Consider the following 140,848-nt stretch of genomic DNA (forward strand, 5'->3'; position numbering starts at 1 on the left):
AATGTCAACACCAAGGTGCCCAGCTGTGACAGCTTCAGCCCATCCTGGGTGGCAGACACTAAGTGGGGCACTGTGTATACTTATTTACTTAATCCTCAAAACAAGGGTGAAAGAGAAGGATAAAGGAAAGTTGCCCTTAATTCACAAATATACAAGGATTATGAATTTACTTAACACTTTTCCCCAACATAAAGTGTACAAGGCATGGCCCTATGTGACTAATTAGAATTTGCCTCTTTAAAGTATTTGTATAATTGGCATTTACTTTATCTGTGGAGAACTTCAAAAAATAAATTTCCTTGGATGAAAGCATTTTGAACATGTTTGGTTCTCACTAAAATTCTTCTGAGTCATATTAAAAATATAATATATCATATATGTTGTATATATTAAATTTCTATGGTCGGCTATACTGTACATTGCAGCTAATGGATGTTCAGTTGACAAAAAAGTGGAATAGTTTGGTGGACTTATTCCTTGGGCTCCTCCTGTTTCACTGGAAAACTCATCTGTCACAGACTAATTCAGGACAAAAGAAAATCCTCAGCTGAATCGTGAAAACAGCCCATCTCACCTAGGAAGACTCTGTCTAACTGAAAAGGCCATCAGTCTAAGTGAATGCTCCAGAAAGACACGTCTAAAAATAAAAGCAGCCGGCCTATTGGAGAAAAGAAACATCACTAGACGTTTTGACTTTGGTTTTATTTCATTAAATTGCTGAGTGCCTGCTAAGTTACAAGAAGTAAAATTGAATACATCATTTCCAAGTGCCTACTTTGTTTAAGGCATTATGTGGTGGGCTCTAGGGGACTCAAAGATGAATGACAGGCCATCCTTCCTAATAAAAAGGTTACAGTTTAAGGAGAGGTAAACAATAAGACATACACAGATAACTGATTATGTGAACCATGTGTGATAGGACCTAGGGAAAGAAGCAGAGGAGAAATGAACCAGTAATTATTTGAGTATCTTTCATTAGCCAGGCATATTTCATATATCTTTCTTTTCCCTCTTGACCCTGAGATCAAAACCTGAGCTGAGGTCCGGAGTTGCACAGTTAACACCTGAGCCACCCAGGGGCCCTCATATATCATTTTTAATACTATAATAACACGATGAGGTTGGTATTACTTCCAGTTCAAGGAACTGGTTAAGTTCAATCAAAGAACTAACCTAGGATCATATTAGTAAATGGCACAGCTGATGTTGAAATCCAGTACATGGCCCCGGAAGCATGTGTTTCTAACAGCCACACAGGTTAAGAGCCATGCGATCTATAAAAGAGGTCCTTACTGACCATGTGCCTCAAATGAGGAAAAAGGAACCAGGATGTTAAGTCATTTTAGGATGACGTCACATACCATTATATATGCCATCCAAAGGTGATTTGGAATTATTTTCTGAGCCTGGAGTATAAAACACTTCAGCTGGAAGGCATGGTACAAGATTTAATCAGCAGGCATTCTCCTGTCTCTGCCATCAACCTCAAACCCTGCCTTTAAAAGATAAGACTAATTGAGTTTTATTGTTCCTGAGAGTACCAACACTGGATATATATTCATAAAATAGAAAAAATAAAACTCAACTTTATTGTATAAATAATTGTAGGGGTCCATTTTCACTTATTAATATTACTATTTATATAAATGATTATTTTGATTCTTAATTATTATTTGTTCAGGTGACTATGCAGCTCCAGTTGTCTTTCTCTTTAGTTGATTGCCTTCACTTGAATAGCTGGTCCATGGTTTCTCAAGCGCTATCATCATTTTTTTGTAAGGTGAATGAACATAAATACAGGTTTTCATCATGTGTATGCTCAGCTGACAATCAGAAAAGGTTTTTCTTCCATTTGAATTGTGTGATAATGAGGGGATGCTAGAGGATTAACTCAAAAGAACAATTCATCCCTCTTTGGTCTGATTTCAGGTCTGCCAGGAAGGTACTGTGCAGAGCATGCTGCCTCTTGTCATGGACTCTGACTCTGAGCAGGTAACAACTAACAATGCTTGTCATCTGTTGTTTTCCCTAAAGTGCGGAGAGGGTTTGCTAATGAAAAATAATACCATTTCTCATTTCTCAAAATGGTATACATCATACTTAGAAGCTAGAATACAGGAAAAGAGTCTCACCCACATTTCGACTTGCACAAATCTACCTGGCTTTGCGAAAGCTGGTTTTATGATGGGGATTAATCTGCCACAGTTGAGACTACTACAGTTTTAGCTTTTCATCAATGTCAGAAAAAGCTAAAACATTAATGGCTAGCATCTCTTTCTGTTCTTCCACTTATGAGAACCAAAATAACCTTCAAAAGATGGAAAGTAAAAATATTATTGTGTGGTAACATGCTTAAACCGGTGAAATCTTGCAGGTCAGCTACAGGACTCTCAAATAATTCCAAGGTACCAGATGCTAATAGACTTTTAGTGTCTGAAACTTTTACTCTCTCTACCTTGCTTGATGTGATGAATGAGTGGTTGCTATGTAGTCTGATTTTCATGGGTCGTTTAAAAAATTCTCTGTTACTTAGTAGTCTAACTCCTTAAATATTCAGGCCTTAAGGAGAAAGGGAGTTCCCAGTGAAATTATGATGGTGGATCTTAACAGTGTGGTGTACTTTACTTAAATGCACAGTCCATATGCTCTATTATTTGTGTGTAATGATCTGGTGAATTGTCAATCTGTCCTTTTTAAGAGTGTGTGAGAAATTAAAGTGTACATAAGTGTGCACGGATGAAATAGGTCTTCATGTTCTCATGTTCTGAAAATGTGTTTTCATCACATAGTGGGAACAAAAGCATTCAGGAATTGATCTTTGAAATCATAATGGAACTGAACATGACATGTAATTTGACACGTTAAGTATGTAACTTACACATACTTTTTCAGAAATGAATAAAATATGGCCAAATATTTCATTTTCTTCATTGCATTTATCACCACCTGAAATCACTTAATTTACTTATTTGTGTACTTGTCTCTTCCACACTCAAGTGAAACTCCATGGAGGAAAGGGTGTAGTGACTTGGCCACTATTGTACCCCTGGAGCCTATGATTTGCCTAGAACATAATAGGTGCTCAATAAATACTTATTGCATGAAGGAATTAATATAAGTTGAAGAATATTCACTACATCAGAAGTGTATTTATGTATTTGTGAAATCAACTTGAAGTCTCCACAGTGACAACACCTATCACTAAGTGCCTTGTTATTAGATGGAATTGATAAGTTTATTAAAGGAGTAGAGCTAGAGTGTAAAGTTCCAGGAATCATACTACACTGGTTAGAAACAGTAAGCCCTTCAAGCATGAGATTTCAGCAAAAGTTATTTTGTTACTGATGCTTTCTTCTTTTTCATTGAAGCATGCTGTCTTGTTGCAGTGTAATTTATAAGGGAGATATGTACACATCTCAAGTATATACTTGGTATGTTTTGATAAATGCATATGCCTGTGTAACCCACACACAGATTAAGAAAATAGAACTTCACATCATTCCAGAAAGTTCTTCTATACTATCTTTCAGTCAATTCCCCATTTACCTCCCTCCCCTAAGCAACTTCTGTTCTGATCTCCATCACTACTGAGTTAGCTTTTCTTTTTTCTTTTTTTAAAGATTTTATTTATTTATATAGCAGGCAGAGAGGCCGGCAGAGAGAGGAGAAAGCAGGCTCCCCGCCGAGCAGAAAGCCTGATGTGGGGCTCGATCCCAGGACCCTGGGCCCGGGACCTGGGCCGAAGACAGAGGCTTCAATCCACTGAGCCACCCATAACTTCATATGAATAGAATCATTCAATATGTACACTTTGATGTTTGGCTTCTTTTGTGCAGTATGCCTGTGAAATGCATTCAGGATGTTGTGCTTTTGAGTAATGTGTTCTTTTTTTTATTCCTGAGTAGTATTCATTATATTAATATGCCACTATTTATCCCTTTTCCTGTTGATGGACATTTGGATTGTTTCCAGTCTGGAACTATTTTGAAGAAAGCAGTTATAAACTGTCTCAGATGAATCTTTGCGGACACATGCCTTACTTTCTCCTCGACAAATATGTAGAAGTGGAATTGTTGAGTCACAGTGTAAGTATGTGTTTATCTTTATAAGAAATTGCCAAACAATTATATGAAAGTTATACAAGTTTACACTCCCACCAATAATGTATGAGTTCCAGTTGCTCCTTATAATTGCCAGTGTTTGGTATGGTCAATCTTTTAAATTTTTAGCCATTCTAATAAGTGTGAAATAGTAATTGTGTATTAACTACCAGTTTTCTGACCATTAATGTTATTGTACATCTTTCTATTTGCCTATTAGCCATTTATATATCTTTTTGTGTGTGTGTGAAGTGTCTGTTCAAGTCTTTTGCTCATATTTTATTTGGGTTTTTGTTCTTTTTATTTTCAAGGTGTAAGAATTCCTGATTTATTGGATGTATACATCCATTTCCTGATATTTGACCGTGAAATTTTCCTATTTTCTCTCAGTCTCTGGATTGCCTATTTTTTAAAGTGTATTTTGATGAGCAGTTTTTAATTTTGATGAAGTCCAGTTATCAATTTTTTAATGGCTTCTGCTTTCTGTGTTCTGCCTTTGAAATCTTTGCTAATCCCACAGCTTCAAAAATGTTTTTCTGTTATCTTTTAGAATCTCCATTTCTATTTTTTTTTTTTTACATGCTTTTTTAGGAGCTCTCAGAAATGCTAGAACTCTGTGTAACTCTACTGGGATTCTTTAATGAAAATTATTTGGCCGATTTTGGTTGCTAAAACACACATTCAAATAATGAATTATTATTTATTTATCTTGTCCAATTATTTTTCAAGAACTACATTTTATTTTATTTCATTATTTTATTTTATCAAAGAAAGGAACCTTAAAGACAATTCTGAATCATTTGTTTTAATGGAGGACAACATGGGCACAGAAGTCCTGTCTTGGGTCATTTTGTTATTATTATTATTATTTTATAGTTGTAGGTTTTTTCTTTTCTAGGAAGCTTCACTAGTCTAAAAAGGTAACCTTCAAGCATTTTGGAAAATAGAAGTGAGCTGGTCTGAGATTGAATTTTTTTCCCTTCATAATCTAAGAACAGTACACCTAGAGCTGACTGAAATTTTTCATCTTCCCATGTTCTGTTATATTGATTGCCCAAAAATTTCAAGAGAGTTCATAAAGATTTTCCTGGTTAAAGTTATATTAGGATATTTCTCATGTTAAATCAAATCACAGAATAATAGAAGCATAATGGTTTTGGATTCTGAGGATCGTGAGTTTGAATACTGTCTCTCCCCCAATCTATTTTTAGTACCCGTCTGAATTTAAGGAAGGCACGTAATTCTTTTGGGCATTATTTTCCTCAGCTACAGAATGAGATAATCTCTACCTTTCAGGATAATTTTTTCTAAGATTTTATTTATTTATTTGAGATAGATAGCATGAGCAGGGGGAGAGGCAGAGGGAGAGAGAGAGAGGGATAAGCAAACTCCCCACTGAGCAGGGGAGCCTGAGGCAGGTCTAGATCCCATTATCCTAGGACCATGACCTGAGCTAAAGGCAGGTGCTTAACCAACTGAGCCACCTGGGCGTCCCTCTCAGAATAACTGCAAATATAAATGCAATCTTTTGGGGCACCTGGGTGGCTCAGTGGGTTAGGGCCTTTGGCTCAGGTCATGATCCCAGAGTCCTGGGATTGAGTCCCGCATCAGGCTTTCTGCTCGGCGGGGAGCCTGCTTCCTCCTCTCTCTCTGCCTGCTTCTCTGCCTACTTATGATCTCTGTCAAATGAATAAATAAAATCTTTAAAAAAATGCAATCTTTTATTTTTAATGGCTGTCCAGTAATTGGTTTTCAATGAATATTACTCTGCTTGCACCTTTTCTAATTCTTTTTTTTTTTAAAATCTTGATTTAATTTCAGTGTAGTTAACATACTGTGTTATATTCATTTCAGGTGTACAAATAGTGACTCAAAAATTCCATATATTACTCAGTGCTCTTTGAGTAAAGTGTATTTTTAATCTCTTTCACTTGTTTTACCCATTCCCCTACCCATCTCTCCTCTCTGGTAACCATCAATTTGTTCTCTATAGTTAAGAGTCTGTTTCTTAATTTGTCTTTCTCTCTATTTGTCCCCTTTGCTCCTTTGTTTTGTTTCTTAAATTCTATATATGAGTGAAATCATATGGTGTTTGTCTTTCTCTGACTGAGTTATTTCACTTAGCATTAGATTTATCCATGCTGTTGCAAATGGCAAGATTTCATTCTTTTTTTATGGCTAATATTCCTGTGCATGCGTGTGTGTGTGTGTGTGTGTGTTTAAGTATATCTCACATCTTTATACATTTTTCTATTGATGGACAATTGGGCTGCTTCCATAATTTGGTTATTGTAAATTATGCTGCAAAAAACACAGGAGTGCATGTATCCTTTAAATTGTGTGTGTGTGTGTGTGTGTGTGTCTTTAAATAGGCTCCACACCCAGCACAGAGTCCAGTGCCAGGCCTGAAATCATGACCCTGAGGTCAAGACCCAAGCCTAGCACAAGAGTTAGACCCCCAACTGACTGAGCCACCCAGATACCTCTGAATTAGTGTCTTTGTATTTTTTTGGGTAAATACCCCATAGTGCAACTGCTGGATCATAGGGAAATCTATTTTTAATTTTTTGAGGAATCTCCATACTGTCTTCCACAATGACTGCACCAGTTTCCATTGCCAACAATAGTGCATGAGGGTTCCTATTTCTTCACATCCTTGCCAACACTTGCTGTTTCTTGTGTTTTTCATTTTAGCCATTCTGAGAGGTATGAAGCAATATCTCATGGTGGTTTTGATTTGCATTTCCCTAATGATGAGTGATACTGAGCATCTTTTCTTGTGTCTGTTGTTCGTCTGCATGTTTTCTTTGGAGAAATGTTTATTCATGTCCTCTGTTAATTTTCTTAAAGATTTTATTCATTTATTTGAGAGGGGGAAGAGTGCACACAATTGTGGGGAGGGGCAGAGGGAGAGGGAGAAGCAGAATCCCAGTTGAACATGGAGCTGGACATGGGGCTCAATCCTAGGACCCTGAGATCATGACCTGAGCCAAAGTCAGACACTTAACCGACTGAGCCACTCAGGTACTTCCTGCTCATTTTTAAATCAGACTATTTGGGGATTTTATAGTTGAGTTGTATAAGTTCTTTATATATTTTGGATACTTACACTTTATTGGATATGTCATTTGCAAATATCTTTATCTCATTCAGTAGGTTGTCTTTTAGTTTTGTTGGTTGTTTCCTTTGCTGTGTAGAAGCTTTTTATTTTGATGTAGTCCCAACAGTTTTTTTTTTGCTTTTGTTTCCCTTGATTCAGGAGACATATCTAGAGATATTGTTATGGCCAGTATCAGAGAAATTATTGCCTGTGCTCTCTTCTAGGATTTTTGCGGTTTCAGGTCTCACACTTAGATCCTTAATCCATTTTGTGTTTAGTTTTGTGTGCAGTTTTGTGTACAGTGTATAAGAAAGTGGTCCAGTTTATTCTTTCACATGTTATAGTCCAGTTTTCCCAACACCATTTGTTGAAGAAACTGTTTTTTTTTTAAAGTTTTTATTTTAATTCCTGTTAGTTAACATACAGTGTTATATTAGTTTTAGCTATACAATATAGTGAATCAACAGTTCTATAATTCACCTGTGCTCTATCACATCAAGGGCACTAGTTAATTCCCATCTCTATTTAACCCTGCCCCCACTCTCATCCCCTTTGGTAACTATCAGTTTGTTCTCTATAATTAAGAGTTTTCCTTGGTTTATTGCTCTCTCTCTCTCTCTCTCTTTTGATTTCTTTTTTCCCTTTGCTCATTTGTTTCTTAAGTTCCACATATGAATGAAATCATATGGCATTTGACTTTCTCTGACTTATTTTGCTTAGCATTATACTTTCTAGCTCCATCCATGTTATTGCAAATGAGACTTTTTCACATTATATATTCTTGCCTCCTTTGTGGAAGATTAATTGACCATATAATTGTGGGTTTATTTCTAGGCTTTCTATTCTGTTCTATTGATCTATGTGTCTATTTTTGTGCCAGTACCATAATGTTTTACTACAGCTTTTGTAATATAACTTGAAGTCTGGCACTGCCATATCTCTAGTTTTGTATTTCTTTTTTTAAGATTATTTGGCTTTTCAAGGTTTTTTTGTGGTTGTACACAAATGTTAGAATTGTTTTAGTTTTGTTAAAAATGCCTTTGGGATTTTGATAGGGATTGCATTAAGTCTGTTGGTTGCTTTGAGTGGTATAAACATTTAACAATATTAACTCTTCTAATCCACTAGCATGGAATGTCTAATTTTTTGTGTTGTTTTTAATTTCTATCATCAATGTTTTATAGCTTTCACAGTACAGGTCTTTTACCTCTTTTATTAAGTTTGTTTCTGGTATTTTATTATTTTTGGTCCAACTGTAGATGGGATTCTTCTCTTAATTTCTCTTAATGCTTCATTATTAGCATATAGAAATGCAACAGCCTTTATTTATTTATTTATTTATGTATTTATTTATTTATTTAAAGTAGGCTCCAGACCCAATATGGGGCTTGAACTCATGACCCTGAGATCAACAGTCACATGCTCTACAGACTGAGCCAGCCAGGTGCCCCAGAAAAGCAGTGGATTTTTATACATTGATTTTTGTATTCTGTGACCTTCCTGAATTCATTTATCAGTTCTTGTAGTTTCTTTGTGGAGTCTTTCAGGTTTTCTCTACATAGTGTCATGTCATCTGCTAACAGTGAAAGCTTTACTTCTTCCTTACCTATTTGGATGCTTTTTATTATTTTCTCTTGTTTGATTGCTGTGGCTAGGACTTACAGTACTATGTTGTATAAAAGTGGTGAGATTGAACAACCTTATCTTATTCCTGATCTTAGGGGAAAAGCTCAGTTTTTCCCCACTGAGTATGTTAGCTGCGGGTGTTTCACATAAGGCCTTTATTATGTTGTGGTGTGTTGCCTCCACACCTACTTTGTTGATTATCATGAATGAATGTTGAACTTTGTCAGATGGTTTTTCTGGATCTATTTAAATGATCATATGGTTTTTAATCCTTTCTCTTATTGATATGATGTATCATGTTGATTGATTTGAGACTATTGAAACTTCTGTTTCTAATTCTTGGTTTATTCTTTTAAAGGAAAGAATGCATATAAAGTTACACAAACTCCAGAAATTACACTTTTCTATTTCAGCCTATAGTGTTTCCCAAATTGATATTTAGAATCTCTTGGAGTCTTCAGACAGATCCTTAAGGGTCAAAGGATTTTCTACAGGATTTTTAAAATAAACTGTTCTTATTGGGATGATTGCCTTAAAATATTGAAATAAGCAGAATCTGACACATCAGAATAAGTTATATTCAGCTTATAACTAAGTATTGCCATGAGATTTCAAAGTGAATTTGCATTTACATTTGCCATTTCATATTACTGAACTAAGGCACCATCAGTGTGACAGTGTTTATAACTGGCTGATACTTGGTTCTTGTGTCCTAGTTAAATGATAGCAATGGCCAGCACCTGCTATTATACTTATGTTGTCTATGAAGGCAAAGTTTCTGTTTCCTCGTGATAATATAAGTAGCATTTTCAATGATCAAGATTTTAGTTTTTTATGTTTTTAACAAATCAATACTTTGATTTCACATCATGAAAATGACATGCCACTGAGTAATGTACTATTTTGTAGAGGCTAATGGGAAATGAATAGAGGCAGACTAAATAATATAAATGATGTATTTGTACCAAGTGAAAGCCAAATGCTTTCAGGACATTCTATACAAATAAAGATTTAATGGTAATTTGAATATTCTAAATTGAAAACAGAGTTGAAGCAATAATAATAAAATCTGATTTATGATCAATTTTGAAATGGTGTAAATCAGATACTAATTGCCTCTGTGAAATTGCATTCTCAAGCCTCATTCATGGCAGACATAGTGCTGAGCCTGTTTGAAAAACCACAAGGCCTGTGATGCCTGTGTCTGACTTGTTTTGCTGTAGGAACCTGTCTGCCTTGTTTTGGGGGTGAGAGGGCATTTCTGACTATACAGATTCTCTGTTAGTTCTTTTCTATCTTGCCAACAATTGTTGAAATACGAGCCAACATAGTCCCAAGCAGATATAAAATAAAACACTATGAGAGACCTAGTTCTGTCTTTATCTTCAACAGTCTGACTATGAGCTCAGGACTGAAGCAAAACAAAACAAAAATAAAAAAAAATATTTCTAAGAATTTAAAACTAATTTTGGTTATTCGTTTCTTGTTTCAAATTTCAGCAAAATTTAATTATACATTTAGTGCTTATTTCAATTATATTGTTATACTAACTCCATGTTGAAATAAATAATACAGCTTTACAGAGTCATCAAGTCATATATTGGCATTCAAGGATTTCTCACTAGCAGGGTAGTAGGTATGAGGTCTGATTTTCTTGAACCTTATTTTATAGACTGTCAGCACCCAACTACTGTATACTGTGTCCTTATTTCACAGATGTTAAAATAAGGGAAAAAAATGTTATGTTCCAGTTTCTGTATAATTTGGTTGTAAATAAAGGCTGTTGTTTTTTTTTTTCAGAACGTACTTATGTGAATTAGTATTCTCTGCAATTGTCACCACACAGAAACAGACCAAGTATAGAACTGAACAGAGGCTACATATTTCCCCTATCAAACCCAACGATGGTGATTTAGTTTCAAACACATCATCTACTGCAATAAATTAATGTTAATTTGACTTGAACTAATTTGTAGTTTTATAGTCGGTTTGTAAATCTGCTTTGGTTTTAGAGTTTATAACAGCTATAAGAATAAGGAGTTTAGACCCAGTTTTATGTTTACACATATTTAAACAATAACAACAAAACAGAATTTCAGCAATACTAGGGGTTTAGAGAGTATTTATTGCTTTAAACGGGGTCAAACATAAATCGCCTGAGAAATTCTGTTCTGGCTCTTTAACAGCACATTGTTCAGTAGTGGCATGACATTTGGTAATTTAAAGCCATTATAAAGATTCCCCCCCCCAAATAAAGATTTGATTTCTTGCCAAGATTCAACTTTTTGTTCTGTATATGTCAACCTTTTTTTTTAAATATAAAGTGTTTAAATGTGGTCATCCTGCAGTTTAGCCTGAGTCCAGAAGGAGCTTACAACTTGTAGAGACCTTAAGTTCATGACCCTAGAACTCTGACCATCCTTGCAACTATAGATTCCTGTAACCATGTAACCGTTAATAAACTGGTTATAAGGTTTCTAAAGAGAACAAGAACATGAAAGGGTTTTGATATATTTCTTCAAATCATACAATTGAACATCAATTTACTATTTTTAATAGCTTTGAAATCAGAACTAGCTTATTAGAAAGACAAGCCATTAGAAGAAATATATAAAGGCATATTTTATTTGTAATCGGGCAATTTAACTCAACAGCATATCATTTTTCCCTAATCTTTTTTTTTGAGGGGGAGCAGAACATACTGTTTTTATTACTTTTCAAGAGCTGTGAAAGAAAAGGTTTATAATAATAAACAAAGGGAGACATAGGTTTACCAATAATCTCTGTAGGCTGTTTTTTCTCTATTTTTGTCTCAGCAGTACCAGAAATGTTCATATGGTTTCACACTACTTTCTTTTAGTACAACATAAAATTGGATACCAATCTAAAAACTTCTCAATATTACTGATCTTTCTCAGATTTGTACTTCAAAATATTGCGTCATGTTTTCTGAAAAAAAGGGTAGGACGACCACAGGCAGGAGAAAAAAGCAAAACTCCACTTTTTATATATAAATATGCCATATTCCTTATTAAGAATGCCATTTTAACACAACGCTGTCAAACTTATGCCCTTCGTTTTACTTCAATATATGGAGTATTGCAGTGTACCAGAGGCTTTCACCTTTAGCCGTCATTTCACAATACACAAGGCCGTGACTTGAGCAGTATGGTTTCTGCAGTAGTTAAAATCAAAATATTTAATACTAACATTCTGGCATTCCTGCAAGTAGGTCTGTCCTGAATGTTTGTGTCCTAACAGAGATAGGGTTAGGGTGCGGGAAAGTAAAAGGAAGTACAAGAATGATTCTCTGATTCAACTCTCGTAGTGTAATTCCTCGAATCTACCTTTCAGGTCAAACAGGTGCGCTTAACCGCGTTCTTCAGTGTTCCTGTGGGTTGGAGGCCTGCTCCAAGATGACTTAGGAGGAAAACACCTGTGAAGGGCGTGGCCACCCATCCGGGCTCCTCTGCACGCCTTTCCCGGTTCCCTGTGGCGCCTGCGCAGAATGGACTCAGGCCGGAGACACGTGCAGGTGCTCTCTGAGCCCGAGGAGCCTGAAGTGTGGTGTTCCGTGTTCCGAAGGGAGTGGTCAGATTGTTGGCAGGCATCTCCCGGAGGGCTGGTCGCTGAGCTTATTTCAACAAAGTCTTCTGGGACTGGCATAAGGCCACTCTGTCAAGGGTGAAATATCGGTGACGTTACCTACATACTTTTCTGGGAAGACCAGTGTTCGACCTCGCGCCCCGGTGGCTCAGTAAGTCAGCCGATTCACAAGCCCTCGGAGAGACTTCAGTCGCGCCAGTCCGTGCCCTCTTTGCACCACGGCGGCCTCACGGCCCCCTTGTCCCTCGCTCGCCCGGCCCTCGAGGTGCTCTCCGTGCTCCCCACTCCCGGCATGCTCCGCGGGCCTCGCGCGACGGCCACAGGACCCACAGTCCCAGGCCTGAGTCCAGCGAACAGCCTCTTACCCAAGGTGCTCCGGGCGCGGCGCTCATTTGCATGCCTACCCGACAGGTAAACGCGGCAGGTCAGTCGCGGCATAGCCCGCGTGGCATCAAATTTGCGAGCCTCATGAGTAGCACAGTGCCACCGCAGTTCCCGAAACGTTCCGTGGTTCCCGGAGAAGCCGACACTTCGGTCACCCTAACTATGAGAGATGAGACACTTTCCGGACCTTATATATGTGGTGGGCGGAAGCTCTAACGTGCTCGCTTCGGCAGCACATATACTAAAATTGGAACGATACAGAGAAGATTAGCATGGCCCCTGCGCAAGGATGACACGCAAATTCGTGAAGCGTTCCATATTTTACGCGGCTTCCCAGTGAACTGCCGCTCTGCGGTTTAAGCACCAAAAATTGGTTTTGGGAAAGTTCTGGAGGGCTGTTATGATTTCAATTAAGCTATTCCCAATAGTAGCCACTAGGACCGCAGACCTGCGAGGTTCTCCTGGTCTTCCGGGACATCCTCTGTCGTTGGAGATGAGACTTGTCCTCGACTGGCCCCTGGCATCTTCTTGGCATACCCGCAGGTTACTATTACTAAGTTACCTAGGCAAGCCTGGTATCTGAATCCGGACGCTTGTTCTCATTGGTTGAAATCTGTTTTGGGATTGGGCAATTAACTTTCTTTAGTCAAATTTTCCGTCACAGAATCCGTCTGATTTAGGCAAACCAGCATTTCTGAGTGCTCCTAAGATGCCGGGTGAAAACAGGCATACAAAAGCGTTCTCGGCAAAACTCGTGAAAGCAGATGGGCTTGCCGCGTCTAGCCAGTGGACTGAGTGCCGGAGCTCTAGGATCCACAGGCCGCCGCCGACACTGATTTCAGCCGGTATAACCGCTACTCCTTGATAAAAGTCCCTGCTTTAACGCAGTTCGCAATGACACAGAGCGTTTACACTCAGGTCCAAACGACTGAGGATTGTCACATGGTAGGCGCAAGAAATGTGCACTGATACTGCTAACTTCCTTTAGCAAGGATTCATTAATTTAGCAATTTAATAATTTAGAAGTGATTTTTTTAAGTATTTATGTACCATTTCCTGTGCTAGTGTTCTACTACCCAACAGAGCCAATATTCTTGGCGCCTCTGGAGTTTGTGGTGTTGAGGGAGAGAAGAACAAAAATTGCGTCGATTTCAGAATTATTAAACTCTGTAAGGAATCACAAGTTGACATTTTCTCATTTCCGAAATATGTAGATATGACACATAAATTTCTAGGTGCAACTCAACTTCGTTCACAAGCCACAGAGTGCTCCACAGAAACATTTTTCTATTAAAATGCCACAATTTTAACTATTTTTTTTCACTTTGACCGATACCATTTCCTCCGTGGAGTTATTCCGCAAAGAGCGGCAGTTCACTGGGAAGCCGCGTAAAATATGGAACGCTTCACGAATTTGCGTGTCATCCTTGCGCAGGGGCCATGCTAATCTTCTCTGTATCGTTCCAATTTTAGTATATGTGCTGCCGAAGCGAGCACGTTAGAGCTTCCGCCCACCACATATATAAGGTCCGGAAAGTGTCTCATCTCTCATAGTTAGGGTGACCGAAGTGTCGGCTTCTCCGGGAACCACGGAACGTTTCGGGAACTGCGGTGGCACTGTGCTACTCATGAGGCTCGCAAATTTGATGCCACGCGGGCTATGCCGCGACGACCTGCCGCGTTTACCTGTCGGGTGGGCATGCAAATGAGCGCCGCGCCCGGAGCACCTTGGGTAAGAGGCTGTTCGCTGGACCCAGGCCTGGGATTGTGGGTCCTGTGGCGGTAGCGTGGAGTATACCGGGAGCTCCGAGCCCGGCGGAAGCTCTGTTCTCGGGGAACCTCGAGGGCCGGGCGAGCGAGGGACGAGGGGGTCGTGAGGCGCCGTGGTGCGAAGACGGCACAGACAGGCAGTGCCGCGCCTTTAGAGCACGTTTTCCATTTAAACTAGCCCGAGGAGTACTTTAAAAAAAAAAAAAAAAAAGTAAAGTAATTATCCGCCATTTTCATACCTTGAAAAGGTAATTCCTTAATATCACCTAATACTCACTTTCCGTTCAAATTTCTAATTGTTTCGAAGATACATTTTATTGTTGGTTTGTCATATGTACCCACAGGAGACCCCGTCCCACAGTGTATTTGGTCGCTCTACCGCTAGCTCTCTTATTATCCTCTTAATAACTCCCATTTCTCCTCATGCCGTGGGCTCATTGTCGGAACGGGATATTTACCCCGTGGACCGTAACAATTCTTGCCTTTGGCTCATTTCTTACGATGATGTTTAACTTGTGTCTCTTTCCTCCATGTTTCTTGAAAATTTAAGTAGCTGTAAAGGCCTAGTTAGATCCTGGTTCCATATTTTTGGCATGCGGATTTCATTGGTAGTTTGGGTTACCTTCCTGTTGCCTCGGCTTAAGGCGTGTCATATCTGGCTGAGCCGGTGGGTTCAGGGAAGATCATCCGCCCGAACTTCTATTACAGCGTCCCAGAAATCTTTTAGTGGATGTGACGAACATTGTCTAGGCGGAGGGTCTGGCGGCTCGTTTGTGCGTTTTTCATCCTTGGCTCCTAGGCTGTAAGGACCTAAACCCAGGGCCCCTGGTGTTCCAGGGTCCCAAGGTCCCTGGTATTCCTTCTTTCCAAGAAAGAAATTTGAGAGAATAAGACCGGGAAAAGGGATGACTGAAGAAGTGGATGGTTTTTGAGTCTTCGGATCATCCTAGCCTTTGCATAATTTAAAGTGCGCTAACAGATTGCTTTTTGGCCAGAATGAAGTTGTGTTTTTGTTTCCTGACTGCGGAAAGGTTCTTGCAGAGCCATTTAATGCTGGTCCTGAGTGCTGGGTCTTGAGTGCTGGGTCTCTAGGTCCCACCTCCCTCACAGTCTGCTCACCTTCAGATACACTTTCTTGTATAGAATCAGTTGTGTAAGAAAAATAGCTCCACCCAGCCTAATCCCTGTTTGAAGGTAGACGTGTGTGTGTGTGTGTGTGTGTGTGTGTGTGTGTGTGTTTGTGTGTGTTTTCTTTTCCTGGATATTTTCCTGGATGTTGCTTTCTGTCAGGCTCTCCCTTTATTGAAAGCCTCATTCAGTAGGACAGTGTATTAGAGACATTCACAGTTAACGTCTTAGATTTACTTACTCTGTTCTTGTTTCTGGTACCCTTGTCCTTTACCCCAAACTCTTGTGTTTCCCTACAGCCTGTTACTCCTGTTTCTTCTTCCCCTGTACCTCCTCCCATCTACAGTGCATACCTCACTAACTGAACACAGTTATCCAGTTCACCTATGCATTTATAATTACTCTCATGTCTTCACAGGACAAATTAACAACATTAATACTACTGGCTTCTACTAAGCTAAAAAATCTTTACAATCCTGAATTTAAATTTTTTTAAAATACTTTATTTATTTATTTGACAGAGATCACAAGTAGGCAGAGAGAGAGAGGAGGAAGCAGGCTCCCCGCTGAGCAGAGAGCCCGATGTGGGGCTTGATCCCAAAACCCTGGGATCATGACCTGAGCCGAAGGCAGAGGCTTTAACCCGCTGAGCCACCGAGGTACCCCTGGATTTGAAATTTTGACAGAAACAATTCTTGCTCTTATCACTGGTTAGGCATATGTAAATATCCAGCCCCTTTCTTAGGGGGAGATAGTGTTCTTCATCATATCTTTGTAATTATTACAGAAAAATTAAAAGGGAGGTGGTTTTTTATTTGGATAATCTTTTATTTAGCTAATCTTTTGTGTCTTGAGTTAAGGTTTGACTCTTAAGAAAAACTCTCAGTAGGCATGGTAAACAAGTTGACTTTAGAAGAGATTGATTTAAAAGTTTTTACTTTATAAAAACTAATTAAAGTATCACCGCAGGTGGCACAGTTGGTTAAGCCTCCGACTCTCGGTTTTAGCTCAGGTCCTGTTATCAGGATCCTGAGAGTCAGCCCTTTATTGGGCTCTGTACTCAGCAGGGAGTCTGCTTGAGATTCTCCCTCTCCCTGTGCCCCTCCTGTTCATGCTCTTGCTCTATCTAAAATAAATAAATCTTAAAAAAAAAAATCACATCGGGTCGCCTTTTTGGAGAGATACATTAGACTATAATAAAATATTTACTTATTTATTGAGAAAAATTAAAGATTTTTCTCAGCTCATCGAATTTTTTAATAAGACAAATGAGTTTTATTTTTATATTCTGGAACATTTGGACTTTATTACCAAAAATGTTGTCATAATAATTCCAACTATTTACATTAGCAGTGGAATAAAACTATCTGTCCTTTAGTGGTATATAACACTATGGTTATCTTAGAATCAATGGCATTTTAGATTCAAAGAGATGTAGTATCTCATTTTTCAGAGAAGGAAACTGAGGCTGAGATAAGTGTGTCGTGATTTCTCTGCACAATACTGTCAGTGGCTTTGTCAGCTTCTGAGGCCAAACCCATTGCTCTTTCTACTGTATCACTCGTAGTAGTAGTATTAGGTTACAAAGAATAAAGACTTTAAACCTGCTATTTTTACAAGCACATTTTTTTTAAGATTTTTCTTTATTTATTTGACAGAGATCAGAAGTAGGCAAAGAGGCAGGCAGAGAGAGAGGGGGAAGCAGGCTCCCTGCTGAGCAGAGAGCCCGATGTGGGGCTCAATCCCAGGACCCTGAGATCATGACCTGAGCCGAAGGCAGAGGCTTTAACCCACTGAGCCACCCAGGTGCCCCTACAAGCACATTTTTGAATTCTCATTTGACTGCAACAGTAGTACACACTGATAAGTGGAAAGTCTACCTGTTCTTTTTCTTTTTCTTCACAGAAAGAGAACATTCAGTGATACGACACAATTGAAACAGGCAAAAACCACAAGTCATTTTCTCTTCAGGAATTTTGCTCTAATCAAAAAGAAGAAATCGAATCAAAATCTTCAGTCTCTTGAGTAGGGAACAGATGAATTACTTAGAACCACGGCATCAATGACGTGTTTTATTTGGTGAACTCCAGCTGGGGAACAGAGGTTATCAACTTAGGCCGCAGGTTGTAATCACCACAAGAACTTACTAAATACCAGGGCCAGAGCCCTCCCTTGAAGGGTCTGATTTAATTGTCCTTCGTTTCTCTTGTCCTTCTCTACTGTAGCTCTTGTCCTTTTCTACTGTAGCTCTTGGCTTTCACAGATCTGCTTGAGGCTCATCAGTACCATTCTTTCTTGCTCTTGTCTCCTTTCTTTTCCACTGGACACACTGTGCACCAGGTGAAGCTTGTGTGAGTTCCCCACCGGGCCCCTTCCTTACTATACTATGTTATATTATACTATATACTATATACTATATACTATACTATATTCTATTCCTTTCCTTTTACGGCTCTTCCTCCTTCCCTCATGTTGCACTCATTGAGTGCCCAGTACTTCTCAGTACTTCTCCTAAATGTCTCACCTAGAAAGAATGCCAAGGATCTTTCAAAACTCACCAGTCCTGGGTTTTATTTCTTCAGGGGTCTGCTAGTGAACCCTAAAGTAAAATATGCTAGAGCCCTGTTTCCCAAACTTGCCTAGTGATAGATTACTAGACCTAACTTCATACAGTGTCCAGAGGATTAGCCTGTGCCAGGCATTAAAAAGGATGATCCATCGTATCTCCCAGATGACTTTTATCTGTGTTTTACATGCATCTTTAAATGAAGTGAGAAAGTCACTGTGGTAAGGCTAATGTGAGATATTTTTATGTATGGATATTTTATGCATGCACTTCACAGCAACCAGTTCCTTTAATTTGTAGTAGATAACCTCATGTTCTTTTTCACTGAAGGTAGTGGGGGGAGACCAAAAGAGACTACCAGAGATGAGTTTCCTTAATTTCTTGTCCTTACTACAAATTTACCTAAGTACACATGCTTTTCTATTTCCTGTCTTCTGGTTTCAGGGGAGAGGTATCCCTTGTATGGGAAAAATTTGTGCCCAGGTGGACAACTCCATTGTCTAGATTCCAGAGAATACCCTCCAGGGTTTTCTGATTCCAATTTTGTGGAAACTCTGTAAATTGTAGATAACTGATGGCAGTGCAAAATAATTCTTGTTTATAGATATGTGTAATTTGTCCTGATCAGTAAAGCTCAGTTGCCTTCTTTCTATCACTATGGAAGAAGTTAGTTTTGCTACCATTTACACATTCATTTCAACATTCCTTTACTTCATATAGATTTGTGATTTTTTATTTTCTTCTTGGAGGTGGTTACAACATGTACCTTCACTGATTAATATAGTCAATAAACCTTTAATCCATCTTCATTTTATATCTGTATGAAAGGCATGATTTTTACCTTCGTTTAAAAAATATCGTTGGGACACATGGGTGGCTCAGTGGGTTAAGCCTCTGTGTTTGCCTCAGGTCATGATCTCGGGGTCCTGGGATTGAGGCCCGCATTGGGGCTCTCTGCTCAGCAGGGAGCCTGCTTCCCTCTCTCTGCCTGCCTCTCTGCCTACTTGTGATCTCTCCCTGTCAAATAAATAAATAAAATCTTTGAAAAGAAAAAAAAAATATTGCCTTTTCCTCCCTGCTCTAATTTCTGGATGCAGTTCTGTGCATCGAGAACCAGCCTCTAAATACTGTAGGCTTGTAACATGCGTGCAGGAACCTTGCCAAGTATGGGCACTCTCTTTGTTTCAAAGTTAAACTCTTCATAAAGACTGAAAAAGGGGCTTCTGGCAAGCTCTTCACCACACCATGGTGAGGGGGGTCTAGAGTGTCATCTGAATCACACTTCCTGGGTTCCTCTTTGAATTCTGTCATTTTCAATATTCTTGTGTCTGAATAGGCCAAGTGGTTCAACTGGCTGGTCTTACACACAGTTACAAAGATAAGCTATAACACATTTCAAATTATTAAAACTCAAATGTAGAACATTCCTTTAAATGGCAGGATTAGAAAACACACCATCCACATTATGCAGTTTGGGAAGATGTCTATAGTAGATCGTGCTGTGAAATTTGGTCTTGTGAGATATTGCTATTTGTTATTTTGATCTATTTTAAATAAATGTATGTGAGATATATATATATATATATATATATATATATATATAGTTTTTTTAATTGTCTTTTAACAGTTTGTACATCTTCTACTGAGATGCCCAATGGATTCCCCTAACAAAACTTTTCACCATGTAAGTACAGCTTGTAGGCTACTTAAAAACTGAGCTACATCTGTTTTGGGGCTCTCAAAATGACAGTAGAACTTTGCCGAGTCTCTCTTTTTTCCAATTTTAATATTGTCCTCTATTAATTTTTTGGTTTTTGCTTTGCTTACAGCAGTAAGTCATGGCTCATTGCTGGTAGCAGTGATTGGGAATTTAGTGTTACAATCTGACTGTTTGGTGAGCTCTCTGTATGGATAAAGGATTTGTTGAGATCTAGTCTCTCTGTTCATGAGAGACAACAGAGAAACTAGTTTGTTAGTTTTGTTTTCCTATTCATCTGTTTGGGCTCAAATCAGTTAAGAATGTGTTCCACCAGGAAGGAAAAGAGCTCTCTGATAATCTGAACAAGTAAATTTTTTTTGTGATTCTGTGTTTACTTTTGACTGATAACTGGAATTTTGGAATTAAAGCTATAAACCCTCTCTTTGTGAATGACATATCTGTAATTCAGAAAGGTCTTTCCCTAATTGTATGGATGTGTAATGTTTTCCTAAATCTAGGTGGTATTAATAAATTAGATTATAAAATCTCCTAAATTAAAGGAGCCCTGTTCTGATTGGCTTACCAGATAAGTGCTTATGTAAATATATTTCTATAATTCTCAGGAAATAAGGAAATGGAACTTAAAAAGTGCTAAATCTAAAAACTATTTGAAAAGAAACCAGCTCAGAAGCACTTTAAGAATTTAAGTTTGCATGATTTAGGTAAATCTTTGGCAAACTAGTTTAATAATTTGATTTAATAAAAACTATGTTTTTTGGTGAATTATCAGTATTATATGTAATACAAGTATACATTTTTATTATACTTGAGTATGTTTTTCTAAAGATATACAGGTTTACTAATCAAATAAGATAGCATTACTTTTACCTAATGATTGCTTATGAAAAATGTAAATTTCTGTTTGACCAAATTGATCCTTATTCTCATGAACTTTATTTCATTAGTTTTTATGTTTTGTAGTGTGTCAACCTGAAGATAGATTTCTATGATCTAAGTAACTTAAAATCTTGGATTACTACTAAATTGGGTTAATTAATGGAAAAATCACTGGATACCTATATCATTTCTAAATAAGACTTAATACTAAGGTATTAATTATTAAGCATAATTTTAAATTTATTTATCTTTGGGGTGCCTGAGTGGCTCAGTGCTTGTGTCTGCCTTTGGCTCAGGTCATGATCCCAGAGTCCCAGAATCCCAGAATCCCAGAATCAAGTCCTGTATGGGCTCCTTCCTCAGTGGGGAGCTGTTACTCCCTCTGACCCTCCCCACTCTCATGATCTCTCTCTCTTTTTCTCTCAAATAAATAATACAATCTTTATAAAAAAATTTATATACCTTTGCTTCTTATTTCTGTATACTATAGAAAGATGATGTCTTTGGGTCATATTCATGAACATGTTCATTTTTGCCACATTGAGAAGTTGTGTAGGGGATATTAGCAATTGTAGAAAGTAGTATTACAGGAATTCATGAACTCTGGTAGTCTGATAAAATACTGGGGTGTAACAATTCACATTATTTACCACACTCTCCGTTTTCTCTGCAAAACGGAACTACTTTGTTTGAAAGTTAAAATTATTACAAATGGTGGAGACTACACTGAGAAGGAACTGTTTCAGAGAAATATAACTGTGTATGTGCTTATATTTTTCCAAGAAAAATACTAGTTTTGTCCTAAAGGAGCTATATAAAGTGTTTATATTATTACCTTATGTTTCTTTTAATCTCTCTGGTCTCTGTAATGAAATCTCCTCTTTCATTACTGATGTTGATATTTGTGTTTTCTATCTTATTTTCTTGATCTGTCTGGTTAAAATGTTATCGATTTTATTGTTATTTTATAAAAAAACACAGTTTTTGGTTTCTTTTTTTCCCTATTACTTGTTCATTTCCATGTCATTGATTTTTGCTCCTTATTATTTCCTTCGTTCTGTTTACTTTAGGTTTAATTTGCTCTTCTTTCCCTAGTTTCTTTTAGTGGAAACTTAGATTATTAATTTTAGACTTTTCTTCTTTTCCAATAGAAGCTTTTAAAGCCATAAATTTGTCTCTAGGCAATTTTAGCTACTTTAGCTGTGTCTCAGAAATTTTAATGTGCTATTTAATATAAACACATATTTTCTAATGTAGTTTAGAGTATTTACTTTCCCTTTTACTTTTTGTCACATGAATTATTTAGGTGTTTATTTTTAGTTTCCAAATATTTGGATTTTCTAGTATCCTTGCTCTTTTTCTAATTCTCTTGTAGTATGATTTCAATTATTTTAAATTTATTCAGACTTGTTTTATAGCCCTACTGAGTATTTCATTTGCATAGAAAATGAATGTGGTATTGCTGGCTGGAGTGTTCTATAAATGTTAATAGGTCAAGTTAGTTGGTAATGTTCAAATCATGTATATCTTTCCTGACTCTTTGTACTTCTTCCATAATTTATTGAGAGAGAACTGATGAAATCTCCAGCTGTAATTGTGGAGTTCTCTATTTGGCCTTGAAGTTCCAACAGGTTTTGCTTCATGTATTGTAAAACTCTGTTTTAAGAAACATATACATTCAGGACTGTTATGTCTTCTTGAGGAATTGGTCCCGTTATCATTATGAAGTGTTCCTCTACTATTGCAACTACTAAAATTAATCAAATGGACTTTTTATGATTTATAAAAACATTTAAAATAGAAAGACAACTTGTGTTTCTCTAAAGCTACATCCCTTTGTCCTGCTTTGACTTTTCCCATGGCAACTGTCTCCACCACACAATTTATTTGTTTTCTATCTTCTCCCACTAGGATAAAACTTCTAAAGAGTAAGACTTCATCTGTTTTGTTCACTGCTGTTCCCAACTACCTATCACATAACATGTGATCTCAATAAATACATTCTGAATGAATTAATATATTAAAAAGCTGCAACAACTGTAAGAATACAGTATTTTCTGACTCTGCTCCCTTTGCTCCATGCTAAGATGGCCTCTGCTCATGCAGTGGCTATTTCAGAAATAACTTCTACACCCCACTGTGTTCTTATGCTGTCCTTTATTTAGCTCAACTAGTGCCATAAGCACTATTGCCTTGAGTTCTCAGGGTCTTAGGAAGCTGATAGTGAGATAACTCTTTGCTTTAACTCTCTCTTTGAATCTTGTCCACTTATGGCTAGCATTTAGTCCTAAATTGTCCCAGAGTAGTGAACCTGAGGGACAGACACCAGACTCTGGCTTCCTATTAGGAGCCTTCGCCCCATCAGGAGGCTTTTTAGGCCCTCATATATGATGGACTCTTTGGGCCAGCCTTGCTGCTTCTGGGAATGGTTTTTATATCCCTGGATTATAAGGTGAGTAGGAGTTTGCTACGGATACCAGGAGCCCAGCTACATGAAGCATTTCTATCCACACTGTGGTTTTGTTCCCGCAACCAATTCTGTTTATTCACAAAGGCTAAAGGCTTTCATTTTCCCATGAAATTTAAGCTTCAATTACATCAGAAAAACTGAGGCTACCTCATTGTAATATTTGACGATGTAAACTACAAGCAAAACATTTATCAATCAAATTTTCTTCGCAGATTTATTTCTAAGGAGGGGAAAAAATATCTTTTTAATTACTTGTATGTTTGGGATGTCGTGGAAAGATGCCTGGGTCTGATGGTCAGAGTTGAAATCCCAGCTCCATCCCTTGGACAATCCACACCCTCTGTGACGCAGATAATAGAAGTGTCTGTCCTGCTTGCTTCTGTGGATTGACAGAAGGATCTGTGAGAAATGCTCAGGAAAGTGTCCCATGTATTGCAAAGCTCTGCAATGTGTAAATTGCTGTAGTCACCACGGGAAGCTTTTCCACCTGTAAAGTTTGCAGTGATTGTACATTTTTAGTCCTTAATTCAAGAAGAGCATTTGGGTTTGTTGCCTCCTGAAGAGCACCTGCCTACAACTCTTAAACTGGGAGAAATACAACCCAATATCTATTGCCTGTTATCTTGGAGACTAGGACCATTTCAAAATACTGGAAAGGAGGAAGCAATCTCCTCTGCTCTCCCACCTGCTGCTCCCTTGCAATGTATTTAATAAACTCCCATCTCCTTTCAAAACAAACAAAACAAAACAATAAGAAAATACTGGAAAGGAAACAATGTAACTGGGGGGAAATCACACTTGGGGCCAATCACCCCCCCACCCCTGCTAAAACTTAAAATACTAGGCACCTGTTTAAATATTTCCTAATCATTTTTTAAAACCCATAAGTTGGATATATGTGGGTTGTATTTGTTAAATCATGAAGACGAGAGAAATAAGATCTGTTTCACTTTGGGGAAGTTAATGATAATAATGAGTGGTGTTGAACAATTTTCATGTGCCTTCTGGCTATCTTTATGTCTTCTTTGGAAAAATGTCTATTCAGATCCTCTGCCCATTTTTAAACTGGATTTTTTTTTTGCTGTTATATTTATGAGTTCTTTATATATTTTAGATATTAACCCCTAATTGGATATATGATTTGCAAGTATTGTCTTTCATTCAGTAGGTCATCTTTTCATTTTGTTGATGGTTTCCTTTGCTGTGCAGAAGCTTTTTAGTTTGATGTAGTCACACTTGTTTATTTTTGCTTTTGTTGCTTTTGGAGTCAGATCCAAAAATTCATCTCTAAGAACTGATGTCACATAGTTTATTGCCTGTGTTTTCTTCTAAGAGTTTTATGATTTCAGGTCTTACATTCCAATCTTTAATCCTTTTGAGTTAAATTTTGTGTATGGGGTAAGACAGTGGTCTAGTTTCATTCTTTTGTGTGTAACTGTCCTGTTTTCCCAACATAATTTATTGAAGAGACTGTCATTTCCCCACTCTACATTCCTTCCATCTTTGTTATAAATTAATTGAACATATATGCCTCCTTTGTTGTAAGTCATTTCTGGCTTTTCTATTCTGTTTTATTGATCTGTATGTCTACTTTTATGCCGATATCATCATACTGTTCTGATTACTATAGCTGTGTAATATAGTTTGAAATGAGGGAGCATGATGCCTCTGGATTTGTTCTTTTCTCTCAAGATTGCTTTGGTTGAATTCACCAGTGAGCTGTCTGGTCCTGTACTTTTGTTTGTTGGGAGGTTTTTGATTACTGACTCAATCTCCTTACTAGTAATTGGTCTGTCCAGATTTTCTGTTTCTTCCTGACTCAGTGTTGGAAGATTATGCAGTTCTAAGAATGTATGTATTTCTTCTAGGTTGTCCAGTTTGTTGACATATAGCTATTCATAATAGTCTCTTATGATCCTTTGTATTTCTATGGTATCACTTGTAATTTCTCTTTTATATCTGATTTTATTTGAGCCTTCTCTCTTTTTTCTTGGTAAGTCTAAAGGTTTGTCAATTTTGTTTATCTTTTTGAAGAACTAGCTCTTAGTTTCATTTGATCTTTTCTATTGACTTTTTAATCTTTATTTCATTATTTCTGTTCTGATCTTTATTATTTCTTTCCTTCTACTACCCGTGGGCTTCATTTTTTCTTTTCCTTTAAGTGTAGAGTTTGGTTATTCATTTGAGATTTTTCTTTTTTCTTTTTTTTGACACAGGCCTGTATCACTATGCACTTTCCTCTTACGAACTGCTTTTGTTACATCCCATAAATTTTGGTGTGGTATTTTCATTTTCATTTGTTTCTAGGTATTTTTTTAATTTTTCTTTTGATTTTTTTTTAATTTCTCTTTTTGATTTTTCATTGACCCAATAATTCTTCAATGACATGTTGTTTAATCTCCACGTATTTGTGATTCTTTTCAGGTTTCTTTTTATAATTGATTTCAAGTTTCAACCAGTGTGGTTGGAAAAGATGCTTGATATGATTTTAATCTTGGTTTTATTGAGACTTGTATGGTGGTTTAACATGTGATTTATTCTGGAGAATGTTGCCTGTGCACTTGAGAAGAATGTGTATTTTGACATTTTTATTTTTTTTTTTTTAGAGGTAAGAGTCATTTATTTATTTATTTATTTTTTAAGATTTTATTTATTTATTTGTCAGAGAGAGAGAGGGAGAGAGAGCGAGCACAGGCAGACAGAATGGCAGGCAGAGGCAGAGGGAGAAGCAGGCTCCCTGATGAGCAAGGAGCCCGATGTGGGACTCGATCCCAGGACGCTGGGATCATGACCTGAGACGAAGGCAGCTGCTTAACCAACTGAGCCACCCAGGCGTCCCTATTTTGACATTTTTAAATGGACTATTCTGTATATATTAAGTCCATCTGATCTAATGTGTCCTTTAAGGCCAATGTTTTCTTACTGGTTTTCTGTCTGGTTAATCTATCCATGGATATAAGTGGAATGCTAAAGTCCCTCTACTATTATTGTATTGCTGTCAATTCTTTGTTTAGGTCTGTTAATATTTGCTTTATATATTTTGGTGCTCCTATATTGGATGCATATATATTTACAAATGTTTTCTCTTCTTGTTGGAATGACTCTTTTACCATTATGTAATGCCCTTCTTTATCTTTTGTAACAGTCTTTGTTATAAAGTCTATTTTATCTAATTTGAGTATAGCTACCTAGCTTTCCTTTCTTTTCTGTTTACATGGAGTATCCGTCTGTGTGTGTCTTTACATCCGAAGTGAGTCTCTTGTAGGCAGCCTATAGATGGGTCTCATTTTTTTAATCCATTCAGCCACTCTGTGTCTTTTGATTGGAGCATTTAGTCCATTTACATTTAAAGTAATTTTTAAAAATGATTTTATTTATTTATTAATTTGTCAGAGAGAGAGAGAGAGCGAGAGAGAACAAGCCCAACCAGGCAGAGTGATAGGCAGAGGCAGAGAGAGAAGCAGGCTCCCCACTGAGTATGGAGCCTGATGCGGGACTTGATACTAGGACCTTGGGATCATGACCTGAGCCAAAGGCAGTGGCCCAACTGACTGGGCCACCCAGGTGTCCCAACATTTAAAGTTAATTATTGATAGGTATGCATTAATTACCATTTTATTAATTGTTTTCTAGCTGTTTTTGTAGTTACTCGTTTTTCCTTTCTTTTCTTACTCTCTTCCCTTGTGGTTTGATGACTTTCTTTAGCAGTATTTTTAGATTCTTTTCTCATTTTCTTTTCTATATCTGTTGTAGGTTTTTGCTTCATCATTACCATGGAATTCACATAAAACATTCTATGTATGTAACATTTTAAGTTGATGACCACTTAAATTTGAACTCATTCCAAAACTGCATTTTTCCTTACCACTACACGTTTTGTGTTTTTGATGTCACATTTTATATCTTTCTACTCTATGTATCCCTTAACTAATTATTGTAGTGTTAGAAAATTTTTATGACTAAATATTACTTTTGTCTTTTAACCTTTATTCTAGCTTTATAAGTGATTAATCTACTATCTTTACTGCATATGTACCTTTGCCAGTGAGATTTTTACTTTCCTATACTTGTTATTCATTAGTGCCATGTCTTTTCAGCTTAAAGACATTCTTTAAACATTTCTTGTAAGGCTGGTTTTGGGGTGATAAACTTCTTTAGCTTTTGCTTGTCTGGAAAAACTTTCCTCTCTCTTTCAATTCTGAATGAGCCTTGCCTGGTAAAGTATTCTTGGTTGGAAGTTTTTCCCTTCAGCTCTTTGAATATATCATGTCACTTTTCCTCACCTGCAAAGTTTCTACTGAAAAATTTGCCAATAATTTTATAGTGGGTTCCCTTTTAATGTAATAAGTTCTTTTTCTCTTGCTGCTTTTAAGATTCTTTCTGTAACTTTTGATGTTTTAATTATACATGTCTTGGTGTGGCTCTCTTTGGGTTCATCTTATTTGGAATTCTCTGTGCTTCTGGGATCTGGATGTTTGTTGCCTTTTCTAGGTCAGGGAAGTTTTCAGCCATTATTTCTTCAAGTACATCTTCTGCCCCTTTCTCTTTGTCTTTTATTTCTGGAACCCCTAAAACGTGAATGTTATCAGTTTGATGTCATGTAAGTCCCTTGAGCTATCTTCACTTTTTAAAATTCTTTTTTTTTCTTCTTGCTGCTATGTTAGGGTGAGTTCCATTGCCCTGTCTTCCAGATTGTTGGTCTTTTCTTCTTCATCTAGTCTGCCTTTGACCCCTCTAGTATATTTTCCAGTTCAGTTATTTGTGTTCTTCAGCTCTGGGACTTCTCTTTGGTAGTTTCTTATGTTTTCTATCTCTTTCTTAAAGTTCTCATTGTGTTCCTTTTTCTTCGCCTGAGTTAGGTAAAAATCTTTATGATCATTACTTTGAATTCTTTATCAGGTAGATTACCTATCTCTGTTTCATTAAGTTCTTTCCTGAGGCTTTATTTAATTTTTTTTTTTTAATTTGGAACATCTTCTTTTGTTTCCTCATTTTGCTTGACTCTCTGTGTTTGTTTCTATGTATTTCAGCAAAACTACTACCTCTCTCAGTCTTGAAGGGGTGGCCTTGTGTAGGTGATGAAACTTATCATTCAGCCTTGACCTAGAACTTCATTGTCTCTTGAACCTTTGTGACTGTCTGTGTAGCCCAGTTAATTCTGAATAGGTCCCTGCTATTGAGAATGGGCCAAGACTTGTCACTGACCTGAAGGAAGAATCATATTTAACACCTAGTTTTAGGCCAACTGGAAGCCAGACCCTCAAGCAGCAGCTTTTAAAGTATAAAAATATATACAGTCCTGTGGGGCCACAATCTTAAACCCTGCTAGCTTTCAGATCAGGAGATCTAGAGGTGTCCCTGTTGACAGTTACAAAAATCAGGACTCCAGATGAGTGTATAAGCTCCTTTCTGGGAGGTATCATTGAGCCATGCTGAGGCCAAGGAAGTACACAAGGATGGTATCTGCCTGAGCTCATCTGTAGCTTCTAGATATGTGGCAAATCTGAAGCCTGTCCCTCAGGCTGAAGCTCTAAGACAAGTAAATAGGCCTTTTTCAGAGGACAGGTTTTTAATCTGCTGTCTCTGAAGTGCTTCAGTCTGCCAAGAACTGTCATTCGATTGTTACAGTCCTTTGGAGCCCAGAAACATGAGCCCCCTTGGCCATCAGGGCTAGGCAAGTTAAGAGGCATCCCCTGTGTAGATTGCAGGTGTCTATGTCTACCAGCTTTAGTGAGGCAACTGGAGAGTGTAAGGAGTGAAGCACACTCACTGACTTCAACAAGACACTGGGAAAAATACCCTGATTGCATGAGCAAGCAGCTTCAGTTATGCAGTGGGATAGTGCCTTGTCTGTGTGTACCTGCCAGCTCCAGCAAGGGAGTGCCAGCCCCAGCACACTTGCAAAGGTTGGCCCTAGCCAGGAAGCAGGGGTGTGTTGCAACTCCCTTGTTCACCAGCTTTAGTAAGGGAGCATGACAGTGCTGTGACTGCTCTTGCTTGCTGGCCCCGGCCAGGCAACAGGGGAGTGCTGAAACCTCTTACCCCACTGGACTTAGCAAGGCGGTGGGACGGTGCTGCATCTGCAAGCGCCTGCCTGTGCTAGGAGGATGGAGAATACAAAAATGGCGTCTACTAGAGAGTCTCAGTTGTCTCCTGTCCCTCCAGCAAATGCTTTAAGATTAGCAAAGGAATCTCCTCACATGTAGTTAGGTACTATTCAAACTACTACTTTTATACTGAGTGTGGGATAAGACTGCATACAAGCCATTCATTCGTTCATTCATTCATTTAGTCAGTCAGTCAGTCATTCACTTTTAAGCCTTAACTCACAACCCTGAGATCAAGACCTGAGCTTGGTATCAGGAGTCAGACCCTTAACTGACTGAGCCACCCAGGCACCCTGGATACAAGTCCTTTAAAAGAATAATCTCAGTTACCTATAGTCCTTTTTTCCTTTAAATGCAAGACCTGCCAGATTCTTGGGGGTTTGGCTCTCTGGCGCAGGTCCCAAGGGTACCTGATGTGGGCACAAATGCCTTGCTCCTCCAGGAGAAGCTCTGTATCTCGGAGACCTCTCCCTATTGTGGTTTGCTGCAGAGGTTAGGGTTTTCTCCTACCCCACTTGATTGGTCCTTTTATCATTTGTTGTGGAGGAGCTGTTCAGCTAGTTTTCAGTTCTTTTTCAGAAGGAATTGTTTCATATGTAGTTGTAGATTTGGTATATCTATGGAAGGAGATGAGCTCAGAATCTTGCTACACTACCATCTCGGACTGCCCCCACCCCCAACTCATTTAATCCTGATTCCTGGATTGTGATTCAGTAGGTCTGGAGAGGAGCCCTAGAATCTGCATTTTAATAGGTATCCAAGGGATTATGATGCAGGGCTTTATGGGCTCCTGAGAAACCCTGTGTCTTCCAACTGCTGACCTGATTTTTCTTTGATTTTTCTCCTCTATCTTAGATTCAGTGAGCCTAAAACTAACCTTCCTTGAATAGAGATTTCTCTTCCCTGTCATCATTCCTGGACCAAAGATTTACAGATGTAATTGTTGTCAGGGCACCTGAGTGGCTCCGTTGGTTAGATGTCTGCCTTTATTTTGGGTCATGGTCTTGGGGTCCTGGGATCAAGCCTGGCATCTGACTCCCTGCTCAGTGGGGAGTCTGCTTGTCCCTTTCCCTCTGCCCCTCACCCCTACTAGTGCATGAGTTCTCTCTCTCTCTCTTACTCTGCTCTCTCTCACATAAATAAATAAATAAAATCTTTAAAAAATGTAATCGTCATCTTTGTTCTTCCATCTTACTTCTCTTCCTTCTTCCTCTTCCTCCTCCTTTCTTCTCTATTATCTAGTTATTCATGAAGTCCTATTGTCTCCTTCTTCTCATAACATTTCATTGTTATGGACCCTCCTCTAATACCCCAACCCTCACCAACTCACACCTGGACTATCCAAAAGGCTTCTAGCTTCTCTCTTCCTTCTTTAATCCTTCTTTCACATAGTGAACTATTATTTTGTACAAACATCATTTTTACCGTGCTACTCACCTACTCAAGAATCAGTAGTAATTTTCTGTCTTCCTTATTAGAATTGAACTTCTCTCCTTAATATTTTTTTTTAGAGGACGGGAGGGGCAGAGGGAGATGGAGAGAGAATATTAAACAGGTTCCACACCCAGCATGGAGTCCAGCATGGAGCTCTATCTCACACACCTGAGATCGTGACCTGAGCCGAAATCAAGAGTCAGAGGCTTAACTGATGAGCCACCCTGGTCCCCCTCCCTAGTATTTTTATGTTATCAACTACACTTCTCATTATTACAAAATTATATATTTTTAGTCTCTGAACTAGTGCCTCTAGTACACAGTTTTTTAACTCTTGCCTTTGAGTATATATTCTCAAAATATATTTATTGTAAACTTCCATGGACAGAGAACCACTTTGGTGAAGGGAAATGTTGATATATTCACTACATTATTATAAATTATATTTATTAATTTATTAATTTATTATTATAAATTATTATAAATCTCCTCCCAGAAGGGCTGGGAGGAGACCAAATGGACTGATGGACTGGTTGGATGAAGATTCTACATTTTATTTTATCACAGGTGTAAACTTCTTTTTCTTAGATTAAATTTGGTTTCTCTTGCTCAATGAACTTTTAGAAGAGATAGAGTACCTTTTAATATATTACCTATTGGTGAAATTCCCCTAAAGCTGAATGGCCAAAATTTTAAGTGTCCCCCCCCCACATATATTATATATATGAAAATAAATAAATATATATTTACTTATATATATTCATATATACATTTTACATATATTTTTAAAAGTTTTTAAAAATAAATTTTTTAAAAAAAGATTTTATTTATTTTTTTGACAGAGAGAAATCACATGTAGGCAGAGAGGCAGGCAGAGAGAGAGAGAGGAGGAAGCAGGCTCCCTGCCGAGCAGAGAGCCTGATGCGGGACTTGATTCCAGGAATCTGAGATCATGACCTGAGCTGAAGGCAGAGGCTTGACCCACTGAGCCACCCAGGTGCCCCCAAAATAAATTTTTTAAAAATATTTTATTTATTTATTTGACAGAATGAGAGAGAGAGAGACAGTGAGAGAGGGAACACAAGCAGGGGGAGAGGGAGGAGACTTCCCACAGAGCAGGGAGCCCAATGCAGGGCTCAATCCCAGGACCCTGGGATCATGACCTGAGCCAAAGGCAGACGCTTAATGACTGAGCCACCCAGGTACTGCGTAAGTCAATATATAGATTGTTTTGAACACCTTAAAAATACTTTCTGTTTTGAGCAGTTTGTATATTTAGTTAAACTGAATCTACTAAGGCAAAGCTTTGACATGTTTTATTTATATATTTATTTTTAATTATTTTATTTTTTAAAGATTTTATTTATTTATTTGACAGAGAGTGAGCAAGAGAGGGAACACAAGCATGGGGAGTTGGAGAGGGAGAAGCAGGCCTCCCATGGAGCAGAGAGTCTGAGGCTGGGCTTGGTCTGAGGACCTTGGGTTCATGACCTGAACCAAAGGCAGATGCTTAATGACTGAGCCACCCAGGTGCCCTGCTTTGACATGTTTTAAAATTAGAAACCATGATCCAGAAATTAAGGAGAGATAGCTGGTCACTCTAATAACAAGTCTTTTGCTCTTCGTATTCCAGTCCTTTGGTGTCTCTGGTAGCCATAGAGAAGCTCATGTTGGAGATGGTTTAAATACTTGGTAAGTCAACATATGTTTCTTTTCAGAGCATGTATCTTTGAGGTTGGCCACTGTCCACTCCCTTGAGAAAGACAGTTCTCAGCCTCTTTTCACCATAGCATCACAACCCTATGGGAGACCTCTCTTTCTGACAATAACAATGATGTACTAAATCAGTTCTTAAAATATCTCTCCCTTTTCTCCTTTCTGGGTAAGGTGGGCAGTGTATATATTATTTGAAAAAATTCCTCAGGTGGTTCTGAAATCCCTACCCATTTTCCATTGGGAATCACAGCTTTTAAATATCCTAATTGTGCCTTCCTAAATATCACTAAAATTTATTGGCTTCATTTATCAGTTTCTGAAAGACTTGTGGTACAATTTACCTCTGTATTTATAGTTCTGAAAAAAATATTCTTTCTATCATTTTTGTTTTATATAATTATATGTTTATGAGTTCAAGATTGTTACATCTTTGCAGGGTGGTATTTTTTAATCCTTACGTAGTATACTTCTTTATCTCTGTTAATGCTGCTGCATTAATTTTTATATTGTTTGATATTAATATTGCTAAATACGCTTTCTTTTGGTTAATATTTGTTCAGCCTGTCTTTATCTCTTCATTTTCATACATTTGATGTGATTTTTAAAAAATTATGTTTCCTTATAAGTAGCATTATTTGGATCTTCAAAAACTGACCTACACACTTACCCCTTTTTCTACTAAGTGGTTTTATCCAGGCATTGGTAACATTTTCCTGTAAAGGAGAAGACAGTAAATACTTTTGGCTCCGTGGGCCATATATATGTATCTCTGTTATAACAACTCAAAAATAGCCACTGACAGTACATAAACGAATGCACATGGCAGTAACCAGCCTGCTAGGCATTGTTTGTCAACCTCTGGGCTTAGTCCATTTACCTTTTTGTGATTGATAATGTATCTGGACTTCTTTCTGTCATCTTATTTTGTGTTTTTTGTTGCCATCTATTTATTACCTAGGGTAGTGCTACCTGAGGTTACAGATGAACCAAAAATAGTTCTTACTTTTATGGTTAAGGATTAAGTATACCATTATTATATTTTTGTCAGTTTCTTTATTTGTTGTCCTAGATTTTTTCTTGCTGAAGTGCATTCTTTAGTTTTTGCTTATTTGTTTGTTTGTTTTTTCAGTGAGAGTCTTTGGGTGGTAAGCTCCCTCAGTCTGTTATGTCCAAATGGCTGGGTATGGAAATCAAGGTTGATAATTATTTTCTCTTAGTACATGGAAGATACTACTCCATATTCTTCTGGCATTGATTAATGCTGATGATATATCCACTGTCAGTTTAATCATCATTGCTTCAGAGGAATCCGTCTTTTCTCTCTAGTAACTTTTATAATGCTCTGTAGTTTGACCACACACTATGGTTGTGGATTTATGTTTATTGATTTACATTGCCTCTCAGAGTCCTTTTTCAAACTGTGGGCTCTTCTTGAGCTCCCCAAAATTATTAGCCACTAACCATTTGAATATTACTTGTCTTCCATTAACTCTCTGCTCTTATAGAACTGATTAGATATATTTTGAAACTTCTCAGTGTATTCTCCAGGTCTCCTAACTGCCCTTTCATAATGTTTTTCTCTTTCTCTGTGGTTTGTTCTCAGTACAGTTTTTCAATTTCCTTGTCCTTTTTTGAGTGTGTACAGATTAGAGGTGATCTCATCTATTAAGTTTTACAGTTTCTTTATTTTTCATTTATTATATGTTTCCTCAACCCCCTCTAATTTCATTTGTGCCTATTTTTGAGTTTTTAAATTAATGTTATTCCTTCCTTTATCTCTGTGGAGTCTGAAAATACATAAACAGTTTTTAGATTATTTTGTTATTTTCATTTGCAATTTTGGCTTTCATTGGTTGTCTTTTTTTATCGAGAGATTCTCACTTTGTCTTTCCCTGGTTCTTCACTCATACCTCCCTGAATGGTTGTCTCTACCCCAAATCCCTTGAGACCCCTGTTCAGAACCAGGTATGGTATGGGTGATTGGAGAGTCCTGCCCTGTGTGCTACTGCATTGGTCACAGGTCCAGTTCCTGCATTCCTGGGCAGCCTTCATCAGGTCCTTGCTCACGTCAGCTTGATTTCAGGGTTGTGCTGGTTTCCTCCAGCTTTGTAGCTTCTGAGGAAACTTAACCTCAGGCAGCAGTTGCAGAACCTCTACTATCATGGGTAGGCTGGGTGGTGGACACTGGTCCAGACTGGATTTCCCACAAGGAGCCTGGGTCAGGGCAGCACCTGTCTTGTGTGAGCATCTCTAGTCACCCTGAATCCCCAAAAGCTAAAATCAGTTGGGTCCAAGGAATCCTTATCTTACTTTAGAGCACACCTTTAAAATATCTTCTTTTTCATTTTACCTATTTATGTTTGGAGCAGTGGTAGGAGTGGTATGGTTCCATTCCTCTCTTCTTCTTTTTCTTCTTCTTCTTCTTCTTCTTTTTTTTTTTTTTTAAGATTTTTATTTATTTATTTGACACAGAGAGAAAGATCACAAGCAGGCAGAGAGACAGGCAGAGAGAGAGGGGAAGCAGACTCCCCGCCGAGCAGAGAGCCCAATGTGGGACTCGATCCCAGGACCCTGAGATCATGACCTCAGCCGCAGGCAGAGGCTCAACAAACTGAGCCACCCAGGCATCCCTCCATTCCTCTTCTTTTAGGAGCCATTTCACCCTGATCTGAGAGCTTTCCCCTATTCCTCTTGATTCTTTCATTGGTGACTGAACTGCTCAGCCCATTTTTCACACCTGACATCCCTGCTGAGTCCCCACACTCCCGTTGCCCTCAGAGCAAGAAGTGTGAATTGTTCTTGGTAATTTTTCTGAGAGACAGTTGATGGTGACTGAGCCTGATAATAGGAGTGAATTAGGTCTTGGGGGCTGTGTCTAGGTGAGGTTAGGACATAATTGGCTTGAGTGTGAATCCTGGAAGGGCCACCATGTTCCCTCCACCCCTGCTCCTTCTAACATCTCTGTCCTCAGCTAGCCTGGCACAGACTCATGTCCCAGTGCACAGAGGGGTGTGTGAGGGCTGTCTTTGGTTTGGGCTGACCTAGACTTGATACCTGCCACCTTTTCTGACACTCTATCTTGAACTTGAACATGATTAGTTTTATCCCTGAGCTATGGAATGGGGAAGCTTTGTGTGGCTGTGTGTTGTACACCATACCTGAGCACTGGAAGCAGTGGGGGCAGAAATCTGCCCACGTTCCAGCCAAGCTGTGCACCCACAGGACTGTGTTCACCCAGAGTGAGAGCCTTCTAATTTATACATAGGCTGTGCTGGCCATACAGGGCTGCATCTATAGGTTTCTCATTACCTTGGATAAGATGGTCAGGCTATAAACCCCTTGTTTGCCCCCTTTTAGACAGAGTGTTGTTGAACCCCATACTGGGGATCCTTTTCTTTTCTTTCTTTTTTTAAAAAATATATTTATTTATTTATTTATTGGAGAGAGAGAGATAGAGAGAGAGAAAGGGAGAGAGCATGAGAGGGGTAAGGGTCAGAGGGAGAAGCAGACTCCCTGCTGAGCAGGGAGCCTGATATGGGACTCAATCCCTGGATGCCAGGATCATGACCTGAGCTGAAGGCAGATGCTCAACCAACTGAGCCTCCCAGGTGCCCCCCTGGGGATCCTTTTCTACTGGAGCATGATGAAGGGAGGGATAGGGCCGGGTGCCAGGTAGTTGTACCACCCATCTGGCTGCTGGAAGAAGCTACAGAGGCTGAGCTTCCTTATTTCAGTGTAGAGCTATCAGATGAGGTACCAGGCTTCCCCTTCTATATGGGTTAGGCCTCAGATGCTTGCTCCAGCTAATGACACCCTCAAACTGCCAAGTGGCCAGAGCAGTTCCCAGCCTTTCTTCCCTCCATGGGGCAGCTTTTTTACACAGTGCCACTGACACCTTGGGCCTGGATCTAATTCCTCTCTCCCTACCCTGCCACCTTGCCAAATTATGCAGCTCTTTTTGGCTATAAAGCTATAAGAAGTTGACCCCAGGGAAGAAGTTACCAGAAATCCAGCCCTTGGTACAGGAAAGTCATGGTATATGTCACCTTGCTGCGCTGCCAATGTAGTCAGTATTAAGTAATTTCAGTCTGACTCCTTCTAAAGGGACACTTCTGTGCTAGTGCCTAAGATAGCACAGAAGCATGTGGTTTCTAGAACCAAATGCATACTTTCTTAATTTTTTAAATTTTGTTTACTTCTTTGTTTGATTTGTGTTTGACTTGTCCTCAGCATCCTTTCTACTTTTTATAATTGCCAGAACTTGCCAGAGAATTCCTTCAGAGAAGCTTAGGAGGTGATAGAAGGAAGAAGAGGCTCATCTGTAATAGGAAGAAAAGCAGCAGTTATGGAAAGGATGGAGGAAGTTAGAGAAAGAAAATCAAGGAAGAGAGACTGGGAACAAGTTCAGTCCAAAGATTTCATGTGTTTGGTAGATTTGGGTTGGAAGTCACGTTCTCAAGAATATCTTATGCTAGCCACTGTCTCTGAACCCAGTTAGTAGGGACAACGGGGTGGGATTCAGGAACTATGAGGAATCTGTCTTACAGTCTGGGTATTGGAGCTAGGGAGTCAGCCTAGCAATAGGAGGACTTAGAATTGTGGAGGCTTTTGATGTACTACTCAGAGATTTACTACTGCAGGGGAGCAGGAGGGCAGCACTGATATTTGGAATAGGATAGTTGTTTTTTGTGTGGGAAGCTTTTCAGGTAGGCACTGAGAGCATTTGGAAGTCTGTATATGCCTCCCATGATTGCTATGAAAAAATATCAACCATGGGCCCATGAACATGGTAGAGCAGCAGTAGATAAAATTCCTAGAGAATTAAAGGGGTATGGATACCAGCATCATGAAATTTATCAGATTATCTATAAAATAGAATCTCTGGTGGCTGTTTCCACTCAGACCAGAGAAATGTAGGGATATGACCCTCATTGGCACTGTGGGAGAGATAAAAGAATTACACTTAAGAGCAAGGGAGCAGAGTATATTCTTATGAGTGCAGCATTCAGAAAGTAGGAAGTAGAAGTTTGTAGGTAAATTAAAGACTGTGTAATGAGGATGGAATTTGAGACCCACCAGAAAAAAAGGTTTCCAGGAGTGTGGCCATCTGGGATGCTGGGAAACCAGAGTCTGGGAGAACTTTCCTACTTTGTGCTCCTGGTTTATTACACATCTGTTTCACTTTTCTATTTACTTATGCATCCATTCCTTCTCTCTTACCCCTACCATTTTACCACTTAGAGTAAACCTTCCCTACCATCATCAAGAGAGTTCCCGCAATGCTACCTGCTCTAAGGTATCTTTCTCAGTTCCTATAATGTTGTGGCTTTGTGCATTTCATCTGTGTCATCTCATTTCTTGGTTCCTGCAATTCCATGAGGTAATTATGAGGGCACTTTCAGGATATATCCAAATGAGATTTAAGATCCCTGGATCTGACTATGTAAAGGTATTTACATATTATAGGAACAGAGGGTACTGGTGAATTGTGACCACTGTTTTTTTTTTTTTTTTTAAGATTTTATTTATTAGAGAGGAAGAGAGAAAGTATGAGGAGGGGGAGGGGCAAAAGGAGAGGGAGAGGGATAGGCAGACTCTGCATTGACCAGGAAGCCTGAGGCCAGGACCCTGAGATCATGACCTGAGCCGAAGTGAGCCACCCAGACTTCCTGTGCCCACTTATTTTTAAATGAAATTGACAAGGGTCAATACCAGAAGATCCTGCAAACTCTTCTTTCACTGAGGGAAAATATGTAACAGATGCTTTGTTTGGGTTCTTTTAAGTAGGCAAACATGTCTGGAGTCAGGTTTGAATCAGTGAGCATCAGTAGCAAGTCAGGGACTGTTGGTACCTTTCTAGGCAGGTGTAACAGAGTGACATTCTTTGCCAAGGAGGATCAAAGGTTGAATTTGTTGTATTGTTGAATTCCCTGAACACACACTGGTTCAAGAGAGATGTGGAAGGCTGAGTAATTGATTTCTCAGTGGTGACCCTGAGCTGGCCAATTTGTAGCAAACTTAGTTATTCAAACTCTATTTTCCAGCTAGAGACAGATGGCCCCTTCGATCGGAGATATCTTGCTGTGCTCAGAGAGCTCACAGTCAAAGCACAGCCAGGTACAGTAAGCAGAGGCAGTTTTCCGTTTGCCAGAAATCACCCCCAAGAAGTTACGTAAGCCAGAGCATCTGATTCAGTGAAAGATGGGAGCACTGAAGTAGCATAGAGATCCAAGGGGCTTCTGTTGGGGGTGTCAGAAGATAAATAGTGGGACATGGAAATTGGAGAGAGAATGAACATTTGATACCATTCATGTGGGGCTGATGGAGAAAGAAATTCTCCCTGACCAAATGATCAAATCATAGAGTTTGAGGGTAGGTGGAACTTAAGCACACGAGCCCCTCATTGTACAGAGAAACTGAGGCCCCAAGAGATTTTCCAGGGCCATACATCTGGAATGGTTAGAATGGGATTTCAATCCATGTCTTCAGACTCTACTTCACACTATGTGGAGCTGAGTTTGTTTTTTTTTACGGTTTCTAATTTAGTCCTGTGTCTGGTATGGCCAAATCAGTCTCTTGTTCCTTTTATGAAGACACAGGCTATAGATATGCTATTATTTCCTTATTAGTAATGGTGCCTGAAGCTCATAAGTTTACACACCAGGTAATAAACTCCCACTCATGGTCTGAGAGAAAGGTTGAAAAACATTTACATAAAAAATACCCAAATCCCCAACTCGTTAATGGATCCAATTCTTACTAACATTACTTTTTCCTCCTACTTGTCTTTATTTTTGTGATGGTTTTGGGCTTCCTGAAGTGAATGATGATTTATCTTGAACAAAATAGGATTTGTTCTTGAATCCTGCTGGTGTAAACACTATGTTAAATTAAAAAAAGTAGATACAAGTCCCAGGAATAAATCAGACTTCCTGCTTAAAAAGCAAGCACATAGTTCAGTTATTTCTTTCTGGAAGATAAAAAAAATCCACAAGGCTAAGAGTCCATCTCCTTGCCCATGTGTAAAACCTCATTCAAGTTATTTGTTGCTTTATTTATTTGTTGTAAGATAGTGTTTTGTTTTTGTTTTTCCTTCCTTGCTTCCTTCTCTTTCATTATCACTTCTTCTTGGAGGGGTTTCTGGTAAGTCAGGAAAAAAGGTAGATTTTGTCAGCACAAAAGTATATTAAAGTCAGGCTATGAAAGGTGGTGAATATTAGCAAGGAAGGGTGCATTCGAAGTGGTGTTCCTCTGAGACTCTGAAGATATTAATCAGGACTCACAGGACACAGAGAAGCTGATTCAACAACACCCCCATCCCCCTGCCCCCGGGGGTTGAGACAGGACTTGAGGGAAACAGAGGGATGAAGACATAATGGAGACATAGGCAGAGAGAAAAAAGGGAGACTAGAGAGAAAAGGACCTCACAAAGTCCCCCAAAGACAGGGTCTGCACGGACTGAGGAGTTACTTGATGGAAAAAGTGAAGGACTCTTTGTGTGTTTGTGATCATTTTATCCGTGGAAAACATTCATTGCGGTGATAGACTGTATACCTAAGGTAAAATATACTTTGCTGTCCAAACTGATACTTTTTGCACGTGAAAGGGGGCATTACGGATTATGCTGATCCAAGTGTAGACTGGGACTATCCGGCAATTCTGGACATATGGTCACCAAATACACCTATAACCCCTCCAGACCTCATGGACGTAACTAAGAGGTCAAACTCAACCAAGGCACGGTTATTAAGCACTGGTTTGTTCAGCACTGTGCTTGGCATGGAGGACACAAAACAGAGCTCTTCTGTTTCTATCCCAGATGAGTTGTTGTTTCTGTGGCCAAGACCTTCATGACATTAAAGAACAAGGCAAAACCTTCACAGTCCAGTTCGCCAATTATGATGCTTCTTAGCAGGGATTGTGTCCATGGCATCCTCCTGGTCTTGCCTGCATGGTGGTGGCTGCAGGCCCTGAAGCAGAATGAGTCAGAGCCGTGTCACTTTGTTCTGCTTCTGCCACACATATGTCGGTTTTAATCAAATGAACACCTAATCCTGTAGTGCATTTTATTAAGCCCTTTGCCCTTCCCATTCCATCTGTTACAGGTCTCATTCTCTATCCTCCAAATGGAATAAGCTGTGTTTTTTTTTCTCAGACTTTTTTTCCCCTCCATGTTTGAGGTCTTTCAGAACTAGGTCCAGAGTCCAGAATAACAATGAAGCTGAAGTGGGTCCGACTGCGGGTTTGCAGTCTCCTGAGTTACTTTGTCTAATGCAACACTTCTCTTATCAGCAAAGCCTCCAGTTTTGATGATGTTTGATGCCCTGTTTTGGGGAGCTCTTCAGTTGGTTTCACAGACCCTCCTGGTAGGCCTGCAGTTACTGTCTCCCCAGGCCATAAAGGACCCTAGGGGCACATGGTTCTAGGGCATCCACTTGGATCAGAGGTCTGTACTGTGGGTGGATGCATCATAACCTTGCCTCAGTGGACCTTCCTAATTTTTTTGGTTTATTTGGCTATTTTATTATCTTATGGGCCATATCTTCACACACATCAAAAAAAAAAAAAAAAAAAAAAGAGCTCAACTTGAAAATAGGCTTCAGGGCCTGTGTTTTGGGAATAGTGAAAGAATATAAACAAATCTTCCCCAAGAAGCATGTGTCTGTTTATTGTAGTTTCTCTCCTTGGCAGGTGTGATAAGATTTTCATCTAGAGGAATGAAAAACATTTAAGAGGTGTTGAATGGTATGGCCAGTTACACGTTTCATTCTCTTTGAGCAAGCATAACCCTAGACACCTGGCTTCTATCCCTGTTTTGTATTATTTATTTCATGTCTGTGTCCGTCTCCCCAATTTTGTGTTCCTGTGAGGGGAAGTTTCTTGTGCCTCTTCTCTTTCAAGCCCTTCTTCAGCCTGTCCTACTATACCCTCATGCTAAACCCATTTTTTCCACAGAGAAGGTAATTGATAAATGTTTCCAAACTCAGTAAATATCTTTGGCCTGTAAACCTGTAATTCCCTTATTTGATGCTGTCTGAAAGACTCTGACAGGTTCTTAGAGGAAATGCAGGGGTCAGTGTCCTTTGAGTAAAGGCCATGCTAAAGGTGCGGAAAATATGAAAGTCATTCCATGTACAGTCCTGTGGGGAGGTTTTGGTACCACAGTGGCTAAATCGTCAGGCCCCTAGGGATGCTGGAGGAACATAGGATTGATACCATGTCCAGTCTTTTAATTCTCTTGCTTACTGCTGTTGCTGTTTGACATACACTCACAAACCTCCTTTGTGATAGATGGGAGAAAAGATGTCGTAAACCCAGGGACACTCAGCTCAACTAAAGCCCAGGGCATGCCTTAAAAGAAGTACCCAGAATCCTCAATTGTTTCCCAAACCAGATTCAAGGAGGATGTGCTTTACCTTGAAATAGACAAGAATCAAACCAGCCTAAAAAAACAGAGAGAGGAATGCATAGGAGAAATGGCCACTTGATTCTTTACATCCTATTCCTTATTTTTTATTTCAACCCAGCTGTAGCATGCTCTCTACCCTATTTGACACTTCTGTGTTTCTTCTGTTGATAGTCAGTGGGCTTCTCGTCAGCCAGTGATGATAGTGCTTTATTACTACCTCTGGGTAAAACGCTGATCGCCAGGAATTCTATTTGTGATATATTTGAGAACAATCCAAATTTCTGCCTCACTGAAGATTGGGTAGGGGGGTGAGGATTGGCTATTAGGAACAGGTGAGGAAAGTTCAAGGCATTAGGAAACTTCACCTGAGTTTCCAATAGAAAGGAAGTATGCAAAGTGTATTATGATAACTTTCTCTGTTTGGAAAGTAGATGCCCTCTAGTTCAGGGCTAGGTGATGAGAAACATGAAAAGTGTCTTCCATTTATGTTGTAATAGTTATGACTTTAGAAGGCACAGAGGTGTCCACAAGGCCAAGTCTATGGGGACATGCAGCACATGCTCTGTACAAAGTCTGCCTCCAGTCAGGAGGAAGGGGTGATGTTTGGTCATTTGCCCAGAGGGGAGGGATACCTTTCTGCAATTCTAGTAGTATGAAGCCTTATAGCCATCTGCCTACCAAGAAGAGGGAACACTATCACCAAGATCATCTCTCCATCTCCATTCCTAACTCAGCAAAGATAGAATATAGTCTATTGATTCTAGATAGGTGTTCTTTGCCTAGCTCCATCGTGTTGCTTTTGTGTGTGACCAGGGGCAATCAGAAATGCTGGGTATTAAATTTCTTCAGGATGGCTCTTCCCCCACCCTCTTCCAAGCCCTAGTCTTTTAAACTTAACAATCTAACCCCCCACATAGCTACTAAACACAGGGTTTCTGGCTCCTGGGAATACTGGGTGATCCATACTAGTTGTAGTGACTTAAGCAACAGATGAGAAAGCTAACAGAAAGTTAGAGTCTTGTAATCTAGGCACTAACAACCAGTTGGGGCTTCTTTGAAGTGCAGAGTAGAGAGAAGATACGTTGGCAAGCTGGCTTGGTAGAGAAGGGGGTGAAACATGAAAGTGAATCCAGGCACATGCCAAGTGTACTGGGGACAGATAGTTTCTTTGTATGGCTTGAACTTAAGTTTGAGGAAAGGAATTAAAGTTCAGAGACTTGACCTTTTAAACTCAGGTTTAAGAGAAGCAATGAAATTGCAAGTTCCATGGCTTGGAATATGTCTTACATAGTAAGGTCTATGCAGCTGGCAAGGGATTGTTTTTCCTTTGGTGCGCACTCAATAAATGTTCATTGAATTCGATTGAATTTCCTAAAGATAAGGATGAAGTTGGTGGAAAGCTCTGATTTGGGTATTTTTCATTTTGTTTTCTCTATGTAATTCTGTGATTCCAGGAAGGCTAGGAGGCAAGAGAGAAAAACATCAGGTTTGAAGATCAAAGAGATTAATTGTGGCTGGAACATGAAACATGAAGGAATTCTCGTGAAGGATGAGGCTGGAAAGGTATATGGAAACAAGTCATTTAGAATCTCCTTAGCTGGTTAAGACATTTAGACTTCATCCTAAAAGCAGAGTGGAGCCACAGAAGGATTTTTAGTGAGAGGTACGACATGCCTAGATATACATATTAGAAAGATCACTGGGTATAGCATAAAAAAATGAATTAGAAGCACTCAAGTAGGGACTGGAGTACCAGTTGGTAGACATCTCAAATTTGGGAAATGATGACTTTAACTTGTACACTAGGCTAATAGCAGTGAGAGTGGAGAAAAGTGGTTGGATTCAAGAGAGGGAACTGACAGTTCTTGAAATTGATTGGATGTGAGGGAACTTGGGTGAGGAGGAGCGAAGAGTGGGGGAGGATTCCAAAGTCTCTGATTTGGGCAATGATAGAAGGTGGTGCCATCAATGAGACAGAGAACAGAGCAAAAGAAAAGGGTATGGGGAGGTGATAGAGAAGATGATGAATTCAATTTTTTACATGTTGAGTCTCATGAGTCTGTGGGAAATCCTAGAGATGTGTAGTTGGCAGTTGGATGAATGAGTCTGAAGTTGTTTTTTGTTTTTTAAATTTTATTTATTTGAGAGAGAGTGAGCATGCATGAGTGGTAGGGCAGAGGGAGAGGGTGAAGCGATTCCCCACTGAGCAGGGAGCCTGATGCAGGACTCAATTCCAGGACCCTGAGATCACAACCTGAGCTGAAGATAGACACTTAACCCACTGAGCCACCCAGGTGCCTGGGTCTGAAGTTCTGAAGAGAGATATCAATTTTTTTTGTTTGTTTGTTTTTGTTTTTTTTTTTTAAGATTTTTTTATTTTATTTATTTGACAGACAGAGATCACAAGTAGGCAGAGAGGCAGGCAGAGAGAGGAGGAAGCAGGCTCCCCGCCGAGCAGAGAGCCCGATGTGGGGCTCGATCCCAGGACCCTGGGATCATGACCTGAGCTGAAGGCAGAGGCTTTAACCCACTGAGCCACTCAGGTGCCCCGAGATATCAGTTTTGATTTGAGAACAGATTTGATTTGAGTGCATATTTGATTTGATTGAGTACAGACTTTGATTTTCAGTACAGATTTGAGAATGATATAGACATGGGAGTAGATGAATTTGTTCAGGGAAATACCAACGTGTAAGGGCTTGATAGAATTGGAAGGGTGCATAAAGAAACCTAACCGTGAGTGGTTAGAGGGATAGGAGGCAAACATAGAGGTGTGTTTAGGGAAAGATAGAATTTAAAGAAAGAAGGAATGGTCCAACTTCTTCACCATTAAGTCATCCAATCTCTAGGTTCCTAATACTTCACCTTACTTTGGTCGCTAAATCCTGATTAGAAGAAAAAAAAAAAAAAAGCATATCCAACTACTATTGTGTGAATGATATAGCCCAAGGTCATTATTGGTCTGTTTTATCTAAACATACCTTGGCGCTGCTCCCTCTGAGGATTTTACCTATACCAGAGAGAATGAGAAGAAATCCTCTTCACACGCTGTGCAGCTGCACTAAAAGTAGCCAGCAGGGAAACTGACCTATAAATACTATGAGCACATTAAGGTAAGTACATTTTTAAAAAGTTGTGTCTTTTGGCTATAGTCTAATGTGATGATTGGTGGAAGTGGAACTGAAGAGTGACAGGGAGATATTAATGGAAGGTAACACGCAGTCCTTTGGCTTTAGAAGGAGGAACGGACTATATCTGTTCCCAGAGGGAAAGTTTGATGAATAATGATCTTGATATACATTTTAAACCTTCTGACAGTGATGCAGTGGGTGCTGATTTTGCTCTTTGGATAGCAGATTCTCTTTTGCTCTGGTTGGGTCTACTCCTTCAAGGCTGGGTAGTCGGCCACCTAAGAGAAAAATGGTAGAAGCATCACGACTCCTCTGCTCCTATTAGAGGCTGCGGGTGCTATAAAAGGCATGCTGTAAGAAGCTGTAGGTGGGTGATGGAACATCAGGGCCTGCTTTTCCTGCGGAGGAAAGAGAGCAAACCCAGGGTCTCAAGAAGGCGTGCTTTCCCAAAACATCGCAGTCCCCAGCTTGCTGAGTAGGAGCTGATGATTCACATTTAGATGCCCCTCCACCCGTACCCTCATCCTGACAACACAAAATTTGAGTCAAGCTTGAACTTTGCTAAGAAAACAGTTTTGCTCTTTTTAGTCTTAGCAGCACCGGCATTTAAAGACCAACTCTGTAGGAAGGCAGAACCTTTGTTACCTTCTCTCCAAGCTGTTGCAGGAATTTCAGACCTCCACTTGCCAAAGCACTTTCATGGAGCTTAGGGTTTTGTTTTGTTTTGTTTTGTTTGTGGTGGGGTGAGAGAATGCCTTTAGCGACTCCCTCCCTTTCTCTCTCTGGGTCTCCATTTTTTCCTCCAAACTGAGGGGTCTGAGTTAGAGGATCCTTGAGGTTCCCTAGGCCTAGTTTGTGTCTCCACCAGTGGGTCTCAACAGCAGACAGCTTGTCCTCAGCCAGGCCCTCAGCTGGCTCTAGAGGCCTACTCTCTATGTGGACCAGGCAAGTCATATGTCAGTCTATAGAAAGGGAGCTTGTTTGGAGTGGGAATACAAAGGGAGAGGCTTTGACATTGAAAAAGCACATCCCCCCTGGGGTCTGGGCCGAAGATAAAGAGCTCTAGTTGCCTTAAGGGATCTAGAAATCAGAATGGTTAGATGCTGCCTGGCTTTGCTGGTGCTTTGCCTGACTCCTTGGCCTTATAAGTTTGTGTTCACCTATGCGAAAGAGGCTCCCAGTTTAGAGGAGAAGTGTCAGAAGCAGACAAACCTGGCTCTGTTCCTTGGCTGATGTGTGACTGAGTTAGTTGTTGGACTTTCTACACCTCATTTTCTTTATCTGCTAAATGAAGATGTCTTAAGGGTCTGCCATGAAGATTAAATGAGATAATGAATACATAAAACAGCAATAGAGAATCTGGCTTTGTGTGTGTGTGTATAGGGGTCCTTCTCTTCTCCCCAGTCCTCCTTCTTATTTTTACCTTTGCTCATATTACCCACCCCCAACCCCTTCCTGGATCATTCTCCCTACCTCTCCAAATTCAACTCACTCGCAGTGCTCAGTGAGGTCCCCCGGCGTGTTATAGTGCTCCTGGCTGCACATTCTGTTAATGTCCTTCTTTCTTAACATAGTTTTGCTGATCCTGCCCACCTAGACTGCTGTACTCTGAGGGAAGGTGTCAAATACTAGTTCTCTTTCTGTGATACCTGGCAAGATGTCAGGTGCACAGAAGAGGGCTACACAACATTTGAATGAATGAATGCAGAAAGTTACAGGGAAAATGAGGGGGCAGTGTTTGCTGTCCTTATGGCCTGAATACTTAACAGCCTGCTTAAATCCTGGTGCTACCAGTTAGGGATTTGGAAACTTTAGGAATTGTTGAATCTCACTCTTCCTCAGTTTTCTCATCTGCATAATAACGGCAGTGGTAAAAATAGTACCTCTCTTCTAGATTTGTTGTGAAGATTAAACAAGTTAGATTTGAAGAGTGTTTAGACCAGTGCCTGGCCCCGATTATTATTTTAATGAACATGAGTTTAGGATTAGACAAACCTGAGTTCAGAGCCTGCTGTATTGCTTACTAATTGTGTGACCTTGGACAGAGGTTATTCAGTTTCTTTGTGCTCTCATTGCCTTATCTATAAAACAGGGATAATACATCTGTCTTATAAATTGTTGTGAAGACGAAGTTGAGATAAGAGCCTAGAACACAGTATGTGCTGGATAACAGGTTGGCTATTAGAAGTCTCCTTCAGTCTTCCAGAAGCGAGAATTTGAGATGACTGTGTGAAAAATCATTGTGGCGGCCCAGGCCCCATTTAGGAAACTGAAAACTGGGTTTTGCCCTGACTGAGAAGGGTTGAGAAAAGAGTGGAAACAAGGGTTGTGGTTATATTGCAGGAAGGGGCAGGGAAGTTACTTTATGCCAGTTGCTAAGCTGTATCACCAAAATCCTGACCAAATTAGGTCATTAAAAATACATTTGGAAGGAGTGAGAGACTTTTGCCTGTGTGAAATTCCAGCACAGGTCCATGCAAGTCACCTGTGTATCTTTGATTATGCAAGGTGTTTCTTATGTTTTGTCCTTCCGTAGCCAGCTTGTTGCTGTCATGGTGACGCTGTAGGTGGGAGTGAGCGGAGATGTGCCATCCTCTGCCAGCCAAGCGGGTCTGTGATTCTGTTTCTGAGAAAGTGAAGTTTGCCAGCTCAGAACTTGTGTAGCTGAAGGGGACCACTTGGCCTCTTCTTCTGAGAGTCCTAATTTCTAGGGTTCAGTGTATTGATTCTCTACCAGGATCGTGTTTGGTGCTGAGTCATGTTTTAGGCCCCAACAGGATCTGCATCTGCTTAACCTCTGCCAGCACGGAGGGGCTGACTGCTCTCTACCATTCAGGACAGAGGGGATCTGCGTGGTTTCAGTCAGGAGCCTCACTAGGTCCATTGGCCTTTCCAGGAGGTGGGGTGGTAGCGGTGGGCAAGCAAAGGAGAGGCAGGCAGGGTGGCCTTGACACCAATTACTTCTTTCCCAGGTGTGTTTGCTGTGTTTGAACCACAGGACTGGGGATTTAAGCCTCTCCTCCACCATCTGGACCTGCATTTAGATTTCATGGTGCAGCCTTCTCACATCCCTTCTGTCTGTCTCTCTGCTGCTGCTTCGTTTGAATTTAATGCTAATAAGTTCTGCAATGCAATAAATTATTTGGGAAAGAGATGTAATATATTTCTACCTCAAATTACAAATTTCTTGTGGCTTCTTTAGCAGTGCCAACAATTGGTTTCAAACAGCAAGATGAAATTACCTACTTTCTTTTTTCATTACCACAAAGTTCTTTATGATTATAGCTTTATTTTCACCATATTCAGATGAGAGAGCTCTTGATTAACTTCATTTTGCAGAATAAAATTCAGATATGGGGAAGTTCAAAGAAGACAGTTAATTACATTAAGATGGTGGACCTGGCTTCATCAGTTCAGTGATTATCAACTTGGCTCTACACCTGAGAACTTTAAAGAAATATGATGCCCAGGTTTCACCTGAGCCAGTGAAAAAACGGCAAACCCATTAAAGAGGTGTGAAGGCAAGGACATCTCAGTCTTTTCAGGTGAATCTAATGGGCAAACATCGTTGAGATTCCTGCTGAATTTACTAAGAAGGCAAGATGCCATTTTCATTGTTGGAATTAGGAAATCATGGGAATGATTGTAAAACACATGTCAAAAAATGTAACTGATAATGTTAAATTAAAACTTGCTTTGTGCTTTTACTTTTCAAGCCAATTAGCATTTTGTTTATGAAGGTTTGTGGATAGCAACAGGGACAAGGGTTTGTCTTTGTATTTTTCATTTTAAAGAGTAAAACTTCAGGGGTTTAGGACCAGAAATGCTCATCCATTGTTTATCAGGACCTTACTGAATGTATTGGTGTGTCTTGTGCTAACCCCCCTAGGGGACCATTCAGAGTGGCTTTCTCAGAGTAAGCCTTTTTCAAATTTTACCCCATATCACATCCCCCAACCTACCCATTCTGATCTGTTCCCTTAGGGTCCTAGTTAAGTAATACTGCATTAGTCAGCCTTGGTAATTGATGGGAGGGAGTGTGTCTTTTGGCTATGTGAGAGCAGAAATTAGGTTGAGAGTCACTTTTCTTAGAAGTTTCCTTGAAATGTCTGGCTAGTTGTTGCAACAAAAGCTGGGATTTGAAATTTTTTTGCATTTTGTCTAAAAGTTTGATGCATCCATAGAATGGAATCTATCCCTTTTAGAAATAGAGTTCAGAGCAAAAAGGAAACCAGTCTGTTTGCCCTAAAATGGTACCTCAGACTGGCTGATTTCCCTCTTGAACCACTTTGGGATTCTTCAAGTTTCTAGCTTGGCTGGGTTGTTTTTGGAGCCAAAGAGAGTTCTAGTCATTAGCATTGGTGAGTTGTTGCTCATTAGCATTTGTGTGAACCAACAAAGGGTGTGAAACCCTAGCTTGGGGTGGGGGGAGGGTGAGAGGGATTGTTTCTCCTTGGATTAATACCAGAGTTATTTCCCTTGGTGCAGATCCATTCTTCTCTGTGTGGGAATGTTTAATGTTCATACTGTTAGGTGTGAGTCTCATTCAGAGAACTTCGTTCAAATACACATTTTTTCTCAATTTATATTAAAAAACCCACAAACCCCACAAAATACTCTTTGTCATGATGGTTTTGTTCAGAAGTTTGAAAAGGCATTCTGCAGTCCGAGAGAGCTTTTCCTGCAGTGCAGTTTCGCTGTCATTCAAGCAAAGAGTTAACTGAGGCCGGAGAAGCTTCTCTGGCAGCCTGCAAGCTTTGTGCAAGAGCCAAGCTGGGGGCTGGGAGAAGCTGATATTCATTTGTTTGTGTATGAAGCTTTCATTCCCAAAGTCTTAGACATCACATACCAGGAAAGATGATTGTGAAAAGCAAGGACAAACTCAAGTGTTTCCCGGCTGTTCTGGTTGCCTCCCATACATTTAATTCTGCCTGACAATGTTTGCCCCTTGGTTGTCTGAACAGAATTTTCCTCTCCAGTGGTGAGTGAGGGTTAATTATTAATATCCAGCCGTTGTCATGAATACTGTTATGTGAGCCTGTGTATTAAATGAGTCGTAGAGTACAGCCTTTAGTTTGGACATCTTCAGCCCTCCCTTTCCATCACATCGTGTGTAGGCTTTACCCTGGAATTATGTAGCTCAGGGGGGTGTAATGGCCTTTGATTCTGAGAAACTTTGCAGAAGCGTTGTGCAAGAGGCCCAACTAGAAATGTCTCCCAGGACCCTGAAAGCTCTGTCACGCACGTCCTTCATCTTGTTTCAAGCTCCTGTGATCTGTACATAGCAACAGCACCCCCTAGTGTGTGACAGGGTGAGGATAGGCTCCTGGTTAATGCAATGAAGTGTTTGGTCTTTACAAGGTGAGCTGGGGAAGCAGGCAGCTTGCATTTATGTAACAGTACGGCTGAGCTAAATATGCAACAGCAGCATCTTCTCTAGATTTTGATAGGTGAGAAAGCAAGATAGAGCAGGAAGATAGGGGTTTAGATTATTTTACAAAGATGTGAAAGCTAAGCGGAGCCGCAGGAGTGTATCAGGGGGTCACTAGGGAAGGGAGTTCTTCCTGTGAACAATTTGCCATTCTTGGAAAGAATTTAAAATTTGGCCTCCAGCATGGAGAGGAGGATGGATGGGGTCTGGCCACAAAGGCTTTCCATTGCTGACTGAGTCTGGGCATGCAGAGGGGCCAAAGCCTTTTTATAAAACTGAAATTCCAAACACTCCAAGCGGCTTAAAGGCTACTAGCATAGAAATGATTGATAAGTCTTACCTAACAACAGAATTTTGATCAAAGGAACTAGACTTAAGTACAACAGGGAGCAAAAGGAAGGTGGAGATGGACTACAGAGAGCAAGGAAGGATGCTTCCTTCCTTTATTTTGTTCATCTAACAAATACTTATTGTTGAGTTCCTATTTAGCGCCAGTGTCTGTTTCAGGTTTTAGGGATACGGATATGAGTAAAACAGAGTCCTTGCCCTCTTGAAGCTTTCATTCTTTACATTTGCCAAGGGACAGGTCACCACAGCTCAGTCCTCTCAGGAGGACTTGTTTCTGGGCAGAATGTGACTTGAGGACATGGAAAGTACTTACTGCTCAAAATTGTGTCTGTTCCAACCAATCTTTTCTGAAATTTCTAAACTCGAACCCCACGTTCATTAAAGATGTGCTTTCTGAGAGAACTAATCATGAAGCCAGCTGCTTTGGTCCGATGTTTCTTTTCTGGTGAAAATGAAGTCTAACAAGACTTCAAGGGATGAGGCTGCTGAGGGGTGGATTTGTAAATCTGGCACTGGCAAGGGAGTTAATTTTTCAGGGCTGAGGTTTCCTCAGCAGATGCTGTAGAAGCAGATGCTTTCCAGCTCTAACATTCTATTTTGCATGGCAGATAGCATCCAGGAGAGCACAGGGCATGGAGCACCCCTGAGAACACTGGGTAATCGGGGGTGGGAGCAGGACCGATTAGACACTAAAAAAAAAAAAAAAAGAGAGAGAGGGAACGTGGAGAAGGAGTGCGGTTTGACAACTTTAGGCTATTTAAAGAATGTTTCTGGGGCATTTATTCCTGGGTTCAGTTTCTGACTAGAAATGCCGAAAAGGGAGGCTGGTGGTGTGGATGTGGTTGTTGCAGATTTTGGAGGAAGCACAATTCCTTATACTTTTATAATCAATTAAGTTTTGAAAATTATCTACAGAACTCCTGGTTGTAGATCATACACCTGACCCTCAGTTCCTGCTGTAAAGAACTTTGTGGGGGCGGATTTTCTTGTTTTATAGTGTTTTCCCTTTAACTTTCCTGTTCAGGATAGAAATGGAGTTCCACAGGCTGATATTCTTTGAATCCTAGAGAGCAAGTGACCTACTTACTACTGTGCCTGAAATATTCAATTAGAGTGCATTTTAGGAAATATTTTTTCACCTTGAAATGGATTTTGTCTTTGTGAAAACACACTGTAGGAGAGAGATACCCTTTTGATTTTCTTGGCTGTTCTTTTATGTTTTTATTTTTTATAAACATATACTTTTATCCTCAGGGGTACAGGTCTGTGAATCGCCAGGTTTACACACTTCACAGCACTCACCATAGCACATACTCTCCCCAATGTCCATAACTCTTGGCTGTTCTTTTGACCTACTGTGTAAATACCTTTGAATACTTATGTGACTTCTCTCCTTGGAACAAGGCAATGTAAAAGCCACTGGCTTCTTTAGAAAAGATAATTCATTACTACTGTCTTCCTGTATAAACACATGTGATGAGGGTTAATGAAAACTTGGATTGGGTTTAGAAATTAAAAAAAAATGCACAAGATATATGCTGGGCTCTCTAACAGCGAGAACATGTTGATCCTAGTATTTATAGTTTATTGGTCGGGCTTTCTTGACTTTGTGGCCCTTGTATTTGCAAAGAGTTCCAGCCTGTCTGTGAAGAGCAAAGCACTGTGTAAACAGGATTTAGGGATGGAATGTGGGTGGGGCTTTTTATCTGCAAAGTTTCTTCTTCCTCTTGCCCAGCTTTTAAAGAAATAAGACCAGTGACCAAATGCGAGACAGAAACCTTGGATGGCTTTGGAGTTTTCTATGTGTGTGTTCTGCCATCTGCTGGAAGAGGATCACCAAGCTTGGAAAGCTGACTGGCAAAGCTGAGGCATGTGTGTATTTTTGGCCCCTCCGTCTCTCTCCCAGAGCTGGGCAGAGAATAGCAAAGCTCATGAATTGCCACGGTACACTTGGATTTCTGTTGGATAACCTTAATTCACAACTGGAGTTGTCCCATGGGGATTTCCCCACCAGTTGCTGAGCTTAGGGCCAGTGGCCTCAGACCCAGGCTGCTTTGGGAGCCCATATCCCAGCATCCTCTGGCCTCATTGCTCTGGATGCCCAGTGTGTTGACTAGGATTGCCTTGAAGTACTTTTCCCTGGTTAAATGGAAACAAAACAAAATTTTAACTTCAAGATAGGGACTAGGGTGGCTTGTTTCATTGTGAAGTCAGTACAAGAGGGCCAACTGACCTATTGAGGAAAGGAATGCCCTTTATTTCTGAGATTATAATCTCTTTATTTTCTGGTGTTAAAAGCCGTTTTATAGAATGATGGTAATAGTTCAGAGTTATCACTTTAAGCATATAGTTGCTTGGCAAAAGTAAAAGCAACTGTAGGTTAGTTCCCTAATTCTTTAAAAACATTTTCTTGTCTATGAAATCCTATTGTCTGGGCAAATGTGGATTTGCTACTCCCTGTGGTCTCACTTTTCCCTTCATGTGACAGTTTGAGTGGAAAAGTGGGGTCAACAATCCTCAATTATAACTTCCATATATTCCCTGGCAAATTCTCTGTGGATTTTTCGGTGCTATGACCCACATAGAAACACAAAAATAATAGCGTGGTAGAATGAGGATAATGTCTCTTCATTAACTGGGTCGCTACTTTATAGATGAATTTTCATCTGTAGTGAATGTTTGGCCTGGTTTCTCACCCCTTTGGATCATTTTCTTCCTCTGGAGTTCTGGATGGAATGTGACCTTCCTGGCTGGATATGTATGTGGAACTCCCGTGGGGAAGACTTAGATTTTTGGCAGTAGAACCCTCCAGGCAACCGGGACAAGATGTGGAGGTCTAGCTTCCCTGTTTGTTAAAAATTTTCAGAGGCATACAATGCTTTCGAAAGATTTTTAAATGGGAATATGACATTTTAAATCTGTGATTACTTAAAAGATTCTAGTAACCGAAGTAATAGAACTCTCTTTTTTCATTAAAGGTTATAATTATAGAAAGGTAAATTTTTTGCCCAAATGTTTTAAAGTTTTAATTCAAATAAAATGATTAAGCTTAAAGAAAACAATAAAAGTAGAGCTACTCTGATTGAGGCAGGCTTGGTGCTTGACTCCGTGGCACCTGAACTGAAAATTGCTACTGTAGAAAACGGAATTGAAATTCATTTCTGAGAAGTTGTTTTGTTAAGAGGACAGATAGTTGAGATCTGAGTAAGTGGAAGCCGAGAAAATAAGTTTGTACTGAAGCCAGAACATGTGGTGTCTTCATTGGAAATAGATGTTCCCAGAGAATACACTTCTCTATATTTATCTATTGACAACAACTGCTTCTGAATGAGCAAGGATGTTCAGGATTGCAGGGTGTGAGTTTCATCTGGACACACACAGAGGCTTATGAACTAAAGGTCATGTGAAGAAGGTGGAAAAATCCTCCCCAGTTAAATTATCATGGGCCAGATTGTTAGAAATATGTCCAAGAAGTGATTTCATAAAACTTTGGAAACTTGGCTGAAAACACTGGCAGATCTGTATCATCTGGTAAATATTTAGGACTTTGTGTATATTATCTTCAAGGAAAGAAACTATTTTTTTCAACAAAAACAGAAAACACTGCAAGATTGTTAGCTTTTTAATGAGAATTTTGGTAAAAAAAGTAAGTCCCCCCCTGCCAGGGGGATGGGATTGAGGTCTTACTTCTGATAAAATTAGATCAATTAAAATTCTCTTTCACTGAAGGTGACTAGATTGAAGTTTGCTGTGATTTTGCTTGTTAACTCAGCAAAGTCTGGACATCTGGTAGCTTCATTTCTCATCACCTGGTAGTATTGTTTTGTTTTGTTTTGTTTTTAAATTTTCTTGACTGAAAGAGCTTATGAGATTTCATCATTACTTGTATCTTAAAATCTCAGCATATAACTGAATGGCAGTTGAAAATGTGAATTCTCCGATGTCTTAGGAGACTTGGAAAGCAAAAAGATGGAGTTTAGAAGTAACACTCCCAAAAGGGGTTTCCTCAAGTCCTAGCCTTCTCTTACTGATACTATCTTGGCGTGACTGAGTGGCTCAGTAGTTTAAGCATCTGACTTTTGATTTCAGGTAAGGTCATGATCTTAGAGTCATGAGTTTGAGCCCTGCATTGGGCTGAGTATGGAGCCTGGTTAAGATTCTCTCTCTTGCTCTAGATTCTCTCTCTTGCGCTCCCTCTGCCCTTCCCTGCCCCACCCACCTCTCCTTATTTCTCCCTTCTCTTTAAAAAAAAACCAAAAGGTCTTGTATTTTGTTCCCAGTGGGGTTCACACCTGTCATCTCATTTGTCTTTCAAATATGCATTAAGGTAAATGGATATAGTAATTGTGCACCTGTGATACAACTTGGGAAACAGAGCCACAGACAAGGAGTTACCTTCCCGTCTCCCTTTTCCTCAATTCATTGTTCTGTTGGTAATAAGGAAAATACAGATGTCAACCACTAACTATATGCTGAGCACTTTACATGTATTATCTCATTATTTCTTGTGAGGTACATTCTCACCTTTTTTTTTTTTTTTTTTCAGATGAGGAAATGGTGGCTTATAGAGATTAAAAAGTTGCTGGAATTTATATAGCTAGTAAGTGGCAGAACTGGAATTGATGCAGCTCTGACTTCATGACCCATGTCTGAAACCATCACACAATACTACCTCTCCAGTAATATGCTACTGAGAAAGCAGCTTCCACAGGCCATTTGAACCCAGCTGTCTATGTCTGGGCTCCCAGCCCAGTTACTCCCCTAATGTCCAGCATACAGAGAAGGCAAGGTGTTGATTTAGACCTCCCAGGAAAGGGTTCTGGAGAGGTAACAGGGTCCTGCTCCCTAGCTAGGGTCACTGTCACTAGTAAGACCCTGTCTAAGAGATTTGAAAACCATTATTACAGAGACACTATACGTGAATATATGGTCGTGTCAAGCCCAGTAAACAGTAATTCAGCAATGGCTCAAGGACTAAGCAGAAAAGCAGGAGGCTTCAAACTGAACATGCCTACACAGTGTGTAGGCAAGCGTCATCTCACTATTTATTCCCATCCCAGCCTCTTCCCCTTTCTGTTGACTTGGGCAGAGTCCCAACTTTTCCTTACAAAAGATCAAACCAAGACTTCTTGGCTGCCCAAATCAGATTGTCACTAAGGTTTGGCTGTCTCTTAGAAAAGAGAGGCTGGGTTGGCCTGAACTTTCCTCCTTTGCATTCCAGGAAATTAAAACTCCATGGAAGCGCCTTAAAATCAACAACTCTCTCCTTCATACCATAGTATGGCTTTGACTTAAAAACTGAATGTACCTGATTGCCAAGTAAATGGCAACTTTGAGGATACTGTCCAGACTCCCCAGCTTTTAAGGCATTTATCTTTAGAAACCTAACCCTTCTCTTTCCAACCCTAGGCCTATATAAATGAAATTGTTTGGGGGTACAGTTTATTCTAAAATAAATTTTGGATTGCTATTGTTTGTTTTTTTTCCCCAAATTTTTATTTAAATTCTAGCTAGTTAACATGTAGTATTATAGCCACTGCATATTGAGAATATAATTTCTGACATTCCATTCATTACAGGAGGCCCTCATTATTTTAAAAGTCTGGTCTCCAAATTTCATTATAGTGCTGTGTTTCCTCTTTTGCTTGCCAGGCGGGAAGTAGGTCGCTCATATCTGGCAAATGCAGAAGAGTTAAATAGATCAACTGTGACTCACCAACCAACTCAGCCCTAGCCCCAGGCAGCAGGTGGTTCTTTTGATCTCTTGGTGACCTGGGAGTTTTACAGGATACAGCCCTTGCGGAAGGCAGTTTAAATGATCTGGTTATTTTGTAAGCAACCTGCGGGTAAGTCAGATGATCATCCTTTCATACCCCAAGACCTTATAAAGTAGTGTTGGAACCAGATGTACAGGGGACCCCAAGCATGTAGTATCTGTAATACGCATTGTCTAATCATGAGTCATAGAAGTGTAGTTGGTGATGTCTTGCCTGTGTCTTAAATCCCAAAGTAAAAGTGAATGAAGGACTCTGAACTTTGCAGGTTTTGATACAATATCAAAGAAAGCTGTGTTCCTTGGCAGAATGCATTTCCTTTTGCAATGGGACCTCTAACCTTGCAGAGCCTAGAGTAATGAGGGTAGGAAATACAAAGATCCCCCTGGGATCATTGGGAATGATAGGAAGTGGGGCCACTCCTGCTTCTGCTTCTTGGTTCCCAGACCCTGAATTCTTCCTATTGAAATACAGTGCCATATAGATTTATTACCTATACTGCATCTTGGACAGTGGTGCCCCATCCTTGCAGAGAATTGCTTCCAAGCTGGTATTTCAGTATTCCAGTGCTCTATTAGGCCAGTGGCTTCTGGCTGGTTCAGTAAGTGATACAACCAACGTATTCCGTGGTCATGGATCCACTCTGCATGTGAAATTGTGAAATGCATTGTGAAATGCATTCCTTGGTTGCATGCTATGTTTTGTGGGATTCCATGTCTTTGAAATAGGCACACTGTGATCCCCTGGATATTGGTGCTATTTGAGACTCTGCAGATAGTAAAGCAAACCCACACTCAGAATATGTGTCTACTCCTATGAGGATGAATCACTGATCCTTGAAGTTTAGTGTCCACTTACCAGCAAGTGACTAGTTGGTCTCCTTGGGAAATAGTGCCATATAGGATGCTGAACATTAATCTCTGAGGTTGGAAGTTCAGAGACAGAGGTAGCTAGATTGGCCCTGCTAAGTGGGGATCATGCTTTGGGCCCCAGTATAGCCTTTATCTCTGCCACTGTGGGCATGTATCCATCTTATATGTTCAGGTGGTCAATGACAAAGGCTGACTCATGTCAACTGCCAAGTCATTTTGCCTGTTTAGTCGTTTAATGCGTATTCCATGGTAGATGTTTTCTGATGGGCATTAACATGTGACACAAAAATCTTCATACTTCGTGCTCACAACTGTAAGTCCATTCCCACAGATCTTTTGGTCTCTGATTTTCTGGTTTCTTTTCCTTTTAGTCCCTGACCAGGCAACTGCCCCTTCCAGTCATTGTAGTAATTTTGTTCTTTCAGCTTCCTTGCTGCAGCCTGGTCTCTAGGTGGGCAACCATGAGCCCTATCACTATCAACAAGCCAAGTTTTATGATTGCCTCTGGTACCCTAGGCCCGGCGTCCAGAGGAGAGCCACCACTGAAGTTCTTAGTGGTGCTGGTTCCTTTCTCACTAGCAAATTCCTGACAGCCTTTGTAAATGAAGTGTCCACTTGGCTCTTACATGAAACAGAGTCCTCTGGTGGGCCATTTGGCAGTCTATGACGGCATCACAGAATGCCAGATGTGATGCTGACATGGCCTACCGCTCCTTGTTAGGAGCTGGCACATCTGCCATGCAGGAAGACCCTTCAGAGGGCCTCCGTGCTGTAGGTAGCAGTGACTGCCTTCAAGAGCCGTGCTGCTTCCTCCCAGTATGCCTGCTTCCCTGAGCCTCTTTATCCCATCTTCTATGGCCTGCTGTGCTAACTCAAGCATTTCGGCTTTCCTTGGCATAGGCTTTAGTTTTCTCCAGGCTTCTAGAGGCCACCATAAATAGCAAGAGTGCTCCTTCCCTGGGGTCCTTGCCAGACTGTTAATTCTTATGTCCCAAAAGAGTGCCCCCAAATCAATTTATTCTTGCTTCTACAGTCTCATATTCCTCCTCCCTTGATCAAGCACCTTCAAAATCCAGCCATAGAGGTCCTCTTTTGGGCTCTCAGGACTCATTCTTACAGCTCCTCTCTTATCCATCCTAGCTTGTCACCACCGATTATGTAGGAATCATCCCTAGTTATCAGGTTGGCAGCCAGGGGACAAGGTGAGGCCACTCAGGAAGGTGGCACAGAGGCCTCTGTGGAGTTTTTCTGCATGAGGCATGTGCTAACTCCTAATGAGGGTGGTGGGCTGTCTCTGCAGTGGAGTCTGTAGAGCCATAATCTTCAGGGGCTTTAACCCACAAGGGTCTTGGGTTTTTCCAGCTAGGACTTTTGCATACTAGACCTGTTTGACTAAGCATTTAATTATTTTTGAGGCTTTGCAACTGTTTAGTCCTGGGTTTGCTCCTCAGTTGTGTCTACTCTTCCAGGATGGGAGAAAAGGGCCTCTTTTTAAACCACTGAAAAGATTTTCTGATTTTTATATTTTATATTTATATTTATATTTATATTTAATATTTATTTTAATATTTAAATATTTATATTTTATATTTGATCTTTAACTATTATTAGTGAGGTTGTGCTTTATCCCCTTGCAGGGCAATACAACTTAATAACCAACCGGCTCCACTGTCCTTATTATGCATTATTCCCTCCTTACCTTTCACATGTCTCAGTCTTACTGGCAAGGGCATTCCCCTTCTTTGGGATGTGTTTCCATATTACTACCAGTAAACTCTTTAGTAGTTTTCCTGCCACCTTGTGCCAGGGACTGTCCATGCCCCACAACCATGTGGGATGTGTTCTTCTTTGTCAGATGAGAAGTGGATGGTCCAGTTCAAAAATCCTATCTTACTGCCTGCTTTCTCAGCCCATTCTTGCTACGGATTATGTCAGTTCATGTTCTCTGGATGTAAGATACCAACATGGAATTTGGAGTGCAAGGGATTTAAAGGGAGAGATACTTGTGAAGGAGAAAGGGTAGTGAGAGCAGGAGTAGCAGGGAGGGCCTTTGGATGACACCATCAATCTCAAACCTATGAAAAGAGGGGGAAGAAAGGAGGGAAGGGTAGGAAAAGCCTGAGACTCAGCATAGCTCTGAGAAGAACTCAGCAGGCAGATAAAGAACCAGATTAAAGATTGCCCTCAGAGGCATCCTGCTCTAGCAGGAATGGCACTACTCTAGAACTCCTGCTATGTACAGTCACTGGCTGAGCATGGTGCTGGGAACTCATGGCCTTGGCCTGAATAATGCCTACAAGCCCGGAGGTGTGTCTGTTAGAGACTGGCAGCTAACTACATGCTGTGCAGCGGGGAGATCTGAAAGTCACCTCTCCGTGGCTGCTACCCCCGCTTCTCTGTTTCTAGTCTTCCCTATCTTAATGGCAAAGCTCCTATTCTTAGGTCAAAATCATAGAGTCCTTGTTTATTCTTTTCTTTTTTACACTTCCTGTATTTAATCTGTCAACATAACCTGTGGCCAAACCTTCAAATCCTATCTAGAATCTAACTACCTCTCTTTACCTTCACCACTTTCCTTGATGTGAAAAGACACAGGGAGAAGATGGCCATCTCCAACGCATAGAACACCTGAAGCTACTAGAAGCAAAGAGAGAAGCGTAGAACAGACTCTTGCCTAGGGCCTTCAGAGGGAGCATGGCCCTGCTGACACCTTGATCCCAGATCTCTGGCCTCCAGAACTATGAGACAATCAGTTCCTTTTAGTGAAGCCATTCAGTTTGTGTTCTTTTTGTTAAGTTAGCCCCAGCAAATGAATACAGATATGATCTCTCAGTTGGATTATCTATCACAAGAGCCTCTCTGTTGATATGTTTGCTTCAGCCTCTTCCAGCAGAGCAGGAAGAAGGATCTTGTTTAATGTAAGTCAGATTATGTCATTCCTCAAATCAAAAATTATCCAGAGGATTTCTGTTTTAGAGAAAAGCTCGAGTGTTAACGCAGACCCAGATGACTTGTGTTCCACCCTCTAACTCTTTCTGTGACCTCCTTTCCTCTTGCCCATGCTTCTCTGGCTGCCTACCTTTAATTCTCAAGCAGCCAGGCTCCTGCCCCATAAGGGCCTTTGCATAAGCTGTTGCCTTTGACTACCCTTCCTTCAAATGCCCACCTAGCTCATTCTCTCACTTTTTCTAAGTCTTTATTCAGATGTCACCTTAAGGAAGCCTACTGTGACCACCCTGCTTAAAATCAGTCATTTCCCCTGTGTACCTGATCCCTTTTAACCTACTCTATTTTGTTCTTTTCCATAGTATTACTTATTACTTACTATAAAATATGGATTGTTATGATTATTTTTTATTATCTGTCTCCTTCCACTACAATGTTAGACTGTGAGGAAAGGAATTTTGTTTTATTCTCTGAGGTATGGCAAGAAATGTAACAGTCTTAGGTTCCTAGAAGATGCTTATTGTTTGTTGGGTGAAGGAATTGGCAGCTTTCCAGGGTAGGAAACAGAATAGAATATTAAACTCCATATCCTGGTAGCATAATAAATCCCTCCACAATTTAATATCTGGTTTGAGTCTTGTACCCAGAGCTACTAATCTTCATTCACTTAAGAAATATAAAAAATACGGGATGCCTGGGTGGTGCAGTTGGCTAAGTGCCTTTAGCTCAGGTTGTAATCTCAGGGTCCTGGGATCAAGTCCCACTTCGGGCTCCCTGCTCAGCAGGGAGCCTGCTTTTCTCTTTGCCTGCTGCTCCCCCTACTTGTGCTCTCTCTCTCTCTCTCTGACAAATAAATAAATATTTTTTATCAAAGAAATATAAAAAACATTCTGTATCAGGCACTAACAAAGAGGAATCATGTTTGGTCAAGGACTCTGAGTCTTGTGGCTAGATTCAGGCAAATGCATTTCATAGATTATCTTTTTTATATAAAAGTAAAGCAAGGGGTGCTTGGGGATGGTGATAGGACCAGGTACTATGCTTGGTCACATGTGCCTCATTTAATCCGAGCAGGCTTTTTTTAGGGGAGGTTGAACCCTATGTCAGGTGTCAAATGTTGATTTAAAATCTTATTTTCCCTGCCCTGTATCTAAACAAATGGTATAGATTTCTCATGAAAAAGATGTCATTATCTGGAATATAATGATTAACTTATTTTAAAATGCAGTGATGTTTCTATTAATGAAAAATTATGGTCATTTTGCGTGTTTCTGACTAATCCTATCTCCAGGCCAATTTCACAAAAACTTGTAAATAAAAAATGCTGCTGGCAGATTTATGCAAAAAGAAGCCTTTAAATAGGATTCATCTAAGGCTGGTGAATGCAGTGGAAAAAAAAAGAAATTAGGTAGTAACCTATTCATAGTCTTATGAAGTAAGATAATAGGTATTTATAGTCTTATTTGACTTAGTTCTCTGAAATTGCTTTTTATGATCTGTTAAAAGATATAACATTTGAAAAGTAGATCTGTGACTGAGAGGCTTTGGGTTTTATTCAATTGAATTTTTAAAAAATAGTTCTTGCTGTTTTGTCTTTAATGTGACCTAGAAAGCTTGAGTACTATCTCAAGGGAAAAATAGTATTTTGGGTGCATGTCTATATTTCTGTTGTCACTTCCTCATTTATTCGATGTTTGGTGAGTGCCTACTGCATACTAGTCTAGATTGTGAAGATGAGTACTCTGTCCATTTTACGGAGATCAGAGTTCTTAGATATCTCCTGAATAAGACAGAAATATAAGGAATTGTCTACTTTGTATTAATTAGAATGACTTTGAGGGAAATTGTTTCATACCTCTTTTGGCTAAAAATTATTTTGCAAGATGGAAAAAGCCTTATACATAATTGAATGATGAAAAGAACGTTGTCAAGAGTTCAGGACTTAAGAAAAACACCTGTTATTTCCACCTGTAAATGACAACTATTACTTGCTTTAAAGTATCAGTATCTCCATTTTAATTAATTTCTAATTTTTTTTTTTGTTCAAAAGAACTGCTACCTTCTTCCTTAATGTGAAGATTACATTGATGTTCTTTCTTTCTCTTTTCCAACATAATTTTTTAAAACGTTTTCTTCATATATCATATTTCCTTCTGTTATCATTTTGTGACAATTCCACATTCGTTTTCTATTTTCTAACTAGCTTTTATTTATTTAAAGATTTTATTTATTTTCAGAGAGAGAGAAAGAGCACAAGCAGAGGGAGCTTCAGGCAGAGGGAGAAGCAGGCTTCTTGCCGAGCAAGGAACTGGCTTCAAGACTCCATCCCAGGATCTGGGATCATGACCTGAGCCGAAGGCAGTTGCTTAACTGACTGAGCCACCCAGGCGCCCCTCTAACTAGCTTTTAAAAAGTGCTAAAAGCTCACTTCAATATTTCTTTGAGTAAATAAGTTTTTCTCAGTTTATACCCCAATGCACTAAGGCTTTTTCTTTTCCTTTTGTTTGGCCTTTCTCTTCAAAGATATCATCGTATTATTACTTTTCTTTCTTCTCTCTGAAATACAGTTAACCTAACTCTTCTTTAAAATTTTTTGGTCTCATTGATTTTCTGTATTTGAGAAATCTTTCAATAGATTTCAGAGAGCTGTTCAGCTCATATTATGTTCCTCAGGAAGATTCTTTACTCAGAGAACTTTCTTTCATATTTCTGGATGTTTATTTCAATTCTATCTTGTTCTCCTTTGATGTTTTTGTCTTAAAACGTCAAAATGAACCTTTCTCCCTCCCTTCCTTCCTTCCTTCCCTCCATCCTCTCCCTCCCTTCCTCCCCTTCTCTCTTTCTCTTTCTTTTCCTTCCTTTTTTTTTTTTTTTTTAAGATTTATTTATTTGAGAAAGAGGAAGAGAACATACATAGAGGGAAGGGCAGATGGAGAGGGAGAGAGAATCTCAAGCTGACTCCACACCAAGCATGGAGCCTGACATGGGGCTTAGTCTCACCATCTGTGAGATCATGACCTGAGCCGAAATCACAAGTCAGAGCCTTAACTGACTGAGCCACCCAGGCGCCCCCAAACCTTCTTCTTTCTAAATCATCTTTGGTGTATTGATAGAGTGATTCCAGGACAGAATGTCAGAGATTTTTCCTTTTACTCTAGGAAGATGCTTCCAATATCCTCTTTCTCAGAGCCTCTAGTAGATTCATTTTTATAAGTTCTATTTTCTAATTTTCCTTTGATACTATATAAACAGTTACTTCTGTAATTTTCCAATGTTTACTTCCTCTTTGGGGGGGCTCTAGGTGGCTTAGTCCATATTCTCATGTTAGACAGCCTCACTTATTTAAATACCACATTCAAGGGGTACCTGGCTGACTTAGTGGATGGAGCATGGGACTCTTGATCTTGGAGTCCTGAGCTCAAGCCTGTGCTGGGCGTAGAGATTACTTAACAATTAAGTACCCTCTTCTGGATGGAACTAGAGTGTATTATGCTAAGCTAAATAAGTCAGTAAGAGAAAGACAAATACATAAGATTTCACTCATATATGGAATTTAAGAAACAAAACAGGTGAACATAGGGGAAGGGAAGGAAAAATAAAATAAGATAAAAACAGAGAGGAAGGCAAACCATTAGAGACTCTATAGTTAAGAAAACAAACTGACATTTGAGGGGAGGTGGGTTGGGGGATGAGCTAAATGGGTGATGGGCATTAAGGAGTGCACTTGCTGGGATGAACACTGGGTGTTATATATAAGTGATGAATCACTAAATTCTACCCCTGGAACTAATATTACACTGTATGTTAACTAACTTGAATTTAAATAACACTTGGAAGAAAAAAATAATAAAAAAACCCCAAAACAACTACAACAAAAAACTCCATAGAATTATCCAATAAAAATTCTTAATTTGAAAAAAAAAATTAAGTACCACATTCAAAATGTTAAAATCCAGTGGTCTTGGGTTGTTTATTCTTTTCCCATTTATTTATCTGAACTAGACAACTTACCTTCTTCCAGGTAAACTCAATCTCTTAGGCTTCCCCAAAGTTTAATTTTTTTTTTAAGTTTTTATTCAAACTCACTTAGTTAAGATTAGATTCAACACTTCCATACGTCACATGGTGCTCATTATAACACATGCTCTCCTTAATCCCCATCACCTATTTCACCCATCCCCCCACCTACCTCCCTTTGGGTAACCATCAGTGTGTTCTCTATAGTTAGTTATAGTCTGTTTCTTAGTCTCCCTCTCTTTTTTTCCCCTTTGCTCATTTGTTTTGTTTCTTAAGTTCCACATATGAGTGAAGTCATATGGTATTTGTCTTTCTCTGACCGACTTATTTCATCTTGGGATAATACTCTCTGGCTCCATCCATGTCATTGCAAATGGCAAGGTTTCATTCTTTTTTATGTCTGAGTAATAGTCCATTGTATGTATACACCACATCTTCCTTATCCATTCTTCAGTTGATGGGCACTTGGTTTGTTTCCATAATGTAGCTACGGTGATAATGCTGCTATAAACATAGGGGTGTGTAAATCCCTTTGAATTAGTATTTTTGTATTCTTTGGGTAAATACTTAGTAGTATTATCGGGTAGTTCTATGTTTAACTTTATGAGGAACCTCAAGCCTATCATCTTCCCAAATGTTTAATTAAAAACTTCTCTCCAGATCCTTTTCTAACTTTTCAGCATGCCAAGACATTACAATGATGTCTTTAGAATGCTCTTCTTTAGCCAAGTTGAGGGTTTTGGTGGTGTCTCCTCTCCATGAAAGGCTAGTACAGTCTTAGACTCTTCAGATTCAACTTTAATAAAAATTGTTTCAAAACACAAATTCCACCTTCCTTCCTCTGTTCTCTTTTTGCTTGTTGTTGGTTACATTCAGGAGTTTTCTGCTCATTCTAATATGGTCTAGTTGTAAAAACAGTTCCTGGGAATAAAAGGTTTAATCAACATAATGCTTAGGTGTCAAATTATCAGTCAAAATATGACAAAAAAATATAACTGCCCCATCTTCTTATGCTTTTTGCCTTTTCTTTATAGGATTTATCTTTAATGTGCTTTTTATTCCTGAAAACTGGCTTGACTGTCCCTTCACAAAAAAGCATTCATCTTATTATTTTCTGAAGTATAAACAGTTGGTCCTCATTTCAAAAGGTTCTTTTCTCCCTACTTCGAGCAATAAAAGTTCAATAAGAATGATTTCTCTGGACACTAAAAAGTCATCTTTAGATATGTAAATCAAACCCACAGTAAGATATAACTTCATACCCCCTGGAATGGCTAGCATAAAAAAGATAGATATTAGCAAGTCTTAGTGTGGATATGGAGAAATTGTAATTCTACACTGTGTTCGTAGGAATGTAAAATGGTGCAGCCATTTAGAAAAACAGTCTCATAGTTCCTCAAAAGTTTAAACATAGAGTTACCATATAATCCAGCAATTCCACACTTAAGCATATACCCAAGAGAAGAGAGAAGATATATTCATGCAGATGTTCATAGCAACACTAGTCATAAGAACTAAAAGGTAGAAACAGTGCCAATGCCTGTCAGTTGATGTATAGATACATAAAATGTGTTATATCTATATATGGAATATTATTTGGCAATAAAAGAAATAGAGTAGTGACAATTCAACAATATGGATGAACCACGAAAGAAAACAGTGAAAAAAACCAGACACGAAAGAGCATATATTATATTATGATTGCATTTTATTAAATGTTCACAATAGGTAAATCCAGAGAACAGAAAGCAAATTAGTGGTTGCCTGGGGCTGAGGTGGCAGTAGGGTTGGCCCACAAATGGGCGATAACTGCTAATGGGTACAGAACTTGTTTTTGGGGTGATGAGAATATTTTAAAACTGACTGTGGTGATAGTTGCCCATATTTGAATACACTGAAAACCAGTCAATTGTACATTTTAAATGGGTGAATTGTGTGGTATGTGAATTATATCTCAAATTTGTTACTAAAATAAAAATAATTTTAAAAATGCATTTACTTTCCAGTGATCAATACTACTTCATGAAATGTTTATTTATGAGAAATGCTTGTATCTTCTTGATGTACAGTTTTCCCCTTCTTCTCAGAAATCAGGCTTATTCCTCTAACTGATAATTGCCTTTTATCTTGATGGATTCTGTTCTGCTTCCTATAAGTTTCAAAATAAATCCAGATTGTGCTTCTTCCTTATGAGGGATAAGGCTAAACTTCTATCATTTTTGGAATAGTAAACATTGTAAGTTTAGGTGTTTATGTTTTTTAGTACACAGGTAAGTTTATGACTTTTAACTGCATATCTCAAATATATGGAAAAAATAGAAGAGTTTAATGAAGCCTGACATTCCCATCACCTATCAATAATTATCAACTCATGGACAATCTTGTTTCATGTAGACCCTACCTACTTAACATCCCTGTCCTCCCAGTCATTATTTTGAAGCAAATCCTATTTACTTACTTATTTACTTACTTATTTATTTATTTGACACAGAAAGGAGAGAACACAAGCAGGGGGAGCGGTAGAGGCAGGGAGGCTGATGTGGATCTGGATCTCACAATCCTGGGGTCGTGACCCGAGCTAAAGGCAAACAGTTGCTTAGCCTACTGAGCCACCCAAGCGTCCCACTGAAGCAAGTCTCAGATATGGATTTCATCTGTAAAGATTTCCATGTTATGCTTTCCTTTTTTTAAATAAATGTAACACCAATATCACCAATACCTGAAAATTAATTATATTAATAATTAAACAATAAAACTAAAAGTAGTCATCAATACCATCCAGTATCTCATGTTTACACATCTCCTTGAATGGTTGTATATAGCACTGTGTTAGAATCAGCATCCAAATAAAGCTTTTTTTTTTTTTTTTTTTTAAGATTTTATTTATTTTGTGAGAGAAGGAGAGAGAGAATGTGAGCTGGTGGAGGGGCAGAGAGAGCGGAAGAAAGAATCTCAAGCAGATTACGTGCCCAGCACAGAACCAAACAGGGGGTTCAACCTCACAACCGTGAGATCATGACCCAAGCTGAAATCAAGAGTTGGACGCTCAGTTGACTGAGCCATCCAGGCGCCCCCCAAATAAATAAGGTTTAAGCACTGCAGTTACATTTCTTAAATTTCTTTTAATCTACAGCTTCACTTCCAACTTTTCCTTTTCCCTTGAAGTCTTTTTTGTTGTTGAAGTAATCAGGAGTTTCTCACAGTCTTTATTTTGCTGATTGCCCTTTCATGGTGTTGATGAACATGCCTCTCCGCACCCTGTTTTTCCCATAAATTTGGGGCTAAATTTAATGGTTGATCAGATTAAATACTTGATAGGTTGTTGTGTTGGGTACTCCAGTGGTATACCAGCTACATAATGGCTGGTATTCTCCCTTTGGAGAGGTTAGCAACCACTGACAGTTATTTTCCAGATACATTAATTCATAAAGCATTCCAAAGGGGGATATTCTATTTTTACTTCTTCCTTTATTAGCTGGAATACTTCCAGCTTACAGAAACTCTTCCCTCAGCAACCACTAGGATTCTCTGAGGTATGGTTCATAAACGAAAGGCAGGAAAGGTTCTTTTTTTTCCCCTTTATTTATCAGTTTTAAAGATAGAAAGTGGTTCCCTAGCATGCTCCAGTGATGACTCGTTCTTTTCAGTATCATTATGAACTTATGGATTTAAACACATGTGATATCTTTAATCCATTGCAGATATTATCCTTATTGGCACCTAAATTTTCCTATTATTTGGCCAGTGGCAGCATTCAGGCTGGCTCCTGGGTCCTGTAGATGCAACTGTAGGAGTGTTTGATGACTTCTTTTTGGTGTAACAAATTGTTCTGGGCTCATTTGCATTTCCTGCTCCAGAACTGAATCTGCCATTTCTCCAAGCAGCACTGAGGTATTTTAGAGATAACTACCAAAGTACCACAGGTGCAGATTGTTTCCACTTTGGTCATTATTTCTAGATCTTTTCAGAGGACAGATATAGGAAATAGTTAAGATAAATGATGAATTCATGCTGATACTTCTAATCCAAAAAAATTTGGGTTTTTATTTAATTTCATTGACATTATATCGTGCTTCCTTTCTCTTACATTGAGATCTTTGTCCTTAACACCAGTGTAATTACTCATATTCCTTATTCCATACTAAACACACACTAAACAATATGTTAAAAAGGTAAAAATTGTTTGCAGTTCTTTTTATAAGGAGGGCATATTGCCAAAAGAATGACTAGACAAATTATTGTGTTTTAAAGTCACTTGGAATGATTTTTTGTGGTGGTTATACCCTTAACTGGACATTCAGTCAGATGTTTTGGCTTTTTATTATTAAGGATTTTTTTGTAATATTTCTTTTAATTAAAGTATAATTTACATACCATAAAGTTCATCCTTTTTAATGTATAGTTGTGCAAGTCTTGACAAAAGCATAAAATCATGTACCCTGCACCCAAACTAAGATTTAGAACAGTTCTAGCACACCCCACAATTGCCCTGAGCCCCTGTGTAGTCCTCCCCGACTCCAGTTGCTAGCAACCACAGATTTTTTTTTTTTGTCCTTGTAGTTTTGCTTTTATCCAGAATGTCATATAAATGGAATCATACAGTATACAGCTTTTTGAGTATGGACTCTTGGCTTAAAAGGATTGCTCTTTAAAATTTAATTTTGTTTTATAATGATATAAAATATTTACATGATTCTACAGTCAAATCAACAAGAGAAAATGAAAAGAAATCTAGCTTATATCTTTGTCCTCTCTATTCCTTTCCTCCCTCTCTAGGTAACTATTACCTTTTTTTTTTTTTTTTTTTTTTTAAGATTTTATTTTTAAGTAATCTCTACACCCAACTTGGGGCTTGAACTCACAATCCTGAAATCAAGAGTCACATGCATTACCAACTGATCCAGCCAGATGTCCCCCTTTGATATCTATCTACCTATCTCATATGTTCCTCCCCTACCCTTTTTTTTTTTTTTTTTTTTAGATTTTGTTTATTTGACAGAGAGATAGTGTGCACAAAAGTGGGGGAATCGGCAGGTAGAGGGAGAAGCAGGCTTCCCACTGAGCAGGGAGCCTGATTGTGGAACTTGATCCTAAGACCCTGGGATCATGACCAGAGCTGAAGGGAGAAGCTTAACCAACTGAGCCACCCAGGTGCCATCTTTCTTTCCCTTCTTAAAGAGTTACCATACTATGCATACTTTCTGAGGTGGTACATTTTAGTTTAAATCACTTCCAGGAACTCAGAATTAAGAGGGCTTAAGCATAATATATAGTTTTAAATCATAACTGTAGGTTTGATAAACAGGAATAAGTCATCCCCTTTCTTATTCTTCCTCTCTTTCTTATTCTCCAGTGTTGTTATGAGTCAGTGGTGGCAGTGTGTCTGTCCACTGTTAAGGACTTGCAGGGTGAGTGTTTGTCCTGCAGTTTAGGGATGGCTAGGATTTCTTGAGTCCTCAGTGTCACAGTGGGCCTCATGCAAGCTTATGTTGCAAAGAACAGCAATTATCATCCAGTAACTATGTGTGCTGGGCATATGCGAGATATGGGGGAGAAGACTGGGCACAAGTCAGACACTTTCCCTGACCACACAATCCTGCAGTTCTCTGAGAAAGGAAGAGGAAAGGATGAGGAATGTCTGCCGTATGTAAGAGATGGGAGAAGGTGAGGCTTCCTATTTCTTGGTGCAGCGGCCAAAGATTTGCGCAAGAGTAGCCAGAGGAGGCAACCACTTACATTAAGTCCCCCTTGACCTTAAAATATCTCCTTCCCAAGCCTGATCTGAGGATTGAAGCATTCATTTCTGCAAAAGTCATTCCTTTGGGTTACCACTGCTTTCAGACCCCCTTGTTTAAATATATAGGATAGAGGCAGCCCATTAGTATGTTAGATCTCATTCCATTCTTACCCAGTGCCTTTAATAGATTTCCAGAAGATAGAAGGGCTCCAAGGAGTATTAATAAGAAAGGTATGGGAAGGACAGCCAGGGATCAGATTGTAGCTATAACGAAGCTTAGGTAGCTAATGTACAGAATGACAGATAATCAAAGTGATCTCCATAGGTTGGGAGGATGGGCCTGATATCACCAGGATGAAATACTATATGGATAAAAGTAACGTTTAGAATTCTTCATCACAGAATTAAACACACACACCTGGCCCAGGAGTTGGAGAAGCGAAAGAAAGATCCAGGGGAAAGTAGAGCAAGCTTTAGGCTCAGCTGCTGCTTAATGATAATGAAGTAAGCCAGCAAAGATATATAGCAGCCTGTGGGAGCTAAGGATTGCTGCTGCATCATTTCTGCCACCAAATCGCCCACAGGAATCTTCCTTACGGCCAATTCTCATCAGAAATGTACAGGAAAGCGAATTCTAGAAAATGTAGTTCCGCTTTGTCAAGTTGACACATTAAAAGTAGTACACAGGTGTGTATTATTGTGATTCATTGGTGGCAGGTAAGACTCCAATTAAAATTAGCCAAGGAGGGGTTCCTGGGTGGCTCCATTAATTAAGCCTTGGACTCTTGATTGCAGCTTAGGTCATGATCTGAAGGTTGTGAGATCGAGCCCAGTGTCAGGTTCCATCCTGGGCATGGAGGCTGCTTTAGATTCTCTCTCTCCCTCTCCCCCTCTTCCCTTCACCCCCTCTATCCCTTTCTCTCTACGAAAAAGAAGCTAAGGAAAAAATAACTTTCAAGATAAAAGGAAAGACTCATATAATCTGGAGCAAGAGTGTAGCCAGGCCTCTGGAGGGCCTAGAATCAGTCATGGCACACCATCCTGATACTTTTATTGCTGCCCCTTGGCAGCATGGCTGCTTCATTCTGCCTACAGGCCCATTTCCTCTGCCCCTTTGATCTACATGGCAAACACGAGAAGGCCAGCCCACATGTCCAAAGGTTGTCTCATTATAACTGGATAAGGAATCCCAAGAGACTGAGCCATTCTGTCAGTCTTTCCCTTCTTCCTTCATCACTATTTCAGTTCCAACATTAGCAAATGAACTCTAATTGGTCCAGCTTAGACCTCATGTCTGTTCTTGGTTCAGTCAGGGGAACAGAGTCACACTGTATAGAATGGCTCTGGGACCAGGACCTAACATGTGGGGGAAGCTGACAGTAAGGAGAGTTCATTCAGTGAATTTCTAGAATTTGTTCATTAGCCAAATTTGTTCTAAAGTTTGGTCCTAAGCAAGCCATGACACCATAGGAGATGCCTTGAGTTCCTGTGGTTCTAAATAGTGCAGGGTGTCATTGTTTTCCTACTTTTCAGTCTTTTCTCTTTTTCCCCTTGCAGTACTCAGAGCTCTGATGCCCCAGTACCTGCAAGCCTAAGGAAAGCAGTCAATGTATGACCTCCTCACCCCTGGTCTGAACTAGACTGTCTGCATTTTCAAAGAGAAATAGGAAAGGACAATGTAGTATTTAATCTAAGGGAATTAAGGGTAATGTCTGGACCCAAAACAACAATAACAAAACCCAGGCAACCAGCCAACCAACCCCCAGAAGTCTTTGTTGTGAGTAATCATTGATTTTGATTCTGAGTCAGACAAGCCTTGGATTTCAGAAAAACCAAAAGGGCACAACAAGCTTGGAGACTGAGCCAGCCAAGAAACCAGCATTGTCATTTGGTTTAGGCCAGATGGCAGTCTTGAAAATGTTCCTAACATTGGGGCAAATACAAAGATACTATTCAACCTCATCACCACCAAAGACTACTTGTTAGGCAACTTATTGTTTTGTCTCTATTGGAGGTTTGCACAGAATGAATAACTAGAAGTGATGTGACAACTGGTCTGAAACCACCTGAGGAGTGACAAAATAAATTCTGTTGCTTTTTGTAGGTCGTGGAAAGACTAGAATGAGAAGAATTCATTGTATTGCCTGGATGTTAAGTACTTATTAGTGATAATTGGGCCGATAGTGTTTTCAGGCCTGTTTCTAAAAGCCAGAAATACCTACCAAAACACCACCACCAATAAGGAAGCTGTGAAGTGGATGAATTTTGCAGTCTGTGACCTATGCCTCCAAGCCCACCTCACTCAATCATTCAACAAATATTTATTGATTGCCTACTATATGGTAGTTACCGTGCTATCCTCCAAAAAACTCTCACTTAAAAAATCAATAGAGCCTTAGATTTAGATGGGATTTTAGAAGAGAATTGAGACCACCCTATCCAGGAATGCTTTTCAGTGACATCAAGTCCTCTACATTCAAAGGCAGCACCCTCCAACAGTGGTCACCTCTCAGTGACAAAAAACCCTTACATATATTGTAATGAAACTTCATTCCTCTATTTCTACCCATGGGTATACTCTGCCCCATGGAGAGCACAATCTCATTCCCGCTTACTCATGACAATCTCATAAGGTTTGCAGATATTCTCACCTTCCTTCAGGTCTCCTCCAAGGTGAGCATCCTCAGGGCTCTTGGATGCTCTTGTGAAATCATAGGAGCATTTCTAGTTGCAGGTGTTTCCCTTCAAACATGACGCTCCAAATTGGACCTAACAATATATAAGGCAGAGTTTAGTGGGAGTGTTACACTAGCATAGTAATATGGTTTGCATTTACTTTGATAATTATTTTGAGCATATTAAGTTTGGATTAACTAAGGCTCCAGAGGGAAGCCAGATCTCTCCTATTTTCTACTCCTGCTATTGATTTCTTGAATTCAGGTACAATAGCATTGTAGTCAAAGAAGGCTGTGCTGATTTCTGATTGTTTCTGAAACCAATGAGCACAAATCTGGTGGCTTAACACAACACAGTTTATTATCTTACGGTTTTGTAGGTCAGATATCTCACAGGAATCTCTCTTGCCCCAAATCCAGATGTCATCAGGGTTGTGTTCCTTTCTGGAGGCTCTGTGGGAGAATCCATTTTCCTGCCTTTCTAGGAACTGGAGGCTGCCCACATTTTTTGGCTCGTGGCTCCCTTTCTCCATCTTCTAAACCATCAATGTCACATCTCTCTGTGCCTTTCTTCTATAGTATAATCTCCTTCTGATTCATCGCTTCAGACTTATTTTTTCATTTTTAAGGACCCTTGTGATTACATTGGGCCCCTCCTGGAAAAAACAGGGTAATCTCTGTGTTTTAAGACCAGCTGATTAGTAACTCCAGGCTGGAAAGGGGGCCTTCTATTACTTTTGTTCCCTTTTAGGAAGGAGGGGGAAAAATTGCCTAGAGCCTCCTTACCTCCCACAGTCATCTTCAATCATGTTACTGGCTAGAATTTTGTCATTGCCCATTCCTAACCTAATCACTGGCAAGAAAAAGAAATGACCATGATTGGCTTTGGCTAATCAAAACGTATTCTATAAGGCTGAGGGTGGCCTAGCTTCCCAGGAGGAGGCAAGTGGACCTCTGACACCTAAATCAAATTCAGTTTCTGTTAACCAGAAAGACGCAGAAAATTGCTTTTGGGTATACTTTAGAATGTCACCCTGATAATGGCCTAATAACTTGAAGGAGAGAGAATGAGGTCAGGAGCGTGAAAGCACGAGAGAGGTACTTTTAAATTATTTTTGCTTTTTTCCCTCCCTCTTTTGAAAAGAGCAAAAAAACACGAGAGATCTAGAGAAAGGAAAGAAACATATCTCTCTCTATATATATTTAAAGATTTTATTTATTTGACAGAGCAAGAGATCACAAGTAGGCATCGGGGAAGGCAGAGAGAGAGGGGAAGCAGGCTCCCTGCTGAGCAGAAAGTTCAATGTGGGGCTCCATCCCAGGACCCTGAGATCATGACCTGAGCTGAAGGCAGACGCTTAACCCACTGAGCCACCCAGGCACCTCTGAAATGTGTCAATATGTCTTAACTATTTGGGTGTTGTATCAGTCAGGTTTCAATCAAAGGAATACACACACACACACACACACACACACACACACACATATTTAAGAAATATATTTATACATGTTATAGAAATACATATATGTTTGGATGTATCTAAATCCCTAGTTCTCACAGCTATATAAAGTCACAGGCCTGTAGCAAATCTCTTGATATATATGTTTATGTACATATGCGTATATATATGTATATGTACACCTTTATGTGTATGTATAGATGCACACATACACACTCAAAGGGATTTGTTACAGGGATGTGACCTTAGGTAATTGTGGGAGCTGGTCAGGCAGTCTCTGAAAGGCTGTCATCTCCCATTTGATTCTGGAACCCGTGGACACAGAACGGACAGGGAAGGGAACATGACTGAAAAATGAAAACTGCAGAAGAGCAGGAATGAGCTGGAACTGCAGGCACAGGCCGCATCCCTCAGGGATGAATCAAAACTTCCGTTGTCTCTGGTCTTTCCTTAAAGTTGACCGAATCTTACTCAGATTCTTGAATTTAATTTACTCAGGATTTATGGCTATTCCTCCATTTTTCTCCCTATATTTGGACTTTTTCTGGTTTAGGAACACTGGCAAATTTAAACATTAGAATTGGTAATGCCCATTGATTAAGGGCCTGTACTTTAAGGGCTTCATTTTCTGACAGCAGAATAAGAAAAGGGACAGGGTTAGTTTAACTATTTATATTTTATGTGTTATGTCAGAGGGTGTGTTATTGGAGGTTTATGAGTGATTTGCAAACTCCTGAGACATTTGTTTCTCTTCCATAAACAGGAGCCATATATTATCCTGTAATAATCCTACTTACAGTGCATTTTCGGTTTGGCCTTGCTTTTAGGTCACTAGATTTAAAATTTATTTTTATTTTTATTTATTTTTATTTTTTAAGTTAAGTCTATCATCAATATGGGGCTTGAACTCACAACCCTGAGATCGAGAGTCACATGCTCTATTGACTGAGCCGGCCAGGTGCCCCTTTGGTCACTAGATTGAAAGATTATAGTTAGGATATCAAAACTCCTCTGTCTAAATTCTCTTGGTTGATAAATTGCCAATTACAGTATTTAAGGCTAAGTGGCTATATCCTTAACTCAGATTAATGGTCTCCTAAGACAAATATTAGCAAAAAATGTTTAAGTTATACTTTTAGGCATTATTAACTATAGTCATTTGTTTATTAACAGTATCATGTATAACTTAGAAGCATTTTTTCATAAATCACTCATGTTTGAATTAAGAGGAAGGGAATCAAATTTACTGAATGCCCAGGATTTGTCTGTTGCATGCTAGGTATCCTCATCTCACTAATTGATATTACAACCCCATGGGGAGTAGCTTTCTAGTTTACAATGGAGAAAACCATGCCTAACAGTGGTCACTCAATTGCCTTCTGAACTACAAATGGTGGAGTCAGGATTTGAACATGATTCCATGTGGTTCCAAAACTCTTTCTTTGGGGGGTTGCTGTTTAATTAAAAAAAAAAAAATAAGACTGATCCTAGTAAGTTTTCATTTCCTTAGTAGTGTTCATTATAGATCTACTATAAGATAATGTGCTTTAGTACATTGATTTGAAATGAGATAAAATGGTAGAGTGTGTTTGTATGTGTGTGGATATACATATATACTCATGTACACCCTCACACACACATTATCCTCTTAGGAAGAGGGATTATCTAATTCCGCTCTACATTAATAATATTAATTCTACACTAAAAGGACATGTTACTACAATAGCACTTTCCCCCCTTTTTCTTTTATTTTAAAGGGAATTATTAGTAAGGTGTGTATTTATATATATGAACTATAATATTAACATTTTTATCCTAATATTGATGTCTGCTGATGACATTCAAGATACCCTTCTTTTTATTAATCCCATACTAAACTTAGCTATTGCAACAAACCATGATTATCAGGATTCTTTTTTTTTTTTTTAAGACTTTATTTATCTATTTGACAGACAGAGATCACAAGCAGGCAGAGAGGCAGGCAGAGAGAAAGGAGGAAGCGGGCTCCCTGCCGAGCAGAGAGCCCGATGTGGAGCTCTATTCCAGGACCCTGGGATCATGACCTGAGCTGAAAGCAGAGGCTTAACCCACTGAGCCACCCACTGAGCCACCCAGGCACCCCTATCAGAATTCTTATGTTATTATTCTATCACCTCCAAGAAGGTACTTAATTCTTTGTATTGTATTTCTAATTTGAAAATGAAGAAAAGAACTGGCTGCCCAAATCAGCTTTTTCAAAACCAGTGCACCCACTCTTGGAAGTTTTCTTTCTTTTTCCTTCTCTTTGGCTCTTTTTTCTATTATTTTCAATTATTACAGAGCTTTAATGTATTTAGGTGTCATTAATTTTGAACCACACTTAAAAAATTTAACTTGTGAGTAGAAGTAAGTACTTAAGACTACATAAATTCATATTGCTATTTTCCAAACATGTTCATAAAACATCGTCCTATTCTATTGCTCTGTTGTTCAAATACCAGCTAACACTTTTTATGGTCTACAAAGACTGAAACATGCTTGGATGAGAATGGACACATCCATTTCTTCTTCCACGTTGACACTTGGCTCCAGTGATGTCAAAGGCTACCATGTCAGCCTCTGCTAGCCACACATGCCAATTTAGAATTGGATCCATGCTAATGTATATTGGGGGGTAGGGGAATGGAACTCAGTAGTGACTTCAGAAAGTGAGGATGTAGACCTGTTCTATGGCTTATGGAGTGAGGGAAGTTGGGGAGGGAAAAAGAGTTGAATTTTGTGTGAGTTGCTGAATTTTGTCCCTTAGAAGCAACAGTTCTGGGTTTCTCTTCTTTGTTTGTTTCATGCAAGGACAGAGACACAGCTGACACCCCTGTCCAGTGCCCAGGGCAGAGACATCTATCATCTGCATAACAGAAGTGTTGTCAGGGCAGAGACCTTCCTCATTCCCACCGCTTGCTTCCATGAAGACTGTGGCACTAAATATTAGCTTCTTTTAGCTTCTTTCCATATAGATTCTGTTCTATTTATAGTTTCTGAATCACCTAGGACTGAATTTCTTACAGAAACATGGAGAGACAGCATTTTTACTTTAAAAGAAGTTAATATTTTGCATTTGTGAATGATTTCCAGGATTAGAAATTAAATGTAAAATTGTGCATATGATTTATCTGTTTGTGGCTTTTTCTCTTTTTGGGTAGATTCTTGGCTTATGGTCATGCTTACTATTTTCATAGCCACATACCTAGATTTTGAAAACAGTTAACATACCTAGCCAGAAATTTCTATAGTGGTTTTATTTCATGGCCAAATCATTCAAATAACTTGCCCTAAATTTGTTTAGGAAGCATATTGGTTAAATAAAAGCATAAACTTAAAATTATATACTATTCACCTATTAAAGTGAATGAGATCAATCACTATAGTAACTAGGAAAAAGCAAGTGGCAAGAGAATATATAATAAGTTTTTGTCTTAAATATCTCTATATATGTACAAATAACACATAGTGATCTCTTTGTATGTCTGTAAAAAAAAGGCTGAATAAAAACACTGAATTCCTACCCTCTGGAAACATGGGTTTATGGGGGCATATTTTCTTTCTCTGTTAGTGTATTTCGAAAATGTCTCAACTTTTAATAATTATCATGTGTTTGTTTCAAAATAAAAGACATGCTCTATAAAATACCCTATTCTTTTCCCCTTTGCTCCTTCACAACAAGTCAAGAGGCCCAATCAGGGCAAGTATTGGGTCTGAGATCCTGAGGGATCTGAAGAATTATGCATAGGGCATCCCTACTCAGTATATTTTATCTGAAAAGGCTCATCCTGACCAAACCATCAAGCCTAATTAAAAATGGAAAATTCAGGGAAGGAGAGGCCTCTCTGCACGCCCCAGGGGAGCCATTCTTCCCTGGCTCCCTCCTGATTCTTCCAGTTCATTAGCTAAAAAGGAGTTAGAGTAGTTGTCTCTGGCCACAGCTGCTGCCTTCTCGAGTGTCGCTCTGATCTGGTCAGCAAACCCCTGGTGGAAAGAGCAGTCTCTGAGTGTTCTGCCAGCCCTGTCTGCTGGCTGCCTCTGAAGCAGGCCTGCTGGCTGGGCCCACCCTCCCTCAGTCTCCCTCTCCTCCTTCTCCAAGCCATTGTGCTGTGGATAATCATTAGGAAACATGAGAATTGAAGGGCTTTATTCTTCAGGACAGGCTGTGCCGGGAGTGAGGCATTCAGGGCTTGGGCCTTACTAGGTATACCCCAGACCTGAGATCTTAGAGATAACCACGGCCAATGACCTTATTTGGGTGAGGACATCATATACCCCTGGCAACTGCGTTCTATACTCTGGGGTGTATACATTGTGAAAGAGACTGCTTTTCTTTGCTGTGTTTTGCTGTGAATCTCAGGCCCTCTTTCTGTGTTGCTTGCCCTCACTGTGGCACATGGGAAGCCCAAGGGTGGACACAGGATTGAGAACAAGGATCTTACTCTTTTGACACTGGCAGGGTAAGATGAGTCACTTAGCAATTAATCCCATATTGTACACGTGGATCAGGTTCCAGTGTGGCGGCAGCATGCCTGAGAATGGAAATGGAGGAGGATTTGGAGAGTCCAGCGAAGACAGCAAGTTCAGCTTTTCAGAAGGGTCCTTCTTGGTTTTTAACTCCAAAACTGTGCTCCCATAGATCACATGCCGGCACAGTTAGAAAATTACAATTTACTTTGGTAATTTCCTGACCACTAACTAGAGTTTCTATAGTCTTGATTCTCTGGCCTTCACCCCTTTTAATGATCTGAGGAAGGGCTGCCCCAAAAGACATGGGGCAGACAAAACCAAATGCATTTGTGTGTGTGTGTGTGTGTGTGTGTGTGTGTGTGTGTGAAGATAGCCCCAAGGCGCCTGGGTAGCTCACTTGTTAAGCATCTGCCTTCGGCTCAGGTCATGATCCCAGGGTCCTGGGATCGAGTCCTGCATTGGGCTCCCTCCTCCACGGGGAGCCTGCTTCTCTCTCTGCCATCCCCCCTACTTGTGTTCCCTCTCTTGTTCTCTCTCTCTATCAAATAAATAAATAAAATCTTCAAAAAAAAAAAAAAAGGAGAAAATAGCCCCTTTCTTCATTTAAGGCCTAATCATGCAACTTCCTTTATATCCTAGTAAAATCTTTAACTTCCATTCTTGATAAGAAACAAATCTTCCATGTCTTGATTATAAGATAATTTTAGTGCTTTTCTTGTGTTGTTGTAAAACGAAGTATTTTATTTTTTTGGAGAGAGGGAGTATATGTGCACATGAGCAGGAGGTGGGTGGTGGGTGGTGTGCTTGCATGCACTTGACTGGAGGGAGCAAAGGGAGAGAGAGAGAGAGAGACCCTTTAGGAGGCTCAATACTCAGTGTGGAGCCCGAAGCAGGGCTTGATCCCATGATTCTGAGCTCGTGACCTGAGTTGAAATCAAGAATTGGACGCTTAACCAATTGAGCCACCCGGTGCCCCTAAAACAAAATATTTTAAAAACATATCTGTGGGTAGCTAATTCAAGTAGGGTAATCTCTGTATTTAGGTAGAAGTAAATTTCACTGAAGAAGTTATTCTCATATTTTTCCTTCTTTCTTTCAAGTCAAGGAATTTGTTGCTTGTGGTAGAGGCCACTGGAGGTCCACAATCAGACCTTATTTTTCAGCCTCTCTTGCAGCTCGCTGTGGCCTTCTTTGCCTGTGGGATATGAATGAAAGTGACTGTTCTTCTAGGCCTGACCTGTGAACATCTCCCATGGGCAAGCCCCATTCTCTTCTCCATTTGTCTGCTAAATGGAGAGATTCAAAGACTTGAAAGAGATCAGAGTTACAAGATAAAGGAACCTGAGTCCCAGATAACTTTGTGGAGTAGAGTCCTGCTCATGACCCTAATTGGACTGTGATGTGAACAAGAAGAAAACTTTTAACATGGTGAGCCACTGAAGCTTGTGGATTAGCAGTGAATCTCTCCTAATTTAAGTGAGTTACTCTAAACTAGGGTTCAAAGGTGCTTTCTCTGTACTTTAATTCTTTTCAGTCATAGGAAATACTATGGAAGTATTAATGTTCTGTAGTTAGGTCTTCATTTAGAGAGAGAGCTAGTTCATGACATCAATAACTCTCTAAGGCAAGCTTTTTTTTTTTTAAATAGCAATATCTTATGGAATATTTATGGGCAAGCCCTCAGAGACTGTTTACACTAGAGTGCTCTTATTATCAAGGGCGAAGAATTGACTTTCCATGTAGTAAGACTAAGCACAAATTAAAATGCTCACTTTCTTCACTTGCAATGCAATGGTCAGGGGTAAAGGAACATTATTATATCATTTCTAAGATGCCTTCCAGATATGGTGTTCTGAACCTGTAAGTTTGCTTGTAACAGAAGCTGACTATTATGAAAAGAAAAAAAAGTTTACTGAACAGATCTGTGTAGTTCACACAATAACAGGAAAAAAGGATCTCACAAGTATAGAAGCTATGGTAGCTCCAGGCACCTCAGTCTGAGGAGCTCGTGAAAGTCTCTTTAGCTGCCATCAGAATGACTGAGCTCCACTTATCTTCCATCTGTTCCTCTCTTGCCCAATATTCCATCTCCTTGGGGAGAGGGTCAGATGTAGACTGTTGACATGCCTACTGTTTGGACAGGATAGGGTGTCAAAGCTGAGAGACCCAGGAGTACCATAAAGAGGGTGAAAAGAGAGCATTCCCAGCAGAAAGGCGGGATTCTAAAACAAGCCTTCGAAAACATGGAAGGTGGTAGCAGGAAAAGGAAAAGCAAGGTGATAGGTAGAGCTATCACTCTCTTGTTCAGATGTGTCCTCTGAAGGATGTGTGTCCTCTTTCTAGTCCAATAAATGTCTGAAATAATTAAGGTAGGTCAACACAGAGAACTTACATATCGAAAACCCTCATTTATAACTAAATGAGTTGCCAATTATTAGAATAGAAATAGGTGTAATTATTAAAAGCTTAAATATTTTAAGTATTTTTAAAAATATTATAAAATTTATAAAATATTAAAATATTTTACTATTTTAGTTTCTCATAATATATATGATATTTCTGGGCATATATTCCAAAGAGGTGAGCTGTAATTATTATAAGCTCATAATATTGTGAATAATTGCAGTTTTTATTGTGAATAATTGCAGTTTTTAATATTGTTGAAATTAACCACCTTCACAGGTTTAGCTGAGAAGGATCTTTGGATTGACAGCAATTTTTAAAGTCATTACTTCATTTTAGTAAGAAGCAATGTTTAGACTCATTAGCATCTGAGGTGAAAAGGACAGTGAGTAAATCATATGAAGCCTGTTTATTGATCCTTGAGTCACTGAATATACACTTCACCCAGCTTCCTCTAATATTACCATTTTATATATGCATGGTTACAGTAATTTTTTAGTGGTTGAACATGAACACAGTCATTTAGACTTGAGAGACACAGACTGATAGTTTAAAACAATGGGGTTTTGGGTTCTGACAAACTTGGATTCAGGTACTGTATTCCAGCCCTCCAATGCTGACATTTTTTGATGCTGGGGGAAGAGATGGCCTTCTTGATCTCAGGACAAAGTGTTTCCAAATCACAAGCAAGGACATGGAGAAATTATAAGGAAAAAAATAAAACCAACTATAGGTTGCAAAATATGAGTGTGTATGTGCGTGTGTGTGTGTGTGTGTGTGTTTAGGGGGTAATCAGATAAAAATACAAACTGAATAACAACTCAAGCTCCCCTGTACTTTACCTTGGAAGGGATTCCTAGTACATGAAGTTCAATAGTCTGGATCCAAATAATCTGTTTAAACCAGGCGGGACTCAGATCCTTGATGGATTAATCTGCTCCCATCATTTACTCTGATGAATGTCCCTGGGGAAGGGTAACAATACAATACTGGCAGCATTTCACCTCTCAACAAAAATCTGCTTAAAACCAGATGCCTGGTAGCCATATGACAGACGCTCCACCCAGAAGAGGGACTCCCCTCAGGGACCCAGAAGAAGCACAGATGATTATGCTGCATGCCTGCTTCTGAGCCTAATGGGCAGGCTGGGAGGGAGAGATGGAGCCCTGAACATCCTGGAGGTGACACCCTCTGGGCCATAAGTGCTCCAAACAGGGTTTAGCTTCAGCTTAGCAGCTGTCCCATGGCAGCAGCCCTTTTTGCCATATGGGGGAGCCATATTTTGGCATGGAATTGGGATTATCAGGCTGGTAGAAACCCCATCCATGTGAGTGTGGGTCAGAGGCCTAATTTGAGTCAGGGAGAGAGAGATGAGAAAAAACACTGTCAGTGTCCAATTGCCTCTTTTAAAAAATTATTTTATGTTAATTCAAGGACTGTTATCTGGTCTCCAAGCCACAGTAGGAGTGGGGAATCAGTGTTTGTCACCATCAGAAGCTGTAATAAGGAGAAGACGATAATAAGGGTTGGCCTGGTAAAGAGTTTTACCAAGAGGAAATGCTTGCCCATGGATGTCCATCAGTGGTCACTGGAAGTGTCACAAAATGAAAACATGACCATTCAGTAAAGAAAATGGTAGTCATATATGAGGCAAGTGGCATTTTTATGACAACTACACACCCAGATTTGCCATGGGGCAGGAAGCGCAGAGGCTGAAGCTTGGCGGTGTTTCTGCTTTGGTGGCTATGGTGGGACACAGGACTAGAGGGTACCTTCTTTGCCTAAGTAATATGGAAGGGGTGGGCAGAAGAGGGATGATCAAGGGCTTAATTTATTGTGGTTAAAGATGGAGTCATTGGCGTTAAAACATATTGGATATTTGAGCTCTACAGAGGTGGTAGACATATAATCATTTTGACTAAGCTTAGTGTTAGGAATGTTCATGTTTGTGGAGATACTATATGTAGTCTTATTTATTTGTCATTTTAAAATATTTTATTTATTTATTTGAGAGAGAGAGCGAGAGCAAGAGAGCATGAACAGGGGGAGGGGCAGAGGGAAAAGGAGAAGCAGACTCACCACTGAGTGCAGAGCCCAACATGGGACTGGATCCAAGGACCCTGAGACCATGACCTGAGCCAAAGTCTGACACTTAACTGACTGTGTCACCCAGGCATCCCTGTAGTCTTTTATTATAGAAGAGAAGTGCTAACATTTCATATCAACAGAAGTATTTTATCTAGTGGAGAAATGGTTGCAAAAGAAGGAATTTCATTTATAGGGTAGGCTCTTCGGGTGGTTTGTCTCAGTTTCTTTCTTTCTTTCTTTCTTTTTTTTTTTTTTGCCTCAGTTTGTTTGTTTATTTCTTTTTTTTTTTAAGATTTTATATATTCATTTGAAAGAGAGAGAGAGACAGAGAGAGAGAGAGAAAGCACACAAGCAGGGGGAGTAGCAGAGGGAGAGGAAGAAATAGGTTCTCTGCTGAGCAGAGAGCACAACTCGGGGCTCAGTCCCAGGACTCTGACATCACGACCCAAGCAGAAGGCAGACACTTAACTGATTGAGCCACTAGGTGCCCTGAGTCTACTCTATTTACTCACAGAGTCTGGCAAAGTTGAAGTTAGGTAATGAAAAGAAACAGACTAGTGTTGAGATGCCTGCTAGAAGGAAAAGAGCCTGCTCCCCTTTGGAACCTGACAAAGGTGGATATGAATTCTCCTGTCAGGTTATAATTGGCTGCAATTTACTTGATTTTATAATTTTGGTTTCTGTCATTTTAAATAGGAACAGTAATGCCTCTTTTGCTGGTTGCTAAAAGATTAGAGATGATGCATATACAGTGTTCGATATATACTAGGAACTAAGAAATTGGCAGTTATCATTGCTTGCTCCTACTTTCATATATTAGTCTTGAGGACCAGGACCATGCATATATTTTTGTATCCTGCTTTAGTTGTAATATGGCTGAGCACAAAGTTGTCACTCAGCTATTAATAACAGTGGTTATCATTTACTGGCTTACCATGGGCTGTGTGCTGGGCTGTGTGCTGTTCTAGGTTCTTTATATATATACGAACTTTTTAAACAACCACAAGATGAAGAAGACACTCTTAGGGCCTTGAGTTTACAGATGAGGAAGTAACTTGTTCACAGTCACACAGTTTGTGACAGAGCTGGGATTTGAAACAAGTAGTCTAGTTGCTAGTTATTATCTACTGGTCATAGATTAATGAGATCATAAAGTTGAAAGAGGAAATAGAAGTTGTATAGCTCAACCTTATGCCCCACAATGAGAATTGCTTGATATTTCTTTCTTTTTTTTTTTTTTTACAATTTATTTATTAATTTATTTGACAGAGAGAGAACACACAAGCAGGCAGAGTGGCAGGCAGAGGTAGAGGGAGAAGCAGGCTCCCTGCTGAGCAGGGAGCCCAATATGGGACTCGACCTCAGGACCCTGGGATCATGACCCAAGCTGAAGGCAGACACCTGAAGGACTCAGCCACCCAGGCGCGCCTTGTTTGATATGTCTGAGAGATGGTTATTCAGCTTCTGTTTGTCTAGCTTCAGTAACAAGGTGCTTGATGACACAATGAGGCAACCCTTTCAATTGTTGGGTGACCCTTTGTGGGAGCTTTTGAATATTAATCTGAAACCAGCTTTACCTTTTCCCTCCCCATTGGTCTTCTAGTTTTTGAGGTAATCCGAACAAGGTTAGCTTGCTGTTCAACATTGCACCTGTTTGCTATTCGAAAACCACTATCTCCTCTTTTCTAAAACAGCAACTTCACTTTCCCTCAGTGGTGACTCATCATCCTGGTCGGCCCTCAGACTATCTATCTCTTTTTATGTGGGGAGAGTAAGAGAGGACAATTATTGTCCATCACTAGTCCCATTGGATCAGGACCCACCCTATGACCACACTTAACCTCTGTTACCTTCTTTTAGGCCCTCTTTCCCAATACAGTCAAATTGGTGGCTAGGGTTTCAATGTAGGAATTTTGGAGGACATGATTCCACTCAGAGCATCCTATAACCATAAGTTTGTGGCTGGGTTCTGGAGACCTGTGATGGGGAACCAAAGCAAAGAGCTGTGGCTGCCCAATCTTGGGCTGCAGGGCAGTGTGGGAAGAGTCAGAACTGCCCCTCTGCCTTCAGCGGCTATGCTCCCTGTCTCTATAATCTCACCGAGCCTCTGAGGTTCCCCATTCTTGGTTTTGAGGAGCTGCGATACTGACAAGATGGGTACAAAAAGAAACACAGCTGAAATCTTTTATTGCCTCAATAACTCTGAGCCTCACACCTAGGGATTTTTCTGTCTGTCTCATATTGGGCATTTTGCCTTCTTGCCATAGAAACAGATGCAGGGAGGGCAGGTTATAAGCTGGAGCCCTTCATCTTGAGGGCAAAGGGAGCTCTCCCAGGACCTTCACTGCTGCCAGGATGACTGTGGAGGCCTGCCAGAGGAGTCCCAGCAGCCTTTGTGGAGAAGCTTAAGGGGAGGTGATCCACTGGTCCTATGACCCAACCTGCTTCAGTCCACAAGAGAGTTAGGACAGGACAAGCAGGGCATCTGTCCATTAGGATTTTCTAGATTACAAGTGCTAGAGAAAGAAACCTAAATTGCCTTCCGTAAGATGGAATGTACTGATTCACATATAGTCCACAGGCAGGCTGAGCTTCTCTAGTGCAGTTGGGTCCAGTGCTCAAATATTGTCACAGGGATCTGTCTCTAGGTTTGCTTTGTCTGAGTGTCAGCTTTGCCAGCTCATTTTGTGGGTTCATATCCTCATACTACCAACTCCAGAGGAAGACTAAACATGTTTTCTTGGTTTCGACTAGTTTATGTGCCATTCTGGAACTAATCAGTGTAGCCACAGGGACAAAGATATGTTGTTATTCTAAAACAATTAGGGACCCCCCAGAACTAGGATTGGCGTCAATCCCATGGAAACCACATGACTGACAAATAGTGGAGGGTGGTTTCCCAAAGGATATTTTGGATTCTCTTTCTCAAAGGAAACTTTGGATCTCTTGGAGCTTTTGGAAATGGCTGTTGGACAAAACAACAGGTGTTTACAGAACATTTCTGACATGATCCCCAAAACAAATCTGTAGTCACTGGTCCTAGAATGTCCTTGAGAATTTTAATAATGTGTCACTTTCTCTTCATACTCTTATTACAACAATATGTTTTCATATACTGGAGTATAGAACTGTAGTATAGAACTGTAGTTCACTTAGATTCTCTCCCATTTGTTTCTGAGATTTCCACCACAGTCTTGTCATTCATGCCCATCCATCCAAAAACAAATACTTATTAAGTATCTACTGTGTTCCAAGGAATGCTAGATTCTGGGGATTTTGCAGTGAACAAGAGAGAGATAGTTACTCTCGTCATGGGACTTTTTGAGTCTAGTGTTCCAGTCCCCTTATGAAGCTTCTGTGCTAGTACTTGTCCCATCTTGTCACGTGGCTCAGGCATCTCTAGTCTTTCTCAGGCCATGGCTGCGCACATTATGACACTGACCTTGGTATGTTCTTTACTGTGCTGTGCCACTTGGAGAGCAGCATCTCCCTTTAATTCACAGTATGTCAGAGACTGCATTATGCTCTCATATATGCAGGATTGCGGTTATCACAATTGTCATGAATTTTATGTATATTTATTTGCTTATTATCTTTCTCTCTAGACTACTCATAAGGATAGTGACTATGTCTATCTTATTCATCATTGTTTTCCTTTGCCTAGCACAGTGCCTGGAATATACTAGGTGTTCAGATACTAGGAAGATCTGCTAGATTGTCAGGTTTAACGAGACTACTTCAGGTGGAGGAATGATGAAACAAAACTACAATACCAAAGGAATCCTGAAACAGTTACTAGGTGTGTGTCTTGGTCGACGCAGACTGCCATAATAGAATACCATAGATTAGGTGGCTTAAACAACAGATTTATTTTCTCACCATTCTGGAGGCTGTGAAATCCAAGATGGGTGCTGACCAATTGTGTTCCTGGTGAGAGCTCTCTTTCTGACTTATACATAGCTTCCTTTTTGTGTGTCTTTACATGGTGGAGAGAGAGAGAGAGAGCTTTCTGGTATTTCTTCTTGTAAATGCATTAATCCTGTGCAATAAGCACACCTCCATGACTTCTTTTAACCTTAATTACCTCCTTATAGGCCCTGTCTCCACATATAGTCACACTGAGGATTATGGCTTCAATATGTGAATTTTGAGGCGACACAGTTCAGTCCATAGCAGTGTTGCTAACTTCACAATCTGTAGCTCTATAGTACCTTCAGGGCCTTTCTAGTGTCCATCTTCCTAGTTTCCCACATACTTCTATGTGTCAGAGGCCAGCTAACCCTACCCTGGAGTGCTCAGAGTATGTCTACTCATAAGAATCTAAGCATACTTCCCCCAAGACCTAGAAACCAAGTGAAATTCCTCTGCTCCCAGTTTAAGGTTGGCTTTCTCAGTCCCTATTTTTTTTGTCCAAGTCTCTGTCTCATTCAGGGATTGGGATTATCCACTCCCTTTAGGGGAAACTTATCCTCAGACTATAGCTTCTATATGAAAAAAAGATAAAAGTGTCTCTAATGACTATTTCAAACTCAGCCTAAAATGAAAATTCTCTACCAAACAGTCACTTATATTTTAATTTTGAAAGTTTTGTGTCATTTATTATTATTCTTCAAGAGAAGTTGGTGGGTGTAACCAAGGTTGCATTCGAATTTTTTTTTGTTTGTTTTGTTTTGTTTTTTTCCCAAAACAAAGGATCTGCCTACCCCAAAGGGAATTCAGTTTCCTGTATCTGGACAGATAGAATTGCTTTTAGCACTTAAATGGCAGCCTTCCCTTCAGATTTTATCCATCAGGACTTGGAAAATCTTAGGAATGGCCAAAACTCACATTATACTTACATTTCCTGAATCTGGTATTGAATCATATACTGTAATATTTTTAGTCTCTGAAGCTAGAGCTCTGTATTTATGACCCATGATGGCTGGAATAAGGGAAAAAACTGAAAGTATCCTAAAACTGCCAGAAATGTGTTTTCTGTGTACATAATGAGTGGAAGCAGGAATAATATTTCGAGCATAGTTTTTCTTTGCTCTGACAGCCCTCTAGGTCATCTAGCTATAATGAAAAAACTGACTCCTGGTTGCTTGGAATAGCCTTGAATATTGGTAAAGTCAACCAAATATAAATACCTCAAGCTAGGTGGTAATTGTTTTCTTTAGTAATGGAAAGTATATTTTTTGAAGAGAAAGACAAATTTTTAAAAGTGTTTTTTTCCCCTACCATCCTCATTTATTGATTGGTCTGGGATTTCTATGGAGAATATTTGACGTGACTAGTAAGGGTTTTAAAGTTCAATGAAGAAACTGCGTAGATGGGACGCCTGGGTGGGTCAGTTGGTTAAGCCGCTGCCTTCAGCTCAGGTCATGATCCCAGGGTACTGGAATCGAGTCCCGCATCGGGCTCCTTGCTCCGTGGGGAGCCTGCTTCTCTCTCTGCCTCTGCCTGCAGCTCTGCCTGCTTGTGTTCTCCCGCTGGCATGCGCTCACTCTCTCTCTCGCTCTCTCTCTGACAAATAAATAAATAAATAAATAAAATCTTGGGGGAAAAAAAAAAAAGAAACTGCATAGACCATTAATAGCTTAAAAACAACAAATAAGAGTAAAATATAATTTCCAAGCGGTTGAGACTGGTTATTATCTTTTTGGTAATAATAGTAAAGATAACAAGTAACATTTATGTAGTGCTTTAGACTTTACAGAATGTTTGGTAGTTTACCATTAGGTCGATTTTAGGGATGAACTCTCTGCTGAAGCCCAAGCTAGTAACTGCAGATCTCATCAATCAGATAATTTGTGGATATTCATGGTGGGGTGGGGCTTCTGCTTCTGCTAGGTTTCTCCATTTTGTCTGCCCTGCCACTACCTGCCTCCAGCATTTCTGGGGGCTTCTGCTGCCTCTGAGACCAAAGGGATGAGGGAGTCTGCCACCAATGAAGAAAGAGCTGTCTGTGAGGATAACCATGTTTTCCAGACTGAACACAGAACTGCTAGCTCAGATTCTTATACTAATGCATTCATTCTGGCTCACCGTCAGCCCGTTTGATGGGTGTTTGCTAGTACACACCCTTTCGATGCCACCAGATTCTGTACTTTTCCATTACCTCGCTGAGGCCCACTGTTGGCAAATACTGAACTTGGTGAAGTTAGGAATCTAGAATCAGGAAATCCGTTCCTGGAGGAGCCAAGGGAAGTTTTAAGACCTGTGAGCCGTGACTGACCTTGGGGGACCTGGTAATGAGATAACGATGATAGGTTTTGCTCTGAGGGCGCTTTCTTCCAGCACCATTCCCAAGATCACTACTCATGTGTGTTGCCTGTAGAGTGGGAGAGACCCAAGCTTTCTAGCCATTTTCTTGCCTGCTCAGAGAGCTCTGAGTAGAACTGCTCCTCCCCTTGAGGTTCAGCCAAATGGAACCTTCTTTGTGACCTCTGAATTCCTATTTCTGAGGAAAGAGGAAAATGCTGGGTTATGGGGAGATCATCGGGCCTGTACAGAAGACAGGATTTCTGACTATTCTCAGGGGGCAGATTTTTGTCCCTCTTCTGTACGTTAATAAAAATACTATCCAGTAGTGGTAAGTCAGAGTCTTCTTTATATTTCTTATTTAATTCCTTTAAGTTATCCCATTAGGATGTTTATTTTGTTGTGTGTTGTCATTTTGGTGTGCTGTGTTTCCTTGGCTGTTCTGAGTTTTATATATATGTTATTTGGACGGGTGTTCTAGTATTTTCATACATATATTTGTTAACTAGAGGACAGGCTTTCCCTTTTGGAACTGCTCTTATTGAAAGAATGTTTCTTTATGTGTGGTTCATGGTTAAGCTTTACCCATTTTTGGCTCTATTTGATTGTTTTCTTTTTAAACATATACCCATGTATATATTATTAAATAAACTTTAAACTCTCTGTTCCCCAAGGGAAGCCACACACACAAAAGGAATGCAGAAGAAGAGGAAATTCCAGAGCTTCTGTGTTCTTGGTTACTTTCTCAGACAATGGTTAAAATCTTTCCACAGAAATAAACTCTTGCTTGTGAGGATGGGTAGAGGAACCCATCAGGTGTTTTAAGTTTATTTTCTTGGTTTCCCTCTGGTCATTCTCCCAATCTTTGTCATTTTCCCCAGGTTATCCAGGACCAATGTGGACCTCTCTTCCAGTTAGTTATGTGGGCCTTTGTGTTCATTGCCTGACTCCTGAAGCATGATATTGAACCTGGAGGATTTGGGAGTTTTGAGGGTCAGAGAAAAAAGTTCTGATCTAGGCTAAAGTTTGAGATCACAAGTGCCCAGAACTCTTTTCTTTTCAAGTACTGAATGAATCAATGTCACTGTTGTCTTCAAACTTCTACCAGCTTCTTTCATTAATACCTTCTCCTTTTGATAGTGTCATAAAACTGCTGCACCTAATACCAATGGAGATGACAACTTAGAGGACTAGCAGGGAGTATTTAACATCCCTTAGCATTTGAGCTTCCTCAAGTAGCCAGGTTTGCTCAATTTCTTATTGACCCAATGCCTGTAGAGTAGTGCTTATTTGCTTGGGAGACTTTATCTACTTGGTATAGGGATAGATAATCCATAGCACAAGAAAGAATGGGTGAGGAGAGCATTGAACTTGTTGCTGCCTTCGCTGCTGCCGCCCTTCTTCTCCTCCCCTCTTTTTCCTTTTCTCTCCTCCTCCCCCCTCCTCCTTCTCTTCTTCTTGAGCTGTTATTGTTCCGTCTACCTGCTGCTCTGGCAGTGATTACAGGGGATTCTGCCATGGTGGCTCCTGCTGCTACTGGCGCTCCTAGTACTAGTAGCAGCAGGATCTAGTACTAGCACTTCTTTTGCCATTGCGAGTCACTATTCACATGGTCAGTTCTATGCTAGATGCTGTAGGAATTAAATAAAATTCATTGTCAAAGACTTCAAGTGTTTATCATTTACATAAGACTACCCTGAGAGATAATGGCTGGCCAGCAAACGCAATAATTACCATTTATTTAGCACCAATATGTGCCAGATGCTTTACATAATTAGCTCATTTAGTTTTCTGACCATCTTAAGAGACAGGGCTTACTATTAACCCTTTCCTGTAGATCGGGAAACTGTGTTCAGGGAGGGCAAGTCATGTTCCCGTGATCATATAGCTACTGAGTGACAGAGCTGGGTTTTAAATTTTGGTCGCTGGGCTCTGAAACTTATGCCATTTTCACTAGGTTGGCCCATAAGTCTTGAGATGTTGAAAGCACATTCTCCTCTGTTAGTTTGGCAGAGTTTTTAAATAGTGTCCAGAAACAGCAGGGCCTGTGTTGTGAGAAAACGGAAACACAGAGTCGATTTAGACCCTCAGAGCTAGTTACCAGGACGGAGACTCAGGACTTCCTAATTCTCAGGTGTTGTTCTGCTTCGCTATGGAGCGACAGTGTTTTACTGATTCTGTATTTATAAACCAACCCTGCAAATTACCACAGTCCCACAGACTGAAAATTAGGACAGGGGGACAAGAGTTCTACCCATTATGAAAATTGTGTCCTTCCTTGTATACTTGCCATGCCATGACCTTTGCACAACTGCATTCACTTTGATCAGCAGCATTGTCTTTATAGCACCTTTGCCCCTGAGCAGCATTGGAAATAAATGTCAGGTCTGGTGGCTGAATAGTTTGGAGATATATGTATTGCTTTGCTCAATGAGAATTTATTGAGAATTTAGTCTCTGCCCACCAGTGTCAGATTGTACCAAGTTTTCTTGGGCAAGATGCTTGCAGTTGGCAGCCTCTAAAGTGCAAGGAATTGTTAGAGGCTCTTTAAGGCACAGTTTCTTCTCCGTGATTTGTATGTGGCTCTACATATTGGGGATTCTTGGAGGGAGCACTTCCTCTTTTTTCCATTGCTGGCTGAATTCTGGGCTGCTCCTGGGGAATTGAAGTGGTGAAGGTAGGATGCCTGGAAGGGTATGTTAATGAGGGACGGTCTGTGTTCCAGATGTAAATATAAACATTTTGAGGGTTATATCTTATGCCTTGGAGTTTAAGGGTATAGGCTCTGTAGGGAGACTACCTACTTGGATTTAAGTCCTGGCTCTGCCACTTACCAGCAGCAAGACGGGCAACTCTGGATACCTCTGTTCCTTATCTGTAACATGAAATTGAATACTTGTCTCCAGGATTCCTTTATTTTTTTTTTCTCTCAGGCTTCTTTAAAGAATAAATGAGATAATATATATTCTAGCAGTGCCTGTCATATAATTACCTATTATAATTATTATTATAGTTTTTTCCTCATTTCTCAAAAAGTAGCTCACATTTGACTTAAATATTTGAACGCCTTACTCTATATAACTTTTCTGTATATGCCGCCTTTGTAATTTAGGCTGAGTGTGTATTTTTATTTTTATTTTTATTTTTTAAGGATTTATTAGAGAGAGAGAGAGAGAGAGCACACGCATACAAATGGGGGGAAGGGTAGAGGGAGAGAAGCATCAAGTAGACTCACCACAGATCACAGAGCCCAATGTGGGCTCGATGTGGACCTCGATGCGGAGCTCGATGCAAGTTTTAATCTCATAACCCATGAGACCATGACCCATGAGAGGTCACCTGAGCTAAAACCAAGAGTGGGACACTTAACCGACTGAGCCACCCAGGTGCACTGTAGGCTGAGAGTGTATTTTTAAAAGGTAGCTTTTAGATACAAGGAAAAATGGGAGAAATATAAGAATTTATAGAATAATGGAAGCGCACATTTCCAAAAAGCCCAGATAAGAAGGAAATATTTGGAAACTCTGTTAGAAGACTAGCATTCAGAGTATGCCTTTTCCAAGTTTAAATTCTGAGTGGCTCCACATCCCTCTTACTTCCCAGATGGAGACTTCTTTAAGGCACATTCAAGATCCTTTTCTTCTGCTTCTCTGTCCAGCCTTATCTTGCACACTCCCCCACACCTTTTATAAGTCAGGTGAACAAGGAGAGTGTATGATCATTACAACTATGTCATTCTTAGTAGAAAAACTCAGAAGTTCCTCTTTTAGCCATAGCAAGTTTGTAGTGATTTTTTTTTAAAGATTTTATTTATTTATTTCACAGAGAGAGATCACAAGTAGATGGAGAGGCAGGCAGAGAGAGAGAGAGAGAGAGAGAGAAGCAGGCTCCTTGCTGAGCAGAGAGCCCGATGTGGGACTTGATCCCAGGACCCTGAGATCATGACCTGAGCCGAAGGCAGCGGCTTAACCCACTGAGCCACCAGGTGCCCCCTGTAGTGATTTTTGATGTACAATTATTATACACTTATACTTCACATAGTGCAATGGATTTACTCTCCATTATTCACATGTGAATTATTTAGTTCAGTGGTTCTCAATTCTGACTGATCACTAGACTAATTTGGGAGGCTTTGAAAAATACATGTAATAGTTCAGATATTATAGTGGTTTATTTCTTTTCATTTAATAGTCCACTGTGGATATTTCTGGTTGAAGAGCAGTTCTCTTCCACTGATGATGCAGGGTTGTCCATCCTGAGGGCTAATGGATTCCATCTCTGATTGTCTCCTGGGTATCATCCAGTTTGGTAGACCTTTCTTCCCTTCCCCATCGGAGTTTACCTTTTCCAGGAAGTGAAAACATAGATGGACCTTGAAGGCATTATGCTAAATGAAATAAGTCAGACAAATGTTGTAGATCTCACATATATATGGAGTCTTAAAAAATAAACCAAACTCACAGAGAACAGGTTGGTGATTGCCAGAGGTGGGGGGTGAAAGGTGGGCAAAGCGTTGAAGGGGGTCAAAATGAAACTTGGCATAAATGCTTTGCTCAAGGACATACACTTCAGTGAGTACAGAACCTAGAGAGGGATTTAGGTTTCAAAGCCTACATTCTTAACAACTTTTTTTTTTTTTAAGATTTTATTTATTTATTTGACAGAGAGACACAGTGAGAGAGGGAATAGAAGCAGGAGAAGCTGGAGAAGGAGAAGGAGGCTTCCCGCAGAGTAGGGAGCCCAATGTGGGGCTCCATCCCAGGACACTGGGATCATGACCTGAGCCCAAGGCAGATGCTTAACCACTGAGCCACCCAGGTGCCCCTCTTATACAAGTTTATACCTTTTCTCTTGCTCCTTTCCTTCTCTTTGCTTCTGCCCTTCTACTTTCCCTTGCTATTTTTCTTTTCCATGTTTTCATTCTTCCCTCCCTTTCCCCTGCCTTTTTTCTCTTCCTCTTTCTATCCCTCTTATTCCCCTTTCTCCCTCTTTTTTTCTCTTTTCTCTTTTCCCTTCCCCTTTACTCATTCTTCCTTTCCCTCTTTCTTAAGACACTTACAAATGTGGCATTTTTCTTCTTAGACTCTCATAATGTTACTAGGTAAGTAGAGCAGTTATTCTTCGTTTTACAGATGAGGAATCTGAGAGATGTTAAATGACTTGGCCAGTTTCCCATGGTTAGTTCATGTTTGGGCTTCAACCTAATTGTCTTCCCACTAGTCTGGTTAGTGCCTGTCTCACAGCATGCACTGCCTTGCAGGTATCAATGGTTGCTGATGGCAGATGGTGGTACCTCTCCTCCAAAACATTCATTAGCTTCCAACTGAGTGGAGTGCATCCTGAGGTCATTTAGGAGCCAGAGCAGGTTTGTGAGGGAGACCATGGGGCAGGTGGGACTTGGATTCTCCTCAAATTCCTCCATCTGAATAACATTTACTCATAAAGCTGTCTCCTGCAGCAGAGGACCCAAACGGATTTCAGAAGCCACCAACACATGTGAGCCCTACTTAGCAATCAGAAGTAGCACCTCAGAGTGGAGCTTCTTTTGGGGGTGGGTTGGTGTTGGTATTTACCTTTTTCAAAATCACCACTTGAAGTCCCACGTGGATAAATGGTGCCGGCTCGTTTTTCCTTGAGGCATCATCTTTTTCTTCAGCGTAGCTCATCTGGTACAGCGTATTAGTGACATTCTGCGGCAAATGACTCACAATTCAAAACAATAACTACTCATTACTGTAGTGCTGACTGACCACAGCGGTTACTGTCTACAGTTATGCCACACTTCTCGGGTATTTAAAACATTGAGCCAAGAGCCAACACACCAAGTGAAACAGGCCCTGAAGTATTTTCACTTTATAATTGTTAGGAGAAAGGTTTATTTCTTGGCCAAATCCCACACACGATCTGGATGTCTTTTTATTGTTGTCATTGCTATTTTCTTTTCTCCCTCCAGCTTTACTGAGGTATAACTGATGAATAACATTGTAAGATATTGAAAGTGTACAATGTGATGATTTGATATATGTATATTTTGTGAAATGATTACCATAGTCAAGTTAATTAACATACCTATCACCTCACATAAATTACTTTTGTGTGTGTGTAAGAATGCTTAATATCTACAGTCTTAGCAGATCTCAAGTATACAATACCAAAAATATTTACTCTTTGACTATGATCTCCCTCCAAGTCCTGGGCAACCACCATTCTACTCTCTGTTTCTAGAAGTTTGGCTTTTTTTTTTTTTTTTTTTTTTTAAGATTCCACATATAAGGGATACCATACAGTATTTTTCTTTGCCTTTTTCTACTTAACATAACCTTCCAGGTTCATCCATGTCATAAATGGCAGGATTTCTTTCTTTTTTATGGCTGAATAATAATATGATGATGATGGTAATAAAATACACATACACTTGTATGTGTGTGTATATATATACACACACACATGTGTGTGCGTGTGCGTGTGTGTATATATATATCTCCCACATTTCTCTATCCCTTCATCTGTTAATGGACGCTTAGGTTGTTTCCCATTGTGAATATTGCTGTAATGAACATGAGAGTGCAGCTATCTTTGAGAGACTAATTTAATTTCCTTTGGATATATACCCAGAAGTGGGATTCCTATGGTAAATCTATTTTAATTTTTTGAGGAACCTCCATACTGCTTTCCATAATGGTGGTACCAGTTTACATTCCCACCAATAGTGTATAAGAGTATAAAGGATTCCTTTTTCTCCACATCCTCACCAACACTTGTTATCTCTCATTTTTTGGACAATAAACATTGTAATAGGTATGAGGTAATATCTCTTTATGGTTTTTTTATTTGTTTATTTCAAAGACTTGTTAATTCATTTGAGAGAGAGAATGCTGTGGGGGTTGGGGCAGAGGGAGAGGGAGAGGGAATCTCAAGCAGACTGTACTGAACTTGGAGCCTGATGCAGGATTCGATCCCAAGACTCTGAGATCACCTGAGCCAAAACCAAGAGTCAGATGCTTAACTGACTGCACCTCCCAGGTACCCCTCATTGTGGTTTTGATTTACATTTCCCTGATTAATGATATTGAACATATTTTTATATTTTGGTATTTGCTATACATATATATCTTCTTTGGAAACATGTCTGATCAGGTCCTTTGCCCATTTAAAAATCTGATTATTATTATTATAATTTTTTTTGCTATTGAGTTGTAAGAGTTCCTTATATATTTGGGATATTAACCCTTTATTGGATATATAGTTTGCAAACATTTTCTCCTTTATTAATTGTTTCCTTTGCTGTGCAGAAACTTTTTAGCTTGATATAGTCCTACTTGTTTATTTTTGCTTTTGTTGCCCATGTCATATAAAAACAAAATCATTGACAAGGCCAATATCAAGAGATTTCCCCCCTATATTGTCTTGTAAGACTTTTATGGTTTTAGGTCTTATCCTTAAGTCTTTAATCCGTTTTGAGTTAATTTTTGTAAATGGTATAAGATAAGGGCCCAGTTTCATTCTTTTGCAAGTGGATATCCAGTTTTCCCAACACCATTTATTGAAAAGGCTATTTTCCCCCATTTTGTATTCTTGGTGACCTTGTTGAAAATTAGTTAACTGATTAGTTGGGTTTATTTCTCTATTCTGTTCCATTGATCTGTGTGTCTATTTTTATGACAATACCGTACTGTTCTGATTACTATATTAAGGTAGTTTGAAATTAGGAAGTGTTATGCCTCTTTTTGCTTTGCTCATCTTGCTCAAGATTGCTTTAGCTATTTGTAGTATTTTGTGGTTCCATGCAAATTTTAGTATTGTTTTTTTCTATTTCTGTAAATACATTGAAGTTTTGATAAGGGTTGAATTGCATCTGAAGACTACTTTGGGTAGTATGGACATTTTAACAATACGAATTATTGTAATCTATGAACACAGGCTGTCTTTCTGTTTATTAGTGTCTTCTCTAATTTCATCAGTGTTTTATAGTCTTCAATGGATAAGTCTCTCCTCACTGGATAAATTTATTCCTAAGCATTTTATTCTTTTGGATACTATTGTAAATGGGATTGTTTTCTACTTTCTTTTTTTTGGGTACTTTGTTGTTAGTATTTAGAATCATAACTGATTTTTGAAGAGCTTGGTGTCTTAATCTGTTTGGGTTACCAAACAGAAATACTGTAGACTGGGTTACTTATTAACAACAGACAGTGATATCTCACTGCTGTGGAGTCTGGGAAGTCCATAGTCAAGGGACTGGTAGATTCAGTGTGTGGTGAGAATCCATTTCCTGTTCATAAATAGTACCTATTTGTTTTGCCATCACATGGTGAAAAAGGGGCAAGGGAGCTTTCTTGGGCCTCTTTTATAAGGGCACCAATCCCATTCAGAAGGGATCCACCTTTAAGACCTAATCACTTTGGAAAGGCTCTCCCTTCTAATACTATCACCTTAGGGGTTTGGATTTCAACATATGAATTTTGGGGGGATACAGATTCAGTCTGGAGCACTGAGTAAGCACCCTGTAAACACAGAGCTAGGTAAAGCAATGCTTTATTACTTAATTTTTTTTTTTTTGTATCTCAGTAGGTGTATTATATATAGTATATGTTCTTTATGTGACATGTATACTTTAGAATATTTTAGATTTACTTTTATGTTTGTGTCTGTGTAATCCTTTTTGAAAGAATTCCGTGAAGCAATGTTTTGTATTATGGTGAAAGTTTTTGTAGTAAGTATATTGATAGAATGTTGACTCCAGCAGTAAGTTGGTAAATTTAGAAATAGGTTGTTGTTGCCTAGAGTAAAGGGAAAGATTGGTATTATGTGCAAAAACTCATTCTCACCTATATTCCCGAGTCTATATGTATATGTGTGTGTGTGTATTTATATGCACATATATTTATAGGAAAAGGAATAACTATTTCTAAATAAAATTATCTTGGAAAACCACATCTTCATAGAACGTATTATTTTTATGCTGGGAGAATATTTATAAATGAAGGTTAGTTATTTTATTAATCATTTTCTCAGGAAGGGGGAGGAGTCTGGTTTAAAAGGTTGTGAAGGCCGAAAATGTTATATTAATTATGAGTCAGTTGTATATAACCTGAAACAGATATCATGACCACTATCCTCTTTATGTCTGATGACACATAGTAAGTGTTTGCTTGCTGACTGGCTTTATCATTTTTGGTCAGGTCTTCTCAGTAGCAAACAACTTTTTGTTATTTTAGGCCTCCAGGAAGGGAAAAAGATTGACACATATAAGCCTTAGTAAAATTATTTATAATATTTCAAACTCTGGAGTGATGAAGAGAAAGCTGCTAGGTTTTGCCTGGAATGTAAACAATGTTACTTTTTAAGAAAAAAAAAATTAAGAATCAAGAAGGACTTAAAAATTATTACTTATGCCTACCTGTGTGCAGGCAGGTTCTGGGGAAATCAAAAGTGGTATAATATTTAGTACCCCAAAGACTGCTTGAGTGGACAAGGTTAAAACCTATGAAAAAATTAAATTCTAAAACCAGAAATCCCCAGAAATACAATGCAAAGTTTAAATAGTTTGTAAATCCCTGCTTCATATGTTCGTCCTGAAAGTTCTCCTTTCCCTTCATAAAGCCGCACAATTGCGCTTCCACTGGTACATTAAAACCATTTTGTTTCAGGTCAAAGGTTTGTGTTTAGAGTTAAATCTAAGTGAAACAGCACACCATACTAACTCTATAAAGTCAGGCAAGATAAAAATCTTAAATTCAGAAGAATGGCAGGTAAATCTCTGAACTGGTTGGGGCCACTTTCTTTGGACAAAATCACCGCTAAATCTGCTTTAGGCTCCAGATCTAGGTGTTCATTTGGGATGTATCTTCCCTGGGTTTTTTATCTATTTATTTTTATTTTTTAATTTTTTTTAAGACTTGTTATTTATTTATATTGAGAGGGGAGGGGTAGAGGGAGAGAGACTCTAAAGCAGACTCCGAGCTGAGAATGGAGCTCGACACAGGGCTGGATCCCATGACTGTGAGATCATGACCTGGGCCAAAATGAAGAATTGGCCATCCAACCAACTGAGCCACCCCAGCACCGCCTTTCCCTGGACTTTTTGGTCTTCACCGATGGGAGTTTTCCCTGGCAAAGGACAGAGGAATGGGGCTCAGGCTGATTGAGGTGTGAGATCACTGTCATAAATCCGAAAATGTACAGAAGAAAAGATAATGCTTTGCATCTTCCTTATGTTGAGATCTTGCCAGGTCAGGCCCTGATCCTAACACTTTTAGGGGTCTCATTGCTAAGGGTCAATACTTAAGAATCCAACTTTTTCTTCCCCTTCCAAGGATGCTGCATGCTAATAGTGCCAACTTGCACCTTCCACAGTGTGTCTAATGGCTTTGCAGATTAGTTAGGTCTGTTATTGTGACTGAAATCCCAAAACTTACTGGCTGAAGAAGAAAAATGGAACTTTTGGCTCTTAACGATCTACAGAGCCAGAGTAAGGCTGATTTCTGGCTCAAGCAGTCTCACCAGTGCAGTTCAACTCAGCTCTGCTCTTTCTCTTGGCTTTATTCTTAGACAGGTTCTTCATTCACAAATGAAAAATGGGCAAGAAGCTTCAAATTTGACATCCTTCTACTTTCAGACAAGAAGCCAACAGTGATTTTCATTAAAATGTCTCAGTGCATCTCATTGGCTTCAGTGGGGTCCCATACTCATCTCTAGCTAATGTCTGTAGGTCAGGTGAATGTAACAACCTGGTTGGCTTAAGACTGAATCACATGCTTCATTCCTTTAATTGGAGTCCCACCTAAAGTGTATAACCTAGTATGTGGAAGAGGCAATGTCTGGAAATAATAAATCTAGACTTAAGTTATCAACAACAATAATAACTGAACTCCTATAATCATTATTATGTCTGCAAGCTCTATTCTGATCTGCAAGCTCTATTCTGATATAATTCTGATTAATAATCTTTAGATAATCCTGATGCTGCCCTGCTGGCAAACTCTCTGAGCTGACCAGTTGGCTATGATAGTCTTGTGTGTCTGAATGTTCACTGGGGCTTAAGAAGAACCATTGGTGGTATTGCAGACACATATGTAAAATGCAACTGAAACAAGTCTCAGATTCCTGATATCATGATATGGCAGAGACTGGATAACTGTGTATTACACCTGTTTCCTTTTCCTTCTGCGCACAAAGCTAGATTCCATTTCCCAGCCTCTCTTGTAGCATGTGTGGTCATTTGAGTTTTGACCAATGGAATGTGGATGGAAGTGAAGAAAAGTACTTCCAGATATGGCCCATAAAAATCTTCCCTGTGCCATCTCTATCTGCCCAATGAATGCCCAGGACTCTAAGCCTCTAGAGGAAGGTGAAAAACTTTAAGATAGAGTCCCTGAATCGCCATGTAGAATGTCATCTGCAATTGGGAGCATCCATTTAGACTTCAAATGAATAAGAAATACACCATTATTATATTTAGCCAGGGTGATTCAGAAGCTTACCTGTGAAATCAGCTAGTACTTCCCCAACTAACAGTTGCTAACTAACAACTAACAGTCTTCAGATCAAGAAATTTTAACATGATACATTAAGGAATGCAGGCTTGCCACATTTCCAGGAATAGCTTTAGGTTTTTTTTTTTGTTTTGTTTTAAATTTTTTTTTAGCTTTAGGGTTTTTTAAACCCCTAAAATACAAGCATAAGATGTATGTTTACATCATGAGCTGATGATTTGGAAATAAGATTCATTGACTTCTGAAATGTTAAGACTTTGGGACAGAACTCCTTGTTGTAAGTAGGGGAAAATGGCCAGGAGGAAACATTTGTATGAATATTGCTCTGTCTATAATAACACCATCAATTTCTGCCTTGCCAGTTCATAATGGCAGAGAAAGACTGCAAATTGACTATTATACTGGAGAAGAAAGAAGTTTAACTTTTTCCTCTTCTATAACCTCCAGACTAAATCAGGGCTTCAGGAAGCTTCTAGCCCATTGTTGTTTATAGTCCTGTTTCCTACACTATGGATGGACAGCCAGTGGAACTTTAGTCCATGGAAAAAGGATACTATGGGCAAATAAGTTAGGGAAATAATACATAGAATATTCTCCCATGAGAGGCTCTCAATGCATATCAGCATATTAAAGGTTCTGAGAAGCTCTGTAATAAGGAAATGTGTTTTTAACATTGTAAGTTTATAATCAATAACAAGATATAATGTTATAATTTTAATATAGTTTATTAAATTATTTAATTTCTATTTTATTAAATTGTTACAGTTTAAAAAAAATTATTTGAAGTAGGCTCCATGCCCAACATGGGGCATGAACTCATGACCCCGAGATCAAGAGTCACATGCTTTACTGACTAAGCCAGCCAGGCACCCCTAAATTGTCATATTTTTATTTATAAATAGCTCATGTGTCATAAACTACCCCCAAATCTCTTTAATATAGTAAAGGTTTATTTTTCACTCACTGTAGTTCCATGTGGGTCAGTGGATGGTTGGGAGAGCATGGCTCTACCCCACTGTCATTCAGGGACCCAGGCTCCATGCACAGTGTGGGGCTTCAGAATTTTTCACTAGTTACTTTGCATCCGGGTAGCAGGGAGGGGAAGTATGGGGAAGGCACACATGCTCTTAACTACCTTTGGAGGTGTTTCTTTTCACTTCTACTCACATTCCATTGATAAGAACCAATCCCAAGGTCTACCTATGGGTAAGGGTACTGGGATATTGGTGAGCAATCCCATTAGCTGTCACAAGTTCTGCTGAACTTGTTCTGCTGAACCCCAAATATTTATTTTCTCCCTTGGGATGTATATTCACATCCCAAGGAAGCTACCTAAAGTCCCATGTAGTCACTATGTCAGCTGAAAATCCAGGATTTTTCACTGATGCAGAGTTGTCTCTGTCAAAGGCAAAATGGGAGACACATGGTGGTCCCTAACCCCCAGCAGTTCTGAAATACTTTGGGTTATTCAGGTCTGAAGCTGCTGCCTCATTTCACTGATCTGGCCTTGATTCTGCTCTCCAGGAGAAACTCATTTGTTCTTTGTTGCCCATAGCCCTGGCTCTGTCCTCTGAGTGTATCCCTTGTCCATTACCTTTTCAGATCTCATCTGAAGTCAGTGGTGAGGAGCCCGCCCGCCTTGGTAGCTGTGTAGACCTTGCAAACCATGTCCCAGCCATCTTAGTCCGGAGTCCAGAATCTGGCTGGATGTGTAGTTGAGAGCTCAGAGCCTCCACTGTTTGGGGTGATTGGGCTATTAATGGCAATAGTAATAAGGTTTGACATTTCTCCGGTGCTTCTGGTTTCCAGATACTTTTATATACATGATTGCATGCAGTCCTCAAAACAACCCCATGACATGGGGCTGTGTAACAGTGAAAAAGAAAAAAAAAAAAAAAACCACGGGGAAGTCTAAAGTGAACTATTAGAGGTCCATTCACAAGGCAAGAAAGAAAACTTACTTTATGATTTGTTTCTGCTTTATGGATCTCCCCCACTTTTTTTTTTTTTTTTCCTGATCTGGGCTGTTTTGTGGGCTAATGATTCAGCCTGTTTATGTTGTTAAAAGTCTAGCCTCAGATTTGATGAGCCATCCATCTCTTTCCAGCAAACAAATGACTTGCTTTTGGTAAAGGAGACTGACAAGATCCTCTCATTCTGAGAAACTGTATTCAAGTCTGAAATACCTGATTCCACCCTGCTCCTTCTTCTTTACAGAATCACGGGATTTCAGCTCCGGAAGGCCAGTAATACTGTTCTAGATCCATGACTCCTTCCATCTTTCTCAGAGGCTGAGACGGTTCTTCAGAGGTACCTTCATGGGTCATTTCAGAGCCAATGAGGTGGGGGGTGGGAGGAGGTTTGGGAAAGGTTCATCAGTTTTTGCTCTGGGCTATTTATCACTCCTCAATCAGGGCAACCTAGCTTTGGACTGTATCATTAGAATAAAGTGTTCAACTACTAACAAAACTTGTAAACCATGGTCATTAATTAAATACATTATATCTCCGGATGAGAAACTTGAGGTCCAGAGAGGTTAATTGACTAGCCTGAATGCACACAGATGTTCCCTGGAGGAACTGGGATTAACACTTTGTTTTTTGAATCCCAGAGAAGCCGTTCTGCTCTGGAGTGCTTGAGTCTTACTTCTCTTGGTGTAACATGTGGTCTAAGATAAAGGGTGGGAGTCAGTGACTGAGAGCATGGGTAACTTTGGCAGGCAGCTTCAACCTCTTGCTCTTGGTCTCCCAAGTTCTCATTAGTTGAAATAGGAACACGACTGGGCTTTCCAGGGCAGGGCTGCCCTGTGAACGGCTGGTGGTACACCCTGCTAGGATCTTGGCACCTCTCGGGCAATTTCATCAGCCCCTATTTACCAAGGACTGTCTGAATTCCTTTTGCCATTTTGTCTCCTCGTCCTGCATGCAGTTAGCGAACAGTGCCATTTAAAATCTCAAGTTGGAGAGGACAACAGTATTGTCCTGTTCAATTTTGGGCTTTTAGAATGCTGTTTTTCCCAGAATCTGAAGATAGAGTGGATGGAGCTCAGCTTGATTCTGTCTCAATCCATGGTCTAAAGAGTATTAAATATGCAAGAAATGGCTGCTCTGTCCATCTCTCCTCCCCTACCCTCTGTTCTCACCACATAATATTTACTTCTGCACAGGACTAGGAAAGAGCGATTGCTTTAAATTCAAATTTTCTTTTATTCACTGACAAAATACCTCACTGTGTCTTGTTTAAATGTGGCTTTTCACACAGTTGCAGCTTTTGTCGGGGGAGGGGTGTTAGTAATTTCCTTCTGTGTCTTACTGCCCGGAGGAGAGGAAAACAGAGCCCCGATGTTTGGAATGTCAGTGACTTGAGAAGTTCTAGCAGGTTGGTTATTTGCTCCAACCACAAGGTTTGGTTCCCTTAAAGACTTGAATTTTGGCTGTGAGTAGGAGAGGTTCTCTGCAGGCCAGGGGATGGGCCCCTGGAAATGGAAAGTGGTGTGGTGTGCCCCCTAGATCCTCCTTACACATGCCCAACCATGCTCAGGTGAAAGCTGGGGCTCTGCTGCATTAGAAAGGTCCTGTGGGTTGGTGTCCATCAGGGGAAATGATCAGGGCAGACTTTATTGGTGGGAGTTTGCCCATGTTTTAAGAATTAATGCTTATTTACTTTAGAGTTAGAGTCACTTTCTTTGCTGTTTATATTCCATTTTTAATTCCTTTTCTGCCCCCTGCTTTGTACTTCCGGTTTTTGACAAGTAAACAAAAATTCTTTTTAATAACTTTTAAAAAGGTATCATAATGCTGTCCAGAGAGGAAGAAGTGATCAATTGATGAACAGAGAAACACTGAGCATTTGTTTTTATTTGCTCAGTACTAAATCTCTATCTCCCCACAACCTTATTCTCTCCTAAATGTGTAACAACGAATTAGGAGGTAATTTTTATTTTTCCCAGTGTGTCTTCAGGGAAATCCCTTTTAAATGTATGGATTTTAGTCCAATGAGGGATCCTCTTCCTTTGGTCTGCATTTTGCATATCGTCTGTTTCTTACAGGGCTTCCGTATTGTCTCAGGCTCCACTGGAAATGCAGCAAAGATTCCTAGCACATCCCAGTTGCCATAGCAACAGCAGTCTTTCCCATAATGAGCTGCATCATCTGAACTGATGTCACAGCATCATGCAGCAGGTCAAACAAGGCATCTCCTAGTATTGCATCCTACAGATGTGCTGTAAACATCAAAAGGAGATGGTGGGAGCAGGAGATGGTGAGTGTTGAACGTCCGGGCCTTAATTGCAAAGCTGTTTTGTTGGTTAGTCGGTGTCTGCTAAGGCGGAGATGGGGGGATGTTGTCTGCTTAAAATGGACTGGGGAAAGAAGGCTGTTTTACCTAAATCTGTTTTTCAGGCTGCTGGATTAAGACAAAGGCCTTTAAGAGTCATAGAGGAATCATAATATGTAGAATTATTCTTGTTCCATCTCTGCCTGTTATTTTTGGTGTTCTCATAGAATTTTTCATAAACATAAGATAATTTTCTATTGCAAAATCCCAAATAGGCTCTAAAATGAGTAGTTCACAGTATTTCAGCATTGTAAAGATGCAGATTTCTTTTTTTATGAGACAGAGCTAATTGGTCCCCTATTTGCTCTTGTGATTTTTGAAATATTTAGTGATTTACAGTATGAGATTTAGTATTTACCTCGGTTGGGTTTCATTTTCTTCATGGCAAGGAATGAATGCTGAATAAGCATTTGACATAACCCTGATGTGAAAGGGGATCACTTGCATGTTTAACACAGAATTTATTAAAAGCACGAAGACCCAAACCAAATGAAATTGCTTGAGCCTTTTGATTTATGTGGTAGTCCTTCAACCCCTGTCCTTCATAGTTAGTTGAAACCCTAATATTTTCCCATCTCTAGCTAGTCTCTAAAACAGCTGGAGTTGTTTGCAGGTGGACTTGTAACAAGTCTGCTCTCTGCGGCAATTGCAGTGAAGGGTAACGCGACGAGAGCCTCTGGAAGTGCCCGAGGTGCTGCTCTTAACTTTAGCCGGAATCTGGTAAGACAAATAAATAGCAGGGTTCTCAGTGACTGTGGCGAATACAGATCTCTGGGCTTAGTCATAACCTCAACTCAATCCTGAAAGTCCAGATAAACATGTATCATGTTCATTTCAACTCTTAGCTTTTTCTCAGGCATCTTTGTTTTGTGTGTGTGTGTGTGTGTGTGTGTGTATTTTTTTATCCCCCCCCTCTAAAAACTGTGGCCTGACAATGTCAGATAAGGAGCAGTGTGTTGCCTTTTGTTTTGGGAAATGAAATGGATTTTCCTGGTGCAGCTGATTGCATCTAAGAGAGAGAAAGGAGGAGGCACATGTCAGTTCAGTTGATCAATATGTCCACTTGGAATCAGGGAGTGGTCTTTTGGCTCACTGCTGCTGAGTTGATAGTTTTTATTTGAGAAGTCTTATAGGAAAGAATGGCAACCCCCGAATTTCTCTTCCTTTAGGCTATTTATTGAGCCTAAAAGAGATGTATCCTAGAGGCAGGAAGAGCAATACCTCTAGCTAGCTTGGAGTGATTCTTTTTTTTTTTTTTCCCCAATTATATTGGTCCCATTAGGCACTAGCTGCAATGAGAGACCTTAGATTTTAATTAGTTTGTTTATACACATCACATACATACTACTGTCGGTCCTTTAAGCTTCTGTGGCTGACATGCAGCTATTTGGGATGGGAGAGGTCAGCTCAGCCCGTTTTATTGCAAGCATTTAGGAGCATGAATTGTTCATTGCTGCTTTTTTGTTGTATAATGTGAACAGAAAGCTTTGCCGGGACTGCTGGGTGTGAACACAGCCAAGTCAGAAGCTCTAAGGTGACAGGGAGGAGTCCTAGATGGAGATGGGGGAAGGGAAAGTGCATCTGGTTGTTGGATTATGAGTCTGGAGAAAATCAGTCAGTGCCCATTAGAATTCTTTTAAAGTATTACTTCCAAGGAAAAGCAACGAAGAAAGACTTGTTTGGTAACATGAATTGTTAGGAGTAAAAATAACCAAAGGCAGCATTTTAATGAGTTTTCTATTTGCTTAATTTTTGTTTCTTTTGTCTAACACTGTGTTCAGCTGCTTCATCATGGGTGATTTGTACAATTACTGGAAGTCGCGGAATCCAGATTCCTTAAGGGCAGTGTTAGAAAAAGTGGAGTCATGCTTTGAGGGTGGGGAAGGCGCTGGTGGGTGTGGGCTGATGCAGTTGTCTGGTGGAATATCCTCTCTGTTCAGAGGAACCTGTGACACCCCCCACCCCTGCAAGTATTCAAAATGCAGTTACAGTTCTCCAACTTTATGCTTTTGTGCTCTTTTTGCTCCAGGAGAACAAAGCCCTAGTAATGAGAGCTGTCATCCTGATGCTCAGTTTCTTTGCAGAGGGCCAGAGCCCGTGCCGCTCTCTGATGAGCTGTGTGTCTTAATTACTGGCTAGGGCTATTTCTCTTGCCTTAGTTTTAATATATCCCCAAGGGGTTGGATGGGGCGTGTGTGTATGGGAGGAAAGGAGAGATTGCTCTCCCAGAGATAGCGCATTTAGTGGTGTTTCACTGAAACTTTCTAGAATTTAGAGAATATTGTTTCACAGTGATAAGTGAAAGATATCAAGACCATGTTTACAGTGTGGCCAAGTTTCCACCATGGATGCCTCACAAGAAGTTAACCTCCTCCATGCTTTTGGTTATGGCTTTTTTTTTTTCCCCCTGAATCACAAAGTTGCAAAGAAGTTAGTTATTTGTGGGAGTGACAAAAATAGAAGTCAAAATAACAGTCACATCTGTTATTTATTCAGTTCTTACTATGTATCGGGCACTGGACCTAACAGCGTTTATATTTCAGTTAGCCCTTATAATGACACTGTGAGATACAGAATAATAATTTCACTATATAAGATTAGGTGATATTCATGTTTCGCAGAAACCAAGTTTAGCTAAGTTAACAAATTTGGCTAAGGCCATGTAGTTAATAAGTGATTGGGTCAGAATTCCAAACAGATGTGATTTGACTGTGATGCCCACATGCTTACTCACGGATGTCTAGTTTTATGACATCTTAACTGTGTATTCCACACAAATGAGTCACCTTTACTCTATCACACTCATCCCACCCTTCTCATTCTAATTGGAAAATCAGAGTTCACATTTCACATGTGGAATGAAATCCCATTTACAACACCAAGTTCAATTATACTACAGGAAAGAGCTTGAATTTTGGGGAGGTCCTTTACTGATCCTAGAGATTTAAGTAATGCAGTGTTGATGCTCAGGAACTATTGCCACTACCCTGCTTGACACATCTTTCTAGCAGGGTCTGCATATGGGAAATGCTACATGAATGAGGGTGAGCATTATGGAATTGTAGTAATATCTGGTCTTATCTAGGTCAGTAATGAATCAAGTTTGTTGTACCTGTCTTATTAACTGCATATATAGTACTCTGCTAACTTGAAGATGTTTGCATTCCCTGGTAATACCAGGCAAGGAATAGAAGAGGAGACTTCTCTCACAGGCAGAAGGCGTACTCCAAATCCATCCCTTGCGTCAAAAAGACCAAAAGAGAGTTATTTTGCTGAGTATCTCAGTGGCTGAATCCAAACGCTGCCTATCTCTGACAAAGTATCAGAATAATGGGCTTGTGCAACATCCTGGAAGCCTTGTGTTTGAGGAGAGCTGATACAGTCATCTCTGCATCATCTTGCCCATCCCCCGCTCTCCACGCCCAGTGTCATTATGGGCTCTGAGGGCTGTTCTTTGTTTGACTGTGGGGCTAATGTATACACTGACAGCATATTGATATTGATTCTGGTATGGTGAATACTTAGAAATATCATTCCACGGAGCTCATTAGCCTTTTCTAGGTTCTGGGAAGAAGTTAACCTTTGTCCCAGCTTCTTCCAAGGAGGCCCAAGCTTGTGTCTGTGTGAGCCAAAGAAATGAGAGACTGATAGAAAGGCAGTAGAGTTACTGGGTACAGTGACTACATGAGTTAGATTATTAATTAGGGAATAAAAAAGCCAGTGGAAGTTAGGGAAGTTGGTAGACCTGCTACGTGTGTCTGATTTCCTCCTATTTCCAATCCTAGAATCAGTGAATTATCATTTGTTTTGATCCTATGGATTCAGTTCAATCCAACAAGTACTGTTGAGTATCTACTATGTGCCAGGCAATGTCAGGGAGCATAGCAGTAAACAAGACAGATGAACGGGTAAATTTATGGTGGGATCATTTATTCACTCTTATACTGTAATACTATTATTTCTGTTTATTCCATTCCACTTATTAACAGATTAACCCATTATTTCTACACATCTGTATAGGTAGATGCATATGCATGTATGGTCTACATGTAGAGGTAAAAATCACTGCATCAAATAATAGCTTTTTTTTTTCTGCTTGGTTTGGGATTAGAATTTTGCTGGGTGTAGACAAAATGTGTATGGCAATTAGCATTTTGTTGGTATAAGCTTTTGAAAAGTGTAATTGTAATCAACCAAAAAGTACATGTCCATCTCAATTGTTATAAACCTGACATATGAAAATATGAAATGTATATGACAAATCAGTTAAGGAGAGATTTTTTTCATTTTTATAAAATGTATTTCTCACGTTTTAAAAGAAGGTTTTGTTTATTTGTTTAGAGAAAGAGTACAAGCAGGGGGAGGGGCAGAGGGAGAGCAAGAGAGAGAATCTCAGGCAGACTTCTGAGTGTGGAGCCCAACATGGGACTCAGTCTCATGACCCCGAGATCATGACCTGAGCTAAAATCATGAATGGGACGCTTAACCAACTGAGTTCACCCAGGTGCCCCTAAAAGTTATTTCTCACTTTTAAATGCTGTCCAGAGCCCTCTAAATTGAATGTTTCAGGCAGCGTGCCAGGGAGGTATGTGCACATGGCATGAGCACCAGCCGCCTCCAGCCATGAGCAGCCTGTCCATGCCTCCTAGTATGCCTTCTGAACATCACTCTATCTATCTATCTATCTATCTATCTATCTATCTATCTATCTATCTTAAAAAGGATCTTACTTATTTATTTGACAGAGAGATCACATGTAGGCCGAAAGGCAGGCAGAGAGAGAAAGGGAAGCAGCTCCCTGATCAGCAGAGAGCCCGATGTGGGGCTCAATCCCAGGACCCTGAGACCATGACCTGAGCTGAAGACAGAGGCTTTAACCCACTGAACCACCCAGGAGCCCCTCAAACATCACTTTAAATGGGAACCATTTCTTTAAACAATTGTATTATCTCATGTATTTAAAACTATGTTTGTAATTTCATAAACTTTCCTGAAATTTTTCAGGTGCATGATCATACATATGTAAGGCGTGTCTGACTTGTGACAATCACATGAAGATTGACTACTATTCTTTGATGGCAGTTGCATATACCAACCCTGTATGTGGGCCCTAGTGGAAAGGCTTTTCCTTTCCTACGGACATGCAGAAAACTTTTTACAGAACTTTGGTCATAGCAGTAGAGTTTTAGGTATTTTGAGTATGTAAGGCAAATGATTTTTTCTCCATAAGCACATACGTATCAATAGATAGATCCCCCAGATGGTTTTCAGACTTGGTAAGAACAAAGGAGACACTTCGTGTCCCTTGTAAGCCATCAGGAATGTTTTTGTCTGCTTTTCAGCAAGAGGTTATGCTTCAAACTCTTCTAGACATCTTGAAACTGGATACTTTGAGTCACAAAAAGAAATGGGGAGAGAATGTGTAATCTTTAGAACAGGGTCTTAAGCTGGGTAATTCATGGGCAGAACATTGCAGCTTCTTTTGTATACTGCTGGGTCAGGCTTCCTGGGCTTGCAACCTGTGCTTACATAGGGCCTGTTCTAAGAAGGGTCCACAGTTGATTTAAAGTTCTATTGTCACCATCTTGAAATTCTTTTCTTTCTACCTTTCTTTCTTTCTTTCCTTCTTTCGTTCTTTGTTTGTTTGTTTCTTTTTTTTTCTTGGGGAGGGCGCATCTTCAAATCCTTTTTTTTTTTTTTAAATCTTTTAAAAAATATTTATTTATTATTTTAGAAAGAGCGAGAGAGAGTGAGATAGAGCTTACATGCACATAGGTGTGGAGGGGCAGAGGGAGAGAGAGAATCTCAGGCAGACTCCCTGTTGAGTGCAGAGCCTGTGGGCTCAGTCCCACAACCCCAAGATCATGACCTGAGCCAAAATCTAGAGTTGGAGGCTCAACTGGCTGAGCCACCCAGGCACCCCCCATCTTTAAATTCTTAATAATTTTTTAAAGATTTATTTATTTGTTAGAGAGAGAATCTTCAAGCAGACTCACTTATGAGCATGAAGCCTGAAGAGGGGCTTGATCCCAGAATCCTGAGATCATGACCTGAGCAAAAATCAAGAGACTTAACCAATGGAGCCACCCAGGTGCCCCCTTAATAATTTTTGAGTAGGGGGTTCTGTGTTTTCAGTTTACACTGGACACTGCAAACTTTGTAGCCAGTCCTGTATGGCCATTTTGATATAAAAAAAATTGACAAACCAATTTGAGTTCCAAGCTTCTCTTTGTAGGAATTATGTGATATGGCTCACTTGGCAAGAGTCGACATAGCAGTATTCCCCAATTCATCAAGGTCTGTGTACCAGTCCCATCCATTTACCCTCAGCTGGTACTACTGCTTGAGCCCTGTGGGTACTTGAGTTAGAGACCTCTGTTCTGGAAGAATTCAAACAGAAATTGGAGAGCTTAAACTAACTAAAGTACCATTGTCAAAACAACCCAGAGCAAAGACCCCATATGTCGTAACTTAGAGGCATCCATGGTAAATTCAGTGCCATGCATGGTAATTCAGTGGCGTTTCTTTTATAGGCAATTGGGGACGTATTACATTATACCTAAAGATTTTTGGTAGATCAGGCTTATTTGTCATTACCATTGCTTTCAGGGGAGAAATCAAATCTTTGCAAAGCAAGCTAATTAACTATCCTGTGCTTCATTGTTTATATTTATTCTCCCGCCCTTTGTTTACTCCTTGATTACTTTTATCACTTCTTTGTTTAACTCTCATTTGAATTACACAACATTTTTATGCTGCCTGAGTGGTTTTTATTTTTTAGCACTATCCTTTTTTTAATATTCTCTCTCCAGGAGACTGGGGGCCCATAATTTGAGGTTATACTACTGCAGGAAGAGTTCACATTTTTTTTTAATTAAAAAGGGAATTACAATCAGTATTTATAATGAACCCTTCCCTAGCAAGGCAGCTCTCACCATGCTAATGTTTATAAGTCTAGATCCACCATCACTATTTGTAATAATGAGATGCTGGTAATAGACTCTTGAACCTTATAGTATGTGAAGCCTTCTGACCCTTCATGTTGCAGTGAGAAGTGGCTGTATTAATCTACGGATGTGCAGAGAATTGTTAGAGAATTAATACGAATGAAGGATGGCACTTGCTGCACAGGAAAAAACATTTTTTTTTTTTTTTTGGCTGGTTGAGAGTAAACGGGGCCTGACAGATATTCAAGGGGCTCTTGCCATTGCTTAGAGGATTAGGGGCCATTAGAGTCTTCTCTAAGGATCAAGCCCCAAACTCATAGCCTTATCATGTATGCTGTAACAATCCTAATGGCTTCCGTGGCCACCATCATACACACTGTAAAACCAGCTGTGTTAGACAATTTCGCTATTCAGCTATCAACAAATGTGTCAGTTATCCACCCTGTATCAGATCATGTGCTGAAGGAACAAACACTTTACAAATTAGGACAACCAAAGGCACGCACATGTCTATTACTTGGACAGCTTGTCATAAATTTAACATCCAGGTGTCAGGGCTCTGCTTGCAGACAGTCCTGGCTAGTTCTTCCCTTGTGTGGGTGGTACACTGAGATGGAGCTCCAGGCATGTCTGAGGCTGCCCTCACCTTTTCTTTTCATTCATTTCCTTGATTTAAATGTTTTTTCTTTTTAAGATTTTATTTATTTGGAAGAGAGAGAGAAAGAGAGCAGGTGCGTGGTGTATGCACTCAAGTGGGGGGGGCAGAGGGAGAGAGAAGCAGGCTCCCCACTGAGCAGAGAGCCCATGAGGGACTCTATCCCAAGACCCTGAGATCATGACCTGAGCTGAAGACAGATGCTTAACCGACTGAGCCACCGAGGCCTCCCTAAATTTTTTTTCTTAAATAAGTCCTTACTTTAGCCACTCAAAATCATTGTTTTGTACCCTTCTCAGCTCTTTCAATTCTTAGTGCTCATAGAGTCTCTCTGTGACCACTGTCACCTTCTGGGATAGCTCTGGATCCCCATAATCCTCTCTACCAGCTGCCCCCCCAGGTACCTAACTCCCCTGCCACAGTGTATTCCCATCACATTAGCATAAAAATAGTCCTTCTACAACCAAGTGACAAAGCAGTTCCTCCTGTGAGGTAATCTGTTCACGTTTAGCTTTTACTAATTAATTCAAATATTGCACTCAGTTTAACCTGTTTTTTGTTTTTTTTTTTGTCTGTGAAGTAAAAGGGGATGACTCTTTAAAATTTGTATTAGCTATCCTTGCAGGCAGCCTGTGTGGCATCAACTAGCAATAGCCAAAATAGCAGGCCCTTATGTTGTAGAGGACTATATGCAAAAATCAAAACAGGTGTGCAAATGTAGTTTTATTTTATTTTTTTAATTTTGTTTTATTTTTTCAGCGTTCCAAGATTCATTGTTTATGCAACACATAAAGATTCATTCTTTAGTGTCAGTCTAACATTGCATTTTCTATTAAAAAATAATGAAAATAAGGAAGGGGGCTGCTGGTGAGAAGGGAGACAGCACAGCAAGTTCCCACAGCAAAGCATCTTTCCTCAGCCTCTACCAGGAGTGGCACAGCTTCTAGGACACTCAAAGGGAAAACTTGTCTCAGGAGCAGCTGCTTGAAGATAAAGGACAGATCTGAAAATAAACACAAAAAATAAAAACAGCCCTTAAAACTGGCTCAGAGAACTAATGATTGCCTCGAGAACTGAGGGAGAATTAACTGGTGAATTAAGATATATGGTTTTCTCTAACTTAGTAATGAATGATTGATAACATGATTTGCAAACATTTGAATTTTGACTAATTAACCTGGATAGGAAAACTAGGCTAAGAGGCAGAGGACCAAGAAAAAGGTAACATAACCAGCTTAGGAAGAGACATGTTTCACTATGTTAGTTTTTACTTAGCAGATTTTTCCTTTTGTTCTTCACTCTGATTAATGTTATTAGGCTTATTGTGAATAAGCCCACCTTTTATTTTCATTTTTTTATTATTCCTTAAGAAAATGACATAAATCATGATCTTTGGTATGCTATTTTTCTCTGGTTCTTAGATGTTAGATTTAACACCATCCTTGTGTAAATATTACATATGATTAAAAAGCAAAACAAGTAGTAAAATGAGTGCTGTCAACCAACTTGAGGAGAAAACAAAATGTACCTTTTCAAAGGTAATCTAGAACTTCAGATAGTGATGGAAATGTCATATTATCAAACATAAAGTGATTCTTTATAATAATTTATACCAAATGAGGGTTTCCATTTTGGGTTTTGGAATCCTAAAATCCGATAATTTAAAACATGGGTATATAGACTGATATTCTCTGTGCAGATTAGTTATAGGGAGGTGGACAGGGGTGGTTGGTCCCATGGAAACAATAGCCAGTTCTCCCTTTTTGAATCATGCTATCTGTTGATATCCTAAATCTAATTACTAGATGAGGACAGAGCCCAGGAGGATGGATTTTGGAAGTAGGTGTATTTACCTTTGAATCCTAGCTCTAAAATAAAATTGTTAGATCTATGATCTAGAGTTTCCTAGAGTGTCATTTTCCCCCTATATAAAATGGAGAGAATATCTAGTTTATAGGGTGAAATGAAGTATTTTTATGTAATGTTATTGGCACAAAGCATTTGATAAGTGAAAGTTATTATTATTTCACTTCTCAGAAGTAGTGGGATAAGATTAATATTCTTCCAAGAAATATAAGTTCTCAACTCTAATCCTGAAACCAAGGAAATAATTTTCAGAGCTTTCATAAATGGAAAGGAAACTCTTTAATATACTTTAAATGCTTATACTGTGCTATGCACATATATTATTTCAATTAATTTCCTTCCCCTGCTTTTTTCTCTGTAGCACTTATCACCATCTGCAAACATATTGCTCCTTATCTTCCCTTAGTATAAAGCAAGTTGCACGAGGGCAGAGATTTTTGTCTGTTTTGTTCACTGATGTTTCCTTAGTTCCTAGAATATTGCTTGACATATGGCAAGGGCTCAATAAATATTTGTTGCAAGAATGAATAAATCTGGGGTGCCTAGGTGGCTCAGTCAGTTAAGTGGCTGCTTTTGGCTTGGGTCATGATCGCAGGGTTCTGGGATAGAGCCCCATGTTGGGCTCCCTGCTCAGTGGGGAGTCGTCTTCTCCCTCTGCCCCCTTCTCCATTTGTGCTCTTTCTCTCACTCTCTTAAATAAAATCTTTAAAAAAAATAATAAATGTGTCTGTATAACCCTATGAGGGAGGCAATATGATTGTTTTCAATAAGTAGTAAATAAATTCTCTTTTGCAGTCATGCTTTTCAAGGTTCTAAACATCCTTGAGTAATTCTTACTATTCTAGATAGCATGCCAAGAAGCCCTGTGGCTGATGGTTAGGCCATCATGCCCCATCCAATTATTCTTTTTTTTTGTTTTGTTTTAAGATTTTATTTATTTATTTGACACACAGAGAGAGATCACAAGTAGGCAGAGAGGCAGGCAGAGAGAGAGGGGGGAAGCAGGCTTCCTGCTGAGCAGAGAGCCCCCATGCAGGACTCCATCCCAGGACCCTGAGATCATAACCTGAGCCGAAGGCAAAGGCTTAACCCACTGAGCCACCCAGGCACCCCAGCTACCATCCAATTATTCTAAATTCTCCATTGAAAGCACAGATACTGCCTAGGCAGCTCTGATGGGCTCCTCCTCTGTATTTACAAAGTTTCTACAAGGGACCTGGGGTTTTATAAGTCATTTGAAAGATGCATTGATTCTTCTATTGGTGGTTTTTTCTTTCCTTCTGTCTCTCTTTAGTGAACTCAAATCTCCTTCAGAAACAGTTATTTATTCTTTTTTAAACCATCGATCCTTAGCTATAAATCTCAGACTGATGGATTGATGGATATTGAAAGAATCTCCAGGGAAAAGACCAGATATGGGGAATGATAAGCCATAGAAGTCAATTCTTCCCTTTTGCTATTTAAAATGCTCTAATGAGAACTAAAGCAAAGCACAGGCACATAACAATACAGTGGTTTGGCCAGAACATACAGCCTCATAAACGAAGGGAATAATTAAGATAGCTGATTTCTGCTATTTATGTTGAAGTAAAAGCAAACTGTCTTTTAGGAGTGGATATCTATAGCTGAATTTTGTACTGAAGACATAGTCTAAATGTCATGCTTTTGAACCGAGTATTTCTCAGAGAGCAGGTGTGAGATATTTTTTTTTCTTGAAATTCAAACCATTTTGACAACATCCTATTTTTAGAATGCCTTTCTCTGTAAAAAGGCAACACAATATCCAAAAGTAATTAGAAAAGCATCCTGGGAGAAGGCTGTGTTCTGGTTGTACCATAATAATAACAGGCTGAATAAGAAAATGTAATGCTGTTAAAATTTAAAACTCATAGTGTTTTTATTTTATGGTTATGAAACATATTGAATATGTTTACTTTAGCAACCTCATCAGGCTACAGGATAAAAATTATGTCTCATGAAAATTTTCTTTAATCTGCAACACATGCCGCGGACAGTTGAAATACACAAGGATATTATTGTGTTCAAATAGAATCTTATTCTGACCTATTTTTAAGAGCCCTGGACTGGAAATAAGGAAGCTGGGTTTTAGTTTCTGTTGAGTTAATCTTCCTAAACATTAGTTTCCTTTACAATAAAACAAAAGGATTAAATTTAAATGATTTTTCCCCTTTTAGCTCTAATATTTTATGCCTCAGTGACAGGGTTCTCCATACCTTTCAATTGTTCAGTCATGTGATTTTTCCAAAACAGTGTTCCATAGAATATTTTTTTATAGATTTTATTTATTTATTTGTCAGAGAGAGAAAGGGAGAGAGAGAGAGAGAGAGAGAACAAGAGAGCAAGCACAAGCAGGAGAACAGCAGGCAGAGGAGGCTCCCTGCTGAGCAGGGAGCCCGATGTGGGACTCCATCCCAGGACCCTGGGATCATGACCTGAGCCGAAGGCAGACGCTTAACAACTGAGCCACCCAGGCATCCCTTCATAGAATATTTTAAATTTGCTTAGTGCCCTTATGTAGGTGAAAACATAATTTATACACTATTTAAATTTCACACTTGTGTGTTTCATTAGCTTGTGTTTCACAGTAGTCTTGGTGGTTAACCTGTGGTCAATGCGTAAGTTTTCACTTACACCAGCAAATTATTGTCTTTTACAACCCACTTTTTGACAGTTTCTTTATCTTGCAAATTCATGTATTTTATATTTGTTCTTTCTCTTACTAGCCGTAACATGTATTTTCTGTTACTGAGTTGAGTGAAATGTTTGGTTCTCCTCTACTCCTCCTACTGGATGTGGAATCTTTTTAGAAGGTCACACTGCTGTGCCAGACATTCATAAAAAATACCAGCGTTTGTGCTTTTATAAGGTCAAATCATATGGGATTTCCATTTTTGTAAGTCAGAAATGGCCAAACACTGGCAATTTCATGTGGTTCAACCCATTAATTTGTTAACTATCATAGCAGTGTAAGTCTTTACTATTTTTATAATTCAGTAGCCAAAGTTAGTCCTTAAATGAGTAAGTGAAATAGTGCAAAGAGCAGACAGGGGTTTTGGTGAAAGACTGATCTGGGATTCTACTTTTCTGCTATGTTCCTTGGGCAAGTTGTGCAATTTTGCCGAGTTTCAATTTCTTCGTTTATAAAATGGAAGTGCTGACACCTGCCTCACAGGCCTGCTGAGAATGTCCATGATTCTCAGAATGATTCCTGCTACATGCTTCCCACTCAGTCATTGGTCATGATATTGTTACAGTGTAACCATCATAGTACTCCTTCAATCATAAATACCTAAATGTCCAGCTATTAAATCAAACAAATAGACCTAAACAGACTAAATGAGAAATGGTTATGAGAAGGGGAAGATTTCTGGAATCTTATCCTCTAGGACAGTGTAGGCTTTTGACAAGGTAACTGAGGGACATTTTGAGGGAGAACAGGAAGGCTGTCTTTCATGTCATCCTCAAATAACTATATCTGGAGTAATAACTCCATAATTTATCTGGCATCTGCAAATTTACTTCAACTGTTTTCCTTTTTATATTTTATTTTTTTTGAGAGGAACTGTAATAAACTACTTTTATGAAAACTACGGACTACATTATACATAAATATAGCAAATAGATTTAAAATTTTACTCTGTAAAATTGAGCTAAAAAAAGTCAGAGATTAAATGTTCACAAGTATTCTGTATGTTTAATGCATACAATGTCAACAAGTTGAATGTTTCACTTAGTTTAAAATGACTCCCATGAGACGTGAGTATAGTCCTAGACTGGAAGGGACAGTCTTTAGCTCTCCTCCTTTTCTCTGGATGACCCCGTGCTTGTTGATCCTGTAGCTATGTGCTGATGACTCATGAATTCAGATTTTTAGGCTCTGGTAATTTTTTCCTGAGATTCAGACTTCTGTTTCGCCTGCCTTCTGTATGTCTTCTCCTGAATCTTCCATGAGTACTTTCACTCTGCTTACGTAAAATGATCTCATCCTCTTCCTCATTCCAAACTTGTTCCTCTTTCTGAACCCTGCCTGGAGTAAAGACTTGCCTTCAATGCTGTCCCTCCAGGCAGAGACTGGGCATTATCCTCAGCTTCCTGTTCTCTCTCTCCCCTCCCAGACCCAAGTCAGAGGAGCCACCAAGTCCTGTAGGGTTTCTAATTCTTTGGGCTTTAGTGAAAATGAGCTTAGAGGAACCCCAAGTAATTTTTTATTCTGTCATAGGTTTAGGTCATGCTCCCTGACACTCTGGCTTTCCCTTTTCTAAACCAAAGACCTGATATTATTAGGCATTGTGTCGTGGAAGCACCTTCCATCCCCATGATATTTCTAGCTGTGCTCTGAACTTTTTGAGCTCTGTTAAGACCTGTGTCCAGGCAACCCCAGGTATCCAGTATGGCAAGTGTGCTGTGGTGAAAAGGGGAGAAAATGCACAGTGAGAGCACAGGATGGGGATGCTAACAAACAGAGGTGTTATTCTAGATGGAAAGAGTTTGGTATTTTTTCCATGTTGAAATAAAAGTTCATCTGATCAGAGAGTTCCAAAAGTTGATATATAAAGTCACTACATCTGACTCAAGAGGATTACATACTGCTGACTTCAGCACCAGAATGTATTTCTTTTTTACAGGCATGATTCTCATTTGTCTTTTGAATTAATTCCAATGGATATGAGTCAGTTTTAACTCTGTGACCCACAACACTGGCATTGTTTACAGTAGTGTGCACATGAGAACAAAGCAGTGACCTTCCCTCCTATCCCCCTTGAAGGATTCAGACAACTTGTTTCCATGAGGAAGTCAGGTGGCATGTTGTTGAGCTGGGCTTGGGGTCAATTAGAACTTCTGAGTTCAGATCCCAGCTACACACTAGCTCTGTGCCAAGGGAGAGTTTCCTAGCCTTTCTGGGGTCTGCTTTTCTTCATAGTACCTGTCTTGTCAAGTATTGTGTAGTTTAGACACATGTGTATAGAGCATCTAGTACAGGGCCTAGGATACATGAAATTCTGAGGAGTGGTACTCTTAATCTCATTAAGGGAAATTCCACATTTTAAAATGTGCATTTACTTCTCTAATATAGATTGAATTCACAGTCTGCTACACACTCATTAAAAATGCTCTATACAGTTAGCTCACATGTCCCCCACAGATGTTGAATATGCAAGCAGACACAAGGGTTTTGCATCTTCTGTCAGGGAATGAAATTGCCTAGAGGGGTTCTCTGGGTACAGGTAAAGTTCTACCTTGGAAGTGATAATGTGATTTAGCAACGAAGGGTTAATATTCCTTACCCTGTCAGCTGTGATATAGCCTGGAGCCTCTACTTGAAATGCCTCCATCACTGAATTCCAGATATGTCTGTGTATGTCCGTGGGATGTCTGCCCTATGTCTGTGATGAATTGATAGTTTGTCCTGTCAGTGAGCAGAGTGTATTGGCACCAAAGTCAGAAGAGATTTCTGAAGAGAATTCATCCTAGGAGAGGAGAAGTCAGCCACAACAAGCTTTAATCATCAGAGGGTGGAGTGATTCTGAGCCCAGTTGGATGTAGGTCATGAGGTATCCTCTCCTGGTCACTCCCTGGACAGGGCTGAGTCTTGTAAACACTAAGGAGGAGCAAGTGGGCTGGACATAAATGCTGTTTCACTAGAGAATGCATCCCTCATTTGAGCACAAGACCACTGCTTCAGCAGCCTTTAGCAAAATACATCGTGCAAGAGGGAAAAAGGCATGTTCCTCTCTTTCCATGGATGCTCTAACTGGAGGTTTCCAAATTCTTTTAATTGACTTCTGTATCTATTAAAAAATATCTAAGCCCTCTCATATTAATATATTGTATATTTTATAAAACATACACAAAAGTGAAAATTAAAAAGGATGAAACAAAAATTGAGCAGAAAACCTACTATTTTCTTCACACTCCTAAATGTTTGCCTTGTATCTTCCATGGAGGGAACCTGTTCCAGAGCATCCTTGGGAAAGGCCTGTTGGTATTGCTGTTCCTGGCAGAGGTTCCCAGGCTGTAATGAGTACGCATGCATGTGAGACCCATGCTGAAACCCATGCTGAAATGCCCCCCCCCACTTTTTTTCAGGGAGTTAGACTCTGGTGAGGCAGGCAAGAGTAAGAAACAGAAAATCTAAGACACTGCTAATAATGTAATTCCATTTGTACCTCCAGGCTGGTGAGCCCTGGGCAAAATTGGGTTGTAGAAATAAAAAAATATTTCTGAGATAGTATGTCTGTATTGGATTTTAGAGATTACTGTCAGCCTTTTACATGTAACTCCTCAACAACTTTGTATAGAGCATAAATGATGGAAATTGAGAATTTCTATAAGCCAATTTGATCACATCCAATTCTCAGATTCTTTTGGAAAATCATAGTAGTCACCCCAGAAGTCTGAGATGGTGATAATTTGCTATTTTTCCACAACCTAGCTATCAGATTATAATGAAGGGAGGCCTCAGGCAGAATTTACTACACATCAGATATTTATTGGACTACATTCATTAGAAAGTAGGCACAAAATATTTTAGATGATCTGTTTGGTGGGTTTGATGAAGTCCTAGCTCTCTTTCCTTTTAGGTGGTTCCAACTATGTAAAGCTTTACTCGAGGTAGGATTCTGCATCATTTAGTAAGTATCATACAATCAGAAATTCTTTTAAGCCAGTGGTTATAGGCAAGGACACATTAGGGATCGATCCTTGGACAGCATTACTAAGGGGTATTCCTGAGGATTCTTATCCTTTCTCTTTGCATGTGTGTCTGCAGTATTTTAGCTAATTTGCATGCCTTGAATACCCTTAATTTCACTAAGGAAAATCTACTTCTAATTTTCTTGCTAAATGGTAAAACTGGTTATTGAGGTAGTACTGAGCCTGCCCCCTTTCTGATATAATGCTGGCTGGCACACCCCCCTGACTCCTGGACTGTATATTCCAGATACCAGTTTAGCGGACTACACCTAGAACTGAAGCTTAAGTTGTCATACAATGATACTGAAGTCTGTTAAATTACATTGCAGGTCTTGTAACGTTGGGTTACCATTTTATACTGAAGCTTATGATATGTGGTTTGTCCCAAAATCTCTTAGTTGGTGAGGGGTGGATCAAAAACTGAACTCAGTTGTAAATGACTTTCAATCCCATGTTCCGTTTGTAATATCAGTGCACCTGGCTATATGCACTTCCGGTGCTGTCCTCCTGGGATTGAAGCCCTTTGCCCATTGGCCACTTTTTAATAAAGTCTACAATTTAGTTAATAGTAATATACCAATAGTAGAAAATAAGGAATCCACCTCTTCTGCAGACCTCCTCCTATAGATCTGAGGAGAGGAAAGACAGTCCCTACAGAGTTATGAGGTTTTGCTTACATTCCCAAAAAATGACTTTGGTTGCTTTGTTTCTTACAACTCTTTTCCTTGAGGAAATTGAAGTATGTTTTCCAGGGCCTGGAGGACATTTGTGTGAGGCAACATGGCCTCTGACGGCCATGACCCAAAGGCAAGGGCTGGTCTGGACAGGGAAGTGGAGACAAAGGGCCAGAGGATATGCCTGGGGGTGGGTGACCATGCTGACAGCAAAAGCAAGGAGTTCAAGGTGGTCCAGACCACCTTGAAATAAGCTAGACAGGTTCCAGGGGGTTTTAGATGATGTAGCCAATGGTAGGGGTCAATCTGCCTTACCCAGAAGAACGTAGGTCTGGGACAGAGAAAGAATGAGAAAATGAAAAATGAAACAAAACAGAACAAAACAAAACAAAAAAATTAGTTGCTCAAAACCAAATAGAAACCCAGAGTGTTTAGTAAGAAGAATGTGGATACTGAAAAACATCTGTTTCGTCAGATTGGGGAATTTCTGCTTCATTCATCTCCTAGCATTGCTTTTGCAGTGCTTTTACCCTGGATGCTATGAAGCGTCTGACAGATCCTAAACCAGAGGGGGTTTTCCACAGAGCTCCCCACCCAGCAACTCTGCAGGGGCCAGGTAATTCTGGAAAGGTGTGAGTGGCCCTGTATCTTTTATTGTTCTCGTGTGCTCTATGTCCTGAGCGTGCTTACTGGTCCCAGAGTCGTCCTCACAGACCCTCCCAGGACACCTCTCTGATTCTCACATCCAGAGGATTCCTGGTGGCCACTCTGACTGGCCAGAGTACTTGAGGTACAGGTCCCCTTTAGGCACCCTCTTTGAACCCTTGCTATTGGTTATCTGATTCATAAAAGGGACTTTCTAGTACCCATTACTCAGTAAGAACAATGGCATTGGTATTTGACAGAACAGGAATTGTTTGAAGGGGCTTTTACAGATCTATTGGTCAATAGCCATTTCCATACTGATGACAGTGCAATATTTCAAAACAAGAGCTATTTTGGGCAGGACTTCAAAACTGTACTCTATAGATAGATCCAAAGTGAGTTTGACTTGTATATGGGACTGATAGTTTTTTAAATGCCCTTGAAATGTTTCATTTAACTTAAAAACTTAAAAATCAAGGGACATCTTTTCCCACAGAAGTCTTTTGATTTTGTGATTCTGTGTAGATTCTAGGAAAAGAAGAAAAATGTTTTATGGCCAGAGATTGCACAGTCCTGGGCCAGGGCTAGAGGAGAATCTATTTCTTGGCCTTATATAGTCCTGAGACTCAGAAATATAGAAAGATCTGTGGGCCTATTAGGGCTTTATATAATGACTAATGGGATACAATTTTGGTTTAGGAGTTAGAAGTTCCAAATTTATTAAAAACATGCATCATCATCATCACTGTCATCATTATTATAACAACAGTAATGGTTTTATTCCATTTTTGAGTGTGTCAGCCTGTATGTTAAGAAGCTTCACATACACTAACTTATTAAATCTTCAGTAAATGTATTAAAAGGAAGTGGGAGGACATAGTGCCCAGATCTTGGTTTCTAAATACCCTTCTTCAACAAAAGGAATCAGAGCTCATTGGAGAAATGGCTAATTCTAGGGGTAGGGCAGAGAAAAATTTAAGATGAAATGTGAAAATCGTGTAGTATGAGATAGTAAGGAAGGGCTGCAAAAGCAAAAGGGTGGGGCATGTCAAAGGAGCCAAACCTAAAGAACTCTTAATGGCCAGATTTGGAATCCTGAGCAATAAAGTAAATAATGTAGTATTGAGTTATAATCCAAAGTGTAAAATAAATATACATGAGTGCAAATTAATATAAATAAATAATTTAATGAATTAATAAGCAGGGAAGAAGAGACACATTTTCTTTTTTAAAAAAAATTTTAAATGTTTTATTTTTTATAAACATATAATGTATTATTAGTCCCAGGGGTACAGGTCTTTGAATCACCAGGTTTACACACTTCACAGCACTCACCATAGCACATACCCTCCGCAATGTCCGTAACCCCACCACCCTCTCCTGACCCCCCTCCCCCCCAGCAACCCTTAGTTTGTTTTGTGAGATTAAGAGTCTCTTATGGTTTGAGACACATTTTCCTTACAGAAGAATTCCAAATAATTGTGTAAGTATTCCTGCGTCTAAGAGTAAGAACTTAACCCACCTCTCTGTCCCAGCTAGAGTGGGCTAGGCTTTAGTGACTCACTTCCAAGGAACAGAGTATGGAAAGAGAACAATTTACAGGGGAGAAATCTGGCAAATACCACCTTAGGCAGGTGATGAAGGTTAACATCACTAGTGATAATTGTGCCAGTGTCATTCATCCCTTATATGAAGTGATGATAAGAGCTCTTCATCTCCATGGTATGCTTTCTCAAAACTCATAAGCCCATTCTAATTTTGATAGGAACATGAGAGAAATATCAGATAAACCAGATTGGGGATCTGTAGAGTAGCTAGCCTCTCTTCCTCAGGACTGTCAAGGTCTTAAGGAAAAGCCTAAGAAACTGTTACAGAATAAGACAACCAAGGAGATTTGTCAACTAAATAAAATGTGGCACCCCAGACTGGGTGCTGGAACAGAAGAGGACATTAAGGGAAAAACTGGCAAAATCCAAATAAAGTGTGGGTTTTAACTGATATTTGTGTGCCAAGATCAGCTTTATAGTTTTTTTTTTAATAAAGATTTATTTATTTATTTGAGGGAGCGTGAGCAAGCAGGGGGGCGGGCAGAGGGAGAGAGGGAAAAAGAGAATCTCAAGCAGACTCCCTGCTGCACATGGAGCCCAATGTGGCGCTCAGTGTGGGACTTGATCCCACAACCAGTGATATCAATGACCTGAGCCAAATCCAAGAATGGGATGCTCAATTGACTGAACTATTCAGGTATCCCATGAGCTTTATAATTTTGCACATGTACTTTTATAATGGGAGACATTAACAGTGGAGTAAATGAAGGTATTATGGGATACTCTGTACTATCTTTGCAGCTTTTCTTTGAATCTAAAATTATTTCCTATTTCAAAATAAAGTTTATTAAATACATAAATGAACGAACACATAAATAAAATAATTGAAGAAATTTAAAAAGTAGTACAGGCTTATTTTTTTTTTTTAAATCAGAGTATTGTACTGTAGAAAATGAAAAGCAAAAATTCCTCTCCTCTCTAAGTAGGAACTCCAAACCCACCCCATTCCAATCCTTGAAGTAAATATAGTTTAATAATTTGGTGTAAGTTTCCCCGGACATTTTCTATGATTTATACATATATACTTTAAAAATGTATAACTACAATCTTGTTTTTCATTCTATTCTGTGATTATTTCTTCTCTACTAAATACTAAATCATGGACTTGGTTTCTAGACAAAATGTAAAGGTTTCCCAGATGCTTTTTTAAATGTTTGTGAGAGTATTGCTTCCATAGAGGCATTAATTATCAAGTCAATCTTATTTTATTTTATTTTATTTTTAAGTTTTATTTATTTGAGAGAGAGAAGGGAGAGAGCACAAGCTGGGGGAGTGGTAGGCAGAGGGAGAAGCAGACTCTCCCACTTGAGCAGGGAGCCTAGTGGCTCTGAGGACCCTGGGGCTCCCGGGACCCTGAGATCATGACCTGAGCTGAAGACAGATGCTTAACCAACTGAGCCACTCAGGCGCCCTTCTTATTTTATTTTTAAGACTTATGTCTTAGGTATTTCCAAATTTTTGTCATATTATGCAATATTATTACCTGCACTGCTCTAAAAAAATAGTGTTTGGTAATCATGGATTTTTAAGAAACAAAGACTAATAAACTTGTTCATCATTTAAAAAATAGAATTAAGAAAGATGTTGCTCATTGACCACATTTAGGTCATAAATTTGTAGCTGGATTGGCATCCATAACTGGAGCTGGTAGTGATAGAAATGACTATATCTGTGTGTGTGTGTGTGTGTGTGTGTGTGTGTGTGTGTGTGTGTACATATGTAAAATTTAAAAGCATTACTTTACTGCTGGCTCAGGTAGGGTAGGGTGAAATAGTAACCTGATTGAGCTCAGAGCCCGAGAAATTACTAATTTGAATAAGGTTTTCTTTATTTTCACCCCTCTTGGAACACACTCAGAGCTGGGACTTCAGTATGGTTCTGTCGCAGGCATCATGCTGTGGGGTCCCCTCCCCACGCTGGAAAGCCCCTGCCGTGGAAGCTGAAGAGAGCTGAACAGCTCTGGGCACTGGTTCCCGTGCAACCCTGGGGACTGTGTCCACATCTGAGTATGCAGAAGGGTCTTCAGCGTGCTCTTCAAGCCTCTTCTCCTGTCCTATTTCTCTCCTGTTCTCAACTCATGTTATAACTGTCCTTCACTGGTCAGACTCACTGTGCCATTCCTTATCTCCCGTTTCTCCACCAGTGGCTGGCATATCCTGCAGAGAAAAGTGAAGCTAAATGTTAGGAATTATTCCCATGTCCTACTTCCCTGATACAAATATACAAGTGGACATTCCCCCTTTAACCTGATTTCTCTGGGTTTTATAGGAAGAGGCATAATATTATTAAAAGCAGGGGTTTGGGGATCAGGAAGAAATGTACATGTTTCCTGCTCTGCCATTGTAGCTGCTTGACCTTGAACAATGTGCTTAAAACTTTCTAATTCTCAATTCCCCAGTCTGTTAAATAGGCATGATGATAGTACCTACCAGGTAATATTAGAAGATAAGGCAAGGTCAATCAGCGTGGTCTCTGGCACAGTGAGTGCCTGGCATGGTGAGTGGCCGTAGTAACTTCTTTTTGTTCCATATTAAATCACCCTTCAGGTCTCACTCAGATAGTGAACTTTTCCTATTGCTTTGGCTTTGTCCTCTGTCGGTAAACTGCTCACATCTCCCTAGGTTAAAAGTAAATAAGAACAACAACAACAAAAAAAAACCCCCAAAACAAAAACAAACAAACAAACAAAAAACAACCCCAACCCCTCCCTTGATTCTACCTTTATTTCCTATGATGTTCCATTTCTCTTTTCTCACAGTCAAGTTCTATAACAGGGTGGGATACCCTGCTTCACTTCGCATTAGCTCTTAGCCTAAAGCAGTCTGGATTCCATGCCTCTTACACCAAAACTGTTCTTGTTCAGGTTGCCAGAAAGCAGACATCTGGTTTTTCCTTACCTCTTATCCTTTCCCCTTCTGGGACCGGTGCACCATCTTGGGAGCTGCCCTTCCTCTGTGGATTTTTTTTCAAATATTTTATTTATTTATTTGACACAGAGAGAGGGATCACAAGTAGGCAGAGAGGCAGGCGGGGGGGTGGGGGAGACGGGAAGCAGGCTCCCCGCTGAGCAGAGATGCTGATGCAGGGCTTGATCCCAGGACCCTGAGATCATGACCTGAGCCAAAGGCAGAGGCTTAACCCACTGAGCCACCCAGCCACCCCAGATTTTTTTTAAAGATCTTTTATTTATTCATTTAAGAGAGAGAGAGAGACAGAGAGAGAGACAGAGAGAGAGAGAGCACAAGCAGGGGAAGAGGCAGAGGGAGAGGGAGAAGGAGATTCCCTGCTGAGCTGGGAGTCAGACATGGGGCTCAATCCCAGGACTTGGAGATCATGGCCTGAGTCGAAAGCAGACGCTTAACCATCTGAGCTACCAGGTGCCCCCTCTGTGGATCTTGATGTAACTGTAAGTTCTGGTGCCCTGCTCTGGAGTTCAGCCCCAGGAGTGGACACCAGACCCTGTCAGGCCAAGCAGACAAGCAAGTCAGGGGAGTGGTGGATGGTGGCATTATATTCTTGCTACCATGATCCCTCTTGACATTCTCTTTCCCTGTCTTTTCTGGGGGTGAGCTCTTCAGTTTTTCCTTGGAGTGCATGATCTGCCTCATATCACTTTAATATAGTTCTTTTTGCTTATGTGGGACAATTAGTTCTGTTGCTTACAGCAAAAGGACCCAAACTGATACAAGTTCTTTGAAGCTACTTTGATGCCTCATGTATAGTTGACCCATCCCTCCTTTTATTCTTGAATCTAGCATATGTCTCTAGTAAAGCCTGTATTACAGTACTAGCTCATAATTCATGCATTACAATCATGTATCCATATATTTCTTTTTTCCACTACACTGTGAATTTTTTTGAGGAAAAGTACCATGTTTTATTCATTTATACATTTCCATCTCCTAGCCCATAGGAGTAGGAGTTCTTACCATATAGTCAATGTTCCCAACAAATATTTGTTGACATATTTAGTGTTACTAAAAAAAACCCCAAAACACTATTATGTGGTTCACACAGAGAATAACTTTGTTTTAGGGTATGTTTAATGAGTCTCTTCCATTTTAAATTTAGGACAAAATTTTAGCCTCACTGTGTAATGTAATTGGACCTCTTTAGTGGAGAAACTAGGTCAAGGAACTGATGTAGTGCAGGGAAAGCAAACTGTAGACATTTTAAAAGCTAGTGTGAGTTCCTATATATAAAAGCTCAGTCAACATGTCTCTTTTAAGGTATTGTTTTAGCTAGATATATTATGATTTTGTATGAAATTGTTCTTTTTCCCCCCTTATCTATAAGTGTTTATCTGAGTTCAGATTAGATTTACTGCAAGTGGAAATTCTTAGAGAAATAGCCAAAAAGTCAGGAATATTTGGAGGTCCTTATTTGTGGACTGACATTTAAGAATTTAGAGACAGGGGGCGCCTGGGTGGCTCAGTGGGTTGAAGCCTCTGCCTTTGGCTCAGGTCATGATCCCAGGGTCCTGGGATCGAGCCCCGCATTGGGCTCTCTGCTCCACGGAGAGCCTGCTTCCTCCTCTCTCTCTGCCTGCCTCCCTGCATACTTGTGATCTCTGTCTGTCAAATGAATACATAAAAATTAAAAAAAAAAACTTAAAAAAAAAAAAAAGAATTTAGAGACAGGTTTACTGACTGAAAAGCAGTCCTATAGTATGCAGTAAGATCATGGCTGCTGCTAATCCATATGGCACTGATACGCACTTTAGAACAGGACATCTCTTCCTTAACACACTTCGCTTCTGCCTTTAGGAAATTGTCATCATAGACTGATTTTATTAGAACGGGGTGCTTTCCTGCCATCTTCTGGAAAACAATACTAATAGATATGCAGCCCTAGGATATCTGTGATATGGTCACCCCCACCACACCCCCCGGCCCAGAAGTTGTGCCCTTATTCCATGGACAAGCTGCATTGTGGCATATATGGCAGGCTGAGCTATAGGATTGTATTTAGCATTCTCTTCTGGTTATGTGGATTTGCTACCGATTACCAATTACCCAAGTGATTCTCAGATGACATCCAGACTGTTGTCTTCTATAGAATTGAAATAGGGCACTCAAAGCGCTGAGTTTAGGCTGTTGCCTACCTGCCTTGAAAAGTATAACGTCAAGGATATAACTAGCTATGCTTTCACAAGGATCCAGTTTCAGTTTTCAACTTCCTTCTGGGACAAGATTTCTAAGTACAAATTTTAGGTTTCTGGTAGAGTACCAAAAGCTCTGGCCAGTATTTGACCTTTGTCATTTCTTACACTTCCTTAGACTAGAATTTGGAATCCCTGTTCCTGTGCAAATCCTGTGGTTGATGCTTAACATATGTAGCCAGGAAACTATTTTGTTCCCTGAATACAAATGAACCCTTGTGTATTTTCTCATAAATAATGAATTTTGGATCTAAGAGAATTAGTTTGTTTTCCTTATTTTTTCCCTCTAGGTTTGGTCTCTGACCTATGTGTCTGGTGGGGGCCTGGAATGCAGTGAGCTGGGGAAGTTTCCTCTAGGCATATTCTAGTTTTTAACCTTTTGGGAGGACCATAATAGCAGGAGAGCTATGATCCCAGTAAAGTTGGGAGGTGAATAGAACATCTGAGGATAGGTTGTAGGTAAACCTGTTTACTTTGCAGCTGGTGTGGTGGGTGGGGTTCCCCTGGGGGTAGTGGAAAGGGAGAGAAGCTGTGAGATATGAGTTAGATGGGAAGATGCCTGGGCCATTAAGAAATGAGCACTAGGTGAGGATCGATGATCATATAGGCTTTGTTTTCAGTAGGACCAGGATGGTAGAGATTTAAATCACCCTGCTACTGATTGGTCTGAGAGCTCTGGTAACTGCATCAGAACAGACACCTGCTGAGGCCCCAGGTGCAGGGGCAGTCTGGAGAAACAGCAGCTGGCAGGCTGGTCCCTAAGCTAGGGTTGGCTCAGGACTTGGTCTTGGATGGATGGAGGCTTCTGGCCATGACAATAACTCAGCTGACACTCATTGGATTCTAAGTGTTCGGTGGGATTAAAAGGCCCCTTGCCTCCTAAGAGCTGCCAAAAAGAGACACATTAACAAGTATAAAAATAAAATAAGATGAACTGAGTGCTACAACAGTTTCTTAGTGGAAAAATCCTGCAGAAGTGCAACAGAGGAGCATTTTACCCTCTTGAAAGGAGCCTTCTCCAAGAAGGTGGTATTTAGAAATGAATATCTTTCTCTTTGTTCCTGATTTTTGAAGGAAAACATGACTATTTTAGAAAAATAGAAGTATAGAATACATGTAAGAATCAGAAAAAAGTATACTCTCAAAACATTTTTATGTTGATATACTCATAGATTCATAGAAGAGTTGCAAAGATAATACAGAATGTCCTTTTACCCACCTTCCTCTAATGTTAACATCTAATGTAACGATGATATGTTTATCAAAACTAAGACATTAGCATTGATACACTAGTATTAACTAAACTACAGACTTTCTCCCTGAGGTTTTTCTGTTTGTTCCCTTAGTGCCCCTTTTCTGTTCCAGGACCCTACACTGCGTTTAGTCATAATATTTTTAACCTGCTCTGGTCTGTGACAGTTCATAGTTTCACCCTCTTCCCTTGTCTTTTTTGACCTAGATACTTTTGAGGAGTAGGGGTCAGGTTTTCTAAAATTTGCCCCTCAGTTTCAGTCTGTCTGGTGTTTTCTCCTGCGTAAACAGGTTATGGATTTTTGGGGGGAATACCACAAAAGTGATATGTCCTTCTCATCACAGAAATTAGAGGACTCATAATATACACACAACCGATTCCTGATGATTTTAACCTTGCTTACATGTTTAAGGTGGTGGTTGCCAGAAAATTTACTATTACTCTCTTTCCACGCTCTGTTCCTTAACCTCAAGTCACTAAGTTCAGCCATGCTCAAGGTGAGGGGACTTGAGCATTACCTCTTGGAGGAAGGTCAATCACAAAATCTGTGGGTATATGTTAAAAGGACCACAGTCATTAGTAAATTTGGGACATGGTATTTTGAAGCCATGCAAATATCTTCCTCCTCCTAAACATTTACCCCACTGATTTTAGTGTTTATCAATGAATCTTGCCTATAGCAATTATTACTATGGTGTCGTAATGGTGATTTTCTATTTCCCTCATTCCTATATATTTATTAATTGGAATTTTTTTGGGGTAAAGAATGTCACTCCTACATTTACTATTTACTATTTGTTCAGTCATTTATTTATGTCATTATAACTCGGGTGTTTGTTTTATGCTTTAGGTTATAACTCAGCCTTGTAGTTATTACATTAATCAAATTGTTTCAGCTTTGGCCATTGAATATGTATTTTTGAGAAGCTGGGGAAAGGTCATTAGGCTGAACACCCGGTATGAGTAATGATCTGGTAGGGGAGGAATCCGATGGGATCAGGGAGTCCAGGTTGGGTCCTGCTGTAAAGGGCGGTGGATGAAGGGACTGGGGTGACAAGCGCTGGCCAGAAGGCCAGCGAGGCCGGCACTGCAAAGAAGGCAGCAAACAGCTGAGTTGGCAGAATTTCAAAGTACAGTAACTAATGAGTCACTGGACCATTTACGGGGGCGCCATCTAGAGTTTTGTTTTGGATTCTGCTGAGTGAAGTGTGATGTGAGGGACTAATTGGAGTTTTCCTCGTGGACTCTGAAGTTTTTCTCCTTCCTGTAGGGGGTATTTCCAGCTACAGTTTTAATAAGGATTGGATTCGTACTGGTTTTTGTCTCTTTTACTCAGCATTGTATCTCCAGTGTGAGTGGTAGGAGAGAGAACAGAAGAAGCAGGAAATGGGGTAGTGGGAAACTGCTCTACGCTGTGGTGAGACATAGAGATAATAAAACTGAATTGCTTTTTTGTAAAAGCGGAGTAGGAAAAGGAAAGTGTGAGAAAGAACATGGCAGGTTTTGAGGGAAGTAAACTGATAAAGAGAAATGAAGTGGATCAGTAGTCTCGAAGATTCTTCTAGAAACCGATGCAGAGAGGTCTCCATTACAACCCCTCCCTTTACATATATATTTTTAAGAGACTTTGTTTATTTATTTGACAGAGAGAGAGATCACAAGTAGGCAGAGAGGCAGGCAGAGAGCGGGGAAAGCAGGCTTCCTGAGCAGAGAGCCCGATTCGGGGCTCGATCCCAGGACTCTGAGACGATGACCTGAGTCAAAGGCAGAGGCTTAACCCACTGAGCCACCCAGCCAACCCACCCCTCCCTTTATATTTTAACACAAGTAGGTAGGGCCCTTGGAAAATCTGACTGGACTGTAGACTATAGCCTGCCTGGTGGGCAGGGCAGAGTGGTTTACCTAACTTTATAAAATCAGTGCCCCTTCACAACCCTCACCCCATCTATTGATGGATGATGCTGGTGATGGTAGGAGAGAGTGGGATTATTTAAGCAAATGTCTAATTAACTACTTATCCCATGGCTAAGGTGAATAGCCATAATTGCTTTTTTTAAAAATTTTTTTAAAGATTTTATTTATTTATTTGACAGACAGAGATGACAAGTAGACAGAGAGGCAGGCAGAGAGAGAAGGAAGCAGCCTCCCCGCTGAGCAGAGAACCTGACGTGGGGCTCGATCCCAGGACCCTGGGATCATGACCTGAGCCGAAGGCAGAGGCTTTAACCCACTGAGCCACACAGGCGTCCCCATAATTGCTTTTGATCTTTCACACCGGCAATATTTCAAACCTTTTATTTACTTGGACCCTATCCCCCTCTCCACTCTAATACTACCCATTTCTATCTCTCCCCAAGCCCCCATTGAAGTACTGATATCTCAAGGGAAAAGAGATAAGATTTGTATTCCAAAGAAAAGTGAAGAGGGGGCTCTTTGAATCATTTCTACAATTTATATATCAGAAATCCCAATTGGTAAAAGTACTTTTTGAGATGATAATACAACAAGCAAATCGTGACAGTCACACTGGGGACCTAGTCAGAATGATTTTGTTTTGTTCCTTGCTAATTGGTAGATTTAGTTTGCCAGAGATGGTTGGACTCTGGAATCAGACATTAAGTTATAAATAGAATTAATGGTCGGGCGCCTGGGTGGTGCAGTTAGTTAAGTGTCCATTCTTGGTTTCAGCTCAGGTCATGATCTCAGGGTCATGAGATCAAGTCGCTTGTCAGGTTCTGTGCTCAGTGGGGAGTCAGCTTGAGATTCTCTCCTTCTGCCCCCTAACCCCCGCTCACGCACACACACTCTCTCACTCTCAAATAGATAAATCTTTAAAAAAGTAATATTGAAATTATAAAGAATGATAGAATCAGGGAACAGCTTAGAAAATCATCTAGATTCTAGGGCAAACTCCATACTTCACAAATGCAGAAGTTGATCCTCAAAGAATCTAAGCCATGTGCCTAGGTTAACCCAGGGAACCAAGCTAAGCTTGTTCCCAGTGCCCAGGCCTGCCTCTCTGACTGACTGGCGTTAGGCTCTGCTGTAGACGACAGAACCCAGCACCACATTCCCATTCCCTCATTGCTTCCGGCCTGCTTTTATTCCTTTGGATTGCATAAGTTGTATGGTGGCCATACCTGTGTTAAGTGAGTCATCTCCGGACAATAAAGTTACTTATCTAATGATAAAGTAATGGAACAGTAGGGAGAGAGATTCTCTAGGCGGAAGTTTTCTGCCGTTCAATTGTTATTTCCGCACAGCTTCTTTATGCTGGGACCTAGCTTACTCTTTCTCAGAGCACTCACAAGGTCACCTGCCATTAAGAGTGTCTGATATCTTACCAGGACTTACTGACAATCCTAGGAGCCATCAGACCTTCCTTTGGAACTGACCATATAATGCATGCCTTTAATGGTCAGTTTGCCCTCTGGACTACTGATTCTAAGCCTTTCCCATCTCCTATGAACAGCTTCCTCCAGCTTCTCTCAGAAACTCATTCTCTCCTGAGATCTCCTGTGGGTGCTACTCCTAGAGCATCTGTATCCAGGCTGAGTGTCAGGAGACCCTCTGGCCCATCTGGCAGTCTTGCTGGGCAGCCTTTCCCCTGTCTTCTCAGCAACCAGTCCACACTTTTGCCTCAAGCCCCTCTCTGCTACCTCATCTCCTCACCCTCAGGGAAGTCAGGAATCATGCCCCTGACTTCACCAAGAAACTGTTGATCAAAGGGTTTCAGAAACTCTTCAGCTTCAATACCACCATTTACACTCACAGTTTCCTCCTTCCTTAAAGAAGACGTGTCCCTGTCCTGTCTTCAGTTAGTCTATTCCACTTCACCTTCCTGGGGCTTTGCCCACTGGTCAGCCCCTCTCGATTCCCTATATCTTTAAACCTCTCTTTTTTCACAAACTCTTCTCCTCACATATAAACGCTCTCAAAATCCCTCCCATGAACATAGGTAAATGTAAAGAAAACCACACACATCAAACAGCAATCTGTTGGTCCTGGTCTTTCCCTGTCACCCTGAGCTTCCTTGTTTTGCCCCTCTCTGTGAAGAGCCACCACTTCTCCGTCTCATGTCATCACTCCTAATTCTTTTGCCCATTTGCAGTGTCCTGATGTTTGATCTTTAGCCTTCATTCTTTTATTTTCTAATAAGTCTTCTTTCACTTAGAAAGTAACAGTTGAACTTAACTTGATGCCAGGGATCCCCAGGATTTAATTCTTCTTGGGGAAGTGCCTCCTGGGGTCACAGTTGCTTTTGAATCCTGATAGCTTCTCTCCCACACCACTGTGACTGTGGGTGGGGTGGGGGAATGGCTGTGATCCTTGGCACATACTCTCTGACTTTAGTCCAAGGTCTTTAGAAAATCACTGTGAGATCAAGACAGTATGTCCTGAGAACCAAGCCCTTTCACTTTCAGAATGTTGACTTTAACTGGCATTGCATATTTTATCTCTTGCTGTGTTTCTTTTCTAACTAGAGAGTGACATCTTCTGCTCTCTGCATTTGGATTAGAAAATGCTGTGTGAACTAATGAATCAGTGAACATTATATCAAAAAGTAAAGATGTACTATACATTGAGTAATTGAATTTAAATTAAAAAAATAAAATAAAAAAGAAAATGCTGTGTGCATGTGTGTATGTGTGTGTTGGGGAGTAGTGGTGGAAAATTGGTACTGGTCATCAAAGCTGTAATAAGCATTCCATCTCTGTGTGGTCTGTTTAATCAAAATGTTAATTATGAAAATTGAGGTGTTCAGCTCTTAAATTTGTCCCCTAGAAGGGGTCATAGAGCAGCTCAGAGGAGACTGGGGGAAAGAAGTTTTAAGACACAGTACACTGGGCTGCTTTACAAACAAGCCTGACCTCCCTCTTGACAGAGCTCCCAGAGTAGGCTCTTGAAAGGAGCCTGCATGGTGGCCAAACTTAAGGGCATTCTAAAATTCCCTGCACTGGACTGCTCTAGTCAAACCATGAATTATTCAGAAGACCTTTCGGAAGCCCTCCTGGGAACAGTGGCCCCTCTCCTCTGGGACAGGGTCTTTGCACGAGAGGCCCAGCTACTTCTTCAGACTTGCTAGGAGGAATTTCTTCCCCACCCCACTAAGTCCACAAGACAACAGGGGCTTCTAAACAGAGGTCAGTGTCATCAGTTTGTTACCTAGAGTCTTATCTCAGAGCCTGATAAGACATGTGCTTTTACACCAGTAACTAGAAGCTTGGGTTAAGAACATGAAATTGTCAGTAGTGTTCACACTGATGGAATTAAGTAGACAAAAGCTCCATCTCTTTGCTGGATGTTTTCAAAACTATCAATTGCTCAGGAGCTAAGATTATGAAAAAAAGTGTTATTAGATATTTATTATGAAAAAGATCAGATCTTTCTTTCTCTTTACCTTGAATTAAAGTGAACAGATTTAAACCATAAGAGATTCTTGTTCTCAGGAAAAAAACTGAGGGCTCCTGGAGTGGAGGGGTGTGGGAGGGGTGCGGTGGCTGGGTGATGGACATTGGGAAGGGTGTGTGCTGCAGTGAGCATTGTGAATTGCACAAGACTGGTGACTCACAGACCTATATCCCTAAAACAAATAATACATTATATGTTAATTAAAAAATAAATAAAGTGAACAGATTTTTCTTTTTGCTTGTTTTTATTGAAAATTGACTAGTGGTTTCAATATCTATTTGTACTTTTTACTGTATTTTAAACAGGAAGGGATTGCCATCAACTATATTTTTATGATTTTAATTTTCTCCTCAGTGATTGTATGACCATTAGTATCCTGCTCATTAAACCTTGTTTCTTGTCCCACCTGATCAAGCCTATTTTTCTTTACCGGCATGAGGTATAGGGACAGGGATGAATTCCCAGTTAGCTCAGTGAGGTCCGCATAGGAGTCTTTTTTGGAGTTGGCTTCTAACCTGATCAAGCTGCTTAACTGCTTCAATTTCTACTATTTTTCTTCTTTGCTACTTCTGACCCAAAATAATGCAGTCCAACTTCATATCCCCACCAAGTCACAATTTGCCTATCATGGAATGCTGCTGGAGACAGGAAACTCACTGCCTCACAGACAGCACTTTCCTTTTCAGGCAGCTCTGACTGCTGCAGAGCCCAAAACTGTTGCCCTCTAACTTTTCACTGATCTTACCAGGGCCATCAAAAACATGTTTAATCGTCTAGAAATTTGAAGGCAGTTCTCATGTCCTTTGTTTTCTCCTTCCCTGCCTCCCTCCATGTCTCTTTTCTAGGGTGAATTATCACAGTTTCCATTTTACGGTCTATTAACCCTCCTGATGATTTTTCTCTGAGCAGGCAGGGACTTTGTTTCCATTAGCCTATGGTACACAGGCCTGAACATAATCTGTTGCAGGACTGTCATACCATTTCATCTTTATACTGTACCTTTAAGATCCCATTAGTTTATTTTAACTAATTCAACAGTAATTTATTAATTGCTTCCCAGGAGGTAGAAATTGTAGTAGGTGCTGGGGTGCTGGGACTATGTGTCAGTGCTATCATGGAACAAACAGACTAGGAAATTGAAAGAGAGAGAGTGAGCAAGTGAGTGCAGAAATAGTTAACTGGAGAGTATGATGCGGATTAGCCTGGGGGAAGTAGGGTGGTGTACACAAATAGAGAGGATATTTCCTAGCAGCCTGGGCAAGGCCTCCCAGAGAAAGTGACTTGAAAGTTGGACTTCACAAGAATTGGGTGGGAGATGATGGGAATGAGAGACATAGAAGTGGGTGAAGGAGGAGCATGTACTGGGCAGAAGGAAGAACATCTGCAAAAGCCTGGAGGTAAGAAAGGGACTGAACATAGGAAAGTCCAACTGAAGATTAGCGTGTGAAGAAAAGACAGAGACACATGCAGTAGGAGACAGAGGCAGTGCCCAGACTGTGGACCCCTTAAAACCTTCAACATTCAAAACATTCAACACACATTTGAGCATCTACTCTGTGCCGGCCACTGTTCTGGGTTATGGCAGTTAATGGAATAGATGACAACATCAATAACAAAAGCCCCCACTTTCATGATACTTACAGTTTAGTGGGTAATAAGTCAGAAAGTCTTGTTGAAGAAGTTTGGGCTTTAAGGGCAGAGGGCAGCCACTGTGAGAGAGTTAAGCAAAGGAGTGTTGCAGTTAGAATTGTACTGTACAAGGTTAGATATATGATTTCGCCCACTAGGATGGGCACCTTTGGGAATGAAAGTATTAATAATAATCATGCTGGAACAATAGGCATAAATGGGGCAGAATAGAAAAGATGGGCACCCTCTTAAAATGCGGGGAAAAGACGGGAGGGGACTAAGATGGAGGCAGACGTTGGCCATTGCAGGGACCTGGATGGAAGATAGCCAGGACTGGTGCCAAGGTGTGGAAGGAGGTAGAAGGAAGTGGATGGATTTGAGAAACACTTAAAGGACAGACCTGTTGTCCAAAACAGGCAAGGGACAGTGAATGTGATATGGTGCCAAGAACCCTCTTTTAGACTGATAAGGACCCAGAAACCAGTAATTGTTAGACAAAGTCATGAGATCTGTTACTGATTGCCTATTGTTCTACTACCTTGTCCACATGATGACCAACTTCATCAAAATTCTTGATGGAATCTACATAAGCATATACATCTCTTAAATTTTTCTGAACTGCTTATCCAGTAAACCCATTTAAAAACAAAAAAGTGAGGGGACTTTGTTCTGGTAAGACTTATTTGTAATAAATGTCCTCTTGATCCTGAGATTGTTGTTTTCTTTCCTTTCAAGTGTTGTCTTATGGTTTTTGTACTATATTAGGATTTTCCAGAGAGAAAGAACTACATCTGTGTAAATAAAAATGTGGATGTGTGTTGGATATGTGTAAATAAAAATAAAAATATATATGTTTAGAAAGAGAGAGAGAAAAACTTATTATAGGAATTGGCTCACAGAGTTATGGAAGCTGAAAACTCACACAATCTGCTGTCTCCAAGCTGTGGAACCGGGAAAGCTGATGCTATATAATTCAGTGCAAGTCTGCAGGCCTGAGAATTAGGGTGCAGAGGGTATAAGTGCCAGTCTAAGTTAAAGTGTCCTTGAACCAGCAGCACTGATGTGTGAGGACAGGAGAAGACGGATATTCCAGCTCAGGTAGAGAGAGGGAATCTACCTTTCCTCCACTTTTTTGTTCTGTTCAGGCCCTCAACAAATTGGCTGATACCCACCTGCTCTGGAAAGGGCAATATCTTTGTTTGGTCTACTATTTTAACAAAACTACTATTCCAATAGCAGACCCAGAATAATGTTTTACCAGCTATCTCTGGGCATCTTTTAGCTCAGTCAAGTTGACACATAAAATTAACCATCACATGCACATTATGTATATTGAATTTTGAATTAAAGAATCTTTTCTTGCATAAGTAAAGGAGAGAACAATCCTTTGTAAGCATTGAATTTATCCCTTCAGGGTCTGACTTACTCCGAATATGAAGCGTGGCTTACCATCAGGCTGTGGCATGGCCATTATTTCTAAGCCAGTGTGTTTTGTTCTACTTTGGCCACAGGACATACGATACATAGCATATTCAGGACAGGGTCAGAGATTCTGAAATATCTGCCATCCATCCAGAGAGGCCCTAGTGAAAGACTGAAAGACTGTGGACAAATCAGCACAAACCAGAAACTGCTGCTGGAGAAGCAGCTTGGTGCTCACCCTCCGAGGAGGAGCCCCACCTCCACATAGAAGGCAAGAACTTTCTTGGTCCCTGACCACCATCATTTTTTGTCTCCTAAAGATGTCTCCTAAAGATGTCTCCTAAAGATGATGCTATTTTTAAAAAAATTTTAATTTTTTATTAACATATAATGTATTACTAGCCCCGGGGTATAGGTCTGTGAATCATCAGGCTTACACACTTCACAGCACTCACCATAGCACATACCCTCCCCGATGTCCATAACCCAACCATCTTCTCCCTACTAAAGATGATGCTATTGGTCTGATGGTGTTTTTCCAGGTTCTTATGAGGAATGCTTATAAAAATTGCTGCTGAACATGCTAGATATGCAAAGTGTTGTTTAATTGCATAATTACCAGAAGTGAACCCAAATAACAACTGAGTTTGATTTCCTGCAGAGTAGAATTGTTCCCAATGCATGACATTAGCAGAGTTCTGCAGGGTCTTTAATTGCACAGTCTGGAGGCTTAACCATAAATAACTTACTGATTGATCAGGGAGGAAACCAGTGGCTCTATTAATGCTGGTGAAATGGAAGAAGGACTGAGTAACTCGCATAAAATAAATCTTGTACTTCACTGTTAAATAATAGGGGAAGGGAAGATAGTCTCTTAAAGCTAAAATATAGTATTCTTATAAAGGCTCTCAAAATATAAACAGACAAGTAAGTGGTTAGAGATGTGTTTGGAGTTTGTATTTTCTGGGTTTACTGGCATGCAGAGACTTGGGCAGGTTTGTTTTAGTACTAGAGGGATTTGCCTCTTTCTTCATGTATTCTGCTCCATGATAGCATCCTCTTTCCTTGTGTAAGAGCAAGAGGAGTGACTTATGATGACTCCTGGTTTGAGTCTCAGTCAATTCCTGAAGATGCAAAACTGAGTCAACAAATCTTCTTACTTAAACTCTCTCTGGTTGATTTCTTTTAAGGGGAGCTATTTGCTGGTTTAAACAGTAATATTGAGAAGTCGAAGATTATATATTAAATGATAGCAAGAGAACTTTAGAAACTTGGAAATTAACTATCTAATTCCTAAAAATAAATGACCTAAAAGACATCATAAGCAATACAAAAGCCTAACACCTACCTCTTTTTCCTTCCTTCCTTCCTTCCTTCCTTCCTTCCTTCCTTCCTTCCTTCCTTCCTTC

General features: G+C 39.9%; 1 long non-coding RNA gene and 2 other non-coding genes across 4 annotated transcripts; 2 read left to right on the forward strand and 1 right to left on the reverse strand.

Moving 5' to 3' along the window:
* The first annotated feature begins 13,033 nt into the window (after positions 1-13,033).
* Positions 13,034-13,140, forward strand: LOC116862805. The gene has a single exon (XR_004381709.1). It is a non-coding gene; the product is annotated as a U6 spliceosomal RNA (small nuclear RNA).
* A 1,066-nt stretch (positions 13,141-14,206) lies between these two features.
* On the reverse strand, positions 14,207-14,313 carry LOC116862806. The gene has a single exon (XR_004381710.1). It is a non-coding gene; the product is annotated as a U6 spliceosomal RNA (small nuclear RNA).
* Positions 14,314-45,021: 30,708 nt separating this feature from the next.
* Positions 45,022-121,520, forward strand: LOC116862804. 2 transcript variants are annotated; one of them, XR_004381708.1, is made up of 3 exons: positions 45,022-45,125; positions 105,169-105,384; positions 121,510-121,520. It is a non-coding gene; the product is annotated as an uncharacterized LOC116862804 (long non-coding RNA). The 2 variants fall into 2 exon arrangements; XR_004381707.1 differs by lacking the exon at positions 45,022-45,125 and adding an exon at positions 89,588-89,956.
* The last annotated feature ends 19,328 nt before the right edge of the window (positions 121,521-140,848 follow it).

Source organism: Lontra canadensis, unplaced genomic scaffold, assembly GCF_010015895.1.
Source record: "Lontra canadensis isolate GAN:19392208 unplaced genomic scaffold, GSC_riverotter_1.0 scaffold336, whole genome shotgun sequence".
In the NCBI taxonomy this organism is placed as follows: domain Eukaryota; kingdom Metazoa; phylum Chordata; class Mammalia; order Carnivora; family Mustelidae; genus Lontra; species Lontra canadensis.